General features: G+C 38.1%; 1 pseudogene; it reads left to right on the forward strand.

Annotated features, from left to right (window-relative positions):
* The first annotated feature begins 10,165 nt into the window (after positions 1-10,165).
* LOC126945895 (keratin, type I cytoskeletal 18-like) lies at positions 10,166-96,211 on the forward strand (annotated as a pseudogene).
* The last annotated feature ends 47,968 nt before the right edge of the window (positions 96,212-144,179 follow it).

Raw genomic sequence — 144,179 nt, forward strand, 5'->3', positions numbered from 1 at the left:
CCTCCAGAATAGCTGGGACTACAGGCACCCACCACCACGTCCAGCTAATTTTTTGTATATTTAACAGAAACGGGGTTTCACCATGTTAGCCAGGATGGTCTCGATCTCCTGACCTCGTGATCAACCCGCCTTGGCCTCCCAAAGTGCTGGGATTACAGGTGTGAGCTACCATGCCCAGACAGATATCTAAGAATCAGAAACCATTTTTTAAAGCAACCACAGTGCAGTCAGTGGGCAGAAACTGTATTCCTTACACATGTCAAATACACTCAATCCATCTCAATATTGACCAAGACTTTTATCTAATTGGGGCATCAGGCTCAGGATCTGAAATCTGAGCCTGATGCCTCAATTAGATAGAGCAGTTATTGTCTCAATAACAGTATTTCTTTACATTTCACACAGGACTTTGTTATCTTTATCAGGTTCAAGTGAAGATAAGCCTCCATGGATACAACTCCTGTGGTATGGGACTTTTCAATCTAAAAGTTTGTAATATAAGAGACAAGTTATCTTCCACTCAACAAACAACTGTGGACAGACATAACAAAGTAATAGGAACTCAAATTTAAAGAGGAAGGCAGAAAACACATAGCAGTCCTGGATCCAGGATAATTTTGAAATTCAAAATTTCCAGACACTTTCTTTATTAGAACTCAATCTTACTCCCTGGATCTTGGCTCCACTCCATGATCTCTTGATCATGTCCTCTGAGTCATCCTTCTCAGCCTATTTCAAGATCACAGAAATTTGTCATTCCAGGGTGTATTAGTCCGTTTTCACACTGCGGTAAAGAAAGTACCTGAGACTGGGTAATTCATAAACAAAAGAGGTTTAATTGACTCATATTTCTGCATGGCTGGGGAGGCCTCAGGAAACTTACAATCATGGTGGAAGGGGAAGGGGAGCCAGCATATCACACGGCAAGAGTGGGAGCAAGGGGAGGGGAAGGTCCCAGACTCTTGAACAACCATATCTCACGTGAACTGAATTAGAACTCACTTATCAACAAGGAAATGGTGCTAAGCCGTTAATGAGGGATCCACCCCCATGATCCAGTTACCTCACAGCAGGCCCCACCTCCAATGTTGGAAATCACATTTCAACATACGATTTGGAGGGGACACACATCCAAACCACATCATCTTTCTTTACCTCGTCTCTATCCACATTGTACAATATATAACTAAAAGACACCATTGATGCCTTCAACATTCTTCATGGAAATCTCTTTAGCCAGGCCCATCAGTTCAGGTACATTTTCTTGTTTTCTTATTACTACAAGGTGACAATTTTGTTAAACTTTCTGCCACTACATACAAAACATCTCCTTTCCTCTAACTTCCAATAATATTTTCCTTGCTCTTCTTTAAGCACTCACTAATAGATTCAAGGAGAAGGAAGCTAGATTCAACCTCTCAAGGAGAAGCCATGCTTTACGATCCTATATAATCCATTTCACTATTTTCAGATTTGTAAAAATGGTGATAATAACAACAGCTACCTTGTATAGAAAAACTTTTATGTTTTAGACATAGTCTAGGTGCTTTACATTTATTATCTCATTTACCCTACACAATAACCCTACTTTGTGGAAAGTATTGCTATCCCCATTTCAGATTAAGGACAAAGAGTTTGAGTAATTTCTCCAAAAGCCCACAGTTTACAGGTAACAATGTCAAGTAACAAGATATACCTAGATATACTGAGATCAATCTCTATAGCTTATACTTTACTTCATGTAATTTCATGCTGAGAAGAGATCATTTATACTCAATGCACTTGCAAATTAAATCAAAATGTAAATGCATCAGGGGAGAAAATTTAATAACTTTTCCTCATAACCAAAGAAATATTATTTTATTGTAACAAATGAAAAAATAAAGACAAAAAGAAAATAAATACTACTCATAGTGATTGGAAAGAAATATAAGAAATTTATTATTTTGTACACTTCAGGATAAGAGAGGTGGGGGAAAAATAGTGATACTGATATTATCAGCAATGTTTTATTTCTGCTATTTATGAAAAGGATTTGCAATAAAGTAAAATAATGTTAATAATTGTAAGTTTCAGGGGGCTTATACAAAGATAGATGGTATAGTTTTTAACTTCTTAAAAATTTGGAAAAATTAAATTTTCCAGTAGCTTCAATGCCCAAAGAAAATAACTTCAAATATTTTGGCATATATCAATCCAGTCACTAGACACACACACACACACACGTTCACACTATATGATGCTTGTAGCCTATATTTTTTGCTTAATCCTACGTTTGAATATCTTTCCCATTTTAATATTATTTTTAATGGTTTCATAGTATTTTATATGAGGCCCCTATTATTGGACATTTAGAATTTTTGAGATTTTTCGTTATAAACAATGCTTATATGAATATTCTTTCAACTGAATTTTGTTCATATAGCCATGATTATTTCATTAGCATAAATTCCTCAAAGTAGAATCCAACAGGCAAAGCGTATGTACATTGTCAAGGCTTTCATATCATATTAAAGCAAACTATAATGTAAAATTATAGTGTATGTATACATATATACACACAGACACACACACACACATACATATGGAGAAAGAAAGAGAGAGAGAAGTAAACCCCTCTTTAAAGTTTCCTGTTTTATCTTTCGGAGGACTCAAAATATTCACATGTCACATTGCTTCAAGTTAGGTACCTGCAGTGCTGTCCTCTGCCTCTCATGAAGAGCTTCCCCAGGTGAAAGGCAAGCCCTGAAGAAAAGAGGCCTTAAGTAAAACAAAACGTCAAAGCTATAGAGCTATGGGTCCAGATCTACTGGCCTGTCCTAAAATAATTGGCTCATTAACTAGCCATCCTGGTTTAGTACCAATATCAAAGACTAATAGGAGAATAGGCTGTAGGTTTGCATACTCTCCGGACATACCAATTATTCTTTGGATACAATGCTGTGGGTACAGTGTACTTTGATATCAGAAAAACGTTAAGTGGGCTTTGGGCCTGAAGCTGTGATCTAGGCATATACAGAAAGTGAGAAGGGAGACAGGATATGATAAAGGGCAATGACACTGAGCAGAACAGCATGGAAAAGGGAGCACAGCAAGAGCTTATTAAGGACAGAACAAAGATTTGGCTCTTCTCTTTATATCTATGTAATTTTGGAGTTCATTTGAGTGGGTTTTGCAGGAGGGTCATTGGTGATATGAATAGACACAATTTCCATTCTTACAGAGATTACTGCCATCATGAAAACCACCTCTGTCACTATGTATGGTTTTCCACCCCCACATCTCCCACCACCACTTTCCCCCTGTCACACTGCCCTCCAAAGGCAGAACTAGAAAAATGTTGACAAGGAAACTATTCCAAAGCAATGAGTTTGCTGGGTGGCATAGCTAAAAAAATCTTACATCAGCCATAGAGTCTGTACTCTGAGGCACATGTAAGGGAGCAGACAGAATCAGATTAAGAGAAAGGCCAGCTGAGCAACTGCTCTGGTGCTCAGTTATAAGAGATACTCAAATATAAATGGAATAAAATGACAAAAAATAAATTGTTCTTATCTCTAACAAGGTGGAAAACAAAGTAAGCCAAAACCTTTACCTCTCCTTTTCTCCAGATCTATCTCTGTTGAGTGAATATGTCTACCGGGTCATACAATTAGTAACCAACTCAGTTTAAGGAGGTATATTGTTCTTCAAATTCCTATTCCAGTGCTCTTTTCACTGCACTATATGGGTTCTCTAAAACAATGTATATGTGTAACCAAGTTATCTTTTAAGCTACTATGTGGAGAATGGATAAAAAAGTTGATTGTGTGTTTGTCTTATTTTGTTTTAGAAGTCAGCCTTGGTATTTTAACGTGCATACTTGACTTAAAATAAAGTGAATCATTATCTTTATGTTATCCCTAAGAACAATACAAGGAACCTTAGTTTGCTTTCATTGTAGTCAGACCCTTCCCATTTTACAAGTAATTTGCACACTTTTAGTTATATCTTGCTTCATCCTTTTTGGGGAAAGACATAATCTTTGGTGTTAGGCCTGAGTTCAAATTCTAGGTAAATAAAATATGGTTCATCCATGCAATAGAATACTGTGTATTCATTACAACTTATAATGTAGATACTTCCTAAAATTGTATGAATTGACATGGAAAAGCATATATAATATATTGTGGGGAAATGATAACAGAGAAGTGTATATAGTATGCTATTATTTATATTGTAAAATATATATGATTATCATCTACGGATAGAGAAAAATGGCTGAACAAACAGATACCAAAATATGAACAGTGTTCAGTTCTGAACAACGATAATAGGGGTGGTCTTAATTACTTTTTATTTTGTATGTCTATTTGATATATTTTTCTGTGTGTGATGATCATAATATACTTATATAGTTAGTTTTAATTCTAAAATTGTTAAAAATTACAAATACTGTTCTTATTATAAAAGAAATCTGTCATCTGGGCATGGTGGCTCATGCCTGTAATCCCAGCACTTTGGGAGGTCAAGGTGGGCAGATCACAAGGTCAGGAGATCGAGACCATCCTGGCTAATATAGTGGATCCCCGTCTCTACTAAAAATACAAAAAATTAGCCAAGTGTGGTGATGTGCACCTGTAGTCCCACCTACTTGGGAGGCTGAGGCAGGAGAATGGCATGAACCTGGGAGGCAGAGCTTGCAGTGAGCCGTGATCATGCCACTGCACTCCAGCTTGGGCAACAGAGCAAGACCCCATCTCAAAAAAAAAAAAAAAACAAGAAATCTGTCTTCTACTCAGAGGGCTCCTGTCTGAAGTTACTACCCTGAAGTTTCCCATCTGAAGCCTGGATGAGATTATTAGGCCCAGTATTCATGACTGAAAGTAGTTGCTTTCAAGATAATTAAAGTGTTCCTCAGTTTGCAATCTAGTAGATCAATCATCTGTTGGATGAGCAATCACTCATCAAGATATTAATATTGACATTCTCTTTTGTTTTTTTACTCTCAATCTTAGGTTGTCTACTATTTTTTACAAATTATTGCTAGGATATAAACTCAGTTATACCTATCATATTTTAGATCATTTCTATCCATGTTTTCTGTATCATTCCCCTTCTCCCATTTTGATCTACATGCCTACATCTAACACCTTTGAACATCATCATTTTATTATCTACCCACCATTTCATCTATTTGAGTAGAAAGAATTATTTCTTTCCAGGTGTAGGTATGATTTTACCTGGTAGGCTTTGTCTGGTCTCTGTCCTCCTAGACACAGAATGGGAGCCTTGACCACTGAAATGTTATTTTAGTGACTCCAGAGGCAGTGCACATTCTATAGCTACTTAGACACTCCCATTCCCACCTCCCATTATGTACTTTCTACGTGATAGATTTCCCAACATGTCCCAAGTGGCTCCAGTGTCTCTGAGCAGAACAATGATATTTTCCAGTACACATTATGCTCCTTGTTATATAATCAGTCCCCACAGCAAATTGTTGGTCTCACTCTGAACTCTAGCCAAAGCATACTTCTACATTAATACAGAGAATAAGGCATTTCTCTGTTGTTCATCTCTCTCTGTTTATGTTTTCCTCAATCTGTCTCTCTTAGTTTGACTTTTTTTGCGGGGAGGGGGTTGTGCAAGTGTGCTTCTCTTTTCTTTGTTTCTGTCTTTCCCTTAAGCACATTTTCTTTTTTAAAAAATATTCTGTATCCTTTATTTAGACTGTAATTCAAAAAATGCACGACTATTGCTGGGAGTTAAGTATCTGAGAAATTAAGCTCTAATACTGTTCACTGACTGACTGATTCAATTTCTTCACCTTGCTGTTCACTCTCCCATCTGTTTCTTTTGCCTAGAACCTTGTTCGTGTCATGGGATCCTTGGGGTGTTGCTTCACCAGATGCATAACTCTGTGACCAGTGGCACCTTTGCCTGAGTTTTGCTCAGGCCCTCTGGGCTCACTCCACCCACTCGACCTGGCAGGCTGCACTCAGCCACACTACTGACCTGGATCCCATGCCTGCCAAGGGTGAGCCAGGTGCAGAGCAGAGGGTTGTGTGAGTGAGCATGAGGACTGGCCACCGCACACAGCCAGGAATGCCTTCTGCAGCAGGGTGGGCAGATCCAGGCACTGGCAGCGGGCCAGCTCCCTGTGAGGCTGCTGCTGGACCAGGCATACTGCAAGCGGCTTCTACAACTGGCACCAGGAAACACAGTGGTCCCTGGAAACTTGGAGATGCCACGAATCACAGAGCTCCAAAGAGGATGTCACAGTTCTGGCTCAGGGAGCTTTTAGGTCTGGCCCTCCACCAAAAGGCTGCAGCTCTTCTCTCCTTCTTTCTTCTCTCCCTCTTGTTGCCCACGATGTGATGAGCAAAGGATGTGTTTCAGCCCTGCTTGTGTTACAACTCTTTTAGCCCCAGAATTCGGTGGGACCCGAGTTCTTGTCCTGCATCCAGGATGAATGAGGTACGTGGACAAGTGGAGAGTAAGCAAGATGAGAGGAGTTTTATTGAGCAACAGAACAGCTCAGAGGAGGCCCATATTGGGTAGCTGCTCTCCACAGGCAGGGTGTTCTGACAAGGTTTCAGCTCTCAGCAGAAAGGAGACCCTGGAGTAGGTAGCTCCTCTCCACAGCTGGCCATCCCATTGTCTGCTCAGCTCTCAGCAGAGAGGAGACCCTGGAGTGGATAGCTCCTCTCTGAAGCTGGCCACCCAGTGGTCTCCTTGAATCTGGCTGAGTCTGGGGTTTCTATGGGTCTCAGAGTGGAGGAAGTGTGTGTTGGTTAGTCCATAGGTGGTCCTGGGAAGGTCTGGAAAAAGCACCAAAAGTTCACACTCCAGTCCAGGGGACTGGCAACCCATCCCTCAGGATTTAGGCCCTCCCTGGCTTAAAGGTGGGGCTTCACCAGGACCCACCCCCTTCCACCAAGAAGCCCATCTGCCTTCTCTCATCATTCATGGCACCCAGGCTGTTTATGCCAAAAGGCACCTGCAGGCCAGTGCTGAGCTGCCCTCAACCTCCACTCAGCCTCCCTCCCATGCTCCTCAGCGCCCAAAGTCTGCAGGACACTGAGGCAGCAAGGGGCTGGTGTGTCAGCACTGCCTGGAGTTTACACACACCTGGCCAGGCTGCAGCAGCACCCGGGCTTGGCCCCAACCTGGCTCTGAAATTGGAGTGGGCACCAGGAGATGGGAGTGGCCAGGCAGCAGGAGCAGACACCTCTGAGCCTGCAGAGGCAGGGTGGGCCTTCCCAGGCCCCCAAGAGTGCAGAGATGCTCAGGTCTGCAGCCATGGCTTGGGTGGCTGCAGCTGTGCCTGGGAGGAGAGGGCTCCCATCTGCTCCCAGCCCCAAAAACATAGGGAGTCCTGGGTCCACAGCCACAACTTGGGTGGCTGGAGCTGTGCCCAGGAGTGCAGGGCTCCTGCCTGCTCCTGGCTCCTGCTGGCTCCATGGAACACACAGCCCTGGCCACAACTCCCCCACTGCAGCTGGCATCATGGCAGTGGCTGCTCCACATGTTTGTCACTGACATCAATTACATATAGTGGGCAAGCTAATCTCTTGATGGATATTGCCCAAGGAACATATGTCTTTAGCTCTTTTACAACTGTGGCCTCCAGCACCCTGATATAAGTTATAAGCCAGCCTGAACTTAACACATGGTACGTCAACATCAGTAACTCTCTATAACATCCAAATAGACACTCGTCAACATAAACAGACATTATCTTCCTTCCAGAGAAAAGATCTTAGCTTCTAAAAGGTCAGAAAAGTCCATCCTTAAAAGCAGAAACCTAATAGTGTCCTTTAAAGAGCTCCTCTTAACAAATGCCCCACATCTGTTCGCTCCAATGAAGGAATAAGTGGTTGAAGAAATAATCATTTAGAAAGATATAGGCACTGGCCCTGGATTTTGAAGCAGTGTAGTAAAGAGAATGATTTTACATAGAAAAAGCAACAGAAAATAAAACAATGTTTATGTACAGATTAGTAATTGGTTTTTTCTTTTTTTTCTTTTTTTTTTTTTTGAGACAGATTGTCACTCTGTCACCCAGGCTGGAGTGCAGTGGCATGATCTCAGCTCACTGCAACCTCCACCTCCCAGGTTCAAGCAATTCTCCTGCCTCAGCCTCCAGAATAGCTGGTATTACAGGTGCATGCCATGAAGCACAGCTAATTGTTGTATTTTTAGTAAGGACAGGGTTTCACCATGTTGGCCAGTCTGGTCTCTGGTCTTAAACTCCTGGCCTCAAATAATCCACCCACCTTAGCTTCCCAAAGTGTTGGGATTACAGGCATTAGCCATTGCACCCAGGCAGAAATTGCTTTTAAGTAGTTATACATACAAGCACATAGCCCTTTTAAAAAATAAAATTATTGACAATAACAACCATCACAAAAATGGCATTTACCTCACCAGGTATATGCAAGGAGTACATAAGAATTTATATTATCGTGCATTACATTTTGCAAAGTATAATACAAATATGAAGCCTTGTAATATAAACCAAAGGATACACATGGCTGACTACTATGTACCAGGCAGTATATTAGATGCTTTACATGCACCATCTAATTTAGTCACCAGTGTCAATTTAAGAGGTGGCTAGTTTTAGAGATAAGGACACAGGCTCAGAGATGTTAAACACCTCACTCAATGTCACACATCTAATAAGTAACGAGTTGTCTGGCATATGGATTTAAAGACAAAAATATTAATTGCATCTCTGTCACGACCAGGTAGAAAGCAAAATGTGAATGAGGTAGAGAATGATGCTCGAATGTCTTTATTGCTTCTTTTTCTGTTTCTTCCAGAAATTAGCCCTCACTTCCCAATATCCTAAGCCCTTTCCCCTTTTAGCATCTACTTGCACCACAGACTATATCACCACAAATACAAAACAACCCAGCCAATTCCTGACCTCTCTCAGCACCCTCAAACCACTAACCTTGCTTTCACATAGCCATTTGAAGATTGCTTAACAAATAGCAAACCTTGCATTGATTATTTGGCATTCAACTATGAGCCTGGTAAGTCTAAGAAGAATAACTTGCTTTTAGTGAAATAAGCCTCATTTTGCAAAGAACTGGTCATTTTGCTGTAACCAAGGTTATTTTTGCAGTAACCTGGACTCCTACAGGAAAAAAACAAAAACAAACAAACACAAAAAACCATAAAATATAACTTATTAATTCCTGCTCTAAGATCTTGAGAAGTCTATTTGTCATCCTTATCCAAAATATAAGCTATTTCCTCTTTTAGTTCAAGCCTTTTACCTCCTTCAAAAATCCATCAAAATGCATCTTTTTAAAGAAGCATTCCATATTAACCCATACCCATTCTGGCCAGAATTCTTCCTCTCCTTTAAGGAACCAGATTTTATAAAGTTATTTTGCCTTCACTACATTTAGTTTTCAAGCTGGTCTCAAGTTGTTTTATTTCTATATGTTGAATGTACTTAACCAGATGGTACACTGGCCCCTACTTAGATAAAGATCACCTACAGTAAAAATGGCACGGAACTTGATGTCTACATAAGAATCTAAAGTTCAATATGCTGCTAACAAAACATGGGAACTTTTGCATCTTTATTTGCCCATGTCTTAAATAATTAAATGTGTTCTCTAAAATATTCCAGGCTTTTTTCAACTTAAGAATTCTATCATTTTAGGATTTCTAACTCCTCTATGATATACTGCCACTAGGGCATCCAAGTTACTCTTCCTTTAATTCATACGCTAGATTTTGATGAGATATTCAGATCTTCTTCCATTAACTGTGACTGATAAAATTTTTTCTTCTGAAAACAGAAAAAAGTCATTATCATTACTGAAAATATTGAGGTCTAAGATGCTCAGTATCTAATAGTTCTAAGTACTATGACATACTTTCAGGCAACATCCAGAAAATAGCTTAAACACCATTCATTCAATAAGCATTTACTGAGTACCTACATGGCCAAGCTCTGATCTGCTATATCTCTGGACAAAATAAAGTACCTGACCTCAAAGAACTTATATTCTAATGAGGAAGAATGGAGACAGCTTTATTCAAATAAATTAAATCACATGTTGTAGCTGATGATATTAAATGCTACATTGAAAAAATTTACAGGGGCAGGAGAGTGGGATGCTGATTTTGGAGGGGGTGCAGTTTTAAAAATAAGGTCATGAAAGCCTTCACTGAAAAAATGAGATGTGAGCAAAGACCTGAAGGAGATGAGAGAGTGAACCAAGTGGATATCAGGAGGAAGAGTTTCCAGGTAGAGAAAACAGCATATGCAAAAGCCCTGACAAGTGTGCCTGAGGTATTTGAGAAAAAGCAAGAATACCAATACAACTGGAGTGGAAAGATTAAGAGAGACACTAAGGAGGGGAGGTAAAAGAGGTCATGGGGGCTTGACCATGAAGATCATTTTAGGCCATGTAAGGACTTCAGGGTTTACTCTGAAATGAAAGTCATTAGAGTGTGTTCAACACTGGAAAGTCATGATCCAACCGAGGTTTGAAAAGGAGACTCTGGTTGTTTTGAGAACAGTTGGAGTAGGAGAAAAGGTGAATGTAGGAGTTATTTGAAGGCTATTTTGATAATCGAGAAAAGGGACAATAGTCATTTGCACCAGTATAGTAGAAGTGGAACTAAAGAAAAGTAGTTAAATCCTGGATATATTTTAAAGATAGAGCCAACAGATTTTCCTAATGGGTTGGAATGTGAATTAGGGACATCATATTCATTAATGTATCTGTAAAACACAGCAGGAGAGTAATATTGGAATTATAGCTAGAATTATAGTAATACTAGAATAAGAATTATAGCTAACACATAGCACTTACTGCCAGCCAGGCATCATTCTAAGTGATTAAATTCATTTAATCCTCATAATAACTCTATGAGGTAGGTACTGTTTTTATACCAATTTTATGGATAAATAAACTGAAGCACAAAGAAGTAATCCACCTAAGGTGACACAGCTAACATATGGTAGAGCTAGAATTTAAATTCAAGTGGTCTGACTTCAGAGTCCATGTAGTTAAACTCTATGTTTATTATTGTTCATAGTTCAGTACTTATACAGGCACACATGAGGATGGAAATAATTTCCTATTGACCACTATTTTATTAAAATATTTTCAATTGGAAGCTCAACTTTTTGTTGCCCTTGCCATGAGTTTCACTGGCCTCTTACTAATGCATTTTTCAGGGTGCAAGATCAAGTGTTATCAGTACAACCAGCCAGGGAAAGTCCAATGGCATGTTGAATAAATAATGTCCTTTGGAAGCATCAGAATTGTTCCAATGTATATTTAGAGAAAGCAATGAAAGACAACTAATCATTCAGAAAGAAACATTACTAATTCATGTAGGAGACTTACCTCACATCCTATAGGAAATCTCTAAGGACTCTTTAAATGTATCAACCCTCTAGACAACTTGCTGTGGGCAACTTACTGCACCCATTCTACAACTAGAAAGCTGAATTTTCAAGAGTTAACTGGCTTGTCCATAGCTAGGAAGTAAATAGAGGAGACCCATGTCCCAAAGAAGTCTTGAATGTATATCTAACAAACCACATGTGGCCAGGCATGGTGGCTCACACCTATAATCCCAGCACTTTGGGAGACCAAGGCAGGCAGATCATGAGGTCAGGAGATCAAGACCATCCTGGCTAATCCAGTGAAACCCCATCTCTACTAAATATACAAAAAATTAGCCGGGCGTGGTGGCGGGTGCCCGTAATCCCAGCTACTCAGGAGGCTAAGGCAGGGGAATTGCTTGAACCCGGGAGATGGAGGTTGCAGTGAGCCAAAATTGAGCCACTGCACCACTGCACTCCATCCTGGGTGACAGAGTGAGACTCTGTCTCAATAAAAAATAAATAAATAAATAAAAATAAATAAATAAACCACATGTACAAAAACAAAAGAAGGATAAAGAGAGTATGACTTATCACCCTGTATGACACTCCTCCCATTAAGCTCAATATGAGTCAGCATTGATCATGGGCCAAAAAAAAGCTAATACAATCTAAAATACAGTATAAAATGTATGGTATTTAAGGAAGCTAATAAAGCTGGTTCATTATCCTCTAGTCAGACTACACTGGAGGTATTGTATTGACTTCTGGCCACTACTCTTTTATAAGGATGTGTACAAACTGGGAAAGTGTTCAGAAGAGGGAGATCAGGACAGAAGCAATTGGGATCTTGCCAGATAATCATAATGGTAATAATTACTACTTATTAAGCACTTATCATGTAATACACTTAATGCTTTACATGTATTAGCTCATTTAGTACTCACAAAAAGAGCATGGCTACTCTCTGAGGCTCAGAGATGTTAAGTAACATGTCTAAGTTCAAACAGTAAATAAAAGGTGGTGCTAAAATTTGGACCAATGTCTTGATGATTCCACTGTAATATGTTGGACTTTTAAGAGAGAAAAGATTATTTATCACATGCCAACACTTTACACAGATTATCTCGTTGAATCCTCATAACAGCTGTATAAGGTATCATTTTTACAATCCATATTTCACAGGTAAGAAAACAGAAATTTGGAGTGGTTTGGAACCTAACCAAGGACACACAGCTAGCAAGTGGCATAAACAAAATATGACATGAAGAATGGCTGGAGACACTAGAGATGCTCATCCAGAAGAAGGAAATTCTGGAATATTATTTGAAGATGTAAGTTTGAAGAAAGTCAGTTTGAACTATTTGTATCTTCTGACGTTGAAATTATAAGATCAACCTATTGTGCTCTGTACATTATTCATTTCCTTTACCACATATGCATTCACGTATTGATTTAACAAATTGTGTTGCACTACTGCAAGTAATAAACTGTGCCATGTACTGAACATGTGGGTGTAAACAAAACAGATAAGGTACCTGCTCTTAGGAAACTTAGATTATTATTTTGCCTTATCTTACTTCACCTTCTGCCATCCTATATTTTTAACCCCCTTCAAAACTCAAACTCACCTCAAAAGTCACTTTTTCCTGCCCCAGGAATCTTCAGTGATAGATTGACTGCTCTTCCACCCCTGCCCCCTATAGCCCCACCCTCACACCACACACACACACTCACACACACATACATAATGCTGGCATTCCTTTATTTTTCTTGTATTCTATTACTTTGCCATTATTGTTATTGGTAATGAGATATTTCCCCTCATTCATTCATTTGCTCAATTGTTCACTAATTATCAAGCACCTAGTATGTACCAGGTGGTGTCCTAAGGACTAAAGATGTGATGGTGGTCAAGAACGACATTACAGTAGTATTTTGCCTTCTCAGATTTACTGTAAACTTACTTTTATCTTTTTGACCTACCTTCCCCATTCCTTATCTAGCTAGCTGCTTCTGATGCTTTTGTGTGGAACACCTTAGGGCCTCTCACAGCTCAGTTTGAAACCTACTGAAAATGGTAAACCTTTCATCTAGTATAGGAATCCCATGTACTATATCCTGAAAAGTTGGCCATCCTGGTTTTTAACAAGGATATGTACAGTAAAGGTGAACTTACCGATTCTTACAATCATCTGTTGTAATGTCATACAGTAATTTTTTTAGATTAAATTGAACTCTATTTCATTCTGGCTTTCATTCATTGGTTCTAGTTCTGTCCAACTCAGATATAAAAGTAAGTTATATCTTTCTATCAGCAGCCTTTTAAATATTTGAAGATATCTATTATATCTTCCTTTTGTCTCCTTTTCTTGAGGTTAAATATCCACATTCCCTCAATTAAAATGTTTTTTTTTTTAAAAAAAAACCTGTTAAATGTCCTTATTAGCCCTCTCTAGAAGCAATATCTCTCAACATATAGTTTATTTTGTTTTATTTGTCCATTTAAAGAAAAGAGAGTATCTACTGAAGTAATTCTTTCCCTCAGGACTTTGTGACCCACATCCTGATGAGAAGAAATATACACTTAAACATTCTATGTCTTTCAACTTAGTGCTGATTATAAATTTGAAATGTTTGCCAAGAAGTCTTCCAAGGGTTGTGAGGTAAGAGCTAGAGGCCAGGAGAGCAGACAGTTTTACAGCATGAACCTAAAATGGGATTCTGACATTCACTTTGTCTTGCCTGGGGAACTGGTGGAGTAGACCTACTTACTTGAGAGTCTGAGAAACCGTCTAGGAGATAATTTTTCCTCAGCTAAGGAGTAACCAGACACAACAAACTTAAATTGAAAACAAAGAATGGATGAATCTAAGTACAAAGGATTTGTGTCTTTCCCCAGTCCATATTGAATTCACGTTTGAGGCTTACAGAGAACATGTAAAAACTAAAATGTTTTGGTAAGATCACTGTAAGATACTGGGCATAAGCATCAATATGTGGATATACCTCTAATACAGGGGAATATACCTCTAATACAGGGGAATACAAAGGGGACAGGAAGAATCTGTTCCTACTTGCCAATGAAGAGCAGTGTAGATTTGAAATTTTGAGGGCTCTGGTTTATCAGTTTTTGCAGAAGACAGTGGTGCCTGGCAGATAAAGCCATATCTGGTAGATGCCCAGTGGAAGAGATGGTACTTGATGGGTATGAGGTTACATAATGCATATTTATTGATAATGGGTGGCAAGTAGTAATTAGTAATGGCAAACTAATTCAAGAATAAACATTAAAAACCCCGAGAACTCCCAACAATAACTTAGATGTGACTTTGAAGGGGATATGTAGATCCTATGTCAGCAATTAGGGAAGAATTAGCTAAATGTATTGCTATTTTTAATGTGACTCGAATTGTACCCATAAGCTATTGTTCTAGGTCAAAATGTCCCTAGAGAACAGTGCTTCCTAATGAAGGTATATCAGTATCATCCCTCCTGTACTTTTTTTCATAACACCAAGCCCAAGAACCACCCCCAAGTACTCTTATTTAATAGGACCAAGATAGGACCTAGCAATCTGTATTCTGAAAACACTCCTTCTGTGGTTGCATTATACATCTCAAAAAACCAGTGTTATAGACCAGATGTCATCAACCTTTTTCTGTAAAGGGCCAGATAGTAAATATTTTTGGCTCTGTGAACCACAATCTCCATTGCAACCACTCAATTATGCTCTTATAGTGTGAAAGCGGCTATAGATGATAAATACAAACAAATGAGCACACTGTGCTCAACATAACTGTATTCACCAAACAAGGCAAACAGACCATGTGCCATATATAGTTTGCTTACTTCTGATATAGATGATCAATGATTAAGTTAATGGCAGATCCCCTATGTCAAGTTGGCCCATACTACTTAGATACAACAGACAATGAGAAGCTATTTATCCTATGTTAAGCGGAGAGAAGTGACACCATGAGATAGTTTGAATGGACATTGTTGCTATTCATTCTTGCTCATTAGTCAGAAGGAAAAGACACAAATATTCCCAGAAGTTTAAATCTAAGCTTCCTGATCACATTCCAAACTTGAAACTTGAGGAAGATAGCCTAGGGACCAATACACTGGAGTTAGAGTAGACAGTTTTCCAATCTAGGAGGCAGGTGTTTAATGCAAACTGGTTCAAGAAGAGTTTCAATAATTCAGAGTGTCAGCTCTCAAATAGGTTATAAAGGGAAACATAGGTTGTTTAGGAGGTCCCTAAGTCTTGAGGATGATGTCAGGAAGGACAAACAGGTCTACCTGCAAAATATCCTTTGGTTTTGGGTCCCAGTTTTTGTAATTTTAGACTGGTTGAAACGCAAGTGAGAACTTTCATGTTCTTATACAAGAATACTGATTGGATTGAAAGGCTTCACTGCTCATAGTCTGGCTAACTTTTCAGTTCTGGAACAATGTGAAAATCTTCTGAGGCCCATTTCAGCTTTAAAATTCGATGGTTCCATTATTCATTCTCTTTTCACATTCATTTTAAGGGATTTCTTATATCAATAGTAAGCCATCAGGCTGAAACACAATCAGGAAGCACAAATGAGAAAATGGCTCTCTGCATACTCCTCTTCTTAGGAAGGAAGTGTCAGGCAGTTGGCTAAGGCTTCACTGGGCGACTTTGTTGCTTTTTCCCTTCCATCTAAAGCACTTGAGGAATGTAAGGGATTATACAAAGTCAGGATCTAAAATCATTACTAAATCAATAACTAAAATCCATATCAGAGGCAACTTGGTCATGAGCTACTCAAATCTAGGGAAGACACCTTCCTTTGGACATCAAAATTTGTCCTCTTCCTAATTGAATTAATCACAAATACATTGTTTTTTTTTTTTTTCTGTAGCCTACCCATTTAGGCTGTGTGAATAACTGTCATTGGAGGGAGTAGGAGTACAGCAAGCACTTTAATGGCTTTCTTAAAAGGGAAACTTTGTTTGAGGAGTAATTGTGGGTTTTTTTTTTTTTTTTCTTCCCAGCTATTACTTTTCTGCTTTTAAATCTTAATGTCTCATCTGGATGAGCACCTTATCACTAGCCAACAGGGAAATGTGATGTTTGTATTTGTATTTGCATTTATATGGCATTTTCATACAATGTATCTCACACTGCTGACAGAGCAATGAATCATAGGCCTATAGCACCCTCTCTACATGCATCGTGGGAACAGCCATCTTCCACATGCTCTACAGCAGCAAACTAATTAATCTTTCTTAATTTTAATTTATAAGGAAGATGCTTTGGCAAGGGAAGCATGGAATAGTGTGTGTGTCTGCCTGTCTTGTTTCTCCCAACTTTCAGGAGGCATTAAGAGGACATCACACAAGTAGCCATGTGTCCTCAGAATCTGTCCTTTGCTGACACTGTTACTGGTAGAATCCTAGGCTGGATGGTTCATTGCAGCTTTTGTGTTAAGAATGTTTGCCTTTTATAAACTTGTAGCAGAGGAGAGGCAAGCACATAGATCTGGCACACAATTGCTACAGAATCACCTAGGGAATTAAGCTTGGATATCACATCGGTCCCCCTTCAGAAATAGTTCCTATTCAATAGACATTCATGCTCTTTTTAAAAATCGTGTTCAAGGTTCTTTGTCATTAGCAAGATACTACTGATGATGGAAACCTATTGTGGAGTTAGCTCTGTGGAAAGCTGAGTCTGTTTAGGAGCTTTGAGGTAGGTATTAATAACTCATTGCTCAATACAGAGGTGCCTACAACATGAGATCAATTTCTCTCAACTCGGAGAGCACCACTCTTTTACAAACTATTCCAAGGGCCCTGCCAGAGGCCTGCTGGAAAATCCACTGAGCTGGATTGTCCAAGCTGAATTGTTTAGGCAAAATTTTTTCCCAGCTTTATTGGAGTATAATAAATGTTTACTGACAAATATAAATTGTATATATTCAAGGTATTCAATGTCATGTTTTGATATATGTTTTGATGCAACATTTACCACATTCTTACATAAAGCTAAATGGTCAGCAACCCCCAAACACAAGAAGTAAGTGCATGCATAAGTTACAACCCTCACAATGTTAAGACTCTCTCCTGAGTTTCATAGAGGATGCGGCCCAGAAATTCTTTTGAGTTGCCAATAAGATACAGCCTTACAGTGATTAAGGAACAACTGATCTCCATCTTTATGGCAGGTCCCATAGATTTCCTCTATCCAGAAAGGCCATAATATTACAGTGTTTAGTAAAATAAATAATTAGTTACACATGAGGTATAAATCATGCCTACTCCTAACCTCCCCTACTCCCCCCATTGCCTTGTTGCAGATGACCTGCCTAGAGGCTCTATTATGGTTGTTTGAGTGAAACATGGCTCAGGTATAAGTCCTGCAGTGTGAGGCCAAGAAACATATCTGGCTGGGTACATTTGCAACTCTCAGGCCCAGTGCAAAGATTATAAAATGATCTCCAGAGCTTGTGGATGTCATTTAAATCAGGGTCCATGATAGGAAAACAAATGGTTGAGTGAGATAATAGGGGCTTGTGTGATATTCTGAATTCCTCAGTCTTTACTTTTAGCCAATTAAAATTAATTCCTTCAGCCTCACAGCCTGGAAATCCCAAGTTCCCAGACATGTCAAGTTGTGGTTCAATTTTGAGACACAGGCAATTCCTCAAGAAACCCCAGCCTGACACAATCAAATAAGCCTTGTCAAAGTCCACCTAATCAAAAACCCCACACTTAATCACATCAGCTTCTTTAGCTCCAACTAGACAGACTCCCATCAGGGGATGGGAACTCTCAGTCAATACTGGATGTTATTCAAATAATCTGAGCTGCAGCACTCCAGAACTGCATCCCAGTTATGGGAAATCAGCTGCAGCTAATTAAAAGCAGTTTATTGTCTCCCACACTCTAGTCCCAGCCTCTCCTCATAACCAGGTACAGCTTGTAGTGCTTCTCCAATCACAGCACTGCATCAGGGACCTGGGCCAGACAATTAATGAGACTGTGAAATGCAGAAAGCCAGTAAGTAAAAGCAAAGGTAAAGTTTGTGGCAGAGGAAGGGAGTCCACAGAAAGGTATAGCACTCTGAGGGAACCTGGTAAAACAGCCTCCAGATTCACACACTAGTTAGCACATTGGCAGACTGTGCTTCAGCAGCCCAGGGCTTCCTGTTTCCAACATCAGCAACTTTCTCAAAACATTAGGCTTAGGGAGACTAGGCCTTTGTCCATAGCAGTATTATGTTAGATAGTGGCTTGTTAGCATTCCAATTCAAATTGACAGCTCAGGAGTCTTTTACCATAGCTTATTAAAACGTAGAGGAGAAGACATTTTGGTCATGTATTCAGTGTCAGCTGAGCCAGACACAGTGGCATAACAGTTTTTGTGTAATGAGGTCTGTTGCTAAGCAAGCTCTCAATTCCTGTCTCCACCATTTACTAGCTGTGTGGTCTTGAGCAGTTCCTATACATCTCTGAGCCTGTTTCTTCATGTGTAAAATAGGGATAATGATAGAAAATAATGCATGTAAACGGCATATAACTATCATTAAATTGTAAATGGTGCATACATTTTAGGTAGATAGATGATGAGAAAGGGAAGGGAAGGGGGAAAAAGCAAGGAAGGAAGGAAGGAAGGAAGGAAGGAAGGAAGGAAGGAAGGAAGGAAGGAAGGAAGGAAGGAAAGAAGGCAGGCAGGCAGGCAGGCAGGCAGGAAGGCCCAGTACAGTGCTTGGAACATAGAATTCATTCAACAAATGCTGGTTTTCCTCCTTTATTCTATCAACAAACCACCCCTAGGCAGAATCTAATAGAAAGGGGGTGTATTAGTCCCTCTACTGGCACCAAGTTACTGTATTAGTCCATTTTCATACTGCTGATAAAGACATACCTGAGACTGGGTGATTTACAAAAGAAGGAGGTTTATTAGATTTTCAGTTCCACATAGCTGAGAAGACCTCACAATCATGGCAGAAGACAAGGAGGAGCAACACACTTCTTACGTGGATGGCAGCAGGCAACAAAAGAGCTTGTGCAGGGAAACTCCCATTTTTAAAACCATCAGATCTCGTGAGACCCATTTACTATTACAAGAACAGCATGAGAAAGACCCACCCACATGATTCACTTATCTTCTACATGGTCCCTCCCACAACACATGGGAATTATGGGAGCTAGAAGATGAGATTTTGGTGGGGATACAGAGGCAAACCATATCAGGGTGACTAGATAAGAACATGGATGGCTCACTACAAACTCATTTATTAGGAATATCACTCAAAGCTCAAATCCTATTAATATGGGATAAACTATACCATTTCATTGAAAGAAGTACAAAACTGCTTGTGAATTCATAGTGTACATTTTTCTTATCTGTCTCCCCTAAAAATATTATATCATTGCATGACAGAAGGGGCTTGGTTTTGTTGACTACTATGTCTCCTTCCCTAGAACAGAGTGTAAAAGCCAAAAAATGCTAGATATGTTGAATGAATGATAAATCCAATTGCAGGCATGTCTTTCTTACACAAAATCTGTCTTCATGAAAACTGTAAAAATATGTTTTAAATGTTCCTTAATTCTTGGGATACTCCTTATGGTGGGGCAATTCTTTTTACTTGTTTATTTAGCAAATACTCATTGGGTGCCTGTGATATGCCAGGCACCGTTCTAGTCATGGGAAGTAATAGTGAAAAAGATATATGTATGACCTGCCCTTGTGAAGCTTGAAATATAGCAGGAAATTGACATGTTAAAAAATCCTTCTGAGCAGTATGAATGCCTATTTGGGATGTTTCAATCATTGTATAATATGTTTAGTTAAGGTAGATTCTAGCTACACTAAAATAATCACAACCAATGATGGGCTTTTGACATTTGGGTCTGTGTTAACTAGTTCAGTGGGCTGAAGTTATTGAGGCTATAGTTACACCCTCCTATATTTCCCAAAGAGCCTGTCTGAATCTGAACACACACAAACTCTCACTGCACATTTAAATTTCCCTGTTGCACTATTCACTTTCTATGTTTCCTTTAGATTCACAAGAAGATACAGTCCTCTTTTTCAAGGCACACAACTCCATGGGTGCCTGTATTTATTTCCTATTACTACTGCAACTATTTACTACAACTTAGTGGCTTAAGCAATACTAAACTCTTATCTTATTGTTCTGGGGATCAGAAGTCCAACACAGGTCTCACTGGTTTGAAATCAAGGTGTCAGCAAGGCTGTATTCCATTCTAAAGGCTTCAGGGAAAAAATCTGTTTCCTTGTCTTTTCCAGTTCCTAGAAGCTATTTGCATGCCTTGGCTCATGGACTCCTTCCTCCATTTTCAAAGCCAGTGGAGTAGCATCCAAATATCTCTCTGACTTTGACACTACTTTTCTCATCACATCTCCTCCTCTCACTCTTTTAAGTCTCCTTGTGAATATACTGGGGTCACCCAGGTAGTCCAGGATAATCTTATCTCATGGTCCTTAATTTAATAACATCTACAAAATCTTTTCTTCCAGGTTTCTTACTCCATTGGAGCTGCTATAACAAAATAGTATAAACTGGATAGCTTATAACCAACAGAAATTGATTTCTCACAGTTTTGGAGGCTGGATAGTTCAAGATGGAGGTACCAATAAACTTGGTGTCAGTTGAGGGCCTGATTTTTTGTCCACAGGTGGTGACTTCTTGCTGTGTCCTCACATGGTGAAAGGGGTGAATGAGCTTCCCTCGGGCCTATACTTTAAGAGCACTAATACCATTAATGGAGGCTCTGGTCTCATGACTTAATCACCTCCCAGAAGCTCCTACCTCTTAATACCATCATCTTGGTAGACAGAATTTCAGCATATGAATTTGGCGGGGACACAAACATTCAGACCATAGCACCAGATAAAGTAACATATTTACAGGTTCCAGAGACTAGGGTGTGGACATCTTTGAGGACGTCATTATTCTGCCATCACAGTACTCATGGCCCCTTTTTATCTAATATGTTTCTGCGATATAACCCTTTCTTCTCTTGCCTCTCATTTCTTCTTGATTTTTGAATATGAATATGAAAATGTTCATGTCTTCACTCATTAAAAATAACCCTTCTTTCTGACATTATATTCCTTGGGTCATATTTCTTATATACTTCAAACCATCAAACATCTTGAAAGAGAAAGCTATACTTGCTGCCTCCACTTCCTCAACCCAAATTGCTTTGTTCTTCTCCGTAGTTCTCATCCTACTTCTTTGTCATTTCTTTCTCAGCTTTTTAATCAGCTTTTTCTATCTGTAAACATGTGTAAAGTCCTAGGCTCAGTCCTAGGTCCTGTATCCTTCTCTCTATGTACTTATTCCTACACAAGCTTTAGTGAATACCTTGACTCATTCACTCATTAAATATTTGTTGAATATCTACTGTGCCATTTATTTTTGTAGATATTGGATGGAGATGGTTTCAAAATCTATACCTTAGCTCTGATATATCATAAATCAGTCCATTTATCTGCATCTTCACTGCCACTGCCATCAATTGGACAATTAAAACAGCCTCCCATCTTATTTTCCAGCCTCTTCCCTTGCCCCAGCCAAATCCCTTCCATACGCAGCACGAAAAGTGACTTTGGTAAAATAAAATGATCATGTCACTTTCTTAAAGTCCTTCAAAGGATCCCCATTATCTTCAGGATAATATTCAGACCCATTATTTTGGCATACAAATCCTTCCACATTCTGGGCCCTAATTTCCTTTTCAGCTTATTTTATTGCCTATGCCTACCCTTGTAGTCTATGCTTTAGCCATACCAAATTAATTTCTGTTCCCTAAAAGAGCTCAAGGCGTCTGTATATTGTCTTCCTGTTGCTTGAAACACCTTTCTCTCTGACACACGCTCTCTCTCTCTCTCTCTCTCTCTCTCTCTCATCTCTCTCTCTCTCTCTCTCAACCTGGCTCACTCCTACTCAATCTGAGAGCATCTCTTAGAAGAGAGTTTGTTCAGAAGCCTTTCCTGAATATCCAGTCCTAAATTTGATATTCCTCTTCTATGATTTTCCTATCGAAAGAAAGGATAACATGACATGATACCATAATGTTTATTTTTTCTCTCTCCTTTCCTAGCTTCGTACTCCTTGAGGGACAAGTGTGTATTTTAGTCATCAATATAAGCAAAACAGCTAGCACTATGCCTAGAAGTATAAGGTAGATGCTCAGTAATGATTTAGTGAATGAAAAAATAAATAAGTGAGCAAATTAAATTATAACACAGAACAAATACCTCACTAGAGTATCAGAGGAGAGCCTGAGAATATTTCCAGCCATCATTCCATCCCTATTCTTTTTTTTTTAGACAGAGTCTCACTCTGTCGCCCAGGCTGGAGTGCAGTGGTGCAATCTTGGCTCACTGCAAGTTCCACTTCCTGGGTTCATGCCATTCTCCTGCCTCAGCCTGCCAAGTAGCTGGGACTACGGGCACCTACCACCACGCCTGGCTAATTTTTTTTTTTTTTTGTATTTTTTCATAGAGATGGGGTTTCACTGTGTTAGCTAGGATGATCTCAATCTCTTGACCTCATGATCCACCCATCTCAGCCTCCCAAAGTGCTGGAATTACAGGCGTGAGCCACTGTGCCCGGCCTCCATCTCTCTTCTTATTCCTTTACCACTATGTCTATCTTTGTCTCCCAGAGTCCATACCAGGATTCAAAAGGGGAGATAGTTTCCTATCATATGAAGTGGGAAATTCCATATAAACCCACCTTGGCCCTTTTCATACCCCAAACCTCCCAGCTTTCATTATTATTTACTTATATAGGTTAAATTATTATATAACAATGAGGCCGGATTTCCAATTCCAACTTCAATTCAATTTTACCAGAATAGAGAACCTGTCCAATCATCTACAGTTTTGGACACTATCATGAGAATTGATGTATCACAGAAGCACAGCAGACAAAATAGAGCTCTAATGGGATGAGACTTCAGCTACTATAATTTTGCCCAGGTCTGTGGAGTGCAAGTGATAAATACTGGAAACTGAGAAGAAGAGAGAGCTTAGAAAAGACACCACCAGTATTAACTAGGAGGAGCTTGAAGACATTAGATTCTTGAGACGGGCCTGGGAAGTGAAATGCTACCCCTAGAGAATGAGTTGGGCACCAAAGCCAAATGTGACTTCAGCCTTAGTTCTTGGGACCAAGACATTTAAGATAATATGGCTTTCAAGAGGACCAAGGGGTAGAGAGCAAAGGTACGGATCAAAATATTCCTTGGATATTTCTAACAATACTGCTTAATGGAGGGCCTATAAGAACAAAAGAGAATATCTACAGTTGGATTTAGCCTTCACAATTAATAAATCTTTCCACAGCTCTAGAGATTAAATAATTATTTCATTTCAGCTTTATTAAATAATACAAATTCAGCTCATTGGTAATGAAAATAATCATAAGTCACTGGAGAAAGATGAGAGATCTGACCTTTTAATTAAAGATCAGCAGTCTCTAGCAACAGTATGCTAAAATCATAAAGGCAACATGACCTTTAAATATCTTCCCTAAGGATGATGTAAATGGGGAAAATTGCATGAGTGATTGTATGTGTGTTTACAGACACATACACATATGTGTATATATACACACATACATATCTAAAATGTACTACCCTACAACAGTTAGATTGAAGAGCATTGATCCCATGAAATGTAGAAAAATCAACATAATTCTCAACAACTTGAAGGTACAAAAGTAAATTGCACATATATTTTGTTTTTAATAGCTTTTACAAAATGGTCATGCATAAAGTTCAGTTATTTATATCATTCTAACCCTGTAACCACTAAGCAAATTTTCAGTATAAAATACCCATCCAAGTGTTCCAATGTTCATTTTGTCTTTTGTTTTTTCCATATAAACCAAGATGAAAATCAAATGGCTATCTTATTTAGAGTTCTTCTGGGAGTATGGAGCAGGGAGCAAAAAGTTAATTAAGCTAGCTGATACCAAAAAAAAAAAAAAAAAAAAAAAAAAAAGTTGTGGTGGAATGCATTGGAAGAACATAGTATTATGTCACAGATCCTAGGTTAGGAAACATAGACAATTTTCATGAGGATCCAGAATTATGAACTGCAATACTGGTCAGAGCAAAGACAGCCACTTCTATTTTCTGTCTCTTTTGCTTGATCTCTTCTCTCTTAATCTGTCTGTTTCTCTGCTTCTCTCTTTTTTTCTCTGTCTCACTCTCTCCCTCCCTCCCAGCTTTCCACATACTATGTGCACATAGCCAAAACAAAGCCACCACACTCCCAGCCACATATGACCCCCGGTTGGAGCATGCAAAGAGACCAGTTGTAATCTCTGGTCCTGATTTCAATTTCTCAGAAACAAGGACTTTTTAAAATTTATTCTGCCTCTACTATGAACACTGTAGTAGATATCATGTGGGGTGTCAGCCTAGACCATACCCCATTCTCTAAAATCTTCTCTCCCAGAGGTGAAGAGCTACATCTCAATTTATACTATCTCCTGGGCTCAGCTGGTTGAACAAGAAATGGACACTTGAGTCTAGAAACACATTATAACATTTAATGTTATAGTTACCATGCATAAGCATATTGCCTAGAAAAAATAACTAATATCCCCAAAAGTGGTCTTAATCTATTATCTGGAGTTATGCTCATTTAAGTAAAAAGTATTTCACATCAAGAAACAACATATTATAATGTCGTTCACAGACCTTACTATACATTGTAAGACACTTTTCAAAATTTTATATCCAATTGAAGTAAGAGATTATAAACTTGAACTATAAAAGAAAAAATATCCGTAACACATAGATGAAAGCTGTAAGAGTTTTTCAATATTGACTAGAAGGAAAATGTGGCACCTGATCACCTGGTGGCATTGCACTTATCTGGCACCTTTCTCAGAGAGGCAGAAGTGTGATTCAAGTATCATTTAATTATCCTTAAAATAACTCCCTCTGAAAGAAAAGAAACAGCATCTAGGTTTCTAGCTTTAAGGACTGAAATCATACATGGCATGCTATTTAAATTTAACACAATAATCCCATTACTGTCATCAGACCTGTTTAAAGAAATCTGTTTTCTGGCATGGTCAAGGGACAAGGTTAGTCTAAGATTCTACTTGATAATTACTAGTCTGCATGAGACAACTTTCAAGAACGAACAAGAGAAAATATATTTGATACTGAAAGAAGACTGAATAGAGCTTGAACTTTCTTTTGATGATTCAGAAGTCACTTCATGAAGCCACAGGGTCCCAGGGCTCATGTTATGAATATCAGTTCTCTTTGTATAGTTACTGTGGAAAGGGACCAGTTAATGGGGAGTTATTAATGATAGGAGGCCAAGTAAATCAGCTTTTGCTTATACAATGAAATATGGCTACTGAAATATTATATATTTATTTATACCTTATTTTGCAGGAGGCTGCATTCTTTGAGATTTTGTTTCAAACTAGATAGTATACAATAATTCAGAAATCTCCAGAGGCTAAAGAACAAAGGGCTATAAAGAAAAATGTGTGCCTTGTAAGCAGTGTTCCTAGTAATTTGTTTAAGTTGTAAGCAGACAGTCATGCTATATCAGCAACAAACTGTGAAGACTGAGCAAACTGATAGAGATATCATTGCTGTAATCCAATAAAACTTTCAGCAAGGCTGTTATCCAGTGCACATCCAATGGACTACATACTAATTACTACAACATGAGTTTGCAACATGCAATCTCATGTTTTTAAATCATATTTACTGAATATTAACTCTGTGTTAAATATCATGCTAAGTATTATGAGTACAAAGATAAATAGGACACCATCCTTGTCCTCCAGGAGATTGAAGTATGAAGAAAGAAGCCAAACTGATCAAATGATTTAGAAGTACAGCGGTACAAATATGTACAATATGTTTTGAGAGCCCAATTTAGTCTTGAGGATAGGGAGTAGAAAGCAGGTCAACCTCTTTGGAAGAAGTGATACATGAATTGATTCTTAATGGAGTTAGAAGTGCACTAAGAAAAGGATGGGACTGCAGTCACGACAAACAGACCTCATGAGCAAAGATGTAGTAGCAGCAAAAACTTTGTGGACTGTGTGTGAAGAAAAGGCAAACAACTTATCTCTGCTGGATTATAAAGTACGAAGCCAAGAAAAGGCTGGGAAATGAGGGAATAGCAGATCAGCAAAAGGTTCAAAAACAGAGAGTACTGGCAATGACTTTATCACTTTCCCTTTGCAATGTTAGTTCTTTAGCATTATTGTGGACATTTTATATTGACCCAATTTCATTGTCATTCTCACTATACAAACAAGTGGAAACAGATTTCAGATTTTAGCCTCTGGCATTTGAAGTTACCCTGCACCCAACTGTACTTCCCTGCCTTGTTCCAGAACCAAATTTCCCTGTGCTTCACCTACTAACAGAAACTAACAGCCAAAGTGCCTGACTTCCCTCATACCCTATCTCCAAACCTGGAAGACCTCAGTCAAATAACCTAGACGCAGGATGTCCTGATGTACCTGATGCTCTGGACCATAAGATTTTTGAATTGCTTTCCTGGTCTGGGGTTTGTGAAAGGGTATGAATCTAATTCTGGGAGGAATGGTCTTCAACATGTAAGCATCCTGAAACAGAGCAATATAAAGGGTAAGATCAGTGTTAATACAGTTAGGGAAAAGAACAGTAATGATGACAGATTTGTATCATGGCATTCAGTTAGCTTATATATGTGTAACACTCTGCTAGGGGATTGATAGGTATCATCTTGGACAATCCTATAAGGTACATATCATCTCCACTTCACAGAAAAGGATACTAAGGCCCTGACAGGCTATATGAGTCACTCAAGGTTTCACAAGCAGTATGTAGCAAGATTCAAACTCAGGCTTTCTGACTTTGAATTTGAAGCACTCTAAAACATAACACCCTAACAAGTGGAAGAAAGAAAGATGTAGGAACTGATTCATTCCTTCTTTGATCCAAGCTCCTAAGCATGAAGAAGCTACCACCAGGGATATCAAAAAGGGACAAATGAGAAGTCTCTCCAGCCCCCAAATACCCTCATTCCCTCACCCTACTCTCACCTAATAGCCCTTTAACAGTAAGGAGGACAATATACCTCCTTCTGCTCCTAAAGACTTAAAGTTGGAGATAGTCAGACAAGGGTTTCAATCCCAGCTCCCCTTCAAACTAGCTGTGAAACCCAGAAACTTTTCTGAGCCAAGGCTTCATCACCTGTAAACTTGATGCCATAATAACAACCTCGTCTTCCTGGTATATCATGATATTTAAATTATTAGAAGATGAAAAAAAGGATCTATTGCAGTGAGTTTGGCCTAGAAGGTGCTCAACAATCTGAAAAAGTATATTCAATCATTCAATCATGTTCTCTATCAGCAGTATCCTCTATTGCCTCACTCCTTCATTTTTCAAGTATGTTGTTTCTACCAATATCCAAAATTAAATTGTTTACTAAGATAATTCACATGTACATTTACTTTCTTCTTACTTCTGGGAAGCTAAGCATTTCAGGGGAAAGTTATGTGAATACTATGCTCAATTCTTTTACACGAAACCTTATTGTTCAACCTTTTTGCAGATACTGCTCTAACCAGATTACCAATGAATGACCTCTTTATCGTCTCTTCCAGTGCCATTCCCAGGTGCAGTTTTATTCAACTGGGCCTTACAAGCTGATTGACAATGCTTTTACTTTTACCAGTTTAGCCCACTTGGGGACGTTCTCAAGGTCACATACCAAAGATATTTCTCAAGGCCTCCAAGCCTTAAACTTTAGCAGATAACCTTTTCTATCCCCGTCTCTGAGGAGGAAAAAGCCATTTCATATAAACTCTTTCAACTCTGAGTGATCCCACTCCAAAACTTTTTTATATTTTTACTTTTCTTTCCTTGCATTCTTCTTGTTTCAGAGAAAGAAGTGCCCACTTCTTCTAAGACTAATCTCTGAATTTCTTCTGCCCCTTTCAGCTTTCTGGCTGCCATCAATATTTTACTCTGTCACTGCAGCCCTTCTACCTCTTACATTTTCAAGTTCTTTTTCTTTACATCACTTCCTTTTATTTGGCCTGCAAACCTGTTCAAATCTTCTTTTAATTAACTAAAATTTTGGCATCCAGTAAAGCACGTAGGAAATGGTAGACAATCAATTGATATTTATTATATGTACAAATCTTCTTGTGAAAAATCTACTCCACAGAAAAAAAATTCTGTGTAAAAAGTTGTTCTCAGCTGGGTGTGGTGGCTCATGCCTGTAATCCCAACACTTTGGGAGGCTGAGGTGGGCAGATCACGAGGTCACGAGTTCAAGACGAGACTGACCAGCATTGTGAAACCCCACCTCTACTAAAAATACAAAAAATTAGCCAGGCATGGTGATGCATACCTGTAATCCCAGCTACTCTGGAGGCTGAGACAGGAGAATTGCTTGAACCCAGGAGGCAGAGGTTGCAGTGAGCCAAGATCATGTCACTGCATTCCAGTCTGGCGATAGAGTGAGACTCCGTCTCAAAAAAAAATAAATAAAATAAAATTTAAATTTAAATTTAGAAAAAATGTTGTCTTCACTCTAAATAGGTGTTGAAGGAGTAGTTTATATTCAGTTCTGCTTCCTCATGCGCATGTCCAATTCCAATTCCCTACTCAAATTACTGTAGTCTGGTTTCTACCCTCACTTCCCCATAGATATTGCTCAGACTAGATTAGATTATCAATAAATGATCTCTTTTTAATTTTTATTTGAATAGTGTTGGGGGAACAGCTGGTGTTTAGTTGCATGGAAAAGTTTTAAATTTTTATTAATATTTCAATAGGTTTTGGGGGAATAGGTGGTGTTTTGTTACATGGATAAGTTCTATAGTGATGATTTCTGAGATTTTGGTGCACCCCTCACCCAAGCAGTGTACGCTGTACCCAATGTGTAGTCTTTTATCCCTCACCCCCTCCCACCCTTCCCCCAAGGTCTCAAAGTCCGCTGTATCATTCTTATGTCTTTGCGTCCTCATAGCTTAGCTCCCATTTATGAGTGAGAATATATGATGTTTGGTTTTCCATTCCTGGGTTACTTTACTTAGAATAATGGTCTCCAATTCCATGCAGCTTGCTGTAAATGCCATTATTTTGTTCCTTTTTATGGATGAGTAGTACTCCGTGCGTGTGTGTGTGTGTGTGTATATATATATATATATTTTCCCTTCTGGGTAGATATCCAGTAGTGGCATTGCTGGATCAAATGGTAGATTTACTTTTAGTTCTTTAAGGAAATTTCACACTGTTTTCCATAATGGTTGTAATAGTTTACATTCCCACCAGCAATGTAAAAGTGCTCCCTTTTTACCACATCCATGCCAAAATCTATTATATTTTTGATCTTTTTATTATGGCTATTCGTTCAGGAATAAGGTGGTATTGCATTGTTGTTTGGATTTGCATTTCCCTGATAATCAGTGATGTTGAGCATTTTTCCATATGCTTGTTGACCATTTGCATATCTTCTTTTGAGAAATGTCATTTCATGTCCTTGGCCCACTTTTTGATGGGACTGTTTGTTTTTTTCTCGCTTATTTGCTTGAGTTCCCAGCAGATTCTGGATATTAGTATTTTGTTGGATGCACAGATTGTGAAGATTTTTCTCCCACTCTTTGGGTTGTCTGTTTACTCTCCTGATTATTTCTTCTGCTGTGCAGAAGCTTTTTATTTTAATTAAGTCCCATCTATTTATCTTTGTTTTTGTTGCATTTGCTTTTGGGCTTTTGGTCATGAAGTCTCTGTCTAAGCCAATGTCTAGAAGGGTTTTTTTTCTTATGTTATCCTCTAGAATTTTTATGGTTTTAGGTCTTAGATTTAAGTCTTTGATCCATCTTGAGTTGATTTTTATATAAGATGAGAGGTGAAAATCCAGTTTCATTCTTTTACATGTGGCTTACCAATTATCCCAGCACTCTATTTGTTGAATAGGGTGTCCTTTCCCCGAGTTATGCTTTTGTTTGCTTTGTCTAATATCAGTTGGCTGTAAGTATTTGGGTTTATTTCTGGGTTCTCTATTCTGTTCCATTGGTCTATGTGCCTAATTATATACCAGTACCATGCTGTTTTGGTGACTATAGCCTTAGAGTACAGTTTGAAGTCAGGTAATGTGGACCCTCCAGATTTGTCATTTATGCTTGGTCTTGCTTTGGCTATGGGGGCTCCTTTTTGGTTCCATATGAATTTTAGGATTTTTTTCTCTAGTCCTGCAAAGAATGATGATGGTATTTTGATAGGAATCCCATTGAAGCTGTAGATTGCTTTTGGCAGTGAGGTCACTTTTACAATATTAAAAACCATACAAATACATGGAAATTAAATAACCTGCTCCTGTATGAGAATCGGGTCAACAATGGAATCAAAATGGAAATTAAAACATTATTTGAACTGAACAATAATAGTGATAGAACATATCAAAACCTCTGGAATACAGCAAGAGTGGTGCTAAGAGGAAAGTTCATAGCACTGAATGCCCACATCAAAAAGTCTGAAAGAGCACAAATAGACAACATAAGGTCATACCTAAAGGAACTAGAGAAACAGGAAATAACAAAGATCAGAGAAAAAAACTAAATGGAATTGAAACAAAAAAATACAAAAGATAAATGAAACAAAAAGCTGGTTCATTGAAAAGACAAACAAAATATATGGACCATTAGCAAGATTAACCAAGAAGAGAGAAGATCCAAATAATCTATTAGAAATTAAATAGGAGATACTACAACTGATACCACATACATAGAAAAGATCATTCCAGGCTACTATGAACATCCTTATGTGCACAAACTAGAAAATCTACAGGAGATGGATAAATTCCTGGAAATATACAACTCTCCTGGATTAAACCAGGAAGAAATAGAAACTATGAACAGACCAGTGACAAGCAGCAAGATTGAAATGGTAATTTAAAAAATTGTCAACCAAAAAAAGTCCAGGGCCAGGTGGATTCACAGCTGAATCCTATCAGACATTCAAAGAACTTGTATCAATCCAGTTGACACTATTCTAAAAGATAGAGAATGAAGTAATCTTCCCTAAATAATTATATGAAGCCAGTATCATCCTAATACCAAAATCAGGAAAGGACATAACGAAAAAAAAGAGAACTATAGACCAATATCACTGATGAACATAGATGCAAAATTCTTAAACAAATTACTAGCTAAACAAAACCAACAGCATATCAAAAAGATAATCCACTATGATCAAGTAGGTATCATACCAGGGAGGCAGGGATGGTTTAACATATACAAGTCAATAAATAAGATACACCACATAAAAAGAATTTAAAAGAAAAATCACATGATCATCTCAACAGATGCAGAAAAGGCATTGGACAAAATCCAGCATCCTTTATGATTGAAAACCTCAGCAAAATCTGCATAGACAGGACATACCTTAAGGTTATAAAAGCCATCTATGACAAACTCACAGCCAACATTATACTGAACGGGGAAAATTTGAAAGTGTTCCCCCTGAGAACTGGAACATAACAAGAATGCCATGCCCATTGCTTTTATTCAACATAGTACTGGAAGTCCCAGCCAGAGCAATCAGCCAAGAGAAGGAAATAAAGGGCATCCAAATTGGTAAAGAGGAAGTCAAACTGTTGCTGTTTGCTGATGATATGATCGTACACCTAGAAAACCCTAAAGACTCATCCAGAAAGCTCCTAGAACTGATAAGTAAATTCAGTAAAGTTTCAGGATACGAAATTAATGTACACAAATCAGTAGCACTGCTATACACCAACAGCGACCAAGCTGAGAATCAAATCAAGAAATCAACCACTTTTACAATAGCTGTATAAAAGATAAAATACTTAGGAATATACCTATCCAAGTATGTGAAAGACCTCTACAAGGAAAACTATAAAACACTGCTGAAAGAAATCATAAATGACACAAATGGAAACATATCCCATGCTCATGGAAAAGTTCTTTCTTGGTGATTTCTGAGATTTTGGTGCACCCATCATCTGAGCAGTGTACACTGTGCTCACCCCCTCTTACCCTCCCCCTTGAGTATCCAAAGTCCATTACATCATTCTTACACCTTACGCCTTTGTGTCCTCATAACTTAGCTCCCACTTATAAATGAGAACATACAATTTTGGTTTTCCATTCCTGAGTTACTTTACTTAGAATAATGGTCTCCATTCATATTGCTGTGAATGCCAATATAGGTTTCTTTCTGTGGCTGAGTAGTATTCCATGGTATATATATATCCCACATTTTCTTTATGCACTTGTTGGTTGATGGGCATTTATGCTGGCTCCATATTTTTGCAATTGTGAATTGTGCTTCTATAAACAGTCATGGGTGTGGTGAAAAGGGAACACTTGCACTGCTGGTTGGAATGTATACTAGTATAACCACTATGGAAAGCAGTATGGAGATTTCTTAAAGAACTAAAAGTGGAACTACCATTTGATTCAGCAATCCCACTATTGGGTATCTACCCATAGGAAAATAACTTATTATATGAACAATGAATGTCTTCTTTATCATCACTTCCAGTGCCATTCCCAGGTGCAATTCTATTCTACTTCAGACCACATTTACAGCATTGATCCCTGTGGCAAGTAAAGTCTTCCCTATTGGCTTCTATGACATTCATCCATTTATTTCACAAATACTTCTTGAGCAATTACTATGCTGAGGCAAAATGATGAATACAGAAAGGCTTCTAACCTCAAGGAACATATGGGCTAGTGAGTATGCACTTATCTCATTATTAAATCTTTTTTATTACTCTTGCTTGATATCTTTTATGAGCTCTTCTCCCTCCTCATATTTCCTGAATATAAATAAGAGTTTCACAAGGAAATGTGCTCAGTCTTTTCATACAAGAAATCCACTCCCCACAAGGCCACCAATACTATAGAGTAATTGGTCACATCTATGACAGTATCTCCCAAATCCATGTTCTTCACTGACTTTCCTCCTGAGGATCACACTGCCTGCATTTCTAGCTGCCTGTTGCTTACCTCTAACTGAATATTCAAATAACAATTGAGCTCAACATGTTGCAGCCTGCTTTCATCACCTATCTCATCTAACAAATTGCTCCAGTGATTTCGACTTTGATTTATGAGCTAACATTGTCCCATGTGACCAGAATTCACATCTTATCATCTTTAAGGCCTCCTCCCTTATATCTCCTCTAACAAGTTGATAAAATTCTGTAGATTTTCTTCTCCCTATCTTTTATCTGTTGCAGTCATTCTCCTTCTCTACTATTAGAATAGTTTAGAGCATCATCACATATGACCTAAATAATTACAGTAACTTCTTAACTGTTTCTCATCCTCCAACTTCTCTTACTTCAACCCAACATTCTTAGAGGTGCCTTCTTAAATTAAAGCTCCTCTCTTCAAAAATTATCAATGGACTTCTGTTTCATAAGTAATAAAATTTAAACCATTCTTCCTAATCATCCAAGTTTCTTAGTATCATCCCTCATAGTACACTTTTCATATACTCTACATTCTAGCCACATGAAACTCTCACTGTTCTTGAAACATGTTCGGCACTTTGATTTTAGTGTATCTTTCCTTTGCTTTTTTGTTTTTTCTCCTCAGAATGCCCTTCTCCAACATCCCCATTTGCTGAGTAATCAACTTTCAAGTCTCAATTTAAGAACAACCTACTTCTAAGAAATCTTCTAAGGATAGTCCACTTCTCATATATGATACTTCTATTACATTTTGTCTGGATTTAATTTATGGCATTTTTTACAGTTTTGTTTCTGAGTTATCCTAGAGTTTGTCTTTCATGTGTCATTTAAATATTAAGTTGTAATTTTTTGAGAATGGGACTATGAGCCATTAGTCTTTATATCTGCCACATCTAGCTCAGTCAGTAGTGCCTTGTATGCAGTAGATGCTCTATAGCCATTGATTTGAAATGAAGTGCAAACAACACCTGGCAGAAAAATCCCCATCACAGAACTGTAGTGAATGTAAAGTGATCAAATTATTTTCTGGTTAATTAAGGGAGGCAGGTAAAAAGCAGCAGGGCATTAAGAACTTGAAGGATAAGTGTACTTCAAGTGGCAAAGGGAACGAAAAGGGAAGGATGAAAATTCCAAGAAAACTTGGCTGACTGCACAATTTTGCCACCTCTCCCTTCCAGCTTGGCTTATCTTCAATTCAACAGAGAGAAAAAAAGAAAGTGGTGTACCAAGTTTGGCTGCCACCCCAAATGGGCAAGCACATGCATATCTTAGACTGATAACTCAGTCCCAACTTGAATCCACATCCCTTGGATCTTCCAAAATGCAATTTATGCTGTTTGCCACAAAGGGAAATTGTTAAGATATAGTTATCATTGTAAGGTGATCTAAATTCCTTCAAAACATGACCCAAAATGCTGTTTCCACATGTACATCATATTTTACAATATAGCCGTATTCCTGAAGTGTCCTCTGCAAATCAAACTTCTCAATACCCTGCTGCTTTTACTGGATCCTACTTTAACTCCACTTGCGACTGCCTCAGCACCTTCTCTGCCATTTTTAGCTCTATCAGGAACTGCCTGTCACTCCAGCTTCTCACTCACCGCTCCAGCTTCTCACTCGCCACTCCTGTCAGCAGCTTTTGATCATTTCTACCTCAACACCTAGACTTAGAAAATGGGCTCAGTCTTCATAGAAAACATATGAAAGTTCTTAGGCTGACTTAATTCTCCATCTCATGCCACTGGTGCTTTGAATTGAGTCTTCCTCTATCTGATTCACTGTTTGGCTGCCTCTTATTTCTGACTCCTAACTGGTTGGCTAAGGTTTCACCATCTGCTTTCCTCTGTTTTTCTAACTCCTGGAGATTACCTAATACCCAATTTGCCCAGGGTATGAGCCTACCACTTTATTTAGATATCTGATGGTTATATTACCATGTACTTGTCTAGGTTACTTCCAGCTCAGAACTTGCCCAACTCTTCACTTAACATGCCTATTCCAACACTGACTTTTTCACCTAATTCTGACCTGCAGTTTGTCCTAACTGATACCTACTTGACCCTGACAGTCCTAAGAAAGAACCCCTGGGTTCCTGTCTTCATGCACTCAATCTTCTTCTACCATGTCTCTTATTTGTTTTATCCTCAGGCATTTTTTTTCTTTAGGTCTAAAGCAGTCCTATGTATAGGAAATGCAGTCAACTACCTATTTAAAGTTCAAGAAACTTCTAAGGTCTTAAAAACCTATAAATATTTCCTCAACTTATTCCCTCAGTGTGATTCTCTTCTGTATAAAAATCCCCACTATGTTAGCCAGTTTTTTAGCTATGACTTAAAGGCAAGAATATTATCTCTGTGTAAGTATAATTTACTTATAAGGCACACTACTGTAGCAAGTCTCTGTTCCATTAATCTGTTTATCATTTTAATCCTGGGTCCTCATCATGATCGGTTTTATATATTTTTCTAGAATTGTAGGACATTAAGTCAATTTATGCAAGTATCTCAGGATTTATGAGACTTGTGAATGGTAATCTTGTTATACCTCTTACATCAAAGTTAAGATAATTCCCTAGAAGGAGGTAACCAAAGGAATACTATAACTTCTAAAGCCATATAAGAACTAATCCCAGGCAAAGTGAGATCTGTCGCTCATAAATCCTGTCTCAAGTCACTGTCAAACTCTCTTGGGAGAGCTCAGCAGAGCCCCGAGTGGTGTCCCTGACAAGTCTCAAGACAATGTTAAGGTATGAGAGTTGAGAAGCCTTATAACTTCTAGCAGTTAAAGATGTATTGAAGAACGAATGTGCAGTAGAACTCAACACAAATTAACTGTCTATGTCACCATCCACAGTAATAGCAGGGTCATGAAAATAGCAGGGTGGTTCCAAGGGAGACTAGAGTGGCCTCCAGACAGTTCTGACATGAGAAGAATTGACAGTACTTCTGAATTGCCATGATTACTTAGGCTAGAGAGTTTGAGGACCAGTTCTCTCTTCAGTAAAGAGGGCATTCCACTGAAGAGAAGCTACATCTTTATACCAGGCAACCTGTAAAGGGAGTGAGCCAAGCCATAGGAACTCAGTATGGACATGAACAGCATGGCATAAAGTCTCTAAGTCACAGAGGAAAGACATCGGGTAATCAGAAATCCTGGTATGTAAAAGGTACCAAACGAAGAAACAAAGTAAAATATAAAGAATAGAGCTTATATATAGTTCCCAATTTGGAGATAGGCTTTCTTATGGCAATCATTTTAGTAGAACTACTAATACATTAGGTCCTGGAAGGGAAATCTACATCTGCTATGTTCTTAATGTATTCCCCAAAACCCATGTGTTAAAATTTAATCACCAGTGTAAAAGTATTAAGAAGTGGGGCCTCTAGGAGGTAATTAAGTGATGAAGGCTCTACCCTTATCAATGGGATTAGTAATATTATAAAAGGGCTTGAGGCAACTAGCTAGGCCCTTTTGTCCTTCGGTCTCATCCAACATGTGAGGACACAGTTCTCAAGGCACCAACTTGGAAGCAGAGAGCAAGCCCTCACCAGAAACCAAACCTGCCAGCACCTTGCTCATGAACATCCCAGCCTCCGGAACTGAAAAATAAGTTTCTGTTCTTTATAAGACACCCAGTCTCAGGTATTTTGTTACAGTGGCCCAAATGGACTAAGACAAGGCCATTCGCTTTCCTGAATGCTTTCCCTATCTAATTCAAACATCAAACATCCCTACTAAGTCTCTGAAAACCACAAAGCAATAAGCCATTTTGTTGGTGAAGTTAAAACAATGCAAAAATCTGATCAACAAGTTCTTTGCCCTCCTTTAGTAAGTTCAGATTCTGAAATATTGACAAGGGAAGCTGGGAGAGGAAGGCTGCAGTAAAGGAAAGAAAGCAAATGATTTCAGTTCCCAAGTCTCTGCTTGCCAGCCTTTATCCACCTAACCCCAAAGTCAAAGAATGCATTTCCACACACTTTCCCACATTTGTTTCCCCTCCTCAGTCTCCCAGAGGCTCTTCAGTCTCAAATGGGAGATAATCTTCAGATCAATGAGGGCTGATGTCAAACTCTTACTAAGCCGTGTTTTCCCAGCTGGGGGTAAATTCCGCTTGCCTGGATGTAAAACTTCCTAATTAGAAATGTCAAGTCTCTGTTTAAATATCAAGGAAGGAACTGGGAGTAGGAAGCACCAGGCTATAAAAATGTTTAACTCTTTCTTAAATCGGAATTTGAAGGAATCAGAATTTGAAGGCTTTGGTTAGTGAAACCTGCAGAGTTAAACTCTGGATTAATCTTTCATTCATTTTATACTTGATGGTGCTTTGCGGTGGGAGTGGTGAGGGGGGGTTAAAGAATGTGGTGTGACACAGGAGGCGTGGTAACTAGAGAACCTCTTAAATAATTGACTCTTGAGTAGCTAGAGAAGACAGTGAAAAATCCTTTGTTCCAGAATACTGCCATTCCCAGACCTTACTACATTGACTAGAAATTTCCAAATTTCTTACTTTTCTATGTTAAGGCATGGAAGTCCCAACAAAAAGGTGGAAAAATACCTGGGAATAGGAATGAACTGTTATTATCTGCCATTAACACCTTCATCTAAATGTGTTTATCATAATAGCCAAGTGGGTTGTGTTAAAAATATCACCTCATTCTTGGGGTAGAAGAAAATATTGGGCAGAGTGACACAAATTGATCATATCATCCTATATTACCCCCGTTCAAAAAGGGCTGGGTGTCTGGAGCTAGCAACTTGCTTGTTAGCTTTTATAGTTATCAGGATGGTTGAGAATGAGCTGGAGGCATTTCTCAAATTCAGAAGGTGGGGAACTTCTCTTCTCCTTATGTATCTCACCTCTCCAAGTTGTGAGCCCATGTCAGAGTGTGATTTTTTTTTTAATAGGTTCAATTACCAGCTGGCTTTTACGATCTAAATTCCTTGCTTGTGGAACACTGGAAGTAACAGGTCAAGCTGAAATGAATGAGGAATTTTTCCCAAAAAGCTAAATAAAGTTTCTGTCTCATGTTTCATATTTTTCCAGAAACAAAATAGAGTTTGCCAGGTGACATATCCAGGTTGTAATTGAGAGCTGGGTAACATTTATCATAATTAGTTCTCTCCCCGGTGCCAGCCCCAAGCAGCTTTTCAGTTGAGTCTCTGGCTGAGGTAACCATGCCAAGGAGAACGGGAGGCCACCAGCCATCACGAAACCTCATTTTATGCCAGGTCCACCTCATCTGCTCAGAAATATGGAAATCCACACAATTTTGAATGCATGACAGAAACCTCCTGTGCTATTGCTTTGTTTTAATGGGGCAGCTTAACCAGCTCTCTCAAATCAGATATATGAGAAATGTTGAAGAAGAGAGTGTGTTGCTAGAAGCAAAATGGCTTGCTGCTTTCTTCCCATAATGTGACTGTCCCAACACTGTCCTTGAATGTGACTTTTTCCTTTGAAAGGTATTCAGGGGAATTAGGAACTCAAGTGGAGTTGTTAGCACTAGTGCTTCTTTTCAAATAGGTGACACATGGATTTTGCTATATCTGGGGACAAAGGACATTCAGCATGGCAAGATCTAGGTGGCAATTATACTACATGCTCAGTGTTAGAGATTTGGGTGTTTCTGTTACTTTTTTTTTTTTTTTTTTTTGGTCACTGTATATACTGCTATTAACTCTGAGTTGCAAGCTTTAACTTACCTGGCTGAATAATGAGAAATCACAGAGAGACTCTGCAGCTGTTCTTCCCAAGTGAGTGATAAAGGTCTAAGAAAGGGTTACATAAACACTAGTAAATGTTTCCAGACATGTATCAATGTCGGTGAGTAAACCAGTGTTATACCCTAAGAACCACATCTGGAAGCCACTGGCAAATTGTATGTTGACCTACACAATAGGAAGTCAGGCTGTGAGACCCTTAAGGATACTGTCACATTAACATACAAAATGGGAGTTAAGTACCTCATTCTAAGACCTAGGTATATTTTACATGTAGACTAAAAGGAGAAAATTGTGTACTTCCTGATGCTGTTGTGTGGCTTTCCATAATCAACCACTGGGGACTTTTCCTTTTATTTCCTGAGGACTCTTCAATTGCACAGAAGTCACGGGGAAAAAAAATGCCTACAATCAATGGGCAACTGAGGCCAGAAACTTAAGTGTGATTGAGGGCTCAGAATCTGGGCTTCATTGGACCCCAGAGTTGGACTCTAGACTTTGGCAACAACACTGATTGCTAAAAATAAAATTCATGTCTCTTAGAGGAATTTAGTCCATACTTATGGTCAGCTACAGGAAATATTAGTGGAGAAAAACTGTGAAGCAAGCCTCTCTAAAACAGCTACCCTGGTCCATCATTTTCAAAGGAAAAGTGACTTTGCACACTTTGAGGTGACAGAGATCTGCAAACGACCATGCCCAAGGCTAGGTTTGTGATAACAGAACTGCTGTTACTGGGTTGATTTATTCCAATATTTGGCCAGCCGCTGCCCAGGGGACAAATGGCCTATCTTTGATGTCCCTAACTTCACCTAAGCCCTCCCAGAAGCAGAGGACCAAGGAAGGCAAAGTTCTTGACCAGAGTCAGGTAGTTTATTTCTTCAAAAACTAAAAGCTAAACATTTGAATCAATGACTTTTTTATTTAGTCTTCCTCATTAGTTTTGCTACCAGACACCAAATTCTGGTTGTTCCAGAATTCCCTCATGCTAGGCTAAAAAGAAAAGTACCTAGAATGGTCTTGAATTTCCTCACACTTACCAAAGTAAACTAGCAATTGAATGGCTATGTGTGTTTGGATGAAGCTGGTGTGCTATATTTAGAATCACAAAGGCTTTTTGGCATCAGCCACCTATAAATGATTCAGATCAAAATTTCTATGGGGCTTTTCTGTAATAAATTGCCTCAAATAGTCAAAATAAATATTTCACTTATATTTAGAGATGTACAGATTGCTGAAAGTTGTTTTAAATTATAAATGATAAATGTTAAAGCATTTGAGAGGGAAGTAAATACATACTGTGGTGTTCTGTTCAATTATATGCTGTACACCTGTACTGTCTAAATGATAGTGTTTGTTTGCTGGAAACACTTAACTATAGACTAAAGGGCATGACAGCTGCGTTTAGTCCTTGGAACGTTAGAAGTTCCATCCTTTTAAGATTCCATCATTGGAAGGAACTCAGCAGTGTGACTGGTGATGATTTGTCATGACCTATGTTGACCAGTTATATCCAGTAATGTATGGCCAAGACTAAGGCGACCAACCAAGACTGGCTGCAACCAGGAACGACTGGCTGTGATCAGCCATGACTGACTGCAACTGACTCAGACAGTGGATATTGGCCATGATGAGATGAGACTGACTGTGACCAGCTGTGACTGGTGGAGACCAGCAATTATTGGTCATAATAGACCAAGACTGGCTGTGACTGGCAGAGACCAGCCATAATAGGCAGTGATTGGCAGAGATAGACTGTGAATGGCTGTAATCAACAAAGATCAGTCGTGACAGGCCAAGGTCAGTGTGAACAGCAAAGACTGACTAAGATTGGCCAAAAGCAGTGGAGACCAGCCAAAACTGGCTGCAATGGGCTGAGATCAGCAGAGACCCACTGTGACCAGTTGTAATAGGCCAAAACTGGTGGTGCCCAGTGCAGACCAGCTGAGACCAGCTGCAACCAGCCAAGACCAACATACACCAGGCATGATTGGTTGCAACAGGCCAAGGCCAGCAGTGACTGGTAAAGAACAGTTGAAACAGGTTATAATAGGCAAAGACTGGTCACAGTCAGCCGCAGTTGTCCAAGACCAGCCATGACTAGTTGTAACAGACTGAGATGATGGTAATCAGCTGAGACTAGCCAATACTGGTAGAGACTGACTGCAACTGGCCATAACTGGCAGTGACCAGCCATGACCAACTGCAATCGTTTGAGACTGACCACAGCTGGCCAACACCAGCAGAGACCAGCTGCAACCAGTAGTTTCTGGCTGTGACTGGCAGTGAAAGCTCACTGTCAGGCTTATACTAGAAGAGCCGTGGGGATCCCTTTCTCTTGTAAATGGGGAAACAGGCCATGGGGAATCAACTCAGGTGTCAGGGCTGGTGTCAGAGTAGGGAGGCATGGACACCTCAGTGTCCAGAGTAAGCTGGGGTGAATTCAAATTCTCACTTCTTTGCTCCTCCCCCAGCCCAGAAACCTTGAGCCTCTGAGTCCCATGTGGATGCACAGTGATCCACAATTCAGAGAATGGGTAGGAGCAGCAGGACCAGAGAAGGAGAGGACAATTTGGGGGTATAGTAGAGAGTCCAGCTGTTAGCCTGAGGGGAATGCTAAGTTAACCCACAAAGTAATGGAGAGAGAAGGAAAGATAAAAGCAAAACAAGCTCCATGCAGTCCAGAGTAAGGGTGAAGAGTCCTTCCACATTTGTGAGGGAGGTAGGTTATATGGGCTACAGAGAACACCCTGTTCAACCTTTGCCCACCTGCAAGGTGCTCCTTAGTTCTCACATCCTCCCACCTGTCTCTCCCTAGCCTTGTGAGATACTCAAGCCTTGTCATTCAGTTGTGTTTCTTGTGATTCAGCAACTGTAGCTGCAGGGTGCATGGGAATTGGAAAGTGGTATGTCCTGTCCTAACACTTGTTAAAGAAAAAATTATTCAGACATTTGTTAAAATGGATGGAAAGGCAGACTTTATTCTAAAGGGATGAACTGCAGTTGGAAGAGAGACCCAGCTCAACTCTGAATAAAAATGAAGGAGTTTATTGCTAAGGAGCAGCAGCAGTTGGGGGGAGGGACAAATGGAAAATTACTAAAATGAAACATTAGAGATAAGTATCCTGCTAAACAGACTTCACAGGATTTTTGCTGAAGGCAAGTAAAGGTGGACAGATATCAGGAGTTGGTGATGAGGAATATAATCAGATAGCAATGGTGGGGGATTTTCACTAAACTTACTAATTAGCATTCTTGCTTCAACTAGACCAAACTGGCCAATGTCAGGGGACTAGTCAGAATGACGGTTCAGAGGAACCTAACTCAAGTTTGGTCAAAAAAGAAGAGAGGTCTTTGTCATCTTTCCTGAGACAGGAGTGATAAATACATGAAAAACAGGGAAAACATAAGTCATATTAAAGTGATTTATTTATATACCAATATTACAATATCACATTATTCTATGCTTGTTTACATATTTACTTTTACTAGTGAGCTTTATGCTTTCACATGCTCTCATTTTGCTATTCACCATTCTTTTTGTTTCAACTTGAAGAATTCACATCAGCATTTCTTGTAAATCAGATGTGGTGGCAATGGCCTCCCTCAGATTTTGTTTGTCTGGGAAAGTCTTTATTTCTCTTTCATTTTTGGAAGACAGTTTTGACTGGTGTAGTTTTCTAAGTTAGTAGGGTTTTTTTTTCTTTTTTTTTTCCCCCAACACTTTGAATATATAATTCCTATCCCTCTGGCCTCCAAAGTTTCTGCTGACAAATTTGCTGATAGTCTTACTGTAGCTCCTTGTACAAAGTGAGTCATTTTCTTCTCTTGCTGTTTTTTGGTGGTTGGTTTTTTTATTTATTTTTGTTTTTGTTTTTTTGAGACAGAGTCTCACTCTGTTGCCCAGGCTGGGGTACAGTGGTGTGATCTCAGCTCACTGCAATCTCTGCCGCCCAGGTTCAAGTGATTCTCCTGCCTCAGCCTCCTGAGTAGCTAGGATTACAGGTGCCTGCCACCACGCCTGGCTAATTTTTTTGTATTTTTAGTAGAGACAGTGTTTCACCATCTTGGATAGGCTGGTCTTGAACTCCTGACCTCATGATCCACCCGCCTCAGCCTCCCAAAGTGCTGGGATTACAGGTGTGAGCCACTGTGCCCGGCCCAGTTTTCAAAACTCTTTGTAATTGACTTTGAAATTTTCATTATACTATGTCTCAGTGAGGACTTCTTTAGATTCTTATTTGGGCCTTTGTGTTTCATGAATCTGGATGTCCATTTTTCTTCCAGGTTTGAGAAGTTATCAGCTGTTATTTCTTTAAATAACCTTGATAAACCTTTATCTCTTCTCCTTCTGAGATTCCCATGATGTGTATGCTGGTTCACTTGATTGGGTCCTAATAGTCCCACAGATGTTTTTCACTCTTTTTTATTCTCTTTTTTCATTTTGCTTCCCTGGCTAGATAATTTCAAATGACTTGTTTTCAAATTTGCTGATTCTTCTGCATGATCAAGACTACTGTTGAAGTTCTATTGCATTATTCAATTTATCATATTCTTCATATCCAAAATTTCTCTTTGGTTCTTTTTATGATTTTTATCTCTTTATTGATATTTTCATGTTGTTTGTGTATCATCTCATTGATTTCGTCCAGTTGTGGTTTTTTTGTTTTTGTTTGTTTTTGTTTTTTTTTTTTGAGATGGAGTCTCGCTCTGTCACCCAGGCTGGAGTGCAGTGGTGTGATGTTGGCTCACTGCAAGCTGCACCTCCCAGGTTCATGCCATTCTCCTGCTTCAGCCTCCTGAGTAGCTGGGACTACAGGCATGTGCCACCACGCCTGGCTAATTTTTTCGCATTTTTAGTAGAGATGGGGTTTCACTGTGTTAGCCAGGATGGTCTCGATCTCCTGACCTCATGATTCCCCCACCTTGGCCTCCCAAAGTGCTTGGATTACAGGTATGAGCCACCACACCCAGTCCAGTTGTCTTTTTTTTATATATATAGCTCACTTAAGATGATTATTTTGCATTCTTTGTCAAGAAATTCATAGGTGTCCATTTATTTGGGGTAAGTTACTAGAAATCTCTTTGGTTCCTTTTATGGTAGGATAGTTCTTTGATTCTTCATGTTCCTTGTACCTTTGCATTGGTGTCTGAGCATTTGAAGAAGTGCATAAAACAAGTCTTTATGGATTGGTTTCAGCACAGAAACACCTTCAGTAATCAGCCCAGCAAAAGATTCTGGGAGCCTCTCAAACATTTTTTGTGGTTGTGCCCATTGTATTTCTCTGCTTCCCTCTCGGGGTAAAAGTCTCAGATTTGGCTTTTTTTTTTTTTTTTAATTCCTCTCAGTCACACACAGCCATGCAGGCCACGATATACCTTTTACCCCATTTCTCTAGGGCAGTGCACTGAAATGTCAGGGTGCTGAATGCAAGCTCCACTTCTCTCCGTTCCTCCCGACGGGGAAGTCTCAGGGTTGTGCACCTTTTCTCAGTCTCACAAGGCCTCGCAGGCTGTTGAGAGCTACCTGCTCCTTTTCCCTAGTGGAGTTACTGGAATGTTGATAGTTGGGGTGCAAGTTATACTTCTCTCCCTTTTCCCTGAAAAAAAGTCTCAGGATTGTGTACTTTTGTTCAATTCTGCAGTGCCATGCTGGCTACTGAAAGTCATCTGTCCCTTTGCCATAGAGGAGTGGACTGCAATGCTAGGAGGTTGGATGAAGTTCCAATTTTCTTCCTTCCTTGTGAAGGAGAACTCTCAGAGTTGTACACTTTCTCTCAGTCCTGAAATACTGTGTAAACTTCTGAAAACCCCTGACTTTTTTCTTTATTCTTAGCTGCCTGTGGGCATTCTTACTATGCTGGTTGCCTCAGCAGTCTGGGTGAGGTGAGAGAGTAGATCTTTCAGACAGTGCTATGAAAGTGTGGGAATGTCAGATGCATGCTTCACTCACTCTTTATCACAAGGGAGAAATGGATGAAATGGATCTCTTTCAATGCTGTGTTGCATGCCAGCTTAGGGGAGGGACTGACACAGACAAAGTGAAATTATTGTTCTTTCCCATTTAAAAGTGGTGTTTTTTTATTTTTAATCAGTTTTGCATTCATCTGAGGTGCTACAACATGTTAACTGGATTTACAAGTCTTCATTAAGTTATTTCGGCCCAAATATCATTACTCTGTTGATGTTTCTGTAGGAAGACAAGGATTAGGACTTCCACAATCTTGCTGATGTCACTACTGCAGTGTTACAAATTTTATTGTTAATGTAATTCTTCTAAGGATAAACCTAATCTGGTATAGCCAGATTCCTTAAATCTGGGACTTATTTATAGCTTCTGAGTTGAGTAGATATTTCTTGAATGCCTACTATGTGCCAGGTATAGTAGGAATGAATTCAGAGAAATATGTCCTTCTACCTCACTTCAGAATCAGATGCACACAGCTCAGCAAAGTATTTATTTAAATGCAGGATACAATTAGTGTATTAAGAAGATGACTTTTGTTGGCCATTTGCAATTTATGGCATTGAGGGATTAAATGTGTAAACCAGTAAAGCTGAAAGAAATAACTCAGGTTCTTTGGCTGAAAGTGATTTCTATTGGGGCAGAAACAGTATTTCTTTGGTGTTTATGATAGGATAATCTAGGCAATGCTGCAATAACAAATAACTACCAACTCTTAGTTGCTTCTAACAACAATAGTTTATTTATATTTCATTCATGCAAAATGCACAATAGATCCAAGTGACTCTCTAGGGCATCTGTTGTCATGTGATGGCTTATGATTGGACTTCCATATTAACACTTGATTCCACAATCTTGTTAGCAGTGGAAAAGAGAGTTGGAGAGTCGAGTGCCAGCAACTAAATACAATTATGCTAAAGTGACACATATCACATCTGCTTACATTTCATTGCCTAAAGAAAGTCACGCGGTGATGCCTAACGTCAAGGAGAATGAAAGCACCCTCTTTCTATGTGCTCAAAAGAGGGAAACCAGATACTGAAGAAGAGCAGTACTACCACAAAAACTACTTTAATGGCAGAAAAAAAAATCATTGGTCAATAAACATACCCCTGAATATTTTGCTCCGTTTCACCTTTGGAGATAACTAAGTACTGAGTCTTTGTACATATGGTGTTTTTCCTAGCCATCAAATAGGTTTCCAAGTCCTATTGCATCCTGGAGGACAGGGTTAACTGTTAAGCCATGTAGATTTTACTCATTCTCCAACGCTCAAGTCAAATCTTGCCTTGTCTAATAAAATTTCTCAACCTTCCTGGTCCACACAGATCTCTAGCCTATCTTCATAGCACTTATATCTTCAATATGTAAGACATAAATAGTAGCACAGTAATACTGTCTGATTTAATCTTGGCAAGTGCCCATGAGGTAAACATGATCACCACCATTTTGCGGATGGAGAAATAGAGGCTCCATATGCTCTCTCACAGCTTCTAGACAGCAGACCTGAACTAAAAATCTTCTCTAAATAGCAAGCACAATTTGGTGCTTAGGTTGCTTTTAAAATGTTGGACACGTTTAACTATTGATTCCCAAACCAGTTGGTATATAACTTTTTAACAGAAAGGGTCAGCTCCCCACCCAAATCCTCTCAGAATGTATCTGGTACCCATAAATGGTGTATTACTACAAGCCTCTGCAATTCTTCACCTAAGGGTTTTCTCTCAGTCCTCTAGATGGTTTCTGTATTGACCCTCCTTCCCTTTCCTGTCTCAAGTTCCTATTCTTCTATATGTGTGTACTAATATCACTACCTACATAAACCATCTGCACTCAAATCATACTATCAAGATCTGCTACTGGGGAGACAACCTAGCCTAAGGGTGAATTTGGCTTGAGGCAGATACAAAGGTATGGATGTTCTTAGAATGTTTCTCCTGCAAAAGTGCCAAGTTCAATATAGCTGTCCTCACACAGGTTCAATATCATCTATAGATTCATTGAAATGGGAAACTGAATCATTTTGGCCTTGGGTATATGCTGTAAAATAGAACATAACTCACAATTTCAGTCTTGTGTGATATAGGTATTATGAGGTCTTTAGGATAAATCCTATCACATAAGTTTAATGGATATAGAAAACATCAACATGCAATGCAACTTTGTTTCTATAGGGATTTTTGAGAGGCTGGAAAGTCTCTTCTCTGAGTCCAGATTCATATTCTGCATTACAAAAAAGCAAGAACATGTTTCACTTGTCCCATACCATCAGGGTTAGGTAAAGGGTTTCTTTATGAACACAGACACTTACCTGAACCAAAACAAAGATGTCTAGAAACTCACATTGGTAAATAAAACACGCCCTTAGTTCTAAAAACAACTCTTAAGCTTCAAAAGAGATCATGATTCAGAAACAGAATGATATAAAATGTGTTCTAGTTTCTGGCCATAAGTGAAAAATTAAAAGCAACACTATATATTTCCCCACAGCAACTGGAAACTCCGATCCAGAATCCTTTCTTTTCCATGATCCTTTCCTTTTCTTGAATAAACATCCACACCTCCCAAAAAAGAAGAACAAATATAAAATTTCAGAAAGGACAAAGCAACTTCTCTCACCCTCAAAGTTCATATCAAACAAAATATTAAAATGCAAGATATGAGCTTCTGGGTGTGAATTTTGTTAAAGATGCAGGAAATTACAGTACAAGATAAAGAGTGCACTTTCTTTAGCAGTGCTTTCAATATGGAAAGGCAAGCATATGTGCACACACACATACAAACACACATACCCCTACATACTTGGCATGGCTTTTTGGCTTTAACAACTCGAATAGGGAAAATGGGAAAATTGCTACTACAGAGATGGGTGATTTCTCCTTGCCAAAAAGCCTTTCATGAAAAGGTTTTAAATCCATCATAAACTTCAGGCCCTGATTCAAGCCAGAAAGTCTGTAAGAGAGTCTGCTTTTATTCATTCCCTTTTTACCATGTTGAATTTTCATTATAATTGCACATTTACTCAGGACCCAAAACTCCCCATTGCAACCAACAATAATGTATTGGTTAAAGTCAGTCTGCTATCTTAGCCAAATCAATTTAATAAACATTTACTGAGTGCGTACTATATGTAGGACACTGTGCAATGTGGTGTGCAAAACTTAAAGGATTTTCCTCAACCTATAGTTCTCACTGTCTAACATTAGCTGCTAAGAAGACTCATCTCCAGATGCCTGGTAGGGCTGGTCAGTGCTTTAGATCAGAGTTCAGAACAAGAGAAGGGCACACAATCTTTCAGCTTCAGTCATAAAGAGCTTTTGGAAAAAGACGAGAATTGCACTGCGCTTCCATCAATGCATCTGGCCTTGTTAGGGAGAGGGAAAGGAAATGGACAGCCTATTGTCAGGAAAGAGTATGGAAAAAAGCACTGAGATGGTAAACTAAAACTTGGCCCAGGGAGTAGAAGAGATTTGTGATGATTTTTTTTAAGTCTTCCTCTTCCCCTTCCATAATCAAACTCTCTGGAGATGTAGAGGGATTTCAGGAATTTGTTTTCCTACTAGTTAATATCAATTCAAAATAAACTTGGTGAACCTTTTCCATACATTATTATGTCTTTGTTCTTACTGATATCTCTTTCCAGAAAGCCTTTTTCATTCCATGTTTTCCACCCAAAACAGGTAGATGAATCCTCTACTATTGTGTGGTGGAAGATATGGGGAGATATCAGAGCTGGGCTGTAAGGGAATGTTGGAGGTTCTAGAAAACGGTAGAGTTAGAAGGAAAAATCACAGGTTTGCACTTGGAGTTTTAATTGTTTGAATTCACCTTGCAATGCAAGTATAAAGTAGGTGGTAAACCAACAACAAAATAAAATTTTCCAGGTCCAGAATATGATGTAGCATCTATATTACATGTGTTATGTGGCTCCACATCAAAATCATAAAAAAACCCTGCTACTTCCTTAATGCCTGGAACATTGCAGGCATTCAATATATTTTATAATTGAAGAATGAATTCAAAATCAAGGACATATGCTGTTTTTGAAGTCATTGTTGTATCTAGCATTATGCTGGTCTGCAATAGACAGGCCATTTGAATAATGTCTTACATTTAATTTCAACAAACTCTTTTGGATGCCTCTGTGTATCAGACAATATTGGCAGGGTTAGAGACCTAGAGATAACTAGGTAATTGACCTCCCTTCAAGGACCCAACAATCCAATGGAGGAGAAAGACAGGTATAGTGGTATAACGTATAATGAGATTTCTGCTAAACAGAACTCAAAGAAAGTACTCTGAGTACTGAGGGAGGGTGATTTCTTGTTGGGAAAAATAAAGAACTGAGTAGTAGTCTTTTCATGTCAGTGTGAATTTGAGATGCATTGAAACTAGTGTTTCTCTGTCCTTGGTAGAGTCTAACCTTTTAGGCCCCTTGTGACTCAGAGAGAGCCTATGCTTTCTACTTCCGCAGATACTGGTATGAATTTGTAGAGAAATACAAGTAGGACTCTTTGTTTGATCTAATTTTGGGAAAGAGAAGGGCTATGAAACTTCCAATTGTGGCTGTGGATAATAGAAGCAAGCAAGAGGAAGCCACTGTCTGATCAAAATCCCAACAGGAAAGTGTGGCATTGAATATGGGGCCTGTGGCTGGTTGTGGAAGAGATGGCAAAAATAAAGAGAAATACTACAGTGATTAATAGAAAAAAAGAGTTAAAGGAGATAAGATATTCCTGAGATTAATTTAGCTTGAACCTTTTTCCTATACTATTTGTTATTTGGCTTCAGTTCCATCACCAAACTTGAGCCTATGAGGAGAAGTGTGCCAACTTCAGGGGATCTCACCTACAGAATGAGGGGGTAGATAAACTGACCTCTTTAATGTATTCAGTCTCCAATATATTATGGTCCTATGACATAACTTTTGAGTTTTCCAGAGCCTACCAGGAGAGTAAAGAATAACGCTGACTGGCCTTTGGATTGTAAAGAAAAGACAAAGCAATAACCCGGTCACCTAGCAACCTTAGGCTACTCTCTAGAGAGGGCCATGGGAAAGAAAGGGGTAATTAGGAGTTACAAAACATCTGCAAAATCTTAGTTCATGTCTTCGGAGCAGCCTAAGCCCTGGAGGCCAATAGTGCAGACAGGAAATCAATTTTAAATACCTTTGCACATCAACTCTTGAAAGTTCACTATCAACTTCTGAAAATGACTCTCCACAAAAGGCAGCTAAATCTTGGGCAACCTTCACATAGCTTGGTGACACGGAGGCCGAAGGGTCCTCAAGGGATCTATGTATGTCAAAGCACAGGAGCTATAGAAGATTTTTACAGTGTGGCATTGTGGCTCTATGAGGGGTCACTAACCCTCAATTTGCATACAATAACCACTGAAGCTACATCTTTTTGTGAAAGGTACTCATTTGCTGGAGAATTATTAAGTCAGCTGGTGAAAGTTAAGATCAGATCTGTAGGGAAGAAAGTTGAAAAGGCAATGGAGAATAAGGAAAGGATTGAATTAGGAAGATGGTTCATATCAGATGCTTCCCTCAATTCCTCCAGGAATACAGATTTTTCTCCCAAGCAGCTGGTAGACTGCAGCAGAGAGGCACAGGAGGATAGTCCTCTGTGCTATAGATCTGACACTGGGCACACACTCTTGTCACTAGGTCCTGATAGCCCCATCAGGTAAGTTTGGCCACTAGATGTTAAACAGTTTTTGTGTATTTGCATGTCTATGTCCATGTAGGTGTGAGCCCTTGTGCTTGGGAGAGCATGTGTGAATGTGTCTGAAATAAAATAGGAAAATAATTGAAGCTTAAGGAGTCTCCCTGAGATTAATTTGGCTTTAAATCTTACAAATCCTGAAGCGAAACTTGAGGCAAAAGTGGCCCACATGCATTCTAAGCTTATTTTTTTGGTAATGGAATTGCTTAGCAGATTGTCTCACAGTAAGATGTGTGTATATATATTTATATATATATAATTATATATACTATATAAATGCATTATATATACTATATAAATATATATACTTTATAAATATAGTATATACAAATATACAATATATTATATATAGTATATATTTATATATAATATATACTTATATACTATATAAATATATTTTATATATATATACTATATAATTATATACTATATAAATATATTATATATATATGTATAACCTTATACTTGGCTGTTATCAGCTAAAGAACTGACTGATGCCCTGGTACATGTGTCATCCAGTCACCTGGCATCATATATATATTCCAAATATTCACATTTGATTGAAAACACAGAAAAAGCTGTCTCGTCCTTCAGAAAGAAGAATGGGAAAGCTGACTTTCTAGTCATCTTCTCCTCAAATCTATGTGTGTTTCTGCATCCCGAAATACTGACTGGTACAGTTCCCTGCAATAGCAAAGGAGACTATATGGCAGAGTGTGCTAGTTAAGATTAAATGGCATGGAAATAAGGTTTGCTTACATACCAATTTATGTCTACTCTCTTGACTTGATTAACAGTGCCCCCTTTCACTCCCCAAATTATCTCTGTTTGAACTATGCATAATACGGTCACCTGAGATAAAGGGATTTCTTGAGTCAACTATTTTGGGGTTGTTCTAACTTAATTAATGTTTGGATTTCTGTCTGTGAATCCACCACTAGATATTTTCTTTTTTTATATATATTATACTTCAAGTTATAGGGTACATGTGCAGAATGTGCAGGCTTGTTACATAGGTATACATGTGCCATCCATGGTGCTTTGCTGCACCCATCAACCAGTCATCTACATTTGGTATTTCTCCTAATGCTATCCCTCCCTTTGCCCCCCCGCCACCCTCTGACAGACCATGGTGTGTGATGTTCTCCTCCCTGTGTCCATGTGTTCTCAATGTTCAACTCCCACTTACGAGTGAGAACAGGCAGTGTTTGGTTTTCTGTTCCTGTGCTAGTTTACTGAGAATGATGGTCTCCAGCTTCATCCATGTCCCTGCAAAGGACATGAACTCATCCTTTTTTGTGGCTGCATAGTATTCCATGGTGTATATGCACCACATTTTCTTTATCCAGACTATCACTGATGGGCATTTGGGTTGGTTCCAAGTCTTTGCTATTGTGAATAGTGCTGCAATAAACATACCTACAGAATGGGAGAAAATTTTTGCAATCTATCCATCTGACAAAGAGCTAATATCCAGAATCTACAAAGAACTTACACAGATTTAAAAGAAAAAAGCCCATCAAAAAGTGGGCAAAGGATATGAACACTTTTCAAAAGAAGACATTTATGCGGCCAACAAACATATGAAAAAAAGCTCATCATCACTGATCTTTAGAGAAATGTAAATCAAAACCACAATGAGATACCCTCTCATGCCAGTTAGAATGGCAATCATTAAAAAGTCAGGAAACAACAGATGCTGGAGAAAATGTGGAGAAATAGAAACACATGCACATACGTGTGCACATGTCTTTATAGTAGAATGATTTATAATCATTTGGGCATATACCCAGTAATGGGATTGCTGGGTCAAATGGTATTTCTAGTTCCAGATCCTTGAGGAATTGCCACACTGTCTTCTACAATGGCTGAACTAATTTACACTCCCACCAACAGTGTAAAAGTGTTTCTATTTCTCCACATTTTCTCCAGCATCTGTTGTTTCCTGACTTTTTAATGATTGCCATCTAACTGGCGTGAGAGGGTATCTCATTGTGGTTTTGATTTACATTTCTCTAACGACCAGTGATGATGAGCTTTTTTTTATGTTTGTTGGCCGCATAAATGTCTTATTTTGAAAAGTGTCTGTTCATATCCTTTGCCCACTTTTTGATGGGCTTTTTTCTTTTAAATCTGTGTAAGTTCTTTGTAGATTCTGGATATTAGCCCTTTGTCAGATGGATAGATTGTAAAAATTTTCTCCCATTCTGTAGGTTGCCTGTTCACTCTGATGACAGTTTCTTCTGCTGTGCAGAAGCTCTTTAGTTTAATAAGATCCCATTTGTCAATTTTGGCTTTTGTTGCCATTGCTTTTGGTGTTTTAGTCATGAAGTCTCTGCCCATGCCTATGTCCTGAATGGTATTGCTGAGGTTTTCTTCTAGGGTTTTTACGGTTTTAGGTCTTACGTTTATGTTTTCAATCCATCTTGAGTTAATTTTTGTATAAGGTATAAGGAAGTGGTTCAGTTTCAGTTTTCTGCATATGGCTAGCCAGCTTTCCCAACACCATTTATTAAATAGGGAATCCTTTTTCCCCATTGCTTGTTTTTGTCAGGTTTGTCGAAGATCAGATGGTGGTAGATGTGTGGTGTTATTTCTGAGGCCTCTGTTCTGTTTCATTGATCTATATATCTGTTTTGGTACTAGTACCATGCTGTTTTGGTTACTGTAGCCTTTTAGTATAGTTTGAAGTCAGATAGCGTGATGCCTGCAGCTTTGTTCTTTTTGCTTAGGATTGTCTTGGATATATGGGCTCTTTTTTGGTTCCTTATGAAATTTAAAGTAGTTTTTTCTAATTATGTGAAGAAAATCAATGGTAGCTTGATGGGGATAGCATTGAATCTATAAATCACTTTGGGTAGTATGGCCATTTTCACTATATTAATTCTTCCTATTCATGAGCATGGAATTTTTTTTCCATTTGTTTGTGTACTCTCTTATTTCCTTGAGCAGTGATTTGTAGTTTTCCTTAAAGAGGTCCTTCACATTTCTTGTAAGTTTTATTCCTAGGTATTTTATTTTCTTTGTAGCAATTGTGAATGGGAGTTCCCTTATGATTTGGCTCTCTATTAGTGGTATATAGAAATGCTTGTGATTTTTGCATATCGATTTTGTATCCTGATACTTTGGTGAAGTTGCTTATCAGCTTAAGGAGTTTTTGGGCTGAGACGATGGGGTTTTCTAAACATACAATCACATTATCTGAAAACAGAGACAATTTGACTCCCTCTCTTCCTATTTGAATATCCTTTATTTCTTTATCTTGCCTTATTGCCTTGGTCAGAACTTCCAATACTATGTTGAAGAAGAGTGGTGACAGAGGGCATCCTTGTCTTGTGCCGGTTTTCAAAGGGAATGCTTCCAGTTTTTGCCCATTCAGTATGATATTGGCTGTGGGTTTGTCATAAATAGCTCTTATTGAGATATAGTCCATCAATACCTAGTTTATTGAGAGTTTTTAGCATGAAGGGGTGCTGAATTTTATCAAAGGCCTTTTCTGCATCTATTGAGATCATCATGGGTTGTTTGTCATTTGTTCTGTTTATGTGATGGATTACGTTGATTGATTTGTATATGTTGAACCAGCCTTGCATCCCAGGGATGAAGCCAACTTGATCATGGTGGATAAGCTTTTTGATGTGCTGCTGGATTCAGTTTGCCAGTATTTGATTGAGGATTTTCACATCGATGTTCATTAGGGATATTGGCCTGTAATTTTCTTCTTTTGTTGTGTCTCTGCCAGGTTTTTCATATCAGGATGAATGCTGGTCTCATAACATGAGTTAGAGAGGAGTCCCTCTATTTCTATTGTTTGGAATAGTTTCAGAAAGAATGGTACCAGCTCCTCTTTGTACCTCTGGTAGAATTCGGCTGTGAATCCATCTGGTCCTGGGCTTTTTTTGGTTGATAAACTATTAATTACTGCCTCAGTTGCAGAACTTGTTATTGGTCTATTCAGTGATTTGACTTCTTTCTGGTTTAGTCTTGGGATGGTGTATGTGTCCAGGAATTTATCAGTTTCTTCTAGATTTTCTAGTTTATTTGCATAGAGGTGTTTATAGTATTCTCTGATGGTAGTTTGTATTTCTGTGGGATCAAATGCTGATATCCCCTTTATCATTTTTTATTGTGCCTATTTGAGTCTTCTCTCTTTTCTTCTTTATTAGTCTGGCTAGAGATCTATTTTGTTGATCTTTTCAAAAAACCAACTCCTGGATTCATTTATTTTTTGAAGCTTTTTTGGTGTCTCTATCTCCTTCAGTTCTGCTCTGATCTTAGTTGTTTCTTGCCTTCTGCTAGTTTTCGAATTTGTTTGCTCTTGCTTCTCTAGTTCCTTTAATTGTGATGTTAGAGTGTCAATTTTAGATCTTTCCTGCTTTTTCCTGTGGGCAATTTAGTGCTATAAATTCCCCTGTAAACACTGCTTTCGCTGTGTCCCAGAGATTCTGGCATGTTGTGTCTTTGTTCTCTTTGGTTTCAAAGAACTTGTTTCTGCTTTAAGTTTTTTACCCAGTAATCATTCAGGAGCAGGTTGTTCAGTTTCCATGTAGTTGTGCAGCTTTGAGTGAGTTTCTTGATCCTGAGTTCTAATTTGATTGCACTGCGGTCTTAGAGACTGTTATGATTTCTCTTCTTTTGCATGTGTTGAGGAGTGTTTTACTTCCAATTATGTTGTCGATTTTAAATACGTGTGATGTGGTGCTGAGAAGAATGTATATTCTGTTGATTTGGGGTGGGTAGATGTCTATTTTGTCCACTTGGTCCAGAGCTGTGTTCAAGTCCTAGATATCCTTGTTAATTTTCTGTCTGATTGATCTAATATTGACAGTGGGGTGTTAAAGTCTCCCACTATTATTGTGTGGGAGTCTAAGTCTCTTTGTAGTTCTCTAAGAACTTGCTGTATGATTCTAAGTGCTCCTGTATTGTGTGCATATATATTTAGGGTAGTTAGCTCTTCTTGTTGTATTGATCACTTTATCATTACGTAATGCCTTCTTTGTCTATTTTGATCTTTGTTGGTTTAAAGTCTGTTTTATCAGATACTAGGATTGTAACCCCTGCTTATTTTTGCTTTCCACCTGCTTGGTAAATCTTCCTCCATCCCTTTATTTTGAGCTTACGTGTGTCTTTGCACGTGACATGGGTCTCCTGAATACTGTACATGAATGGGTCTTGACTCTTTATCCAATTTGCCATTCTGTGTCTTTTAATTGGGTCATTTAGCCTGTTTACATTCAAGGGTAAGATTGTTATGTGTGAATTTGATTGTGTCATTATGATGCTAGCTGGGTATTTTGCCCATTAGTTGATGCAGTTTCTTCATAGTGGCAGTGGTCTTTACAATTTGGTATGTTGTTGCAGTGCTTCGTACTGATTTTTCCTTTCCATATTTAGTATTTCCTTCAGGACCTCTTGTAAGGCAGACCTGGTGGTGACAAAATCTCTCAGCATTTGCTTGTCTGTAAAGGATTTTATTTCTCCTTCACTTGTGAAGCTTAGTTTGGCTGGATATGAAATTCTGGGTTGAAAATTCTTTTCTTTAACAAGGTTGAACATTGGCATCCACTCTCTTCTGGCTTGTAGGGTTTCTGCAGAGATCTGCTGTTAGTCTGATGGGCTTCCCTTTGCGGGTAACCCAACCTTTCTCTCTCACTGCCTTTAACATTTCTTCCTTCATTTCAACCTTGGTGGATCTGTCAATTATGTGTCTTTGGGTTGCTGTTCTCAAGGAGTATCTTTGTGATATTCTCTGTATTTCCTGAGTTTGAATGTTGGCCTGTCTTGCTAGGTTGGGGAAGTTCTCCTGGATAATATCCTGAAGAGTGTTTTCCAACTTGGTTCCATTCTCCAAGTCACTTTTATGTACACCAATCAAATGTAGGTTTGGTATTTTCACATAGTCCCATATTTCTTGGAGGCTTTGTTGGTTTTTCATTGTTTTTACTCTAATATTCTCTGCATGTTGTATTTCATTAAGTTGACCTTCAATCTCTGATATCCTTTCTTCTGCTTGATGAATTTCGCTATTGACACTTGTGTATGCTTCACTAAGTTCTCGTGCTGTGTTTTTCAGCCCCATCAGGTCATTTACGTTCTTCTCTAAACTGGTTATTCTAGTTAGCAATTCCCCTAACCTTTTTCAAGGTTCTTAGCTTTCTTGCATTGGGTTAGAACATGCTCCTTTAGCTTGGGGGAGTTTATTATTACCCACCTTCTGAAGCCTACTTTTGTCAACTCATCAAACTCATTCTCTCTCCAGTTTTGTTCCCTTGCTGGTGAGGAGTTGCGATCCTTTGTAGGAGAAAAGGCATTCTGGTTTTTGGAATTTTCAGTCTTTTTTGTGCTGGGTTTTCCTCACCTTCATGGATGTATCTACTTTTGGTCTTTGATGTTGATGACCTTCGGATGGGGCTTTTGCATGGACATCCTTTTTGTTGATGTTGACACTTTCCTTTCTGTTTGTTAGCTTTCCTTCTAACAGTCAATGCCCTCTGCTGCAGGTCTGCTGGAGTTTGTTGGAGGTCCACTCCAGACCCTGTTTTCCTGGGTATCACCCAGCAGAGGCTTCAGAACAGCAAAGATTGCTGCCTGTTCCTGTCCCTGAAGCTTCGTCCCAGAGGGGCACCCACCAGATGCCAGCTGGAGCTCTCCTGTATGAGAGGTCTGTTGACCCATGCTGGGAGGTGTCTCCCAGTCAGCAGACACAGGGGTCAGGGACCCACTTGAGGAGGCGGTGTGTCCCTTAGCAGAGCTTGAGCACTGTGATGGGAGATTCACTGGTCTCTTCAGAGATGGCAGGCAGGAACACTGAAGTCTGCTGAAGCTGCGCCCACAGCCACCCCTTCTCCCAGGTGCCCTGCCCCAGGGAGATTGAGTTTTATCTATAAGCCCCTGACTGAGGCTGCTGCCTTTCTTTCAGAGATGCCCTGCCCAGGGAGGAGGAATCTAGAGAGGCAGTCTGGCTACGGTGGTTTTGCTGAGCTGTTGTGGGCTCTGCCCAGTTCGAATTTCCCAGTGGCTTTGTTTACACTGTGAGGGGAAAACTGCCTACTCAAGCCTCAGTAATGGCAGATGCCCCTCCCCCCACCAAGCTTGAGCATTCCAGGTTGACCTCAGACTGCTGTGCTAGCAGCAAGAATTTCAAGCCAGTGGATCTTAGCTTGCTGGGCTCCATGGGGATGGGATCTGCTGAGCACGACCACTTGGCTCCCTGGCTTTAGCCCCCTTTCCAGGGGAGTGAATGGTTGTGTCTTGCTGGGGTTCCAGGTGCCACTGGGGTACGAAAAAACAACAACAACAACAACAACAAAAAACTCCTGCAGCTAGCTCAGTGTCTGGCCAAACGGTCACCCAGTTTTGTGCTTGAAACCCAGGGGCCTTGTGGTGTAGGCACCCAAGGGAATCTCCTGGTCTGTGAGTTGCGAAGACCATGGGAAAAGTGTAGAATCTGGGCCAGATAGCACTGTCCCTCACTGCTTCCCTTGGCTAGGGGAGGGAGTTCCCTGACCCCTTGCACTTCCCAGGTGAGGTGATGCCTCACCCTGCTTCTGCTCATCCTCCATGGGCTGCACCCACTGTCTAACCAGTCTCAATGAGATGAACTGGGTACCTTAGTTGGAAATGCAGAAATCACCTGCCTTCTGCATTGGTCTCACTGGGAACTGCAGACCAGACCTGTTCCTATTCAACCACCACTAGACATTTTCAAGCCCAGTAGCTTCAAGTGAAAGTGAGTGATGATTTTTCAGTATACAAAACTGCATTAAATGTCTTTAGGACACCTCTACAATTTGGAACCTCTCCCGTAGTAAATATTATTTGCAGCATCTTATTAAGCATGCTTTGCACATGGCCCTGGAAGCCAGGGTATGCCCCAAAATGTTGTCATCCTGCACCCTAACAGTACGCTGACAACCTTTAGCCATTGCACCTGAAAACTGAAATCAATTTCCCTTTCCAAACTGTGCCTTCAGGGCCAGGTGTTTGTAAGGTTATTTTGGAAGTAAGTGTCTCCACAGTTCAATGGAGCTGATGAACTAGGATGTAGAAAACCATCCCACTGACAAGCCTATGCACTTGAGGCTGAAATGAGAGTTTCTTTTAGTGAATAGGTTATATGCTGGCATTCAGATCTACTTATAAGGCCATCCTGTGCATGCTGGAGGCAACATCCACACATTTTCCTCTTAAGTACCTCGCACTCCTCAGGGCATGGGTGAAATACAGTTGCTTTAATTACCTTGATGGCTTCAGAGTATTACTCTTAAATGACTAGCAGTTAACTCCTGGGTACATAAAAGATCCTCTCAAGCATCTCCTGGAGACACTAAGCTGCTCTGGAAATAGGAAACAGTAAGATCAAAGAGGACTCAGATGTCTGTCCGAAATGGAGGAAAAAAACAATTAGAGCAAGGGTTCTTTAACATCAGTGTGATAAGACTGCAGATTCTGAGGCTCAATGTTTAGGAGATTCCAATTCCATAAGTTTAAGATGGAACATAGGAATCTGCATTTTAACAATAATTGTAGGTGATCCTGATGCAGTGGTTTCGTGACCACTCTTTGAGAAGAAGTAAATAGAAAAAGAGTTTTAATTCAGAAAATTCATGGAAAAAAACAGAAACTAAACTATCTGAAAAGGCAGACATTATTTACCCTGCTGAAGGGTAATAAGTAGCCTAGGCAATGACGGTCAAAACTTGGCAAAAAAATAAATAAATAACCAAAGAAGTTGGCAAAAGTTGCACACGTTACACTAAACATACCATTAAATATATAAATATATAAAAATCCCTACTTTTGTAGAGATTAATTCCCCATCCTAATATCACCACCTTCAGTGCATTAGTAAAACCAACAGTCACAAAGTTCAGTGTACAATGTGTGACTGTCTGAACACATAGTGGACAATCAATAATGGGCAGACTCATGGGAAGATAGACAGTAGCATGAGATTTTTACATTGGGGAACCTCAAGAGACAGCTGGAGGCAGGGAGAGGATATGATTCATAGTCTATAACCACAAAACTCTCTACTATCTTTGGATGGGACCACAGACGAAGAATAAGAAGTGCACTGGTGGTACACCTCCCCATTATGCTCGCTCCTAAAAGCTGTTATTTTTGGCAATTACACTAAGTCCTACACATTTTCTGACCCTCCCTCAAATCCTTGGTTTCTGTCCCTTACCTATTTATTACACATGCAGTGCAAGTGGGCTGGGTGGATTTCATCAAACTCAGGTCTTTGCCTCACATACAAAGCTAAATTGGTATCCTAGCTACCCAGAAAAGAAGGAAGTTGCAGTGCATTCCATAGAAAAGAAGATACTCTGACTGAGGAGAGATCCTGGGAAATAAGCCCTTTCCACAGACTTCTGGAACTCTGAAACATGAAGAAAATGGAGTCAATAAACCTAGGAACGCAGGGGTCAGTGAAGCAAAACCAAAGAGTACGTGAGATGAAATAAAAAAGACCTGGATCTGAATCCAGGCATTACCATGGGGAAACTGTTAGACCTTAGGAAGGGTTTGCAACTCCTCTGAGCCTCAGTTTTCAGATCTGTAAATTGTGAATGACAATCTTGTCTTCTATAGGATTATTCTGAGGATTGATTGAATGAGGTTAATGTAAAGAATGTAACACAATGCCCGGCACACAGTGAGTGCTCTACACAAGAAATCATCTCTATACCTATATGCCACAAGCCATAGCATATGAGGAGACCATGTCTGCAAGAAAAAAGAGAAGCAGACTTACCTCCGTCCCGTCCACGTTGCCTTGGTGATAGAGGAAGGCGGGCTGGGAATTGTGGTACTGACGCTAATTATATATAAATACCTCAGGTAGTGTTTTTATTATTATTGCCAGCTGCTGGAGGTTCTTATTGCTATTTCCTGCTCTTCTTCCCCAGGTGCTGCCTCTTCACTCTTCTATTTCTCATGGTAAGACTGAGCCTCTTGGAAAGTGGCATCATTTTCTCTGTATTCTGTATCCAGATCGACTTTGACCTAAATGCAAAAGCTAACTAACATCAGGCAAAAATCTGGCTAATGCCAGGTGGTAACTGGAATAACTAGCAAGTGAGAGGGTTATAGCAAAGTTGACTTTCACACACACACTTTTTCAAACATGCTGGTTCACAAATTTCACTGGTATTGACTGTCTATATTCCACACTCTCATCAAATCAAAAGATGGTTCGTAGAGCCTGTCAGGAGAATTACTCTGGTATTTTCTGGTTCTCATGAATAACTGTTGGGGACTTTATACACTTTCAGAACTAGTATTGATGCCACCTTATATTTGAATAAGGATAGTGGTTTGCAAATAATTTTCATGTAGACATTCCTCATAACTTTGTGCTAGAGGCTGTGTGGGTGTTGTTATCCTTCCCCTCATTTTATGGTTGAGGAAACCAAGGCAAGGAAGGAAAATGAGTGTTTATTGTACATCTAATATCTGCCAGACATTTTACATTAATTATCCCACAGAAATTCCTATCACTGGCAAGCAGGTGTTATTCTTTCTCTATTACAGATGTGAAAACAATACTGAGAGGGGAAGTGCCGTGGTCAAAGTCATATTGCTAATAAGGAGCAGTTCAGGGGTTTTAACACAGCACCATTTCATTTCAAAACACATGCTCATCTCAGCACTACACAGTACCTCCCAGGTGGGTATACTTAGGGGCAGAACCAGTGTTCTTTCCCCAAGATCAGTGTTTCTCAAACATCAGTGTACATGTGAATCACCTGTGGATTTTATAAAAGTGCAGATTCTTATTCACTAGGTGCAGAGTGGAACCTGAGATTGTACATTTCTAATGAGCTCCCTGATGATGCCTATGTGGTTGGTAGCTAGTCTGTGGACCAAACATTGAATAGCAAGGTCCTAAGTCACAGCAGCAGCTCTCAGACAAAAGAGAGGCTAACACAGGCACAACATACTCTTTCCTAGTTTTGGACAAAAAGGCAAATAGAAGGTTATAATCTTATTTAAAATAGGGCCATTTTCTATGTTTGTATGCACATACAGTCAGCTAGGAATCTCTGGATTTAGATTCCTTATCTGTGCAATGGGTGCATTTTCAGCATTCTCCTAATTTGCCTCATCACAAGAACCTGCTTGTTGAAAATGCAGATTAGTTTTCACACTCTAGATAAACTGAATGGGTATCTTTGGTGATGGGTTCTAGAAGGCTGCATTTCAATACTCTCCCCACTGTTGTACCAAAACCCTATCAACTCCAATGGGGATGGCACCAGGTTCAAGAAGCCAAAGAAGAGACCCAGAGCCAGCAAATGAGACATAGGGTTTTAGTGGGGGTTTACATACAGGGAAAAGAGACCAGTTGTGGAGGTCTGGGCAGGATAACCACACAGCCCGGTGATGGCAGGCTGGGCAGAAGAACTGCAGCCTCTTGAAAAGAAAACACGTAGTTTACATAGCATCTTCACTTAGCACCTTCTCCCTAACAACCTCCACCTGGCAAGCTTCATGCAACCCAAAATTCAGGGCTTTGATTCCCTGTACAGCCAGTTTTCCACAGAATAGGCCATAGATTTAGATGTTCTTCATAGACAAGGAATGATTCTCTAGGTTGACTACTCCCAGGTTCCCTAGCTCGGAACACACTCTCAGGTGAGTCTGCCATATAGGGTCATTCTCAGGGTATGCTGAAGTTATTGCTATCAGGTGCATTTACGCTACACCCATGCAATTCTGATGCCCACTAAAGCATTGGTTAAGAAGGGAAGCAGCAAAAATTTCTGTAAAGGGCCAGATAGTAAATATTTTACAAAATTATATTTACAAAAACAGGTCCAGATTTGGCATGCAGGTCTCAGTTTACCAAACCTTGGATTAAGAGATCTTACGTTTGGGCAAGGCAAAGGACTGAGTAGGTACCACAGACAAGTGAAACATCACAGTTCCCTCTCTTACCCCATAAAGTATCTGAAGTAACTAAGAAGCTTGGAGGGTGGGAGAGGAGATTTTTACATGGGGTTGTGGATAGAAGAGTGATAGAGACACAAAGAAAAGACCCAGAGAAAGACAATGGTTTTTTTAAAAATGAGAGACAGATGACGTTAACACACCAAGGAAAGAGACAGACCCCAATAAAGAGAAAGGCAGAGGCTGGAATAGTGGCACATGCCTGTAATCCGAGAACTTTGGGAGGCCAAGGCAGGCAGATGACTTCAGCCCGAGTTCAATACCAGCCTGGGCAACATGGAAAAACCCTATCCCTACAAAAAATACAAAAATTAGCTGACTGTAGTGGCACGCAATTGTGGTCCCAGGTACTCAGGAGGCTGAGGTGGGAGGATCACTTGAGACCAGGAGTTTGAGGATGCAGTGAGCCAAGATTGCACCACTGCCCTCCAGCCTGGGCAACAGAGCAAGACCCTGTCTCAAAAATAAATAAATAAATACAGAGACAAGCAGGCATGCAGGGAGACAAGACACTGAAAGAGGTAATCTGAAGTCACCAAATGCAGGGTAAGAATTAACAATGAGAATAGGAAACAAGGCAGAGTTAAAGCTCAAAAAAGGGAGAGAGCAAAAGGCAAGGGGAAAAAACAAACACCTTATGAATAAATAAACCCTGAGCTCAGTTTGTTAAAAAAGGCAAGGTGCTATCAGACAAGGCACTCTTCCGTCATTCTCCTATAGAGAACACGGGTAAATTCAAAGTACCACTAGTGAGATGGAAAATGCATGAGACATAAAGCTTATATTTTCTATCTGCTTTTAACTCTTGGCTCCTTCTGAAAAACATAAAGCATAACTTTTTCCTTTGTTGTGATAAATCCTCTCAGGGGGTCTTGCCACCTGACCATTTGAGACTCACTGATATAAGGAAGATAGTGTGTGTAATACTGATTTCTATCAGGCAAGAAAAGCTTATCAATCTTTACTTTTGTCATAATATGGATTTTTTTTCCTGAAGTATACATACCCCCTGCCCTATTTTGATATAGTCTTGTCCTAACACCACACCCCTTCCCACCCATCCCCCAAACACACACACAGCAACAAACTTCTCCATCCCTTGAAACTCACTGGCCTAGACAGAAAACACCACACAGGGTGCAGGGTGCAGAATATAGAGCAGGACAAACACTTGAAGTGAAGAGAATGCTGTTTCTTTGCAAATAGTAGAAGTAGACAATGGAACACTTCCTATGAACGCAAACATGTCATCCCAGGTGTCTTCCTGGGATCACCTTCTTCACAACTCATTTCCTTCTGTCATCAGTACTCCGGATCTGAGGTACTATGTACTGCTGTGGCAGAGGCTATCATGAAGGAGATTTGATGCCATTTTTAGGGCCTAAAATATTTTTTTCCCTCTGAAAGCCCTGGCCTTAATGTTGTAGTGACTAAAAGAATATGCTGCTGCTGCTTCATAAAACCAAGACAGCATGCTGATCTCAGCCCATCTTCAGTGCGTTAAGGGGTACACTGACAGCGAAGTACAGTTTTCCTAATGTCAAAGGAAAGACATTAGAAACAGCAGCCGGGGGCATGCAAAGAGCAGTTTCCAACTGAGCTCAGCTAAGTTCCCCTCGTGATAGATTGGGCAATAGTTCTGTTGGGGGTGGAAAAGGCGGTTGGTCTCTAACTTTGATAAGACTTCTGTAAATGTTACCAGGTCACTTGGGTGATGACCCAGAGAAGTGGTCAGAGGATTTATATAAGATAGATACTAATAGTCAAGTGTCTGGGATGCCCTACCTTTGCCTTGTCTCACTGCACCAACAGGGAGTCGCTGACTACTGTGTATGAGGGAAATAAAACAGATTCATTTCACTGCACACTTCACTGAGGGGTAGAAGTGGCAGGTAACTCACATATATGGCAGCAGGTGGGAGCAGGAAAGATCATACTGAGCAATTTGAATTGCATTGCAAATGGCACTAAGACCAGAAAATTGAAGTTTCTTCTGCCTGGCCAGGAACTGGCTAAAGGGCAGGACAATTAAGATAAAGGTATAGTTCCCCCGTGAGTCAATAAGTTTTGCTCTTATCCTCATCACTGCCTGAAACCTTCACCTTGGACAAAGCAGGGATGCTTAACCCTGACCACAGCCTGAGCACCTAATCTTGACCAGCTGTTTTTAAAATCACATCAGGGACCCAAATAAAATAGAAGGCATATGTTTGCTTTATCCCTACAGAAAGAGAACCAATTCAAAGTAACATTTAGGGGCAGTGGGCGGGTTGCATTATCTTTGTATACGAAAAACAGCAAAGAACAAACTGGAGTTGTATAAAGGAAAAAGAAGTCTTGCCTCAGTTACCTTTAGACAGAATTTTCTTCTACAGGGCCCAAGTGTTAAGCTGACGGCTACTTTTGACTTATTGGCAGAAATGTGGAATGCACTGTCCAACATGTATACTCTGAGGCTCCACCTTTATAATACAGCAAAGGGAGAGTGAGTTACTGATCTTTCCCACTTATCAGGGAGCCTCGTTGTAAGATAAAGGAATTCTTTACATGTTGGCCTTATGGGCTAACTTTAGCATGACCCTATGGCATAATGATTTGACTTTTGTTTTAGGAACCAGGTTCAGAGAAACCTGGGTTCAAGGTCCTGGCTGTCCTACTTCCTAGCTACAAGACCTTAGGCAAGAGAATGTACACTCTGAGCCCCACATTTCTCATCCACAACACAAGGATTCTAATGGTACTTATTTCGCAGTACTGTGAGAGTTAAGTGAGATCATGTAAAGTATTTAATACTTAGCACAAAACACTGGTAGTTATGGTAGTTATTATCATTACCACCTATTACTGTTACTCAGTTATCTTCAGGATTACCAATAGAGTATAGGATAGGATAGTGATTATTAGGAGCTTAGGTTTGGCAGCCACACTTGAGTTTCAATATGTGCCCTACCACTCCTTTGTGCCTTTGGGCAATTTGCTTATCTCCTCTGTACCTCAGTTTCCTCTGTGATTTTACGATAATAGCCGTGCCTGCCTCACAGGATTGTGAAGATTAAGTGAGCTAACATATGGGAAATACTTAGAAATGGTGCCTGGCACAGAGTAAGTGCCATGTAAATATTAGCTACTTTTAGTAGTATTTTCAGAAACGTCTTGAGGACTTTGCTCACAGGTCCCAATGGTGACTGATTTTAGCTAACAGCATGTTCTCAGTGTGTGTTTCTAACCCTACTATCCCCACTAAAAGCCTAAATCCATCCACTAATGCTTCATCCCACAAATTAGGGCATGAAACCACATCTGGTCATTAAGATTCTATCAGCAAAGGCATGTGCCATCACAATTCTCCAGAATCCAACCCTTTGTCATCTCTCATTTGAGAATCACACTAAGATACTATAGTTGTATGTGTCATGGTAAATTATGTTATGTCAATAGGTATATCAATAGGGCAATACACAACAGACACAACTGGTTGTGGCATGTAAGAAAATGATAAATAAGTCCCATGAGTTTCAAAAGACAGTTTTCTGAAGGGAGGGCAGGTGGTAAATTCTGGAAGTGAAATGAAAACCATTCACAAATTGAAAGACAGTTTCTTCATTCCGGATTTGACACTTGGCCAAGTTGGAGGTCCACACAATTTATATTTAGAGGGTTCCTTCTACTCTCTCAGTGTACCCAACGTCTGGATTGGCTATTGTGGCACCCCAGCTAGGCCCACCTTCTCTAGAAATGATCCTTTCTCCAAATTGCCGCCCCACAACCCCCGGGCCCACCCCAACAGCTCCCTCCTATCTTTCTCCCAAACCAAAATTCTACTTCCTCAATATCTGACCTGGGATATACATGGCTGATCAAAGCTTAAGGCATTGTACTTCCCAGGGATATATTCCATTTTAAAAACTTCTAAGAGTATGGTAATACTTTAACATAGGAAAATGTTTCTCTGAGAGTAAAAACATTCAGAGAATTTTGATAGACGGAGAGATATGAAGAGATTAGACTAGAAGATACCTTTGGTAATGCCTATTACATTTATTTGGTTGTTTTTCAGCAAATATATATTGACACCATTTGTTAATTCTTTCTTAGACTTTGGAACTTTAGCAATAAAAATAAGATAAGGTTCCTGCACTTAGGGAGTTTACATCCTATAGGAAAAAAATAACCAAGAAAATATAATTTTAGATTATGTGAGCAATATGAAGGGAATTTATTTAGCAGGGTAATGGGATAAACGGTAACAGGCATGAGAGTGATTGAATATTTATATAGTATGGTAAGGGATGATTTATTTGAGGTCATGACATTCGACTTGAGATTTGAATGATGAGAATGGAATCTGCCAGACAGAAGTCTGAATTGTGATGGAAACCATTCCAGACAAGGAACACAGCATGGTCAAAGGCCATGTAAGGGGAATTAATTTGATATTTTAAATGAACAGAAAGAAAAGTCATGTGGCTGAATTATAGGAAACTGGGAGTGGAGTGATAGGAGATGAGATTAGAGCAGAGACTGGGGCCAGATAATATAATAGAGCATTTTGACTTAATTCTAATGGGAAGCCTTTGGAGGGTTTTCAACAAAAGGGTGACATAATCTGATTTACATTTTTAGAATAATAAAGCGGAAATAATATGATAGGAGACATAGGCAGGGGGTAGGTCACATAGAGACTTCTAGAGTAAGGTGAATCATATCACATTGGTCCACAATTCTTACTTTCTTCAAAAAGTGGAGGACAGCTTCTGAAATGTGTATATCATAGCTTTGATAGCTTAATCTTTTTGTGAGCAAAGAACACCTTTTTTCCTTAAAATCAGTTTTTTTCTCATTTTGTTTCTACTTTATTTACTCTCCCCAATGTCATAAGTGACTTCCTCCCTGCAAACCATTTTTTTTCATATGTTATGTCCTTGAAATTTATGTATCAATGAATCAAATAACTTAGCATTTGAACTCGTTTCTTATTATTTCATAGAGAATCATTGTTCACTTGTTTTTGTTTTTGTTTTTGTTTTTCTTTTTCATCTCAACCAGTCTTTTACCCAGTGTGGTCCATAGACTACCTGCTTCAGAATCACTGTATGAGCCTATAAAAGCAACATATTCTTGGACCTCAACCCAGACCTACTAAGTGAAAATCTCTGAGGGTAGAATCTTGTTACTTGCATCTTGCAAAAGTTATCTAAGTGATTGTGATTCACAGTAAAGTTTGAGAACCACTGTCCTATGTTTTTCATGTTTTTGCTCCTACTTTTGCCTCTTTCTGGGATACTATTTCTCTAAACCTCTTTAGAAATTCTGCATGTGCTTCAAGGCTCACCTCAAATGTAATCTTCTTTACAAAAACCTCCCTCTCCTGTTTCCTCTTATCCAGACAAATATGACCTTTCCTATTGTGATGAGTATGGAGCAGGGTATGGCAAGATGTTAATACTGGGGTTCAGGGGACTGTTAAATACACTGATAGAACAGCTTCCATGGAGCTGGAGGAAAATTGCTGACCTGAACTCTGACCTTACTCAGCTTTGTTTTACGACAATGTTACCACAGACTTACGAGGCTTGCTTACTGAATTCCCAGAGACTCTGGGCTAGAATAAATCTTAAGGGACATAGTGTATTTTCCTTGACAGTCCATGCTATATGCATGTCTAAGACAGGTTCTCTGCCTGGGCATTCTGTGGACACCTAGGTCAAACACACTTTGTAGCTCTTTTTTTAAAATGTAGATCGTTAGGCCCGATGTCAAACCTACTGAATTGGATTGTCACAGGGTGTGGTCCAAGAACTTGACTCACTTCCATTAATGGTTGACTATGTTATTTCACTATGTTGTTCATTGAGAGCTAATTGCATAGAAAAAGGGGACAAAACCAAACAAAGCAAAAGCTATGTAAAGACACTGAAGCAATACCAAGGGAGAATATTCAGGACCAAGATTGGAAAGAAGGCAGAAGTCAGAAAAGGTAAGCCTTGCATTTGGGGTTGCTCTTTCCCTCAAGACAATCGTTAATTGTGAAAGAAAATGCAGCAGTTTGTCACTGAGAAGCTAAGAAAAGTGCACTGGAATCTCACAGGACTGGAAGGAATACAAATTGAAATTTAGGTTCTGCCAAGGGTTTCTGTTAAATGTTGCAGATTTTCAATTGGTATCTTCAAATGGCTACACCCTAACAGTGAGGGTGAACCAGAAAGAGCTGAAACCTCAAATGGTTGAAGGCTAGCTTTGAATCCCTTTAAAGTCACCTGCCCCTAGCCTAACTGCATGCCAGAAACAAAAAACAAATTATCTCTAGAGGAAGATAACATTATTCAGAATTTTGACTATCTTTATAATTATTCATACATGAAGTATAATATTTAATCAAAACATAACCATTAACTCTAAAAGATAAGAACTATCCAAAAGCTAAGAAAAGAAAATTGAAAGAGATTTATAGAGGATCCAGATATTGAAGATATCAGGCTGACAATCAAAGTAATTATGACTAATAGGTTTATGGGTTTAAACCAAAAGATGGAGAATTATGGTAAATAGCTGAAAATTATAAAATAAAATTAAAATTCTAGAAGTAAAAAATATAATTTAACAATTTAAGGACTAAATCCCTGAGTTTAAAAGTGAACTAGACAACACAGAAGACATTAAGGTAGGTAATATACAGACCTGTCCAAAGCATGAAGAGGCAAAAAGTGGAATGCAACTAAAGCCATGCTTAGAAAGACATAAGTACTTTTCAGTGCACATCTTAGAAGAGGGGTCCAAAAATCTATTATTTTGGCATATATCACAATACATTAAAAGAAACATGAAAACCAGAAGAAACCTGAAGGACAAAATGGCAAAGATAAAAGTGAAAACAGAAAACATGCTTACCAAGGCCAAAAGTTGTTTTTTTAAGACTAATAAAATTGATAAGCCTCATCACAGAACAGAACCAGAAAAAAAGAGAGACTACCAGGAGTGGGAAAGAGAATGTGATCACAAATATTTCAGAAATTTGCAAAGAAATAAGATATCATGAACAACTTTTTGCCATTTAGTTAGAAAATTAAGATGAAATGAAAAATTCTTTAAAAAATTATAAAAACTGACTCAAGAAGAAAAAATAATATCTGAATTCTTCTCTACCCATTAAAAACATAGAGTCTTTAATTTAAAACCTTCCAGGTCCAGAGGGATTTGCTGATTAATTACACAAACATTTAAGAGAGCAATAATTCCAATCTCACACAAATTCTTCCAGAGAATAAGAGAAGGCATAATTTCCAATAGTTTTTTTTTTTTTTTTTTTTTTTTTTTTTGGTGGCAAGCATGACCTTGATAACAAAAGTTGATAATTACATTACAGGAAAAGAAATTCATAATCCAATCACCCACAAATATAGACATAAAATTCCAAAATTCCTCAACAAAATCTTACCCAACTGAATCTAGTCATATGTCAAATGAACAGTCCATAAAAAACAAGTTAGATTCATTCCATGAATGCAAGGCTGGTTTTGCTTTCAAAACCAAATCATTGTATTTCAATATATAAACAGAATCAAGAAAAAATAATAAAATAATCTCAAATGAGGCAGATAAAGCATTTTATAAAATTTGGCATCCATTTATAATTTCAAAAACACTTTGCCAACTAATAATAAAAAGGAACATTGTTATTTTAACAGAATACATAAACATAGAGTTTATAGCAAACGGTGAAATGATGAAAGCTCTCCTCCTGAGATCAGGAATAAGACAAGAATGCCCCTCATCACTGCTCAGATTCAGCATTATACTCAAGAAACTCACTGGAGCAAGAGATCAAGAAAAAAACAACAAAAGTGTAAGGAATAAAACGAAGAAAAAAATCTCTCAATATCTTCACATGAAATAATCATATATTTAGTAAATATAAAATAATTAAAAGTAAACTATGATAATGAATTTAGCAAGGTGATTACATATGTCAATACACACAGATTGATTGTATTTCTATATACTATCTACAAATAATAAAAATGCAGATTTTTAAAGCTAATATTCATAAAAGCACAAAGAAAGAGAAAAGAAAAGAAAAAGAAAGACTAAATACCTAGGAATAAACCTAATGAAAGGTGCTCTATTTAAAAAATCTCTAAAGCATTATTTGTAAAACTTAAATAAGACTGAAATGGAGAAATAAAGTCATGGATTAGGAGAGTCAATATTTTTAAAATGTTGATTTTCCCAAATTGATCTGGCTACAGATTTATCATAATTCCAGTTAAAATTGTAATGTTTTGGTGGATATTAGTAACATAAATCTAAAATTTAATTGGAAACATAAAACATCAACAATGGTCAAGGCAATCTTGAAAACAGAGAACAGTATTGGAGCACTTATACGACCAGATAATCACTACTTATTATGAAGCCACAACACTTAAGACAGTGTGTTATTGGGACAGATATAGATAAAGAGATCAATAAAACATAATATGAAGTCCAGATACAGACCAATACATATGTGGAATACTTGATTAATGACAAATATGGTCTGGAATGCAGTGGAAAATGAAGTTCTGGATTACTTGGATATACATAGGGAAATAGTGAAACATGATACTTACACCACACACAAAAATAATTTCAGGATGGATTATAGATCAATATGTGAAAGATAAAACAGCACAGCTGTATTAATAATATAGAACAATATTTTTGAGATCTTGAATAATTCTAATCTGAAAAAAATAGGAGGAATGGGAGTTTACCAAATTTAAATAACTTCTGTTTAAAAAGAGCTACTACAAAGAAAGTGAAAATACAAGCCACAAAATGCTTTTGCCATATATAGCTGACAAAGGGTACATATCCAAATTAAGAATATTATCAACATTATGTTGAAGGAAATAATCCATATAAAAAAGTGTACAGAGTAGATGACACAAATTTTATAAAATTCAAAACACGCAAGTCTAATCTATGTGGTTAGAAATCAAGATAGTGGTTATCTCTGGGGAAGCCGATGGGGATAATGAATACAGGAAGTAAAGCAGGGCTTGGGGGCCTTGTAATGTTCTTTTTTTTTTTTGAAATGGAATCTCACTCTATCACCCAGGCTGGAGTGAAGTGGCATGATCTCGGCTCACTGCAACCTCTGCCCCCTGGGTTCAAGGGATTCTCCTGCTTCAACCTCCTGAGTAGATGGGACTACAGGCGCCTGCCACCCACACCTGGCTAATTTTTGTATTTTTAGTAGAGACGGGGTTTCACCATGTTGGCCAGGCTGGTCTCGAACTCCTGACCTCAGGTGATCCACCCACCTCAGCCTCCCAAAGTGCTGGCATTACAGGCTTGCGTCACTGTGCCCGGCCTTGTAATGTTCTTTATTGACTTGTGTAATAATTATAACAGGTGTGTCACTTTGTGGTCATTCACTGTCATGTTTAAGTTTGAGTCATGCATGCCACTTCCTATTACATTGGAACTTATAATGGCTTCTTGGTTGACTCAGCCCCCTCACCACCATGCCCATATCTCTGTTGTAAGCTCACCTGCACAAAGCTTAACATTCAAAGTGTGACTAATATTTTATTGACATGAAAAAGAAACTAGGTGTGTCTGGGGGGTGGGCAGAGAGAGAGAATGAGGAAAAAAGTAGGGATATGAAAAACGGGGTATCCTTCAATACCAGACTATTTAGGAACCACACTGTCAAAAAGCATAAGAAGCCAAAACTTGGAACAGCCATATCCATTGCATGTCTATTCACCTACCACATATAATCAGATACAACAGAAGTAAAAACCGTGTGCATAAGATTATTCTCCAGCTTTTTCCTTATATGTTTTTAGACATTTGCCTATACACATAAATACACACTAACATAAGTTTATCACCATCACCATCCCTGCTCCTAATATTCCCTTCTTTAGTATCTCAATGTTAGTATCTCTATTTCCTCACTGATAAAACAATTAAAACAGTTTAGGTCACAAGCTATAATACATGACCTTAAAGCCCAGGAAAGACAGGCAAGAAAGATTCAAACAGAAAAACATCTAGTCCGGTAGTTCTTGAAAACTTTAGTGTAAATTAGAATTACCTGGAAGACTTTGTTAAAATACAAATTCTTAGGCCTTTCTCATCAAGAGTCTACATTTTAAAAGTATTACAGGTGTTTCTGCCGCAAGTGGCTTATGGGGAGGAATACTGATCAAACTGAACATCCTAGCTCCCCTCAGAATTATTATATTACCAAGCCATATATATTAACTCTGGATCTATTTTTTAAATTTATTTTCAAGGAAAAGAAAAATCTATAACATTTACCAGGCATCATAATAATCACCTATTTTCTAAAACTTTCACTTAGATCTGATTTTTTTAAATAATGCAATACCATTGTAGCATACACTAAGGGAACCAGCTATTTAAGGGAACCCTATGGTGAATCCTTCTGTAAAGTGAAAACAATTCCCTTGATTTATTGTTGTATAAATCCAGATTTTCATATCTGAATTCACCTGCAGGGGAGAAATGTTCTCCCCACTGTCTAGGTCCTCTTTGCTAGCCTGCTGTTCAGTGTGTGACCTTCTCGCAATTCTGTGATTTACATGGAGCAATTTAGAGAAGTAAACAAGTAGTGTTGCATGTTTAACTAGACTGATTGGATTGAAGGGCTGCCAGTAGCTAGCAAGACAAAAGATAAAAGGGGCTCAGGCCTCTGTATAGAAGGAAAACAAAGTAAAAAGGAGGAGGCTACCACCAAAAGAAGGTCTCTGTAACAATGAGAACCGTAAAGAGAGAGAGCTATGAAGCTCAAGAGCCCTAAGCTTCAGATATTGTTTTTCACAAGCTGGAGAAGCAATTACCTGCAGGATAGAGTCGCCAGTCCCTTCAATGGCAAGGTAAACTTAGGGAAATCTCTAATCTGATCTGGGATATGATCACAGAGGAACGAGGAAGTGAAGACTTGTTAGAGATGCATGAAGGGAAAGATGTGAGTCTGAAAGAGGCTATCTTTCAAGGCTATTTCACACCTATAGAACCAAGGTTACTTGCATGTTTGTTGTCTCTTTAACACTCTGTGACCTATAATAACAACATACCTATAGCAAATTGGATCTCAAATCCAGTGAAAACAGTCAGAAAATATGGTATGTAAACTCACTACTGAGGACGGAGTTGAAGTTGTATCCCTCTGGCCACAGCCCATAAAGAAACCCTGATAACATCATAGCAGCAAAGACAAAATGAAACTTTTTAAATCAGAGTCTATATGTTAGAATGGACAAGCATCCAACAAGGCATCCACAAGGCATTTGTGTCTTAGGTATTCTTTGCCAAATACCTAAGACACAAATGCCTATCATGAAACCTAAGACATTGGTATATAAGCACAATAAATGAGATGATTTGGACAAGATTCTGAGGACCATGTGTAGCACATTGTTAATTTATAAAATTGTCAATTCCCTTCCTATTTATTTCCTACCAGTCTGAACTTATTTTCAACAAGACACCTTTCTTAAAACATGAAATACCATAATGGGCTAAGGTCCAATTTGCCACCAATTAAATTGAATACATTATTTCTGCACATCTACTACCTGCCACTACTGTGGAGGACACAAACATGAATCAAACACGACCTTTGTGTTACCTGGAACAGCCTTTTCCTTTCAATATGGAGTTGCAAAATTACCTTCTTTATTGATCACACCCTTAGTAATATACCATTAGAACTCCTACCTTAAAGGGAAAAACAGTTCATAAACGAAATAAGATGTGCACAAATGACCTCAGTGTGAAGAACAAGTCAAAATGCCACAGATTTCTGGTAAGTCCTATGAAATTCACCAGTTGTTTTAAAATTAATCACAACAGTTAATCAGAAGAAGAAATGCATAATTCATAAAATTTTATTTTTCTTAAATGACAGCAGTATATATCAAACCAATCCATCTGAGAGACAGCTGGAGTCCTTTCTCACATTGTCAGGCACAGTCAAGATCAGGGGAGTATGTGAAGCAAGGGAAAAATTTAGCATGGCATCAAATACTAAAATCATCCTATACTCAAAAGCCAAACTGTTCATCATTCACATCCAGGGGAAATAAATATAGGAAACTAAGAGCTGAGTTTCTGAAGTATAGCTCTATCTTTAATTGCCCACTTGGCAAGGCTTCCTATCCCATACAAACACTATATACCAGTACTCCAAAGTCAGCCACAAACAAAAAGGGCTTCTCTTCCCAGAAAGGCCATCATGCCCTGGAGTCCAAATTAACAAGAATTGAGCCATCATAGGATCTGATTATCTTCCTTTTTGTCAACCTCGGGGAATTGCCATGACCCCTAAACATTCTAATTTTCCTTGAATCATTTTCCAATGAATATTGTAGATATGACATCCTTGATATTCTTTTTCTTCTTTTGAAACATATTTATATATACCCAGTTCATGCTATCTTTTAGGGCTAACAAGTTTCATCCATTAAAGCAGTGGTTTTCACATTTTATTTTAGGAATGGAAACTTTTCTTTTTACCCCAAATGGTCAAGAAATCAAATATGTAAGACAGATCAAAGTGAAGCTCGTCTAGTTGAAGCAGGGCTGTGCGTGTGTGAAGCCCTGCTGCCTGAGCCTCCCTCTCCTCCCCAGTCCCTTAGTGGCTCCTCAGGGGGCTTTGCAGAACTCCTAGGTAAAAGGTATCCTTTTAACTATTATTATATTAGGGAGAAAATGTTATTTTAATAACTGGACAGAATTCCTCAGAGAAGAAGCAATAATATTTGTTACAAAATAACTTGATAGTCGATTGGGCATAAAAGGTGAGATCAGGAGAACCTGCATTAGAAAGAAAAAGCTTAAAATAGAGCAAGTTTAACTTTCCTGCATAAAAATTTAATAAGAGTTTGTGGTAGGGGAGCGAGGTAAAAGGACATTTGTGATGCTGCGAAATAAGCCTCCTTCAATTCCCCAAACACAGAAAGCTCATATGGGTGAGTATGTGTTGTGAAAATCAAAGAAATGTGGCTAAGCCCGCAATTCTGGACTGGCGTGGAACAAAGGAAAGAAAAGAACAATGGAAGGAGAAAGAGGCCAGTAAGAATGAAAATTCATTAGAAGCAAAACATCAGAACTGGAAGTAATAATAAAATGTGAGTCCCTTTTAATTTCCAGAGAAATAAAATGGGAGGGCAATGAACTTCCAACAGAATATGGGATAGGCTTCAGATATAATGTTATCTAAATTTCAAAAACTGCAACTTAAGGCTTAGGTTCAAATGCTTCTATTTGCACATGAGGGGATGATGAGACCTTTCTGTCTGAGGTTGAAATGAAAAATAACTGAAAAGATCCCTCTCTTCTTCCTAAGTCTTCTTCCAAGTCCTTAGCCCTTACACGGAGAGACAGAGATAAAGGAAGAGACAGAGAAAAAGAGAGACTTTCTTAACACTCCTAGAAAAAAAGTAGAGGAAAGGAAGAGGAAGATGAAGGAGGAGACAAAAGTAGAAGAGGAGAAAAGATAGGAATAAAAACAACCAAAAAATAAGGGTTTTGACATAAAATGAGGTAAGTAGGAGACTCGGAAAAGAGGGGAAAGAGTAAGGCATGGGTAAATTTCTATTCAAGTAAGGAAAGCCCCTTTTACAAATGAACTTTTCTCCTCACCCAAAGCATAACTTAGAAAGTCCAAAGTCCAAAGCCCTGAGAAAGCGTGGCTTATCCTAATTCCCTTTATCTCCCAATTTGCAATTTGGAGAAGAAGGGAGCTTAGGGTTCTCCATTATTTTTCTCTCTGAGGATTTCCCTTTGGGAGTGGGAATTGGAGAAAATCTTGGAAGAAAAAGTAACTTACTCTTCAAAACATCTAAGCCTTGGTATCAACCTATCATTGCCTCTTCAAATTACCATCTCATTCTTCTCTGCATGGAGTTTCACCTTCTCTTTAGTTCTTGAAAGAGTTCTGAATCACTTTCTTCAACTTGAAGAGAAAATATTACCTTTTAGAAGAAAAAAATCATGCTATTCTCCCTTTCATGTTTGCTTATGATTAACTTGGTCATGAAAGCTCTTTCCTCTGAGATATTTCCTGTGACATGTCATCTATGCTGCTATAATAAACAGTATTCCAACAATTGTCTCTTCGCCATATCTCATTATCAGGCCAGTACCCAGCCAGAGCCACACAAAGCAGTAACATGGAGAAAACAATTACTCTTCTGCTTCCCTAAAACCTGTGGTTTCCAATGTTTTAGAAATCTAAAGACCTTTAACAACATGTTTGTGAAACTATTATCTGCCCAATATCATTTAATTGAGAAAATCTATGCTAATAAATAGTAATTGAACTGAATAATACTTTCCCATCACCATGTACTTTATTCATCACAGAAGTTGCATGCACTTATTTAATCAATGATACCACATAAAGTAACCATAAATGTTACTTATTCAATCCACACACAGTGCTTGGTCCTCAAATACATCCTTGGTCCCTTGCAATAGTGCAGTGTGTTTCCTCTTCCCAAGATGTCTATGGCTCACACATTGGAAACCACTGGATGTTTTCTTTCAATGTGCAACTGCAAAATTACCTTTTCTACTGATCACACCCTTATTCATACATCTTCAGGACTCAAACTTTCCGTTTGGGCCACACATGCATATACTTATTTACATGCCTTAGTTGTTTTTCTCTCCAGAAGCAGACTATCACCTTGAGAGTAGGGTTCTTCAGCAATTTCTTCTATTTCTCATGCCTCCCACATATCACACTTCAGGGCCCTGCAGAAATTATACTCAATAAATTCTGGTTATATGAAAAAAATCACTCTTTGTTTTCTCAATGTGTCCAGGTACATTCTTTGTCACCTCTTTCACCCTCGAAGTATGGAACTACCTATAAATCCCTTAACACATCAGGTTATCTCAGATCTTTGTGAATTTGCACATTCTAGGTTTCCTCACCAACTGGACTAGGAGATTTAGGAGGCTAGGTAAATGTCTTTCTCAGACAGTATACTATTCACACTTCATTCCTTTATTCAACAAATATGTGTTAATTATCAATAGCTGTTCTTCTAAGACAATCCGTAAACTCCTTGAGAAAGACAACTGTATTTTTGACATCTCTAGATGACTAGAACACAGTTCCTGGCACGTAATAGATGCTCAGAATATGGTGATGGAATTGATTTATCACAGCTATTGTAAATGCAACCTACCTTTGCCTATAATCTGAATATCTTATGTGTAGAAGACCAGCCAGTAAAAGATTTTGGGACAGAGTTTACACACACACACTACTCCTCCTGGAGCTACTCATCTGGCCTCAGAGAAAGATTGTTTTTTGCTTCTGCATGTTACTATTAAAAGTTTTGTAATATTTCCCATTAAAAAGGCAGCTAGTGAAGTAGTTAAAAGACATTGGAATCAGACAAATCTAGGTACAAATTCTGACTCCATCACTTATTACTTGTGTGACTTTAGGGAAGTCACCTGATTTTTCTGAGTCTCAATTTTATCACCTACAAAATGTGGAGGAAACTAATCCCTATTCTACATGGTAAATATGTAGCAAATAATTTGGCAGACAGTAAGTGCTCAATTAACATTAGCTAACAATATTAAAAAGTATTATTAAGATTTATTATATATCCCTAAAAGAATGCCACAGGCCCTGAATAAAACACATTTATCGCTTAAATGTAGCCCTTTAAATCCTTACCCACTCCTCTCCCAAAGTCTTTCCCTAGTCAGGGACCAGGACTAAACAACTGCTTGCAAAAGGCACAGGAATATTCCCTTGAACTTTCAGAGGCTTTGGGACACTGATCAGTGTCATCAGGCCTACCTCTGCATTTAGTGCAAAATATCCCACAGGACACAAGGCAAATGAAGCAGTTCATTATCTGGAGGCTGGCTTTCTGTGAAGAAGCACCTTCTCTTCTCCAGTAAAAGAAATATGACATTTTGAATATCTGTGTTTTTTTAAATGTCTTGTGATTAAAAAGAAAAAAAAAAAAAAAGGACGAGAAGCCTTTAAAAAATCAGAAGATAGGCTAAGAGTGATCAGAAATCTTGCTAGAATTATTACTAAGGAGACTGATTGTATGCAGATGGCCTGGCAAATGGTGGGTAGGGGGAGGTGTTAGCAGCCTGGAGTGACTTGGAAGCTGGCAAGCAAGGAAAGGGCTAATTGGAAAAGGGCCATTTCAAGGATTCACTGTTCTGGCAGGAGGTCACAAAACATGTCATCACCCTCACTTTCCTCACTTTTTTGTTTCTTCTGATTCCATGCAGTTAGTGGTTAGAGGTAAGAGAAGGCATAGACTGCCTCTGATTGGCTAAGTTAGAACAGACTTTAGGCTCCAGGTCAGGGGTCGGCAAACTTTTTCTGTAAACAGTCAAGTAGGAAATAGTTTATGCTTTGCAGACCATATGGTCTCTGTCACAATTACTCAACTTTGCTACTGTGATGCAAAAACAATGCTGTGTTCCAATAAAACTTTATTTACAAAAACAGCCTGCTATCTGAATTTGGTTCATGGGCCATAGTCTGACCACCTCTGCTCCGGAAGAATACATATGAGGGAGCCAAAAAAGATACCCAAAAAGAGTCTTTTTGGAAAATGGGAACAGCATGTGCAGACCCAAGATCATGAGCTTATAGCTATTATCTAGCTATATGACCTTGGGTAAACTATAAATCTGTTTATATCTTAGTTTCCTTATCTGTGAAATGAGGTGGTTAGAGTTGATTATGATAATCAAGATGATTAACATATCTATCTCTTTACTTAGTTATCTTTCTTTTTGTGGTAAGAACACTTAAGATTTGGTCTCTTAGCAATTTCAACTATGCAATACAGTATTATTAACTATAGACCTCATGTTGTACTTTAGATTTCTAGAAGTTATTCATTCTACTAACTGAAACTTTGTATCCTTTGACCAACATCTTCCCTTTCCCTACCCCCACCCTGCCCCCCTTTGCCCCTAGTAACAACCATTCTACTCTATGCTTTCATAAATTTACATTTTTAAGATTCCACATATAAGTAAGATCACATACCATTCATCTTTCTGCGTCTGGCTTATTTCACTTAGCATAATGTCCCCTGGGTTAATAAAAAGGCCCGCCAGGTGTTTCTACAATCTGCCATCAATTGGCTGGAAGATGAGCTCTTCTGTTGCACCAAGGATGACTTGAGATATGCTCCCTATACATATGATGATGTTTTGGCTTTTCTCTTCTTGTGTGTGAGAGAGAAAGAAGGGGAGAGAAAGAAGGAGGGAAAGAGATTTCATTTTCTGAGAAAATGGAGGAAGAGAAGAAGGGAGGGGAGTTTTTAAGAGATAGAGCTGAGTCATAACAGCTTCTGCAAAATCACTGGAGTCAAATACAGCAAAATTAGATCTAAACTGGGATTTTAAAAACCTACTATTATCTCATCTGTTATTCTGAAAACCCTCAAAAAGCTGATAACATCATGGCTAGCTAGCATCTATGGGGCAATTTTATCCACGCCAGCTGATTTTTTCTAAAAGCACCTGCAAAATTAGAGTAAATTAACTGAAAGACTATCCTGAATTATTCGCACTGCCCCAGGGACTCAAGCAGTGGTGTAGGATGGTTTCAATGACCAAAAACAAAGGGAAAATATGATAAAACCACCTCACTTCACATAATTTTACCATTCATAATGGCCACTAAAAGACAAATTAAAGGATTTATGCCTTATTGAGTATTTCCTTTTTTCTGAGATCTTACATGCAGAAACAGATAATACTGCACCATACCAGTTGTGTAGCAAATGTGAAGGCAGAATATATATGTTGAATATGAGGATTAATTTAAAGCAAGAAATAGAATTTATTGAAATAGTGTACTATGGAATGGAAGGAACAGTTAAAAAGCTAGAACCTAAAGGAACAGGAACCCAGTTAGTTCCAGGGATCACAATAACAGAAGGTTTTTGACCTCTCTGACCCCCCACCCCCGCATTGAGGTAGCCACTATCATAAAATATGTCGATCATCATTTCTTTCCTTTAACATTTTACTAAATTCATATGCAGCCCTAAAAATACATTTCAAGTTTTACAGGTCTTAATTTATGTAAATGTAATCACATATGCATTCTTATGTGACTTTTTTTACTTACATTATATTTGTAAGATTCATTCATGCTGATATATATTGTCATAGTTGATCCATTTTTTTACAACTGTATAGTATTTTACTGTGTGAATACATCATGTTTTATTTACTATTCTCCTGTCAATGTACATTTGGATTGTTTCCAGATGTTTGCTAATAAAACAATGTTGTTGGAGGAAGGAAGGATAAATAGAGCATTGAGGAATTATAAGGCAGTGAAACAATTCTGTATAACACTACTATGAAGGATACATGTCATTATACAGTATTGAAACCCGCAGAATGTACAACATCAAGGGCAAATCCTAATGTAAACTATGGACTTTGGGTGATAATGATGTGTTAACGTAGGCTTGTTGACGGTAACAGTGTACCACTCTGGTGAAGGATGTTAGTGGTAGGAGAGGCTATGCATGTGTGGGGGCAGAGTGTATGGGAACTCCGTACTTTCTGTTCAGTTTTTCTGTGAACCTAAAACTGCTCTAAAAATAAAGTCTATTAAAAAAGCAATACTGTTATACAAGGATTCATTCAGTAGAGAGTCACTGAGCTCTTAGAATGGACCAGAAACTAGTCTGGGCCCATGGATTTCAGTAGTAAAACAGCAGACAAAAATGTCTGGCTTCATGGAGTTTATATTGCAGTGGGGGGAAACAGCATATTAGATGGTGCTAAGTGCTATGGATAAAATTAGAGCAGGAAAAGGGTTAGGGAGTATTGGCAGGGTATAATTTTAAAAGAGAGTGGTCAGGGTAAGGCTTACTGAGAAAGTGATATTTGAGTAAAATCCTGAAGTAGATGAGGGAGCAAGTCATTCTCCTCTTGGTGAAGAGTGTTTCAGAGATTAGCAACAAATGCAAAAGTCCTAAGATACAAGCATTTCTGGAGTGTTAAGAAAACAGCAGGGAAGGTTCTGAGGTTGGAGCCGAGTAAGCAAAGAAGAGAGTTAAAGGACATGAAGTCAGACAGGTAATGAGAAGGTGGGCAGAATAGTTTCTGTAGAACCTTTTAGGTAATTGTTAGAATTTGGGCTTTTATTGTGGGAGAGATGAAAAACTACTAAACATGTATTTCAAGAAAATATGTGGTAGTATCTCTAGTATATGGTAGAATTATTGGATCATAGGGTATATATACCTTCAACATCATAATGAATACCAAATTATTATCAAATAAAACCATATCAATATACACTTTTATATTTATGAGTATATAAAAGATACTCATAGCTACACAACTTCACCAACACTGACATTATCAGGCTTAAATATGTTTGCCAATCTGTAGATTTAAAATGATGTCTAATTGAGGACATAATTTTTATTTTTCTGATGACTAATGAGACTGAACTTTTATTCATTTTTTCATGAAATAATTTTATTTCAACTCTTCACGTCATTGGCATAATTTTTTTTAACAAAACCAGAGCCATTTTTTGAGTCACATTATATTTTCTTCTAAGTTGTTTAAGATCCAGTTTTTTAAAAATCTGTGCATGATGCTTTCACTGAAATTTTTATCCTAAGCCTCAAGCAACTTTTTGATTTTTTTTTATTTCTGCTACATAATCACTTTCAGCATTTATAAGACTTTAAAATTGGGGAATAATTTACATGCAGTAAAATGCACAGACCCTTAAGTGTAGAGTACTTTCATTTTTGACAAATGCTTACAGCTGTGTGACCCAGATCCCTATCCAGATATAAAACAGTCTATTGCCTCCGAAAGTTTCCTTTTATCCCTTTTGAATCCTCTCCCCAGTCCCTGCACCCAGGGCCAGAAGTAACCACTGATCTGACTTCTATTACAATAGATTAGTTTTGCCTATTGTAGAACTTAGTATGAATAAAATCATACAGTGCATATGCTCTCATGTCTGCCATTTTTCTACTCACTATATTTCTGAGATTTGTCCATGTCTTGTATATATCATTGATACTTTACTTTTTAGTGATGAGTAGTATTCCATTGTATGAAGACAATTTGTCTATTCTCCTATTAATGGATATCTGGACTGTTTCTAGTTTGATGTTTTTATTAATTAGTCTGCTGTTATGGACTGAATATTTGTGTCCCCTCAAAATTCATATGTTGGAATTTTAACCCTCCATGTGGTAATATTAGGAGGTGAGATTTGGAGGAGGTAATTGGGTCACGAGGGTGGAGCCTTCATGACTGGCATTAGTGTCCTCATAAAAACATGCCCAAGGGAGCTGTTTAGCTTTCTTTTGGCTATGTGAAGACACAGTAAGAAGTCAGAAGTGTGCAACAGAGAAGAGCCCTCTTCAGAATCTGATCATGCTGGCACTGTGATCTCTGATTTTCAGTCTCCAGAATTATGAGAAATTAATTTTATGTTTAAGCCAACCAGTCTGTGGTAATTTTTTATAGCAGCCCAAAAGGGCCAAGACAATTGCTAGGACCATTCTTATACAGAGCTTCGTGTGGACAATGTTTTTATTTCTCTTGCGTAAGTACCTAGTAGTGTAACTGCTGAGCGAGGGAGTAAAATCTGCCAAAAAAGTTTCTAAAGTCGTTTTATACTTCACACTCTTACCAGCAATATATGAGTCACAGTAGCTCCAAAATCTTATCAACATTTTATGGTGTCAGACTTTTTCATTTTAGCCATTTCAGAGGGTTGTATCTCATTGTGAACAGGTATCTTATTGTGGTCTCTTCATACCTTTATTTGACATTTGTGTTTCCTATCCTGTGATGTGTCTCCCTATGTTTAGCCCATTTTTCTATTGAAATGTTTATCCTTTTCTTTTTTAATTCAGGACAATTATTCATATTTCTGGGTTCTCATATTTTGTCAGTTTAGTGTGTTGCAAATATATTCTCCGATTTATGGCTTATTTTATTTTCATGAAGATGTTTTTTGATGATCAACAGTGATTTTTCCCCACTTTTATTGAGGTATAATTGACAAACAAAAACTGTATATGTTTAAAGTATATAACATACTTTATAAAACATGTTTTAATATGCATATACATCGTGAAATAATTACCACAAACAAGCTAATTAACATATCTATCACCTCACAAAGTAACATTTTTTTGCAAGTGGTGAGAACATTTAAGATCTACTCTGCAATCTATCCACTGACAAAAGGCTAATATCAAGAATCTACAAGGAACTTAAATTTACAAGGAAAAAATCAAACATCCCCATCAAGAAGTGGACAAAGAATATGTACTTCTCAAAAGAAGACATTTATGAAGCCAACAAACATTTGAAAAGAAGCTAATCGTCACTGGTCGTTAGAGAAATGCAAATCAAAACCATAATGAGATACAATCTTATGCCAGTTAGAATGGCAATCATTAAAAAGTCAGGAAAGAACAGATGCTGGAGAGGATGTGAAGAAATTGGAACATATTTACACTCTTGGTGGGAGTGTAAATTAGTTCAACCATTGTTGAAGACAGTGTGGCAATTGCTCAAGGATCTAGAATGAGAAATACCATTTGACCCAGCCATCCCATTACTGGGTATATACCCACAGGATTACAAATCATTCTGCTATAAAGACACATGCACGTGTATGTTTATTGCAGCTCTATTCACAATAGCAAAGACTTGGAACCAACCCAAATGCCCATCAATGATAGACTGGATAAAGAAAATGTGGCACATATACACCATGGAATACTATGCAGCCATAAAAAAGAATGAGTTCATGTCCTTTGCAGGGACAAGGATGAACCTGGAAAGCATCATTCTCAGCAAACTAACACAGGAACAGAAAACCAAACACCACATGTTCTCATTCATAAGTGGGAGTTGAACAATGAGAACACATGGACACAGGGATGGGAACGTCACACACTGGGGCCTTTCGGGGTAGGGGGCTAGGGGAGGGATAGCATTAGGAGAAATACCTAATGTAGATGACGGGTTGATGGGTGCAGCAAACCACCATGGCAGGTGTATACCTATGTAACACACCTGCACGTTCTGCACATGTTTCCCAGAACTTAAAGTATAATAAAAAAATTACTTGTTAGAAGTGTGTTCTATTACTTAGAAAATATGCTGTTATATGAAAAAAGCATGTTGCAAAGAGATGTTATAAGATTACATTTTCCTTTGAAAATATATCTCTATATATTATATGTGCATACCTCACACATGCATATGTGTGTATACACACACATGCAAAGTTATTTCAGCTGAGAGTGTAGCTGAAGGGAACATGCTATGGTTCAAGACACTGTATGCTGTGGAGGAAAGTCAATTCCAATAATTTGTTATAAGAGCTCACATATTTCGAATCAAGGTATTCTGTTAAGAACATGATTTATTTAAATTAATGTTTCACTTTTCTAAATGTACAGATCTACATATGACACATGTTTTGCCTATGGTAACTAAAGAATTCATCCCTATTTGTATGCTTTATGTCGACTGAAGTAGACAGCCCTCACTTTAACAATTAAATTGCATTCAACTTCTTCAGGCAAGAAAGTCAGTGGCCCATTCTTTTCATAATTAAAGACATAGTACATGTTTTACTTCCAGTAATGGCAAAGTAATTGAACCAAACCTCCCATAGCTTATATCTGGGAAAAAAAATAAAATAACTATCTAAAAGCACTTGACACACTAGAACTTATTTCTTCTATCTAACTGTATGTTCGTACCCATTAACCATCTCTCTTCATTCTCCCAATCCTCCCCAGCCTCAGCTAACTACCATTCTACTATCTACTTCCATGAGATCAAATTTTATAACTCCCAAACATAAGTGAGAACATGTGGTATTCGTCTTTCTGTGCCTGGCTTATTTCATTTAATGTAATGACTTCCAGTTCCGTCCATGTTGCTGAAAATGACAGGATTTCATTATTTTGTATGGCTAGATAGTATTCCATTGTGTATATATACCACATTTTCTTTGTCCATTCATCCGTTGATGGGCACTTGGGTTGATTCCCTATCTTGGCTATTGTGAACAGCACTGCAATAAACATAGCTGTCCAAGTTTCCCTTTGATATAACAATTTCCTTTCCTTTGGATAAATGCCCAGTAGTGTGATTGCTGGATCGTATGGTTGTTCTATGTTTCATTTTTTTGAGAAACCTCCATACTGTTTTGATAGAACAGTAGGCTGACTATAGTTAACAATTTATTGTATATTTCAAAATAGCTAGAAAAGAATATTTGAAATATTCCCAACACAAAGAAATTATAAATGTTTTCAAGGCAATGGATATTTTAAATACTCAAATTAGATCATTACATGTTATATGTATGTACCAAAATATCACATGTATCCCATAAATGTGTATTCATTATGTGTCAATGAAACTTTTTTTAAAAAAGATCTACTCTCTTAACAGATTTCAAATATACAATATAGTATTGTTAACTACAGTTACATCAATATTTATTAAGTCCCCAGTACTTAGTCATCCTGCAAAACTGAAACTTTGTACCCCTTGAGTAATACCTCCCCATTTCTCCTACCCCCTAATCTTTAGTCACCACCATTCTACTCTCTGCTTCTATTAGGTGAACTTTTTAAGATTTCACATATAAGTGAGATCATGCAGTATTTGTCTTTTTGTGTCTGGCTTATTTCACTTAGCATAACATCCTCCAGGTTCATCCATGTTATTTTAAAACACAGAATTTTATTTTTATTTTGTAAGACTGAAAAATAGTCCATTGTGTGTGTGTGTGCGCATATGTGTGTGTGCATGTGTATTATTCTGCAGTATCAATTGTAATGTCTTCTCTTTCTTTTATGATTTTATTTATTTGAGTCTTTTCTTTTTTTCTTAGTTTGTCTAGCTAAAGGTTTGGCCATTTTGCTTGTGTTCTCAAAAAAAAAACTCAATCTTATTGATCTTTTTCTATTGTTTATTTTTCTCTTTCATTTATTTCTTCTCTGATCTTTATCCCTTTCTTCTGCTTGTTTTGGGCTTAGTTTGCTTTTGTATGGTTACTTAATGTGTAAAATTAGATTGTTTATTTGAAACCTTTCTCTTCTTTTTCTTAATAGACCTATTTATCACTATGGACTTATCTCTTAGAACTGCTTTTGCTTCATCCCATAAATTATGGTGTGCTGTGTTTCTGTTTTGTTTCTCTCAAGGTATTTTTTAATTTATCTTTTGATTTCTTCTTTGGCCCATAGGTTGTTCAAGAATGTGTTGTTTACTTTTCCAATTTCCTTCTGCTATTGATTTCTAATTTCATACCATTGTGGTCTGAAAAGATACTTGGTATGATTTCAATCTTCATAAATTTGTAAAGACTTGCTTTGTGGCCTGACACGTGATCTATCCTGGATAATGTCCTGTATGTGCTTGAAAAGAATGTGTATTTTGTTGTGTTAAATTGAATGCTCTACATACGTGTGTTAGGTCTATTTGGTCTATAATGCTGTTCAAGTCCACTGTTTCCGTATTGATTTTCTGTCTTGATGTTCTATCCATTTTTGAAAGTGTAGTATTGAAGTTTCTTACCATTATTGTATTGATGTCTATTCCTCCCTTACTTGTGTTAATATTTGCTTTATATATTTAGGGGTTCTAATATTGGGTGCATATATATTTACAAATGTTATCTTGTTGATGAATTGAACCCCTTATCATTATATAATGACCTTCTTTTACTCTTGTGACAAATGTTTTTTTTCTTCTTTTTGAGATGGAGTCTCGCTCTGTCACCCAGGCTGGAGTGCAGTGGCGTGATCTCGGCTTACTTCAACCTCTGCCTGCCGGGCTCATGCCATTCTCCTGCCTCAGCCTCCCAAGTAGCTGGGACTACAGGTGCCCGCCACCACGTCCGGCTAATTTTTTGTATTTTAGTAGAGACAGGGTTTCACCATGTTGGCCAGGAGGGTTTCAATCTCCTGACCTCGTGATCCGCCCGCCTCAGCCTCCCAAAGTGCTAGGATTACAGGCGTGAGCCACCGTGCCTGGCCTCTTGTGACATATTTTAACTTAAAGTGTATTTCTTACTTGGTTACCATTTGCATGGAATACCTTTTTCTATACCATCACTTTCAGCCTATGTCTTTAAAGTGAGTCTCTCTTGGGTTATATATACTTGCATCATATTTATTTAACTATTCAAACACTTTATGTTTTGTGATTGAAGAATTTAATCTGTTTACATTTAATTATTAATAGGAAAGGACTTATTACTGTTATTTTGTTGATTGTTTTCTATTTTGCAGTACATTTGTTTCTTTCTTCCTTTTCCAAGTCCAGCCTGGTGCTGAGGTAGCCCTGGAGCCTGGGTCTGCAGGGGTGGGCCTGGCACTGGGGTTCACTGAAATGGGCCTGGTGCTGGGATCTTTGGAGAAGTTGGGTACTCACTGTGCTCTGTTTCACCCACAAGAAGGATATCTCTCTCTGTGTTACCCAGGCTTGGGAAGGAGATGATGTGGTTAATGTGAAAATGTTCTCCCAATTATTTTTAATACATTTTTTCTTATTTCTGTGCTTTATCCAGGTGCTTGTAATGTCTCATCTGTATTCTTTAGTGCTTGTGAAGATCTTCCTATGTGGTTGGTTGTTCTAATTGATGTTACTATGAAGAAATTAGCACTGGAAACTTCTATTCAGCTAAGTAACATTAATCCAGTGATCGAAAGTTCTTTTTTTTTAATTTATTTTTTATTATACTTTATGTTCTAGGGTGCATGTGCACAACGTGCAGGTTTGTTACATATGTATGTATGTGCCATGTTGGTGTGCTGCACCCATTAACTCGTCATTTACATTAGGTATACCTCCTAATGCTATCCCTCCCCCCTCCCCCCACGCCACAACAGGCCCTGGAGTGTGAGTTCCGCTTCCTGTGTCCAAGTGATCTCATTGTTCAATTCCCACCTATGAGTGAGAACATGTGGTGTTTGGTTTTCTGTTCTTGCGATAGTTTGCTGAGAATGATGGTTTCCAGCTGCATCCATGTCCCTACAAAGGACATGAACTCATTCTTTTTATGGCTGCATAGTATTACATGGTGTCTATGTGCCACATTTTCTTAATCCAGTCTGTCATTGATGGACATTTGGGTTGGTTCCAAGTCTTTGCTATTGTGAATAGTGCCACAATAAGAAAGTTCTTATTTTAATGTCACTTTATAAATGTATCAGTCTTCTTTATGGTTTGTGTTTTTGGTGTCATGTTTAAAAAAATCCTTCCCTATGCCAAAGTAAACAAAATCTATATATTCTTCCGTGAATTTTAAAGTTTTCTTTACCCATTTAAGTCTTTAATCTAACTAGGTTTTCTTGTGTGTGAATTATGTAAAGTATATAATTTATTTTTTTCCACGTAAAGATTCTAATGTCCTAGCACCATTATGTGAGTGCCCTCCCACTTTTACTCACCAATGTGAGTATAACGCAGCTTTGCCATAGATCAAGATCATATGAGTCCAGGTGTATTTTTGGATCCTCAGTTCTATTCTATTGGTCCACATGATTACCCTGTACTGCGACCAAAAGGTCTAATTAATACACTTTTTATAATACAAGTCTTGATGCCTGGGTAGGAGTATAATCTCCACTTTCTTTTCCTTCTTGTTCAAATGTGTCTTGAATATTCATAGAACTTTTTCCATATAATTTCCCATAATATATTATTCCATATAAATTTATACTCAGCATTTTAGGTTCCATAAAAACATCTTGTGATTTTTTTTCCTGGGTGTTTACTGGGATTGATCAGTTTGGAAAGAAGTGAAATGTGTACAAAACTGAGATTTCCTTTCCATCAACAAGAAGATAAATTGCTCAATTTAATGACTAAAACAAATCCTAAATTTGTTGTAAATATATTACACATTTTTAATTAGATTCAATCCAAAATTTTAAATACAAGTCACCATTTTAAATCATAGATTTATTTTAATTAATCACATTTCCTAATTGTTTGTTGTTGGTGTCTGGAAGTGCAGGTGTCTCGATTTTTGTACTTTGATCTTGTGTTCAACAACCTGGCTAAACTCTTGTTAATTCTGATAAATATATTCTTCTTTTTCAAAGAATTAAATAGATAATCATTTCACCTGCCAATAATGACATTCTTCTTTTAATCTTTCTAATCCATATAACTTTATTTATATGCTTTATTGCACTGGGTAGGATCACCTGTATAACTGATTAAAAGTGGTGATCATGGGCATCATTTATCTTTTATTCTGATTTTAAAAGAATGCTTCTAGGCCGGGGGCGGTGACTCACGCCTGTAATCCCAGGATTTTGGGAGGCCTGGGTGGGCGGATCACGAGGTCAAGAGATTGAGACCATCCTGGCTAACACGGTGAAAACCCGTCTCTACTAAAAATACAAAAAAATAGCCGGGCATGGTGGCGGGTACCTGTAGTCCCAGCTACTCAGGAGGCTGAGGCAGGAGAATGGCATGAACCCAGGAGGTGGAGCTTGCAGCGAGCCGAGATAACATCAGTGCACTCCAGCCTGGGCAACAGAGAGAGACTGTCTCAAAAAAAAAAAAAGAAAGAAAGAAAAAGGAAAAAAAAATGCTTCTAATGGTTCATGATTAATTACAAGTTTTGCTAAAGGTGTTTTGCAGATACTCATTATCAGGTGAAGAAAGTATTTTTATATTCCTAGTTTGATAAGAGTTATTTATACTAAGCTTTTATTATAAATGGAAATTAAATTTAATTCTTTGATCATGTGACTTTAATTCTTAAAACTGATAGTGGTAAATTGCATTAAAAAACTATCGTTGAATTACCGGGAAAAAACTTAAGGTACTTATGATGTGTTATTCTTTTTATACGTTGCTTAATTTAGTTTACTGATGTTTTGTTTTTTTTATTTTTATATCTATGTTAATGAGTGATACAATCTGTAGTACCTCTTCCTTATATCATCCTTATCTCTTTTCCTGATGAGGTTATGAATAGACTCATAAATGAGTTTGGGGTATTCCCTATTTTTCTATTTTCTGTGAGAGATTGCAATCATATGGTGCTTAAATATTTCGTAGTTTACAATTTTGAGTCACGGAGTCACGTGGGTATGTGTTTTCTTTTGAGAAAGACTTTAATAATTCAGACTTTCTATTACTACCTGAGCCTTTTTGATAAGTTTTATTTTTTATAGAAAATTCTGCCCTTCATCCACATTTCAAATTCATTGTCATGAAGTCATTCACAATATTATTTAATTTCATCTCAATATCCCTTGAATCTGTGGTTTTGTCTAGTTTTTCTGTATTTTTACTGCATTCTGTACCTTCTGCCTTTGTTTTTAATCAATATTGGCAAAAATCTGACAATACTTTTAGTCCTTTTAAAAGTACCACGTTAGTCCTTTTAAAAATACCATGGTCTCAGTTTATTCTCTTTATTCAGTTGTTCTCAACACTTCCTATACACTAAAATCAACTTAGGAAGCTTTTTTAAAAATAGCCATGTATTAAGGTATACACATAGAAGTTCTGATGTAACTGACCGGGGATGAGGCCTAAATATTGGTATTTTAAAAAAATTTCCAGGTTATCATAACATTGAATAAGTATTGAAAACTATTGCTTTATGTAACTCCTGAACTTTTAAATTTTCACTCGTACATTTATTTGTTCTCTACATATCCTATATTTGCTTTTGTTATAATGTTTTTTAAAATTCTTAATTTGGATATTTAACTTATTAGTTTTCAGAATTTGTATTATAAGCATTTTTAAGAATTTGTATTATAAGAATTTGTATTATAAGCATTTTTACTATATACTTCTTTCTGATTATCACTTTATCTATAATCCCCCACTATACATAGACATGCACTAATTTTTTATTAAGTACTAGATGCATTTTAATTTGTATAATTTCTTCTTTGGCTCATGAGTTAAATAGCAATGTGCTTTAAATTTCAAAATATAAGGGAATTTACATTTTTGTTACTTATTTCTTATCTAAATGTATTTTGGTTAGAGAATATAATCTGTATGATACTGACTCTGAGATATTTGTTAAAATTTGTTTTATGGAGTAAGACATAATCCATTTGCTGTATGCTTGAAAAGAATCTATTCTCTGTTAGTTCAGAACAGTATTCTAATTATATATGTCCACTAAATTAAGCTTGTTAATTTTGTTATTCAAATCTTCTGTATCCTTACTGAGTTTTTTCTGATTGATTTATCGTTTATAAGATTTTCTTGCTGTGATGGTGCAGCAGTAAATTTCTCCTAGTATTCCTGAAAGATTTACTTTATTCTTCTCTATTTGCTCTCTTTTTACGGGAAATCCAGAAGGGACACCTAATCCACAGAATCCAGAACAATCCCACCTGAGATTCACACTTGAGAGAGCACCGTGCCTAGTTAGTGTTATTTGAAATTTATTGATACAGGTGAAATGTCAAAGTTCATATTAGAGAGCGGGGGTGGTCTAAGTGGGCAATTCAGGATCTTTCAGCAGTTTCCCACAAACCATAAACAGAACTCTCTATCTATCTGCGTCACTAGCTGTGAAAGTTCAGGACCCAAACTCAAAGTACGCTGCACAGTATTTAGTCAGTACTTTTTCAAATAAGGATCTTCCTCTTTTTTAAGATGCTACCAACAATCCAAGAGATAAAAATAGAGGAAAACTAAACCAGGAAGACCAAGGTGATACCAACGTAGAAATCTAAAAATACGTAAGGACCAAAATAACCAGAGTGATTGGTGATTTCCATAAAATAAAGATAGAATGCCTTCTGCACATGTGTGTCAAGATATCAGCTCAAACATCAGGCACCCCAGTTTTGATGATACATTTAGCTACTGGCAGTCTCAAATTAAGTACAAGCTGCTCATCCCAAAGAGAGACATCCAATTTTAAAGGGCACATTCCAAAATTAATGGAGGAACTGAGGATATGAAGATGAAACTCTGGCTAGTGCTGATGCTGGTACACACACACACACACACACACACACGCACATTCACACACACAGACAATTGACCCATAAATACTCACCCCTTCTTACTTGACCTGAAGCTTTGACTTTCTTTCCCCCTCAACATTACCCTCCTCGGGCATCAGGTGTCATACATGTTACAATGCATGAGAATGGCAGGTAACAAACCCATATTCCAGCCATATTCCTCCCTGACATCAGGTTTAAAGGCAAGAAATTTAGCAATAACTGCTTTTCCTGGGGGAAAAAAAAAATCACTTTCATTTTGCTCCCTCCCAGTATAGTTCAGCCACTGTTATTAGAATTCACTTTTTTTTACTCCACTTGAACAGTAAAACCATTGATAAGAAACCTCTCCCCATCCTCATCTCCTCTCTACCGTTCCCATTCTCTAATATTCACAATTCTACTTTCTACTTCCATGAGCTCAAAATTGTTTCTTAGCTCCCACAGATGATCGAGAACATGTGCTATTTATCTTACTGTGCTTGGGTTATTTCACTTTACATAATGTCCTCCAGGTTAATCTACGTTGCCATGAATGATACATTGTGTGCACATGTGGAAACATTACTCTGTATCCCATAAATATGTACAATTATTACATGTCAAGTAAAAATAAAAGATTTTTAAAAAATAGGGTAAAGACCCAGAAATTCTTTCTTTAAAAAAAGAAAAATATCTACTGGCAAATAATTTAATACCTCACACACACAAAATCGGATTCCAGCAAGTTTCCTTTTACTCTTCTGGGAGAAACTGTTTGGACAAATAACTGTGAAGAACTGAGAGGCTGGATGTCCAATACTCAAAAGACTTGATTTTGTCTCCCTCTGGAAACAAAAGCAGAGTAGAATGAGGCAACCAGGGAGTAAATGGTGCTGCTGTAGAGAAGGGAATAGCCCACACAGCCTGAGAAGCCTCACTAATAGAGCTTTTAAGCTAATAGGTATCATCCTCCTGCTGGAAGTTTAATCAATGGGGACCAGTTCCTCTTAATATCCCAAGTTCTATAGATTGCCAAATGCCCTAATTAAAATCATCTCTCAGTAGACTCTTTGCAGATTACTCTGACACTAAAATACAGAAGGGAAACTGAAATACTGGCTATTCAAGTTATCCTTGCCTCTTATTTCTAAAGGTCTTAATTTTTACTCAACAAACATTTACTGAGTAACTACTACATTCAGGCATTGTGTTCAGCAAAGCAGTGAATGAATTAGATATGAGCCTTGCCTTCAAGGAGTATACTGAGAAAGAGAGAAAAGTCCATAATAATTCAGAATAGGAAGAGATGATGGAATCTGTGTTTAAAATGAAGAAGAAAAAATGAACCATGAGAGTTTATATAATAACCACTTGCCAGGTAAAACACAGAGTGCCCAGTCAAATTTGAATTTCTGGTGAACAATTGTTTTTATTTAAAGTGTGCCACATGTATTATTTGGGAGAATTTATACTTTAAAAAATCACTATTTATCTGAAATTCAAATTTAACTGGGCATCCTGTTAAATCACCCAACTTTACTCCCTGCCATTTCTCTTTGTGATAACCCCAGCAGAGATTTCACTGTATAAAGAGTCTGAGAGAGGGGGCAGCAAACCAACATGTGGGGCCTCTTTTGAACTTTATCAGCAGCAAAATTCTTAGAGCCATCTTTTAAATCATATAGCAAATCACACCATTCTCATGCTTAAAACCCTTCCTTGAATTCCTGTCTCACTCAGAATAAAATCCAAACTCCTTACCAAACCCTGTCAGGCAGCACATGATCTGACTCCTGCTTACTTTTCTAAATTTTATAACAGCCCTATGAAGAGGATACCACTATTAGTCTCATCCTACAGGTGAGAAAGCATACAAAAGGAGGACATGCTCTACCAGATATCAAAAGTAGTTATGTTATATCAAAAGCTATTAGAGTATTAATGGGGAGAGTAGAAAATAGATTGGAAAAATGTAAAATAATAATGTTCAATATTGGTAATGATGCAGAGCAATGGGCACTTTCAAACAACATACTTCAAATTGGTCATGGTGTTTTTGAAGAAAATTTGGCAGTGTTTATGACCATTAAAAATATGTCCTCTGGGTCAGCAAGACCTGAGTCCTCTCCTCTGGCTCTCCTCCCCAGACAGGGTGAGCTTCACCACTCACTCCACCACCTTCTCCATCAATTACCAGTCCCTGGGCTCAGTCCAGCTGCCTAGCTGTGGCACCCTGCTGGTCAGAAGCACAACCAGTGTCTATGCAGGTGCTGGGGCCTTGGGTTCCCAGGTCTCCGTGTTCCACTCCACCAGCTTCTGGGGCGACTTGCAGTCTACTTGCCTGGCCAGGGGTCTGGTAGGAATGGGGGGCATCCACAATGAGAAGGAGACCATGCAAGGCCTGAACAACTGCCTGGCCTCCTACCTGGACAGAGTGAGGGGCCTGGAGTCAGAGAATCGGAAGCAGGAGAGCAAAATCCGGGATCACCTGGAGAAAGGATCCTAGGTCACAGACTGGGGACATTACGTCAAGACCCTGAAGGACCTGAGGGCCCAGATCTTTGCAAATTCTGTGGACAGTGCCTGCATCATTCTGCAGATTGACAATGCCCATCTTGCTGCTGATGACTTCAGAGTCAAGTATGACATAGAGCTGGCCATGCACCAGTCTGTGGAGAGCGACATCCATGGGCTCCTCAAGGTCACCGATGATACCAATGTCACTTGGCTGCAGCTGGAGACAGAGATCAAGGCTCTCAAGGTGGAGCTGCTCTTCGTGAAGAAGAACCATGAAGAGGAAGTAAAAGGCCTAAAAACCCAGATTGCCAGTTATGGGTTGACCATGGAGTTAGATGCCCCCAAATCTCAGCACCTCTGTAAGATCAGACAGACACCCAATATGACAAACTGGCTCAGAAGAACCCAGAGGAGCTGGACAGGTACGGGTCCCAGCAGACTGAGGAGAGCACCACAGTGGTCACCACACAGTGCTGAGATCAGAGTTGCTGAGATGATACTCACAGAGCTCAGACATATAGTCCAGTCCTTGGAAATTGACCTGGACTAGATGAGAAATCTGAAGGCCAGCTTGAAGAACAGTCTGAGGGAAGCGGAGGCCTACTACAGCAGGCAGATGAAGCAACTCAATGGGGTCCTGCTGCACTTGGAGTCTGAGCTAGCACAAACATGGGCAGAGGGACAGCACCAGGCCCAGGAGTATGAGGCCCTGCTGGACATCAAGGTCAAACTGAAGGCTGAGATCACCACCTACCACCACCTGGGGGAAGACAGGAAGGACTTCAATCTTGGTGATGCCCTATACAGCAGCAACTTCATGCAAACCATCCAAAAGACCACCACCTGCAGGATAGTGAACCGCAAAGTGGTATCTGAGACCAATGACACCAAAGTTCTGAGACACTAAGCCAGCAGAAGCAGGGTGCCCTTTGGGGAGCAGGACAGCATCAGCAAACTAACACAGGATCAGAATACCAAACACCACATGTTCTCACTCATAACTGGGAGTTGAACAATGAGAACACATGGACACAGGGAGGGGAACATCACACATTGGGAACTGTCGGGGGGTGAGGGGAAAGGGATGGGAGAGCATTAGGACAAATACCTAATGCATGAGGGGCTTAAAACCTAGATGATGGGTTGATGGGTGTAGCAAACCACCATGGCACATGTATACCTATGTGACGAACCTGCACATTCAGCACATGTATCCCAGAACTTAAAGTAAAATAAAAAAAAAAAGTTCAGAGATCATTGGATACACACACACACACACACACACACACACACACATATATATATATATATATATATCCTCTGACCTAGAATTCATATTCTAGGTGTTTTCCTAGTTACATGTGTGCATATATTCACCTATAAAGGCAAATGTATACAATAAGATCAGTGAGGATGCAAACCATCTTCTTTTCAATGGTCACCTCTATCTCTAGGATAAAGGAGTGGAAGTGAGGCAGGTGAGGTCAAAAGGGACTTTTATTTTTCTATTCTTTATTAAACATTCACGGCTAGAATGTATTTGTGATTTTCATGTGCAATTAAAAATATATATTTTTTGAAAGACACAAGGCTAGATAAACACACTGCACAAGTTTTTAGTGATGTCAGAATTATGAGTAACATTTATTTCTTTTTCTTCTTGAAATAGGATACCCTTACACTGACTGTAGATTGGCTTTATGATCTTAGAAACCTTGATGGACACAAGAGGGAAAAACTGTCATATAAATACTGCAAGCCATTTTCTTTCTCTCAAGTGGTAAGAACTTGAATCACCTTTGGGGCAACCTGTTCTTCAGTTTTGGAGAAAGTGCCTTGAATGGCCTTTGTTACATAAATTAAGAAAAAAAAATCTATTATTCTTGGAGGAAACTATATAGTACTCTGAATGTAGATATTTTAGTCCCCAAAATAACTGTTCTCTTTGGTAATGTAAATTGCTGTATATGATTGAGTCAGGGCTCTATCTGCAGACTTTATTGCTTTGGAATGGTGGAGTGATGGCTTTCTATGAATTTAGAATACACTATGCTTGGACTGTCGCTTATTCACTTGGAGTTGTGGGAGTTTTTAGCAATTTCTCACTGGATAGTTTTAGCTGAGACCTAGAGAACTACAAAAAGATACAAAGGTGTGATCTATATCTGCTGTATAACTTTCTTACAAAGGCAAAGCACAATAGCTTTACATGGTTTAAATTTGAGTAGCATGGTAGTGTTCTTTACAATGTACTTTTTAATTTGAAACCAAATGACTCAAACTTTGAAAAATACACTACTGCTGAATAAATCACCTTCCGATGTTACTACCTTTAGGGTTAAAGAGTAAAATTCAATAAAGCTACAAGGTAGAGGGTGTGGAAGTTGTTGTCTCAGACAGGTTGACATTCTCATTAGCAATAGTCCTTAAAAATGACAGGGCTTGGGTATAAAAATAAGAACATGGGAATCGGTCCTCATTTGGAAGTGTTAACTTAAAAAACACACAATTTAGAAATTTAGAAAAGAAGATTTTATTTCTTGTGAAGGATTACAGGCTGCAAGGTGGCCATCCCACAGTCTGGGAAGTGTGCTTCTGGCAAAGACCAAAGACAGACATTTCAAAGGAAGAGGGGTTAGAGTAGGAGCTTTATGCTGAAGAGGTTGGCTAAGTATATGTATTCAACAGGTTACAGGAGGAGCTAACAAAAAATCATGAAAGTAGTCCTGACACATGCATATTGAACAAACATGCATGTAACATATGGCCTATGTTCACCTTGGAGCGGAGACTTAACATTTAAATGTATTCTAATTAGGCCGTATATATCAAAAGGTGTTTTCAGGATACAAAGGCACTCAAGTGCACAGCCAGAACCAGTCCGTGGTCAGTGGTCTTCTTATCAAGATAAAGTCACTGAAATCAATCTGTTGTCCAATTAATCCAGTTCAAGCTGTGGTTATGGCTGGTGGAACAAGAGTTCAGTTAGTCAGTGTCTGTGAACTGGATGAGTTGTAATTGGTTTAATATTGCTTATCTTGAGGCCATTGCTTGTTTAGCTGCTAGAGAAAAAGGAAAAGCCTTATGGCAGTTAGGACATAGTTTATTCTTTAATTTTAGGGGTGTGTAACTTAACCTTTGCCTGGCATGACTCTAAGTCCTGTTTATAATTTATTATCTTATTGCCACAAAGAGTCTGTTCTTTCAGTCTTATAGTCTTTATGTTAACATTAATGCTGGTCAGTTGTATCTAAACCACAAAAGGAAGGGGTTATGTCCAACCTCCCATCCCATTGTGGTTGGGAATTCGATTTTTAGGTTTTTATGTAATCCCCTTGGCCAAGAGGGGTTTCTTTTAGTCTGAAGGAAGGCTTAGGAGTTTATTTTTAATTTGTAGGAGTAAGGAACAGCTTTTCCTCTCTCAGGGCATGAAAGGAGCTGGAGCTTGATCTGGAACCTACTGTGTAAATATACTTACACAATTTGTTGGGAGGGGCAGGGAGTAGCAGTTAGCTAGCTCCAGGCCACAGAGAAGCAAACCAAGAGGTAGGCAGAGAAATGCATTTTATGAAATCCTCATTATGGATTTGTCCCTATGGGCTCTAAGAGTAGCCACATATACTACTAGTGGTGATGATAAAGAATCCTCAATGTTGTATTTCCCTTCCATGATCCCCAAACTGTCAGTAAAGTGTTCTGAAAGGAAGGATTGGCTTCATGGGTGTGCAACATGTGCAGTTGCACAGGGATCCACCCTTAACAGGGTCCCTAGGAATGGTTTTTTTCTCTCTTTTTAAAATTTATTCTAAAAAAATAATAAAATACATGTGCAGAACATGCAGGTTTGTTACATAGGTATACGTGTGCCATGGTGGTTTGCTGCACCTATTGACCCATCCTCTAAGTTTCCTCCCCTCACCCCCCCACCCCCCAAAAGGCCCTGGTGTGTGTTTTTCCCTTCTCTGTGTCCATGTGTTCTCATTGTTCAACTCCCACTTATGAGTGAGAACATGTGGTGTTTGGTTTTCTGTTCCTGTGTTAGTTTGCTGAGGATAATGGCTTCTAGTTTCATCCATGTCCCTGCAAAGGACATGATCTCATTCCTTCTTATGGCTGCATAGTATTCCATGGCGTATACGTACCACAGTTTATTTATCCAGTCTATCACTGATGGGCATTTGGGTTGGTTCTATGTCTTTGCTATTGTAAATAGTTCTGCGGTAAACATACGTGTGCATGTGTCTTTATAGTAGAATGATTTATATTCCTTTAGTTATATACCCAATAATGGGATTGCTGGGTTAAATGGTATTTCTGGTTCTAGATCCTTGAAGAATCATCATAAAGTCTTCTACGATGGTTGAACTAATATGCATTTACATAAAAACCCGAGAAGAAAATCAAGGCAATACCATTCAGGACGTAGGCATGGGCAAAGACTTCATGACTAAAAAACCAAAAGCAATGGCAACAAAAGTCAAAATTGACAAATGGGATCTAATTAAACTAAAGAGCTTCTGCACAGCAAAAGAAACTCTCATCAGAATGAACAGGCAACCTACAGAATGGGAGAAAATATTTGCAATCTACCCATCTGACAAAGGTCTAATATCCAGAATTTACAAGGAACAATGAATGTTTTAATGTTCTGTGGTCTCCACCTTGAAATTCATAATAATTTTTAACAATGGGTTTATATTTTCTTTTTGCAATGTGTCCCACAAATTATATAGCCAGTACTGTTCAAAGGTTTCAGTCTTTTATCAGCTGTAAAGCACAGAGTCATCACTCAGACTCAAGGTGGATATGAGCGGGAAAATACCACAACGACAACTTTAGAGCACCTTTTAAAATTCTTATGAAGTGGGGACACATTTTTTTGTTCCGTTTTAATTTTTTTATTTCAATAGCTTTTGCGGTACAAGAGGTTTTTGGTTACATGGATGAATTACATAGTGGTAAAGTCTGAGATTTTGGTGCACCTGTCACTAGAGTAGTGTACATTGCACCCAATATTTACGTTTTTATCCCTTGTTCCCCCTCCTACCATCCTCCTTCTGAGTCTCCATAGTCCATTATACCACTCTGTGTACCTTTGCATACCCGTAGCTTAGCTAATACATGTAAGTGAGAAAATACGGTATTTAATTTTTCATTCCTGAGTTACTTCACTTAGAATAATAGCCTCCAACTATACCCAAGTTGCTGCAAAATACATTATTTTGTTCTTCTTATGGCTGAGTAGTAGTCCACAGTGTATATATGCCACATTTTCTTTATGCACTCATTAGTGAATAGGCATTTATGTTGATTCCATATTTTTGCAATTGTGCTGCAGTATAACATGCACGTGCAGGTGTCTTTTAGATATAATGACTTCTTTTCCTTAGGGTAAATAACCAGTAGTGGAATTGCTAGATCAAATGGTGGATCTATTTTTAGTGGTCTCTTTTTGTTTTTGAGATGCAGTCTCATTCTGTCACCCAGGCTGGAGTGCAGTGCCATGATCTCGGCTCACTGCAACTTCTGCCTCCTGTGTTCAAGCGATTCTCCTGCGTCAGCCTACCAAGTAGCCGGGATTACAGGTGCCCACCATCATGCCCAGCTAATTTTTATATTTTTAGTAGAGACGGGGTTTTGCCATGTTGGCCAGGCTGGTCTTGAACTCCTGACCTCAGGTGATCCACCTGCCTTGGTCTCCCAATGTGCTGGGATTACAGGCGTGAGCCACAGCACCCGTCCTCTATTTTCAGTTTTTTAACAAATTTCCGTATGAATTTACATTCCCACCAGCAGTATATAAGCATTCCCTTTTCACCACACCCACAACAACATAAGTGGGGACACTTTTGAGAGGACCTAGGCAGATGGAGGTCTCAAAGTCCCCATAATTAAATCAAGCAAAGGAAATGTTATTGTCTGGAATTATTGGTTGTGTTCCTTTGGTTTGTTTGCAATTTTTTTTTTTTTACATTTTCCAAATGGCCATAGATTAATCATCAATTATAAAAATTAGGGAGAATCTTAATATATATTTAGTCTAGCATTTCCCATATTATGTATTAAAGACCCTGAGGTAGGGTGCTGTCACAGGAATCTGTATGCACCAGGGTCATTTGTAGTCATGATAAATAACATGACTTGCTGTCTCCTCAGCCTGAAATGCCTTTATCCCACTCTTTCCTGGTTAACCCTTCCTAATGCTTTGGTCCTTAGCTAAGAAATGACCTCCAACGGAAAGCCCTCTCCGATAACCCCAGTCTGCATTAAGTGTTTCTCCTCTTAGCTGCCAGAGCACCTTGCACTTCCCCTGCCATAATACCTATCACCCTACAATGATCTGATAGCTTTCTTGTCTCCTCTACAGACCATGAGTCTTAAACAGAGACATTGGTTCATTCATCTTTTCTTTTCTTTTTTCTTTTCTTTTCTTTTCTTTTTTTTTTCTTTGAGATGGAGTTTTGCTCTTGTTGCCTATGCTGGAGTGCAATGGCACAATCTCGGCTCACTGCAATCTCTGCCTCCCGAGTTCAAGCGATTCTCCTGCCTCAGTCTCCCTAGTAGGTGGGATTACAGGCATGTGCCACCACACCTGGTTAATTTTGTATTTTTAGTAGAGATGGGGTTTCTCCATGTTAGTCAGGCTGATCTTGAACTCCCAACCTCAGGTAATCCTCCCGCCTTGGCCTCCCAAAGTGCTAGGATTACAGGCGTGAGCCACCGCGCCCGGCCCGGCTCATTCATCTTTGTATCCCTACCACTTAGCAAGTCTCCTGCCACATCTTAGATGCTAGTAAATAATGGGTAAATAAATAACTGAATGAATGAACAAAGTATTATGCTTTTCAAACCATGCAGATGATGTAATTATTAAATATATTAATTTTATAGTCTTACTATTTTTAAGTAGGTATTCAACTCACAGATACATTAAGCATACATTATCATAGCTGTAAAACTCTTTGATAATAATAAGGGTTCTTCATAATTGAATATAATGAGAACCACTTACCTAGTTCAACTCCTTTATTGTGCAAACTAAGTTGCAAAGGATAGACTGCATTCACTTGTACAGTGTCTCAAATTTTACCAAGGGCAATCAATGGAGCCAACAGCTAGCATATGGGCCTGTATTTTCTTGAATTTCCTAATTCTTTGTTTTCTTTGCCAAATTTGGAAATGCAGTCTGCACAACCAAGGTTGATACAAAATAACTTCCTTGTACTAGTGCCTCCTGCAGGTCTGCAAAGTAGCAGTAGCAAAGTGCCCCATGTCTCAAGGCCCATGTCTGGGACCCAGGAGGCTTAAATGCCAGGATGAGGCAAGCCAGTGACCAAAAAGGCTGAGTGGGTCAGTATGAAGGAAAGTCACAGGGCAGGGCAAAGTGGTCAGGTTCTTTGTCCAAAATAGGGTGTAGCAATATCAGATGCTGGGCTAAGGGGTGAAGACATAAGAAACCTCTGAAGCCAAAATTTCCAGTAGTATATATGGCCTCCTAAGGATTTTGCCAGTCTTGTTCACTACTGTATCACTTACGCCTAACATGGTGCCTGGAACTGGAACATAGCTACTTCTTAATAAATATTTACTGAACGAATGAATAAACTAAAAATATGAATTGACCTCCTCCAGTTCTAGAAGGAACTGCTGAAAAAGCTACCTAAAGCAGCAAGCCTTGAAGATTCACCTGTCTGATTCTAAATGGGCAGTATATGATCTTTAATTATGTTCCCTCGATATCCAAAATATCAGGTAAGTCGCGCTCCAAGGAAAAAGGGGTAAACCTTAGGGAAGATATACCTTAATGATATAGCTTAGGGGAGAAGATAGATTCCACCTTATGCTAAAATAAAGAAAACCAAGTCAGAAGCTCACAGACATAAAGTGGGCTTTTAAAGCTCATAATCCGGCCCCAACACAGTGGCTCATGTCTGTTATTCCAGCACTTTGGGAGGCCGAGGCAGGCAGATGACGAGGTCAGGAGATCAAGACCATCCTGGCTAAAACGGTGAAACCCCATCTTTACTAAAAACAAATACAAAAAATTAGTGGGGCATGGTGGTGAGCCCCTGTGGTCCCAGCTACTCGGGAGGCTGAGGTAGAAGAATTGCTTGAACCTGGGAGGCAGAGGTTGCAATGAGCCGAGATCGCACCACTGCACTCCAGCCTGGATGACAGAGCGAGACAACAACAAAAACTCATCATCCAAGTAAAGTGAAGGGACTGCTCCAACTACCTGGAGCTACACCCACAGGAATGGCCTTTATAAAGATTTCATTTTGTTTTCCTTTTAAGTTTTATTTAATGCTCTTTACAATCTGGTTCCTTTTGTATAAACTGGGAGAGGGAGATCAGTAATATAGGATAGGTAGATAGTGCTATGATTCTTCCTAGGCTTCACAAACTCCAGAAATGAACCTTGAGCCTCGTATGCCTTTGGGAAGTCCTAACTGTTCTGATACATTTATCTTTATCCATAATGGGGTTGGAGACCTTGAGATGTTGAAACAATTACTTCAACTTTCCACTTCCCTTTGCTTGTTTAGACACAGATTTAGTGGCCACTTCAAAATGGGAGTTTTCTGATCTCTTCCACCTGCCTGGCTGCCATTTCATGACATCTTTTAATGCAAGTTTTCATGTCATTAATCCCCCCTCTTTAATTCTGTTAGGAGTCACTGTCCTTTAATGTCATCCATTGAATTTTTCAAGAGTGAACACTTTTTTCTCACCTTGCAAACATCTCCTAATTAATGATCACCACCGCCTTCTCATTAATGCTCAATACATGAGGTAATTAATGATCACTCATGAACCAGATGAGATTTTCAGGCACGGCTCACTCCAACAGTGCTGTAGCTTTTGTGACCTCAGTCAAAATTTCATTTCTATGTCCTTTCCATAAAGGAAGGGATGTCACAACCTCATTTTCTAAACTTCCCCCAAGCAACAGACTCCTTCCCTCGGTCAAACATGTTCAAGTCATATATATATTTAAGTCAAAAAACAAAAAAGGTACCACATTCTCAATTTTCTATCTCCCTCTAGCTATTATTCCCTTTCTTCACCTTTTTATAGATTAGCATCTTCAATGAGTAATCTACATTCACTGGCTCTACTTTTCCTATCTTAACTCAGTATAATCTAGCTACTGAAATATTCTTGCTATTGAAATTATCTCACTAAACTCAGCAATTACCTCTAAATGCAAAATCTTTGATTTCTGTGTGCCATTGACTATTTATATTTCCACTGACTACCAAGTATTTGTGATTCTTCTGGTAATGTTTGTAACATCATTTTTTTTCTTGGCTCTCATCACATTTTTAATATTGTTTCTCTTCATTCTCCTTCACTGGCTCATTTTACTTCATCCGCCACTTAAATATTGATATATTCTAGGTTTATTCTTTGGTTCTTTTTCTTCAAATCATCCTGGGAAATCTCAACTACTCTTCTGCCTTTTGCTAGTCATTTTCCAAGTTGATATCTTCTGCCCTTTGATGTTTCCTGAGCTCTAGATTCATTATCTGGCTTTCTCCTGAAATTTTCCACTTAGATGATGCACAGGTAACTCATAGTCAACGCTTCCCAAACTAGACTTATCATCTACCATCACCTCAAATATACTCCTCTTTCAGTGCTCCCAGTGAATGGCACCACTCTCTGTACAATTGTTTACATCAGAAATGTGGGAGTCATTCTTAATTCCTCCATTTTTCTCATCCCTTCAATACAAGCAAATCTTATCAACATTCCCTCCTAGTTATCTCTTAAAATGTTATCTTTCTCTCCAATTCACCACTAATCATTTGCTACCAACAATATGAAATCCAGAATCCTTATCACAACCACCCAATTCTCATTTATTTGCCCAACATTTATTGTGTTTCCAACTCTGTTCTAAATACGATACAACATGCTTTGCTTTTCATGTTTCAGCCTCTGGCTTCCCCTGTAGTGTCATTTTATCACTTTTGACAATATCTAACCTTCTATGCCTGAATCATAACAATTTAATTCCATTTCACTAAATACATACTGCTCTCTTGCTTTTCTCCATATCTTTACAGAGACTGTTTGCTGTAACTATTTTCAAATATTCAGTGAAAGTAATTTTACAGTAAGTGACTCTATACTACTTGTGGCCACACCAGGGTATCCAAATATATTATTTGATTTTCTTTCTGAGCACAGTTCATCTGCATTTTTATCAGTCTGGCCCATCACCACTTAGAGCTATAAGAAATCGACTAAATTAGTCAGATGAGTTTTTGTTGGGGTAGGGAATGGCAGAATAGATAGGCTTGAGGTGAGGAAGGGAACCAAGGGCAACATGTCTGCCCAGGAGGTCATCCAGCCCAGCTAAAAAACAAAACAAAACAAAACACTAGACTAAATTGGGCTTGAGTTACTTAAATATTTTTGTAGTACACTTACTCAATACTTTAATCCAAATAAATTATTCTATGGTAAATAATCCAAATCCAGAGTTAGGCCAGCAAGAGAAAGATTTTGAGGTTCAAACTTTTTGACCTTCATTACAACATGAGGTGGGCCCCTTCTCTATGAGTAATGCTCTACCAATGAACCTGAAAGGGAGAAAAGGAAGGGATTCAAATGCCTCTTTGTAGGTACTTTTCATGTGTTTCTTTAAGCTCCTCATTACCTAACAGTATCCCAGGTTCATCCCCTTTACTACAATTCAGCTTGTTTATTCAATATCTCCTTCAATGAGTCTTCCCCACTTGCTGCAACTGCTGTCTTTACAGAGATTATTTTTCAATTTAATTTTCCAGCCTAATACTCCCCTCTGACCATTCCTGACTCTCTTGTTTTGTTCCACACTCACTTAGGATATCTCCCCAGGATTTGAAACTCAGCATGGAAATACAACATACCATTTTCTTCCTCTCTGCAGGAAAACTAGACACAATCCCAAGTGTGAAGCATGCAATCTGATTTTTGGTTCTTTTCTCTAACATACCACAGGTATTCGAATTATCGTCAAATCAGTGTCTCTTAAACCACTGTTTCTGCTACTCATAATTTACAAAAACTGCATTGCTGGTGGACAATTGCCCTAAAATTCAGTTTCTAAAACACTATCTCCCTATGTCATAACAATGACAACAAACAGATATATAGGACTTACTATGTACCAGGCACTGTTTTAAATTATATATGCAATCTCATCTAATCCTCTAATGAGATTTACCTATAAGTCAAGCACTCCTATCACCCAAACTTTACTTGTAGAGAAACAGGCACACACAAAAAAGCAGCTTACCCTAAGTCATGTAGCTAGTAAATGTCAGAGGTGTGATTTTAACCCAGGTTACCTGGCTTTCAAGTTCATGCCCTTAACCACTTTTTGTACTTGTACCCTTTGGACTATAAAGCCAAAGATAAAATTTATCTGCCATTCCTCATTCTCTCCTCAGCAAACTTCAGCTGCTATAATTAAAGAGATCTTATAATGTCCTAGTCATATTTGAGCTATCCTATGTAGCAGCCCCTAAGCCACATGTGGCTACTGACCTCTTAAAATATGGGTAGGGTAACTGAGCAACCAAATCTATAACATTATTTAATTTTAATTAATTTTAATTTTAGTAGCCAGATATGGCAGTGACTACCATATTGTACAGTGCAGTACATTGGCAGTGTCTTTTCTGTATGATCAGAAAATGGAAGTCGAGTGAACATCTATCTACTTGCCACTAAGAAGAACAACAAATACATAAGAGCATGACCTTTACTTCCTAATAGGACATAATCAGAAATATAAAACATAGGGAAAGTAAATAATATTTAAATGTTGGTGTTGAATTGAGGGTGAAACTAGGACAAGGCAAGCCAAGAGAAGTGAGGGGCACTGAGCCAAGTTCTAGATGGTTCATGTTAGGTTTATGGCACATAGATACAAGGTTAGAGCCTGAGTGCCAGGAGGCAAGGTCAAGAGACTATAGGTTGACCAAGTGGAAAAAGCATATATCATTCTACCAGCTGTTAATTTAAACAAGAAGGAACAGATCAGCTATGATATCTAAGCTGGGACAAGTCTAGGGCTCAGGGGTAGCATAGTGTGAGTGTATATGGAGTGATTAGTTCAAACCGGGCACAAGGCAACCAAAAATAAAGTAAAATAGGAAGACAGATAATCCCTTTAAAAGGAGAACAAGGCAAACAAATGGGTCCACCTACAGGTAGACCAGATTAATATCTTTGATCCTAATAATACCAAGCGCCACCTAGTGGGTATCTACTATGAGCCAGACACCATACTAAGCCCTTTATACATATATTATATAATTTATTCTTGTGAGGTAGGTACTATTATTCTCTTCGCTTTATAGATGAGAAAACTGAACCTCAGTGAGCCTGTTACCTTCCAAAAATCACAGTTATTAAGTGGAAGAACCAGGATTTGAATCATAGTCTGTTCAATTTCAAAGTATATCTAATTTGCACTACTCCCTATCTATAAGGCAAGGCAGATATCTTTAGCCCCAAGCAGAGAGAGGTAGAGGTCTTTGCAGGGAATCTGCTAGGCTTAACAGGGAAGAGTAATTCTCTGTTAAATTCAAAGGAGTCAAAGCCTGAAGGATATGTATATATTGGTATACTGAATGGGAAAGGAGAGTTTTCACTGCGTGAGGATTGATAGTATAAGCAGGGACAGAAATATGTGAGTGTAGGGGCTGTTCTGCTGGCAATAGCAGAATGTGATGGAATGTTAGTATTAGCTCCAGTTTACTCACATACAAGTCACTGAACTGGTTGTTTTCCACAGAACTAGATGATTTATATCTATTATCAATAATCCTCACTTCAATTCCTTATTGGAGCTTGTATGAGCTCCATTTCACAGATGAAGGACTGAGTACCTGAAGAGGCATGTCTAGTTCTAAAGCCATAATCTTTTTTTACTAACCAATGGCTTCCATGAAAACCCACATGGAAGGCTTTGATCTCTCCCTACCCATCAAATTTGCATTTGAGACTTTCTTCTATTCCTTAGAATCTCTTTTAGATAGGTGCATATTTCAATGGCCAAGTATCCAGACTATGCAGGGATCTCTTGGCCTCTGAAGAGCATGTCCTCCTGCTAATTTCCACTGCAATCAAGCCGGTGGAAACTCCAGTGTTTCTGTGTGGTGAAAGAGCTTAGGTGATGCAGTTGAGAACTTACCTAGGAAAACTATCTTGAAGCTGCATATCCATATAAAGCTGAGCACATGATTCTTGCTTTGATTATACATTAAAGGTTTTATTTGTTAATGATTGGCCTATTTTTAAAATTTTTGTTTTTATCGAGGTAAAATTTATCTATAGAGAAATGCACATGATTAAGGGTACAATGTAATGAGTTTTGACAAAGGTGCACATCCCTGTAACCAGCACCCGAATTGAGATATGTAATATTTCCATCATCTCAGAAGAAAGTACCCCTGGTATTCCTACTTAGTCAACCCCTCATCACAACCCTTGGCCCAGACAACCACCATTTTGATAGTTTTGTCTATTCTTGAGATGTATTTAAATGAAGTTATACAGTATGCACCATTTTGCGACTGATTTCTTTTACTCAATGACGTATGTATAAAATTGATGTTTGCTGTAGCATGTATCAGTAATTCATTCTTTTTGCTGAGAACATGTCTTAACTTTTTAATTCTCCTGTTGAGGGATATTTGAGTTGTTTCCATCTTGGGGGTGTTATAAATAAAGTGGCTTTAAACATTCTTAATACAAGTATTTTTTTGTGCACATATGTTTTCATTTCTTCTGGGAAGATTTACTAGGAGTCAAACGCTGGGTCACAGGGTAGGTGTATGTTTCATCAGAAGGAAACACCTAACAGTTTTCCAAAGCAGTTGCAATATTTTATATTTTTGCCAACAAAGTACAAGAATCTCACTTGCTTCACATACTCAAAAATACTTGGTCTTGTCAGTTTATTTAATTTTAGCCATTCTGGTGGGTGTGTAGTGGTATCTCACTATGGTTTTTATTTGCATTTAACTGATGACTAGTGACAGTGAACATCTTTTTCATGTGCTTAGTAAGGTTGATCTATTTTTATAGTGGTAGACTACACATTTCTTCCACCAATTAAGCTGAGACACTATTAGCCTGAAGTGCTTTTGGAATGGGCAGGGCAGAGCTAACAGAAATTATGGGATGACCTAATGCCCTTCTGTCAAGCAACCTCTTGCATGGTTACTATGTTTACCCCAGGGAAGGACTCTATGTGCTGCTACTGTTGCTGCTACAAGTGCCTTTAAAAACTGCCAAATAATGGTCTTTTTTCAAAAGCCATTCCTTTCTCAGGACTGAGAATTGTTCTATTTTTAAGTTTCTTAAAAATCTACCCAAAAGTTACCATTCCTCCTTCCAATACTTTAAACTTTAGTTTTCAGTCAAGAAGAAAAGGGAGTAGACATTTTAAAATCCACAGTTCAAAAAGACATATTTTCATAGCCCACAACACTGGAGATGGTCTTAATACTATATAACCGTATTGTAACTTAAGACTCCCTGAGTTTGAATAATAGCATCTCCAAAAAATGATTTAAAAATCATGGGAGAAGGAAAGAGCAACAGACAAAAATATAGAGAAAAATCAAACAGATGAAGACAAAGCAACACAGTTACCTGAAAAATGCAGAAATGTCTATATTTTGTGTGAAGGAATACAGAGCAAGCTAACTTGGTGTGATTTTTGTTCTCTTTCAGCCAAATGAATTTTGTACTGTGAGCCTGAAGATGAGGAAAGGATTAACAATCAGCTGGATACATTTCAGAAGCTTGATTGTTGTAACTTGAAGGGATCAAGGTCATCTAACACAACTCCCTACAAAGTGCAGGAATCAGCTCATAGAACACATACATGTTTCTATCTTTTAAAGTCTATTGGTTATAGTGAGATCCTCTGAAGCTACACAAAATAAATCTGTTGTCTTCTACAAGTCAACATGTTATAAGTTATAAAACAGCTGTTAAGCCCTCTACCCTCAACTAAGCTTTCATATCTTCAGTTCCTTTAAACATTGCTTATAGAAACTAAAAACTTCTGGTCATCTTTACTTATCACAGCCATTTGTCAATATTCTACAATGCTCCCTCCCCCTCAAAAAAAAACCCCACCATGTTATGCAAGTGACTGATCAGCACAGAGAATATTGGGACTATAACCATCTAGAAAATACACAATTTACTCTCAGATTGCATTACTTTTTTGGTTGCAACATAGTGTTCACTAGTTTTGCCATTATAGTCAACTAAAACCCTTGGGCTTTTTCAGAAGCAATAATTTAAACCTTGGCTTCCTCACCTGGACCTTTTGATGTGGGGGTAGGGAGGACTTGAGTACAGAACTTTTCATTAGTCCTTATTATACTTATTGTATTATTTTTATACTTATTATTATACTTATTATATTATATTGTTAGTTTCAGTCCATTGTTCTAGCCTTCTAAGATTCTGTCATACATGTGAAAATCCTTTGTAATTTTATCTTTTATTTTAGTTTAAAAATCTTTCTATAGTATTTCAGTATACATCTCTGCTTTAGAAACTAGAATCTAAATGATAAAACTGAATAATTTCTTGTTGCCTCAGGCTCTTAAAGGAACACCATTCTTAATTATTCACTGCCCAGGACCTTATGAAGATAATTCCAAGAGATATAGTTGCAATTGTATTGAATTGAGGGGGTCCTATGGAGATATTTTTGTTTTACTAAATACCTGATATGACATCATTTTTACTTATTTATTCTTCAGGAAGAGACAGGCAATAACAACAAGCCATAAAATTCAGTATAACTAGGGGTCCAAGTTAATTAAATTTAATGTAATTGGGACTTTACTGGAATGTAGCTTAGTTAAGTTACTATTAATGAAACATATTTGAATTTCAACTAGTAATATTATTTACTTACTAAGAAAAATATGATTAAAAAGAAGTCCTATCAGAAGCCAATGTCCCCACTAGACACTTGTAAGGAGGGGTGTAGAGTAACATTGCTCTTTGATTAGTCTCATCACTCCCTTAACATCAGAACTTTTTGAAAGGGTAATTTTGTACTTTAGTTTACTAGAATAAGGCAGATACGTGAGGATTTACTGAAAAGACATCTATTAGGAAAAGATTTAAAACGTTATAATGCAAGTGTTCATGGAGATTTGATGTCTCTCACATTACTACTCTAGAGACTGCATTACCAAAAGAGAATTTGTGATGAATATGTCAACACTCCATAGCTGCTTTTCATAAAAGCTAAAATGTACCCCCTCCCCACACACCTAAATTTTAACTCTTTGTCTGGAACTCTCATTTCTAGAAACCAATCAGAAATTCTCTGAATCTTAGTTCACAGTTCATGTATACTTTATGTGCCCCCCTCCTTTACTCTTACCTCAATCCAAACTTTTGGTTTGAGTAAAGGTCCAGTAATTACATGCACTCAACCAATGAGGTTTAAGTCCAGCAAAAACAAACAAACAAACAACAACGACAAAAACCCGCTCTCTGATGATTACTAATCAGGCAAAAATTTCACTGCAAAAATTTAACTCTTTAATCAGAAATAACCAAATACCTAGGTAGGAGAAGTTCATTCAAACCAAATCCTGACTTAGCTTAAATACACTGCTCTCCTCAAATTTTACTCATTGTTTGTAATACTTGTCATATATCAAAATAGTTTTTAAAATAATTGAACTATTTTTTTTCCCAATGTGTTTGGAAAGCTCCAGTGGTCACACCCCACTCTCAATGTTCAGAACTTAAATAGAATATTTCAATGTGGCTACATACTGTAATATGTTAGAAGCATGGGGTTCTGAGTCAGATCTGATTTCCAATCCTGTCTCAGCCTCAGTTATCTCATTGTTAATATTGAGATAATACACATCTCACAAGATTGTTCAAAGGATAATTTCCACAAAGTGTATAGTATACAATAGGGACTCAATAAAGACCAGTTTCTTTACCACTTGCCCCAGTCTTCTCCTTGTGCCAATGTTAAACAATAAATAATAATACCATACAGAGGAAATTCAATAATAAGATTCAATTTGCACCACTACTGTGAACTGAACATTTGTTGTAAGTGAAGTAATCTGTCATCATCAAAATCATCAAAGTCCACATCAGATAATAATAATATTTGAAGTTCAATACAGACTGCATTATGTAGGAGAAACTCAAGTGCATCTAGCCTCCTCTTTTAACCAGGGTTTATGCATTCATGAAATACTTTTTAAAATAGCAATATAAAACCCCAATTCATGGATTTACTCATTGCAGTTCTTTGCTCTACATATGTGACAATTTGATATATGTGTATGTAACTGTGATATATGTGTCTCTGTGTGTGTTTTTTATATATGCTTATGTTTTCTGGTTTTCCTTTTTCTTAAATCAAGCTAGAAACTTTTTGAGATCAAGTATTATATTGCTATTATAGTAAGACTCATGTCATGAGTAACATGTATATCTTCCCCATTAGACTGAGCTTTCCTGGCAAAGTTTTCTCCAATCCAGCTCCAAGTCTTACCCAGAAATGTTGCTGACAGTCAATTCCTTGTTGATTAATTACTTGAGCATAGAGCAGAGCCTGGAGATTACTAATAGATGCTGAGAGCAGCTGAATATTTATCTCAGAGAACTGTTTCACACAACGTTGGCCCCTAGATTTAGAATATCCATAATAAACCATTCCTGAGGTGCTTAAATGGCTAAAGAAGCTGCAGATGTTCCTCTTGCATTAATAGCATCACAGTCAAATGGTCATTAAAATGTAGCAACACAGAAGCACACTGAGAATGTGACTGATGAGGAAGTTTTTTATAACATAAACAACACTGGGTTTAAAATCAGAGAAACCTGGGTCCCTGTCCTGACTCTACCACTGACTTTTCTGTGACTATGGCTAGTTTACTTTGTCTCTCTGGGTATCAGATATTGGATATTTATGAAATGAGTAGATAAGACTCTAAGTTCCTTCCCAGGTCTAAAAGTCTACAGGTCAACATTATATAAAAATTGATGCTTCCATCTTAGAATTCATGCTAAAATTAGAGTCTATATTATCCAGGTTGGCATGTGATTAATTGCTGCTTTTGTCTGAATTGTTTCTTCTACATTCAGCTTGTGTCCCTGATACAGGAATCATGAATCACACATCTACATTTTAGGCCAAAACTTAGGCCATGGCTGCTCAAAGTAGTACATGCTTTGGAAAATATCTATGATGATTGATTGATCTAGAAAATGACAAATCTGACTACTGATTTGGCCTCACAGCTGTGATGTTGAGATTAGTAAGGTAATAAAACATTAACATTGGCACTGCTTTGAGCTTGTTAAATAAGAGATGGTATAAGTCCAGAGTAAATGCACATATCAGGATCAATTTTCTATTTCCTTCCAAATGTTTCCAGTGCTCTGCAAATATGAAGTAGCATGATGGGGTCTGCTAGTACCTTTGAAAACCTTTTTCAAGAAGTCTGGCATTTCTATATCTGACCATAAAAGGATAGTTAAAAAGACATTCTCAGAAACCTAGCTCAGTAGTAGCCACTGAGATTATTCCTAGGTTTAGTAGCAAAGTTGCTCCCACATGGTTATTGTGAGGGATTCCAGAGATACTCTTAGTCCCTAACCCTGCTCTATAGCCTGCCCTTACAGTTTTGCAAGGTCACTGACATTCTCACCTTGTAGTCACCTCTCTGGATAGAGGAGGCAAGACAAAGGGAGTTTGAATGATGGGAAGAAGAAGAAAAAAAATGTGCAGAGCTTTAGTAAGAACAAGCACGAGAAAGTGACAGGGAGAGGGTACTTAAGGAGAAAAGAGATACTGATGGCTTTTTTATTAAACACTTGCACCAGAGCTAAAGTCAAAGTGGGGTAGAGGGGTGGGCAGAAGATAAAACACAATTTCTCTCCTTCAGATGAAGCAAAATGACAATTCAAATCTGACTTCTAAAGGTAACCGTTGTCATTTCATTAGACCCTGGGAACAGCACTTCATTATTCAGCCTTCAGCTTTCTCACTGGAACTCAGTAGAGTTTTCACCACCTCTACTGCTACAAACCTAGTCCAAGCCATGATCATCCCTCACCTGGATCTTTCATCAGTTTACTGACTGGTTTCTTTGTTTCCATGATTGGCTCTTATATCCATTGCACAGCAGCTACAGTGATCATTTCAAAGCATAAACTAGATATTGTGAGTACCCTGATTAAAACTTTCAAAATGCTTTCCATTAGTGCTGGAATAATATCCTGCGACTTTTTCATGATCCCTTGCCTATCTCTGTGACCTCACATCTTATCACTCTTTCTCTCCCTTTCTGGCCCACCTACACTGACCTTCATTCTATCCTTTGAACCCCTTGAGATTATTCTCATCTCAGAACATTTGCATGCACTCTCTTGCATGGAACTTATCTCAATAGGAAATTGCCTTTTTAAAAACATGTTTGTTTTCCACCTTCCTTCGCTAAATGATCCATGAGGGAAGAGACCTTGTCAATCTTCATCACCATTTTATCCTCAGTGCTTTGGCCATAGTTGGGATGTATAATAATTGTACTAATTGTATAATAATTGTAATAATTGGCAAATAAAAGTTTGTCCAAAGAATGAATGAATGGCAAAGAAAGCCAACAAGTAATGAAAAGACATGTAAATGAACATCCTAGAAGGCCCAGCTGAAATTAGCTGTCATGGTTATAAGGAATCAAATCTTCATAGTTTTATAGTTTTCCTTAGAAACACTTAGCACCTGATAAGCAAATGGATTTGTTAGAAGAAGTTGCACAGGGCTTGCATCAGCAAGGCAAAAATTTTGACAGAGTTTTCAAGGGGCTAAGGAATTGCAGGGTATTAGTGAGCATATAATCAAAATGGCTGCCCACAGAGTCCAGTGAGTATGGAGGCAAACCACAGTGGGAGGTAATGGGCTAGAAAATTGGGACTAATTAAGAGTTTGGAGGTGATGATTGGACCAAAAAGAGAACATTCAGTGGAACGTAAGGGTTAGAGAGCCAATGGTTAAAGAGGAGGATCAGAATTCAGTACCATGGATCAAGGTACATTATGGTTGAGATGAAGGGAATATGGAGTTGGGGAAATGAGTTCAGGAACAAAATGGAATGAATCTTTAATTACTCAGCATTGCCTTCCTTCACTAAAGTCTTCCCTGACAACATTATGAAACTAATAGGCCATTCAGCTTTACAATGGATTTCCTACACCTTCTCCTAGTCTACTGCATCATACAGGGCCTATCTGGAAAAGTCCCTGAGAGCATCTGATAGCTGATTTTAGAGAACCCAGGCTAGAATTAAAGAGAGAGGATCTCTCTAGCTTTTTTTTTTTTTTTTTTAAATCTGGCTTTTCTCCAGCTCTTGGGCCCTATGCTTGTTTCTAAATCTGTCTTTTTCTACATGAAAAAGGAACCAACCTTTATCACAAGGCCTAACTGGGCTGATAACTAATCTAATTAACAGTAAAATGAGAGTGCCAGAGAAAGGATTAAAGCCTCACTAATCCTAGGTTGCATGAACGTTTTGACAGTGCCCTTTCTGTCTTAAATCAATGAATAGTAAATAACGTGAAATTTAGGGCTATTGTCAGTGTCCAGTTTTGCTAGGTTGAAGGTCATCTCCAGTAGGCAACATCCCCAGGCCCCTCTGTTGTGCTATTGAATATTCATGTGTAATTAGGATCTGTTGGCAGTACTGCCATCTATTTAGATTAAACCTGGATTACAGGCCCTCTGAATATACAGGATCAGGAAGGGCAATAAAATCTCAAGGAAAAGAAAGTAACTCCACTCCCCACATATCTATTTGGCTATTGACATGTCCTCCAAGGAGAAAGAATCCCTCCCTGGAGCATGAGGCCCTTTGGAACAGATTTCCCAGTGCAATCATTTTTAGATCCATTAGCACTAACATGCTTGGTGGTTGCTAGGATGCTATATGTAAATCAGGAAATTAAATATCACATAATGGTAGGTGCAGAAAGGCAGGCGCTGGGCTGTTTTGCAGCCTATGCGTACTGGGCCGTTACTTATTAGCATCATGATTATGAGCATTCCCAACAGTTCCTGTCTAGTTTCCTTCTGAAAGCTGGGATGCTATTGCATTTCAATTGGTAAAGAGTGTTTATAATTCATATTTTTCGAGTAGTAATTGAATTTGTGAAAGTTGAGCCTCATAATTGCTACTGAGGAATCTATTAATGAGTAGGAAGGAGGTTGGGGTATGCTTGTGTATTTTTTTCCCTGACGATTAAATGGTAACTTCAATTTGGGAATGAAATCACCCTCCATTGATTTCCAGTGTATTCTGCCATTGCCCAGATAGCACTTTCAAAGAGTTCTGTAAATGAGATTTGTAGCTGAAGTAATTGCTGCTGCAAAAGCATGCAATAGAAGGCAAGCTTTATAACTGCCACTTTCTTCATGTTGTAACTTAACTACCTCCTTTCCAAATCAAAGCTGAGTGGAATAGAAGATGAATTTCTGTTTGATTTTTTTGACCTTGCCTCTTATCTCCTACAGGGAAGAGACACTCCAGACTCTTTGATCCCTATCTCACTTTATGATGTTAATTACCCAAATGGAAAAAAGTCAAAAATAAATTTTTGAGCAAATTGCTTGGTATTAATGATCACAGCTTGATTACTATGAGATTTGGGGATCTTTCTTTAAAAACTAGCAAATGTTAATCAGTCCTTTTGCAATGATGTTTCAGTGGTGTTGCCCAAGAAAAGATAGATAAGTATCTCCATCTCAGATGGGACTCAAGACTTCCAAGAGCAGTGTATTGGTAGGGATGGCAGCTGGAGGAAGAATAAAAATGATCACCATAAATTGACCATGCCTACATCCAGAGTCTAAATGATAGTCATTGACAATGGCCACCCTCAACCTGAGGCAGTGCTGAAAAGCAGGCTCTCCACCAACCACCAGCCCTTGTGTCTGAATGCCTAGTGAGGATTCATTAGGATAATATTATGCACCTGGTACAGGTTCCTGTCTGCCACCAACATTATAGTTAAAACCCTGGGGTAAACTGGTACAATGTTGGGTGTATATCCTGCCTCCTTCATTCACTCACTTATATTATAAATAATTAATATCTGTCTCTCTATTTCCTACCACTCACCCCAGTTAAAGATTTTTTTTTTTTTTGAGAGAGGGCATATGTTATAATTTGAATGTGTCCCCAAAAGTTTATGTGTTGTAAACTTGACTTCCAATGCAGCAGTGTTGGGAGGCTGGGCCTCATAAACAGAGATTAGGTCATGAAGGTTCTGCCCTCGTAAATCAACTAATGTCCTTACTACAGGAGAGGATTAGTTATCAAAAGTGTGGCTTTGTTATAAAAGCAAGTTTGGCTCTCTCACATTCTCTTGCTCTTCTGCCTATTGCCTTGGGATAATGAGCATGAAGGCCCTCTCCAGTTGCAGCCCCTTGACCTTGGACTTCCTCATCTCCAAACCATGAGCGAAATAAACTTCTATTGTTTATAAATTACTCAGTCTGTAGGATTCTGTTATAGCAACACAAAATGAACCAAGACAGCACATATTAATTATTTCAACTTCCCATGTTCCCAATAGATTTTTGCACCTAGCAAGTACTTAATTAATATTTGTTTAAACAAAAATGTTTTGTCACTATGGTAAATACAAAGAATCAAGTAAAAGCATTGTAAATACCTTTGCTGTAATTTGAACATGTTTGGAGGAGTTGGGAGTTCCTGTAATCCAAAATTCAAATTTTGTTGGCTTTCAAACCATTGCCATTTTTTATAAGGAGGAAGAAGAAGACAACATGTTTTTAAAAATAAATTTAAATGCTTCAGAGAGGATATTCTAATGATAATCATGAAAGAATGACATGGATGATGGCTAAAGATCTTCTCTCATCTTTCCAGATACAGATTTCCTTTCCACCTAGACCCTTTGATTACTGTAACTTAAGATTCTAGCATGCTCTCTTTCCTGTCAGAATTAACCAGGTTGGATTCCCTACAAAATCTAGTACCTCGGTATTACTTAACAGGAAACTTCTTCTAAGGAACTTGTATAGCCAGAGCAAGGAGCCATAAGAAATGGAACAGAAATGTCAGCTTTGAATTTTTGTGTCATAGTAAGCTATCTACCACAGAGCTTGCCAGAGGAAGGAGGAAAGACCACCCTCTCTCTTTCATTTGTTTTTTTTTTTTTCATTATTTCTATGAGCTACTAAGAATGACTAAATACTCCCAGTATCTGAAAGTCATAGGAGATTACCATTGATTATCAAGTATTTAGGAATGATTCCATTCACCTTTATAGAGAATGGGACAGCAGCCTGACTGGAGAATTTTCTTCCTTATAAGTGATCAAGAAGGTATCCTTATTATCTTCTAATTTATTAAACTTCATTCTTATTTCTTCCTCCTAGCAATCTCTGACCATTCACCTAATTTGCTTGGCAAATTTTAAGTGAAGAAGATAGTTTTATAAGCAGATAACTACAAGCCCCACCGGGCTGAGTCAGGAATACAGAGGTCATCAGAGGTCATAAGAAGGAATTCATGTTGTAAGAAATCAAGGGACAAACTTAACCTTGAATCAGAAAGAGCATATCAGCATATCTTGGAGACTTTAACGACTCTGTTTTGTTGTTGTTGTTATGTTTTGTTTTGCTTTGTTTTGGGAACTGCAAATGGTATCTGGGTGTGGGCACAGGCATTCTAGGGAACCAAATTTGTAAATTTGTAAGTAAGGTAGTCAGGTGGCAACAGATCCATCATGATCTGGGACATAGGTGAGAGCTGAGATTTTAGAAAATTGTAGTTGTGAATTTTTGTTTGCAGCAGTTTTTAAAGTGTGGTCCATGGACAACTGGTGGTACCTGAGATCCTTTTATGGAGTCTCCAAAATCAAGACTATCTTCATAGTAATACTAAGACAGTCCTTGTCTTTTTCTCTGTGCTGACATTTTTACTTACAGTGCAAAACCAATAGTGGCAAAACTACTGGCCCTTTAGCATGAATTAAGGGAATGGCACAAAACTATATTCGTACTATACTGAGTATGAGTCGTCTATAATGCCAATAATAAGTAATGCCTATACAAGTTCATCAATACACTTTTCTTTTCAAAATATACATTTATCTTCATTCAAAGTGTGTATGCCCATAAAAAGTATTTCTGAGTTTGTCAAGAATGTTTCATTTTCATGCATCTTTCATGTCACAACAGTAATCTCAGACACAATCTTCTCTATATTGACATGTATATCAAAGAACAATTAATAGTCACAATGATAACAGAATTATTCCTCATAATTAAACTATTAACATGTATACATCCTATGGATAATGACCAAAAAAAGTCCATCCAAGGAACAACCATTTTAAATTCGTTATGTAGAGGCAGAGGAGCTTAGTAGTGGATTCTACTACCAACAGGTCTGAGTTTGATTTCCAGCTTCGCCACCTCCTACCAGAGTTACTTGGTGATTCAGTTTCCCCACTTTTCTTAAAGGGTTATGATGATTAAATAATACAATAGTTAATACGTGCAAAATGCTTCAAATAGTGCCTGGCACATAGCAAATGCCATAACCATTAATTATGATTATGATTGCTGAATTGTTTGAAACTGAGATCACATGTGAGGACCAGATAGACATAGCATTGCTAGAGATATTTAATGTGAGTTTGTGAAGGCCAAGCACATGTATTGTACTTCAGCATATATCAGTAAAATCTAATTAGCTTACATCTCTGAGCTAAGAAAGTGTTACTTTCTGTTGGCCTTTCACATTTCTACTGAGCTTTTTACAGTGTGCAACTGAGCCTTTGTCATTGTATTGGGGAGTGAGGGAGAAGGAGAAAGTTCAGCATTCAATAATACCCAAAATTTTCCTCTGCCACCAGATTTACGTTTCCAAGTTAAGTCCCTGAATCCTACTTCTATAATACACTATTTTCTAAATCTTGTTTAGAAACATCCCCCTTTCTCAATAATCTTTTTATTTCTAGAATTGTCACAAAATCACTAAAAAAGTTAATTTCAATGGACTCTTTAAAAGGAAAATTGAAGGAGGGCCTCTGGGGTGTTGTCAATGTTCTATATTTGACTTGGGTAATGGTTACCTGGGTGTTTGATAATTTATTGAGTTGTGCATTCATGTTTTGTGCCTTTCTCTGTATGAGTTCTACTTCACAATAAAAAGAGATTTAAATGGAAAAGGAAAGAAACAAACAGAAGGGAAAAATCATGTATGTTCCTTTAGGAGGAGATTAAATCTGGTTATAATTTATTTTTAATTTTTAAATTATGAACAACATTAGGACATCAATTTCAAAAATCCTGGGGATCATTGCTTCACCCTCTAACAAGGTTCTAAATCTATCACACAGACGGCTCTACTTCAATGGATAGTGACTGTATCCATTGTTTTAAAACTCCATCAAATCGGGCAGCTCTTTCCAGAAGACAGTCTCAAGACAAGGCACAGAGAGGAGCACCACATTAATTAAATCTGTCTCAGCAGCAGCTTAGGCTGGCAGGCTTTTTCCTCCCAGTATTGCCCATGGTCACTGAAAAAGGTGACTCTGGTCAGAGCCAGGTACCTAAGATTAACACCATCTGGTTGGGGAGATTGTTGATTTTGAATTTCCAGGGCTTGCTTAAGACCCCTGAAATGCTGACTTTGAAGTCCAATATGATGATATGTAAATAGTAAATGAAAGCTGGCATTTGCCTAGTATACATCCTTGTAAATCCATTAAGACATTCATTTAATACTTCAATAATTTTACCATCCTCTTTGATCATCTTTTCCATTTCACGCTGTAATGTTCTAACTTCTGCCTTGACTGATCTCTGGCTTTTTTACAGTTCTGAGAAACTATATAGTTGGATGATGTGAGCTGTTTTCGAAGTAGCTACTTTTTTTTTTTCAATATTTTTTCTTCCTTATCTTATACTCATTTGCCTTGATGTCCTTGACTTCTATTTTTGAGAAAAAAATTTTAGGCAGACTTATTCTGTGAGTCTTGTGCTTTCATGATTGAACATTTACGTATCGTATCTTATGTTCTGACCCTCTTCCACATGCAACTTTCACTTGCAATCAATGTTTTCAGTCATGTATTTTAAAAAATATTTTGAGCAGTAACTATTGCTACATAAACTAGAAACTATATATAGACTGGACCAGATAAGTGGAATGACAAAACAAACAGATGACATCAGCAGGAATTGCAAAATAAATAACTTTAAACATCCTTTCCTCCACAAAAGTAATGAGAGCATTGGCAAAAACTGTAATAATAAACTTTCTTTCAGAAGTCTGTAAATTAATAATGACAGTAATCATCTGCTGAGCATTTATTTAAGAAAAATAGTTAAATATTGGTAAGAGCAGCAAGTTTTGTGACTTTTTTTTAGAATTTGCACAGGTTTTTGGGGAACAGGTGGCGTTTGGTTACATGAGTAAGTTCTTTAGTGGTGATTTGTGAGATTTTGGTGCACCCATCACCCAAGCAGTATACATTGCACCTTATTTGTAGTCTTTTATCCTTCAACACCTTCCCACCCTTTCCCCCGGAGTCCCCAAAGTACATTGTGTCACTCTTATGCCTTTGCATCTTCATGGCTTAGCTTCCCCTTATGAGTGAGAACATACAATGTTTGGTTTTCCATTCTTGAGTTATTTCACTTAGAATAATAGTCTCTAATCTCATCCAGGTCACTGCAAATGCCATTAATTCATTCCTTTTTATGGCTGAATGGTGTTCTATCACACACACACACACATATATATATAGCAGTTTCTTTATCCACTTGTTGATTGATGGGCATTTGGGTGGTTCCACATTTTTGCAATTGCAAATTGTGCTGCTATAAATATGCACATGCAAGCATCTTTTTCATATAATGACTGTGGCACTTTAACCTGACTTATTTCCATCCACTTTCCCCAGCTCCACAGCACCCTTGAAACCCAATAGTATGCAATCATAATGAGAACCAGCAGCTTAGCAGTCACTAGAGGGGATAGAAGGGGGCTGGACCTCCTTCGAAGTCCCATTCCCAGGGAAAAATCATTATTTGACCAGTTCAGTGATTTACTGGAATATCTCACTTGCAACTCTTATCTTTAATTGACCCAACTCAGTGATCACTCAGTAAATGCCTTTTCATGAAGGAGATTTGTTAAAAACTTCATTGGCATTGTTTAACACTGAAGCTTCCTGGTGCAGTGGTTAACAGTTGGGTGAATGGTAGGCTAGCCAAAAAGTTTAAAAGTAAAAGCTAGGGAATTAGATATCCATGGAGGCTTTGAAAAGCTCCTACATAGTTTCAGAAATCTATGAGGTCATGCTCATGTGTAAGCCTGTGTACATGCTCCAGATTGCACATGTGCTCAGGAAAGGCCTGAGAAGGTCCTAAGTCATCACCTCTTGCTGACCATGAGGTTCTACATAAGCAAAAAGTGAACACTAATCAGAGTTATAAACTGCCTGGCTGTTTGTATATTAAAGATGCACCCCAACAAGCACACAAGGCCACTCAGCAAAGACTGGGAGTCTTATTGGTTCCAGGCATATAAGGAAATCTGTGTCTAATCATTAGCTGACCAGTAAGCTAACTGAGAAGAGACTTCAGCAGCCACACAGAACAAGTAAACAGACTTTACAGAATTAGTTCAGAAAAGTAACTAAATAAGCAACAATCATCAACAATAATAAACCCTGGGATGAGGGGAAATCTAATTCCCAGAGTTTCCATGTTGTATTACTGAGAGTCCAGAAATAAACTCCTACATTTATGGTCAATTTGTTTTTCACAAGAGGGGCAGGATAATTCAATGAAGAAAATAATAGTTTCTTCAACAAATGGTGCTGGTACAACTGAATATACACATGCAAAAAAAATGAATTTGAGGCCGGGCGCGGTGGCTCAAGCCTGTAATCCCAGCACTTTGGGAGGCCGAGACGGGCGGATCACGAGGTCAGGAGATCGAGACCACCCTGGCTGACACGGTGAAACCCCGTCTCTGCTAAAAAATACAAAAAACTAGCCGGCGAGGTGGCGGGCGCCTGTAGTCCCAGCTACTCGGGAGGCTGAGGCAGGAGAATGGCGTGAATCCGGGAGGCGGAGCTTGCAGTGAGCTGAGATCCGGCCACTGCACTCCAGCCTGGGCGGCAGAGCGAGACTCCGTCTCAAAAAAAAAAAAAAAAAAAAAAAAATGAATTTGAAATCTTATTTCACACCATAGGAAAACATTAACTCAAAATGCATCAGAGGCCTAAATGTAAGAGCTAAAATTATAAAACCCTTTGAAAATAAAATAAAGGAGTAAATCTTTGTGACTTCGCATTATTAAAAGTCTTCTTAGATATGACACCAGAAGCACAAATGACCAGAGGGAAAATAAATGAACTTCATAAAAATTAAAAGTCATTCATGTTTCAAAGGATGTCATCAAGAACATAAAAAGATAACTCACAGAATTGCACAAAATATTTGCAAATCATGTGTCTGATAAGGGATTTGTACCTAGAATGTATAAAGAATGCTTAAAACTCAATAAAAAGACCAAAAAAATAAAATGGGCAGATAATCTGAATAGACATTTCTTGTAAGAAGAAATGGAAGTGATCAATACACACATGAAAAGATGCTCAACATCATTAACCATTAGAGAAATGCAAAACAAAATCACAATAACATACCATTTAACATGTGCTAGGATGGCTATTATTAAAAAGGACAGATAATAACAAGTGTTGGTGTGAAGAAATTGGAAACTTCATACACTGCTATTGGGAATGAAAAATTGTGAACTGCTTTGAAAAATGTATCAAAGTTCCTGAGAAATTACACATGCAGTTACCGTATGACCCAGCAATTCCACTCCTAAGTATACACTGAAGAGAATTAAAAGCATATATCTACACAAAAGCTTGTACATGAATGTTCATAGCAGCATCATTCATAACAGCCAAAAAGTGAAAACAACCCAAATGTTTATCAGCTGATTAATGGATAGCCAAATTGTGGTACACATACACAGTGGAATATTAATCAGCAATTAAAAGGAATTAAAACAAATGAAGTACTGTTACATGCTACCACATGGATGCACTTCAAGAACATTATTCTAAGTTAAAGAAGCCAACCACAAAGGACCACATAATTTATAATTCCATTTATGTGAAATGTTCAGAATAGGCAAATGTATGCCAACAGAAAATAGATTAATGGTTGCCAAAGGCTAGGGAGAAGAGTGGAGTAAAATGAAGAGTAACTTAATTTGTATGGAGTATCTTTTTTAGCTGATGAAAGTGTTCTTAAACTAGATCATGATGTTAATGATGTAGTTGCACAGCTCTGTGAATTACTAAAAGCTATTAAATTTACATTTTAAATGGCTAGATTTATAGAATGTGAATTATAATATATCTCAATGTAGCTGTTTAACAGGTATGTTGGATACACAGCCTACAATTTACTAAAAGCAAAATCAAAAAAGACACGAAAGTAAGACCACATAGGTTTTAAGTAACAAAGCTAGTATTCAAAGCCATATATGTCTGGTTCCAATGTTTATGTTAATAACTAATGTGATATAACACCAAAGACAAATAGAGCCATACGATTGACTTAATTGTTTGATACAGGTGGGATTATGATTTAAAGGAATCTGGAGAAACTTTTTCATGCAGGTACAAGAAGACTAAAATTCTGTTATTAACATGGCATGAATTTGGGTTAAACATAGCTCTCTCCATAGAGGATTTCTTATAATAACTTAGTAAATTCTAACTTCTTAGCATAAAAATCCCCAAACTAGTGGTAGCAAGACCTGGTTCTTGTCCCACTTCCACCATTAAATTACTGTACTCTGTTGGCTAAATCATGTCACCTCTGTCTCCAGTTTCTTCACCTATAAATGAAAGTGGAACTTGATAACCTCTGATGTCACAAGTTCTTCTAGCTCTTAAACTCTATTTATTAAATCATGTTATTCAACAAATATTTAATGACCACAATATATGTGCCAGACATTGTGTTACATTCTGGGGATAGTGTGATAGGACAAAGACCCTGCCCTCATAAAGGTTACATTCTAGTAATGGGAGACAGATAATGCTACGCTGTGAAGGAGACAAAATGCAGTAATTGGCTGGGGAGTGAGTGGGGGCTACTCTACATTGAGGGTGGGGTATCAGAAAAAGCTTCTCTGAAATGATAACATTTGGCTGACATCAAAATGGTGAGGAAGAACCAGCCATTTTAAAATTTTGGAGGAAGAACAAAGGTTGTTCCTGACAGAGAAAACAGCAACCATAAAAAACAGCAACAATAAAGATAACCTCTTCCAGAGGTAAGAAGAAACTTGGAGAATTAGAGAACCAAATAAAAAAAAATGACCAATGCGAATGGATGTGGTGAGCAAAGGGAAGAGTGGGACTGGAGGAGAATAGAGAGCTGGTTATAAGTCAGATCATGCAGTCATTTATGCCATAGGTACATAGGTTTATTATGTAAGTTACAAGGGGAAACCACTAAGATGTTATAAGAAGGGGTATAAGATCATTTTTGTATTTTTAAAATGCATTACTCAAGCTGCCATGTGAAAAATAGATTGTCAGTAGGAAAGAGTGGGAGAGGAACACCCAACATGGAGACTATTGCCTTTAATATACTAACTTTAGGATATTATTTGCCAATCTTTTTAAAACTTTTATTTTAGGTTTGGGGATACATGTGAAGGTTTGTTACATACATAAATACATTTCATAGGGGGTTGTTGTACATATTATTTCATCACCCAGGTATAATCCCAGTACCCAATAGTTATGTTCTACTCCTCTCCCTCTCCCACCCTCCCTCCTCAAGTAGACCCCAGTGTCTGTTGTTTCCTTCTGTGTGTTCAGAAGATCTTACCATTTAGCTCTCACTTATAAGTAAAAACACGCAGTATTTGGTGTTGTGTTCCTGTGTTGTTTGCTAGGGATAATATATATGCTAATCTGATAATCAAAACTAGTTAATATAACTTTCTAAAGGGTGTATCTCTTCAAGATGGCATATATAATTGATATGAATCCAGCTGATTTTACACATAGTAAAATTGCATCCCATATGAAAAGAAAAAAATGTTTATATTATGTACTTTGTAAAGAACTTTAGCTATATCAGTTCACTGGACTACTTTTTATAATGTGTATATACAGCTAAACTCAGTCAGAAATACAAAGTCAGAACATTATGATGATGTACAGTTTTCTGTTTCTAAAACAGTATTAAATCTTAGACTTGGGAACAAAAGAAGCAGCAGAGTTACAATTTATCAGTCATTTAGTAATGTATTAACATCCCTGACTAAAGAGCAGAGCCCTCATGGTGTTTATTGCTTCAATAAACATGCAATTAGGTTGGGGAAAAAAGATAAGCTCAGCTGGTATCTATAGAGATACTAGTCCTCAATTGTCATTAGCCAGAATTTCACCTGCTGTCAACAAAATCTCTCAGGGGTAAATTTCAATTGCCTGGAAGATTCACCTTTATGGAATAACTCATATGCCAAGAATGCTTTACATTCCTATCCTGACAGTAAAACAAAACAAGCACACGAAAAACTGAAATATCATTGACAGTTAAAATATCAACTAACAATATTAGGCACAATTTATCTCCACAGAAAGAAAAAGATGATAGTAGGTCTATTGTGTTTACCTCCCTCAATGTGGGGTAAAAGTTAAAACCAGAAAACAACAGAAGGAACACTATCAAGACTCTACCCCACAGCTTTAATATAATACTACGAAGAGAAAAGCGCTGGTAGCAACCAAGCAACATGCCCTATGTGCCTATTTTGGAAAAAGAAAGTGTTACTATTACAGATTTTACATTTTGTAATTAATCCTCGTGATTTTCTAATCATTCCATATTTTAAAATGGAAGATAAGATTTCAGCTAAGAGTCAAAATAATAGTGATACCGAGATAAGTTACCCATATTGTGGTAACTATGTAATATTGCTCAGTGGAAAAGCATTCCATAAAGGCTACTGGAAACAAAGCTAAACTTGCATTTCACCAGGAGTCAAAAGGGCTACTGAACTTCAATTGGGAATTCAAAGAATGAGGCAGCATGTTTGCATATATTCAAAGGGCAACAAAACAGCATGCTGCCTTTGAGAACAGTACCACTTAATGTATGTTTAAGCTGGAATGTTGCCAACAATTCAATTTGTGAAAGTTAAGACTGTCAATAATTGTGTGTGGAAAAAAAGCCAAGAGAAGGGTTCATTATTGATTTTCCCAATTCGTGGAAATTGCAACAGCTATTTATTTTTGTGAGGCTGCTCAAACTGGGAGAAGTTATTAAACATTGTATATATATCTTGGAAATTATTGGTGATACAATAAGGTTTCACAAAAGACGGATTTATGCCCTTAAATATCCATGTCATTGTTTTTCTTTCTTTTTTTTTTTTTTTTTGCCTGGCGATTGCCTCTATCTCAATGCCCAACTAACTCAAATGTAATCTCCTCTTTCTGAAAGTGATTGTCCTGTTTCACCTGATCTTCCTCCTCTACAAGCAAATGATTGCCATTTTATATACATTAATATAAACTTCATGCTTATCTCTATTACCAATCCTTTCAAAAAAAAGTAATACAACTTAGAAGTTAAAAACATCAATTTTCAAGATAAGCAAAGCTGGACCCAAATTCTAGCTCCAGAATTTACTACATGTGTGACTTAGGGAAAGATGTTTAATGTCTCTGAGGCTTGCTCCCTCTAGCTTGAAACATGGATATTTCCAACACCTACCTCATGATGTTTCCTCAATGTTTTATGCTGTTTTATACCACCAGGCAACCCCCTCTGTCAGTTCTTCCAATTTTCTACATGCTTATCTATTTTTATAGCTATCTCCTCTTTAAATAGTCAAGTGTAACTTTTTCCAGGAAATTATCCATGATTACTTATTTACCTCAAATCTATTGTCCATGCTATGATCCCAGAATATTTTTAAAAATATACTATAATAATTCATATTATAAAACCTTGTGAAAATATCCATGTTTTTTCATGTAGTTAGTTCATTTTCATTGCATAGAATTTTATTTTGTGAATATACTGTAATGTATTTATCCATTCTACTGTTGATGTATGTTTGTGAAGTTTCCAGCCTTCGCTTATTATCCATAGTGCTGCTGTGAACATTCTAGTACATATATTTTGATAAACATGTTCACATTTCTGTTGTGGATATACCTAGGAGTAGAATCGCTGGGTCATAGGATATACATATGTTCAAATTGGTAACAACTGCAAAAGGTTTTTCAAAATAGTTGTACTAATGTACCCTCATACTACCAATGTAGGTGCATTTCAGTTATTTCACATCCTCACCAACACCTGCAATTATCAAGTTTTTTTTTCATTTAGCCATCCTAGTAAGTGGACTGTACTTTAACAGATGGAACATAATCAGAAAGATGTGGGATATATCTAAGATGTAATAAGAGAACAAGAATGGGAATTGAATAGCACATATTTGAAGGTAATGATTAGGAACAAGCAAAAGTAATTCATGTTTGTACGCCCACTGAATTAACAGTGTTTAATAAAGCAGTTGCATTTCTGTGGTTATATTCAATATAATCAGATTATACTCAATATATTCAGACAGCAGAAACCAGACACTGCACTGTGCAGACTTACACAGGGCCTGACAAACATTAGGCACTCAAAATATGTTTGATGAATGAAAAAATAAATGCTTAAATACCTCCTGTTGTGAGAGACTTACTATACCTCAAGGCTGGAGAAAGGAAAGAATTTAAGTATTTCATGGAGCAATAGCATCTTAAGGATATAGGAAGAAGAGAAGAAATAGTAGACATAAAAATAAGAACTATGTGAAGGAGAAAGCAGAGAGCTAGGTCTGAAAAAGATGAAGGATCTAATTTTATTTATTTATTTGCATTTTTAATTATATTTTTTATTTTGAGGTAATTATAGATCCACGAGCAATCATAAGAAATAATAGAGTTGGCCGGGCGCGGTGGCTCAAGCCTGTAATCCCAGCACTTTGGGAGGCCGAGACCGGCGGATCACGAGGTCAGGAGATCGAAACCATCCTGGCTAACACGGTGAAACCCCGTCTCTATTAAGAAATACAAAAAACTAGTCGGGCGAGGTGGCGGGCGCCTGTAGTCCCAGCTACTCGGGAGGCTGAGGCCGGAGAATGGCGTGAACCCGGGAGGCGGAGCTTGCAGTGAGCTGAGATCCGGCCACTGCACTCCAGCCTGGGCGACAGAGCGAGACTCCGTCTCAAAAAAAAAAAAAAAAAAAAAAAAAAGAAATAATAGAGATGCTATTTTCTTTTTTTTGAGACAAAGTCTCGCTCTTATCCCCCAGGCTGGAGTGCAATGGCATGATCTCGGCTCACTGCAACCTCCACCTCCCGGATTCAAGCAATTCTCCTGCCTCAGCCTCCCAAGTAGCTGGGATTATAGATAGTTGCCACCACGCCCGGGTAATTTTTTTTTTTTTTTTTTTTTTGAGACGGACTCTCTATCGCCCAGGCTGGAGTGCAGTGGCGCAACTTGGCTCACTGCAATCTCCGCCTCCCGGGTTCAGCCATTCTCCTGCCTCAGCCTCCCGAGTAGCTTGGATTATAGGCGCCTGCCACCACACCCAGCTAATTTTTGTATTTTTAGTAGAGACGGGGTTTCACCAGTTGGCCAGGCTGGCCTCGAACTACTGACCTCAGGTGATCCGCCCACCTTGGCCTCCCAAAGTGCTGGGATTACAGGCGTAAGCCACCATGCCTGGCCGCCATATATTCTTTTTTAAATCTCGTTTTATTTGTTATTATTTAATTTTTAATTTTTGTGTGTATTTAGTAGGCATATAAACATATACGATTTGTGTATATATATCTCTACGTATTGGTGAGTGCATGTATATATACACATCTATACATTGGTGTGTGTGTATATATATATAGGTGTGTGTATATATATGGTGTATATATATAAGATATATATATTGTGTGTGTGTATATATATGATATATATATACGAGTTGCATGAGAAATTTTAATACAGACAGACAATTCATAATAATCACATTAGGGTAAATGGGATGTCCATCACCTCAGGCATTTATTTTTTCTTTATGTTACAAACAAGTCCATTATACTCTTTTAGTTATTTTCTTTTATTTTGTTTTTTACAGAGATACAATTTGTAATAAACACATCAGGGTAAATGAGGTATCCATCCCTTCAAGCATTTCTTCTTTGTGTTACAAACAATCCAATTATACTCTTTTAGTTATTTTTAAATGTATAATTAAATTATTATTGACTGTAGTCATCCTTTTGTGCCAGCAAATAGGTCTTATATATTCTTTCTATTTTATGTACCTATTAATCATCTCCACTTCCCCTGCTGTACTCCCACTACCCTTCCCAGCCTCTGGTAACCATCATTCTTTTCTCCATCTCCATGAGTTCAACTGTTTTAATTTTTGACTCCCACAAATAAGTGAGAACATGTGAAGTGTGTATTTCTGTGCCTGGCTTATTTAATTTAACATAATGACCTCCAGTTCTAACCACGTGGTTGCAAATGACATGATCTCATTCTTTTTTATGGCTTAATACTACTCCATTGTGTATATGAACCACATATTCTTTAGCCATTCATATGCTGATGGACACTTAAGTTGCTTACAAATTTTGGTTATTGTGAATACTGCTGAAATAAACATGGGAGTGTACATACGGTTTTGATATATTGATTTTCTTTCTTTGGCGATATATACATATATCTCCATATACATATATCTCCAAAGAATATCATCTGTCTAATCTGTTATATATACATATATAATCTGTTTTATATATATATATATCTCTCAGATGTATATAACAACAGATGTTAGCGAGACTGTGGAGAAATAGGAATGCTTTTACACTGTTGGTGGGAGTGTAAATTAGTTCAACCATCGTGGAAGACAGTGTGGCCATTCCTTAAGGATCTAGAACTAGAAATATCATTTGACTCAGCAATCCCATTACTGGGTATATACACAAAGGATTATAAATCATTCTACTATAAAGACACATGCATATGTATGTTTATTGCAGCACTATTCACAATAGCAAAGACTTGGAACCAACCCAAATGCCCATCAATGATAGACTGAATAAAGAAAATGTGGCACATATACATCATGGAATACTATGCAGCCATAAAAAAGAATGAGTTCATATCCTTTGCAGTGACATGGATGAAGCTGGAAACCATCATCCTCAGCAAACTAACACTGGAACAGAAAACGAAACATCGCATGTTCTCAGTCATAAATGGGAATTGAACAATGAGAACACGTGGACATGGGGAGGGGAACAACACACACCAGGGCCTGTCAGTGGATTGGGGGCAAGGAGAGGGAGAGCATTAGGACAAATACTTAATGCATGTGGGGCTTAAAACCTAGATGACGAGTTGATAGGTGCAGCAAACCACCATGGCACATGTATACCTATGTAACAAACCTGCACGTTCTACACATGTATCCCGGAACTTAAAGTAAAATTTTTTAAAAAAGAAATTAACGGGTAATTAATTTCCTCCTACACTGATAGGAAAAGACACTTTTTATACTGAGAGAAATTCACTATCTAGGGTAATAAATACAAATCCCTTTACCAAAAAAACGAAGGAAGGAAAGAAGGAAGGAAGGAAGGAAGGAAGGAAGGAAGGAAGGAAGGAAGGAGGGAGAGAGGGAAGGAAGGGCAAGCAAGCAAGAAAGGAGGGTGATATGAATAGAATCATGCAGTATGTATTTTTTTGGTATTGGCTTTTTTCACTTAGCATACCTCCCCCAAAGACTGATATATTAGTTTAGTTATTGGATATATCAATAGTTTGTTGTTGTTTTTTAATTTCTAAGTAATATTACATGGTATGTATATAGAACAATTTGTTTAAGAATTCACCCACTGAAGGATATCTGGGTTGTTTCTAGTTTTTTGTTTTTACAAATAAACGTGCTATGAACATTTGCGTACAGGATTTTGCAGGAACATAATTTTAATTTCTCTGAGATAAATGCCAAGAATGCAACTGCTAAGGAATATATCCGTTTCATTTTTAGTTTTATAAGAAAATGCCAAACTGTTTTCAAGTGGATGTGTCATTTTACATTCCCACTGCAATGTATGAATGATCTTATTTCTCCACATCCTCACTAACACTTGGTTGTTTTTATTCTAGCCATTCTGATAGGTGTGTATCAAGAACCAAATTTTTTCCTATGTGTAAGACTCTGTTAACAGGATGAAACGTTAAGCTACAGATTGGGAAAATACATTTGCAAACCACATATCAAATAAAGAGCATATATAGAGAGAGATGTGAAGAAACCCCAAAACTGAACAGTAAAAACAAAAAAACAAATCAAATTTTAAAATGGGCAAAAGCCATGAGGAGACATTTCACTAAAGAGGAGATACAGGAGGCCAATAAGAAAATGAAAATATATTCAGAGATTTTAGCCACTAAGGAAATGCAAATTAAAACCACAATGAGATATCATTACATACCTGTCAGAGTGGGTCTACATATAATAGCATGGTATGGAGATCCCTATTGAGAGAGAGAGAAGGAAGGAAGGAAGGAAGGAAGGAAGGAAGGAAGGAAGGAAGGAAGGAAGGAAGGAAGGAAGGAAGGGAGGGAGGGAGGGAGGGAGGGAGGGAGGGATAAGGGGAGAATGAGAGAGAGACAGAAGGGGGAGATAAAGACAGAGAAAAAGAGAGAGAGGTTAAGTAGCAGTAAAATTCTAAAAATCTTCTTGGAAGAAGAGAGAAGAAAAGGGGAAAAACAACCTAGACAAAACCTTCAAAGCAGCCAGCCCCAAGACATTATCCACTTGAAATATTCATAGCCTTAGCCAGACACAAGTTGTAGCCAAAGCTGGGTTTCAGTCCTCCAATAGGATTCAGACTAAAGATTTTCCCATTCTATTTGCTAAGAAACATTTGTCATCTTCCCTTTAAGTCAACAGCTCAAAACCACAGTGTCGCAGGCCCACCCAGTCTAAGCCAGCCTGAGTCATATCAGCAAGCAGAGTTTGGTGCTGACCTTTTCATATTTGGTATTTGACTGCCTGGCCCATCAATGGGTTTCATATCTCTTTGTTTACATCTTCACTAAACTGTAAAGAGGGGACCGTCAGTCAAAATACCAAGTGCTGAAAGGTCACAGCTGACAGCTTACTATTTGCCAATGATTTTTAATCATTCACTCTGCAATACACCTGAGACTTTACGGTTAATTCCATTTGTTATTGACAGAAATAATTTCACCCAGCCCTCATTTCTAGGGTTTACCAGAAACTGGAGACAAATACAATAGAATCCCACTATATTGTAGGGATTGGGGATGATTCAGTTCAACAGGCTTTACTTCAATATCTTTTCCATGTGCAGGAATGTATTGATTACAGTAGGAACACAAAAGAAGCAAGAATCATACCCCTTACTTAACTGAGTTTTGGGAAAAAAATGTAGAGATAAGACATACCCATATAAACCATATGTTTTCAAGCCCTTCATAACTCATGGATATTAACTGGAACTATCGAAGCACATTGAATAGATTGGATAAGATGTAATACTATCTTAGAATGTAACACTATGTGTCCTTCATTAGGGTTTCTTAACCTCAGTGCTATTGTCGTTTGGGGCCAGATAATTCATTGTTAAAGGAACTGTCCTGTACATTGAAGGATATATAATAGCATCCCTGACCTCTATCCAATAATTGCTAGTAGCATCTTTCCCAGTTATGACAACCAAAAAGGCGTCAAATATTGCCAAATGTCTCCTGTGGGGCAAAATTACCCCTGATTGAGAACCACTGCTCCAAAAATAAAATAAATGTATGTTTGTCAATATATGATAAGTGAAATTTGCAAGATATAGAAGATTCTTTCATATGTATCTGAGACAAAAGTCTATATCTTCTACATCTGTACTTTTCACTAATAATGTATATTACATGTATATAATATTATGTGTATATATATTAGAAAGCCTAGACCAGTGTTTCTCACTCAGCTTGGCTACATATTATAATTGCTGGAGGAGCTTTATCTCTGGAGGTAGGACCTGTGCTCTCATATTTTTTCAGAGTTCCACTGGTGGTTCCATTGTTATTTGGCTAGGGTTGATAACCACCCAGAGGGCTTGTTAAAACACAGATTGCACAGCCTCATCTCCAGAGTTTCTAAATCAGTAGGTCTGGGGTATGGCCAGATAATTTGCTTTTCTAACAAGTTCCCAGGTGATGTCCATGGTACTGGCTCAAGGAATAGACTTTTAGAACAACTGTTATAGAAGGATTTACCCCAAGTTATTGTGACAGTGCTCTTTTCTTCTCAAGTAAAATTGTAGACCAGAGGAAAAGGGAAAGTTCAAATTTTAATCTTATATTATTATATATTATTTGAGTGTTTTTGATAGGCATATATTGCTTTTATACGAGTTTTTAAATTTCCAAAATGAAAGAGCACACTGACAATATTTGAAGCACCCTTTATGTCCCTACCTTCTGAATTGCCTCCCTATTCTTCCATCAAAGATATTCACTATCCTAAAAATTTTATTAACCATTCTCTAGCTTTTTATTATTTTATTATTTTTATTATTATTATTTGAGATGGAGTTTTGCTCTGTCACCCAGGCTGGAGTGCAATGGCATGATTTTAGCTCACTGCAACCTCTACCTCTCGGGTTTAAGGATTCTCCTGCCTCAACCTCCCAAGTAGCTGGGATTATAGGTGCCTGCCACCATGTCCGGCTAATTTTTGTATTTTTTTTTAAGTAGAGATGTGGTTTTGCCATGTTAGCCAGGATGGTCTCGAACTCCTGACCTCAAGTGATCCTCCCACCTCAGCTTCCCAAAGTGCTGGGATTACAGGCATGAGCCACTGCGCCCAGCCAATTCTCTAGCTTTTTAAAAGTAGCTGCTCCGCCTATACCCATATCACTAAACAATGTATTGTTTGGTTTTATCTACTTTTTTAAAAACTTTGTAAAACTGAAATCATATTATTTGTATTTATCTATGACATGGTATTTTGGGGTAAGTGTCATGTTTTTCTTTTTAAATTTACCTATGTTGATGTGTGTAGTTATGGTTTATTCATTTTCATTCATTGCACGATATTCCCCAATATAGTTATACATATTTTATATGTATAAATTCATGTTATTTGTAGTTTTTCCCCTTAAAAACAATCCTGCCATGAACATTCAAGTACATGCACATGTTTGTCTTTACTCGGTATAGAGATTATACCAATCCACACTCCCAACAGCAGTAGATAAGTATTCCCATTACACTATATCCTCACCAACACTTGATATTAACAGTTTCACTTTTTCCCCCATTTGATTTTTGCAAAATGATATCTCCTTGTGGTCTTAATTTTCATCTCCATGTTGCAAATTCATTTCCAAAGAAGTTAACTTAACACCTCAATAAAACATGTATAGTCTCAGAGGCACAAAAATTTAAGGTCCCTGAGAACTCCTTGGGACATTCTTCACAAACACCCACAAGTGGGAAGGAATAAATTCTGCATTTGTTGAACAAGGGCTTAATGAATTGTATTACAGAAAAATGACACTGACCATAGGTCTGCACTCAAAAATTTTAAGATATTTTTACATTCATTTAGATTCTTGCAAAACAGGGTGCTTGAAGGTGGCTAGACAAATTTTCTTATCCCAAACTCACAGAAGAGATCATGGAAAGTCTGCATTTATCAAACCTTCCCCAATAACATCATTGACTTTTGACAATGCTGGGGTCACAAAATAACTAAAAGGCAAAACCAAAAGCAACCTTGAAATTTGCCTCTCTCAATACTTCACTTTCTAGTGGAGAAACTAGAAGATTACAGAGCAGAAGTGATATATTCTAGGTCATATAGCCAGTTTGTCCCTGAGCTGAGAATAAGAATGCAAATTTGTCCTCTTTTCAGTGCACCTCCCCAACACTCTGAAAAGAGGTCTGTGAAGGAAATTCAGGATAAGAATCCCTGATATGGAGACATAGGGATACAGGAATGGGCCTTAAGTGCAGGAAGTTAGATGGGAGTGCTCAGGTCAAGAAGGTCATTCCTTAGGGGGGTTTGGCATCATTGAGGGATGATCTCAATGCTTCCATCCACAGTTAGAGCAATCATTCCCCAGGATGGTGCCAGACTAGATGAATCAGTGCACACTAGTGCTTTCTAATGAGGTAGTCCCCAGTTATAGAGTAACCTGCCAGCCACCTTGACATGGGCTTCCAGAAGTCATTGTTTTAGAGCAGGCACCATTGTACTGGCTGAAAATACCTCATTCAGATTATCATGCTCTTAATTAGCCGTGCATGATGGCAATCAATTAAGGATGGCATAAAAGCCAATAGAAATAATACAACTCTCATTAGGGATTTCTCATTTGTTATATGAGTGTGTCTACTCGGTAAATTCCCATTAAAGCAAACTGGGGCCTATTATTTAAGCCATTTCAGGAGAGTGCTGGGTTATCTTTCCCTTTGACATTTATTGTACCTGGCATAAAGGTTAAAAACAATTATGTTCACTAGGATTATTTATTATCTTATGAGATTCAAGCAGGACTATTATGTTTGTTTTCTTCTCTTTATCAAAGCTGGTCAAGGGGAGACTTTTTAATGAGCTTGAGCTAAATATTAAGGAAATGTTTCCTTCCCTGCACTCAGAGAGATAAACCTGGAAATAAACCTGAAAATAGTGATACTCTGTAAAAGCCATAGCTCTGAGAAGGCATTTATCATTTGTACATGCTACTGCTGCACACGCTTTAGGTTGGCTTCCAGTGTCTAAGAGTCATATCAGCATCCCCGGGAAGCCCAGTCATATTAGTGGAAAGAACACTAGATTGGGAATTAGGGGAGCCTGATTTCAAGACCTTGCTCTTCCACCAACTTCCTATATGACTTTGACAACTCCGTCTTTTCAGTTACTCAAGCTAAAAGCCTGGATTCCCCACTTTCTCATATACCCAATATCCAAATCTTTAACAAATCCTGTTAGTCGTACCTTCAAAGTAAATCTGGAATTTGATCACTTCTCACCTCTTCCACCGCTACCAAGATGGTCAAAGTCAACATCATTGTTAGGCTAGATTACTAGCATAGCTTCCTAACTGGTCCCCTGCTTTCACCCTCATCCCCCTACTATTTTTAATAGTAGAGCTGGCCGGATGCAGTGGCTCACTCCTGTAATCCCAGCACTTTGGGAGGCTGAGGCAGGTGGATCACGAGGTCAGGAGATCGAGACCATCCTGGCTAACACGGTGAAACCCTGTCTCTAATAAAAATACAAAAAAAAAAAAAAATAGCCAGGTGTGGTGGTGGGCACCTTTAGTCCCACCTACTCAGGAGGCTGAGGCAGGAGAATGACATCAACCTGGGCGGCAGAGCTTGCAGTGAGCCTAGATCTCGCCACTGCACTCCACCCTGGGCGACAGAGAGAGACTCTGTCTCCAAAAAAAAAAAAAATAGTAAAGCTATAAATATCCTTTAAAAAAAAATCTGTCAGATCATGTCATTCCTCTGCTCAAAATCTACAGTGCCTCCCCATTTCATTCACAGCCTTCCCAATGGCTTTACAAGTCCTGTGACATCTGGTACCCCCATTACCTTTCTTCCTTCATCTACTACTGCCCTCCTTGTCACCCACTTTACTCCAAATGAACTGGCCTTCTTGCTGTTCTTGGAGTGTATCTGCCTTAGGCCTTCACATAAACATTTTCCTCTGCCTGGAAAGGTCTACCCCGAGTTGTCTCCAAGGTTCACCCTCACTTTCTTCAAGTCTTTTCTCAAAACTTGACTTATCAGTGAAACCTACTCTTATCAGCCTATTTAAATTCAACTCCTCTACTTATTCCACACTCCTTACTTTCCTTTAATCCACTATCCTTTTGTTTGTCTCTTTCTGTGGCACTATCAATTGCTAACATTAGTATAATGTCAGTATAATTGTTCGTATAATTAGTATAACATTTTGTAACCTGTTTTGTTCACTAATGTATATCAAGTGTCTTTAATAGTGCCCAGCACAGAGTAGGGATTCAATAGATATTTTCCTAGTTTAATAGAATTTCTCTAATTTGGACTTCAGTTTCCCTATCTGCATAATATAATTGAACTAGTCTAAAGGTCAGTGAACATATTTCTATAAAGGGCCAGATAGTGTTTTTGCAGCTATATTCTCTGTCACAAGTACTGAATTCTCCATTGTAGCATGAAAGCAGCCATAGACAATATATAAATAAATAAGCATTACTCTGTTTCAATAAAACTTTATTTACAAAAACAGGCAGAGAACCAGGTTTAGCCCCCAGGCCATAATGTGCCAACCCCCAAACTAGATGATCTTTAAGGGATTATTTGGTTTGGGTGTTCTGTGGCCCTCAAGGTATGAGAAAATAGGTTTGATGATAGGAAATTTTTTTCTTATATCTCATGTCACAGCACATAACTACCTATTCTATTCATACTTAGACCTCGACAACCCTGCAGAAAAAGAAGAGTAGGCCAAGCAAAGTGTCATAGAACACCGACCAGTGTTCTATGGGCTTAAGTCACTACCTCCCTTCTAAAAGATAAAACATAGTATCAGCTTCCTCAGTGGTTTCTTTCACAGCATGCCACCTGCTAGTAGAGAATCATCAAGGGAAGGTCTCCAATGAAGAGGGTATCTGTATAATAAAGAATTTACTTTGCCCAGAAAAAGGGCTGGCCTTTGATCTTGGGTTCTGGGAAGTAACAGCTAAGGCTTTGGCATGTCATGCCTGATACAGAGTGCATTTGTTTACTTGGGGCCTTGACTACTACACAGTCAAACAATACAATTTATGACAAGGGCTTTGGGCTGTGCAAAGTTCACTCCACTTTAAAGAAATGGAGACTATAGGCCAGCCACATGGTAACAGCACTACCTCTAGAGAGTATGGAAACTAAGGATCAGTCATGTAGGTAGTCAACCATGGAACTGTAATAAAAACTCTGGACACCAAGGCTCAGATGAGCTTTCCCAGTTGGCAATACACTCCATATTGTCACACACTGATACTGATAAAAATAATGCTGCCCATAACTCCATAAAAAAGGACAACCAGAAGCTCTGTATTTGCAACTTTTCTTGATTCTGCCTCATGCATATCTTCTCTTGAATGATTTTAATCTGTATCTCTTTGCTGTAATAATTCATAACCATGGATATAACAGCTTTCAGTAAGTTCTGGGAGTCCTTAAACATTGCACCTGAGTGTGGTTTTAGGCACTGTGTTACCTCAAACTCTGCAGTAGCCTAGTCTCCTAGCCAAGGAAGGAAAAAAATCTTTTAGCTTCCCCTTCCTTCTTATTACAATTTCCAGGGTTTCTCAATGCCAAACTTTGATTCCGTGTTCTTCCAAATCTCACCAAAGGCAAACTCTCAAATACTATGAAGACCAAAGGGGAAAGTTCATGCCCTTATATCAACCATCAATATCCATGACCTAATATTGAGGTCACAATATAGTTATGCCAAGAAACTTAATTGACAAGTGATCACCAAAGGGAATCTTGGGGATATTATTCTCAGCATTACATAACAGAATCAGATATAATGAGATCTAGTGTCTCTCTCTTTTTCTCTATTTCCTTTCCTTCCTCTCTCCCTCTCCCTTTCTTTTCATTTCTGCCTTCTTCCCTTTCTCTCTCTCTGTTTTTCTTGCAGTCAATAAGTCTTTTAAAAAAACTAATTAATAGAGGCAAACTCAATTGTTTGTCTATCCTAAACATTTCAAAAATGTTTACTATTTGAAATTTTTGTTAGTTGGAGAATGGTTGAGTAAAATATGATGTATCCACAACGGAATGCTACTCAGCCATTAAAATATTTGTGGTGCTTTAATAATATAAAAATTATTTAACTTACTATAAAAAATACAGGATTGAAATATATACAGTGCATCAACTAATGTTATGTACATCTATGTGATACAAATGAAAATGAATGAAACGATAAAAAATTAATTATTTCTTGTTGTGGGATTATAAATAATTCCCTTTGCTATATTTTTATATTATCCAAATTTTTAGCTTTTTTCACTTTTAGAGACAAAAATAATGTGATTTTACAAAGTAGAAAGTTTACTGATGATCATAAGGGAGACAGGACCTCTTAGTGCCACAGACTCTTCTCCCTTCAAGAGACACATCTCATAGTGTGATATGTGGTGGTCAGCCATTTATGTGTCTGCTTTTTAGGGGTCAGAGCCTACCTCCTTTTTTCACTGCTGAATTCTCATCACTTCAAACAGAGCATAGTATAGAATCAGCATTTCCTCAGTAACTGTCTGCTGAATGGCAGTTACAGTGGTAAAGAATGGCAACTTAGTTTGCAAAGGACAATACATAGGGTTTCTCTTTTATCTACAATGACACTTCTCTAAGAACCTCTCTACTGCTCTGCTGGCCTGAATAGATCCAAGATGACTACTTGTCAATCTATTTGGTGAGAGATGATGTATTGCACAAAAGAGAAATATACAGCTTTTTACCACACAACTTAGTGCATGCCAAATTCTTTCCTTCTGTTCAAAGCATTGTGTCTCTCTGGACTGCCCAGTTACCTTCTTCCCCATTACTCAATTAACAATGTGTTAAACACCATTCCTCTAGTGGTTTTAACCTCAATCACTTACTGCCTTGTGGCTTTCAAACCCTTCCACTTACATGAATGCGAAGTCCTATTGCTCTGTTTCTTAAAACAACTCAAGTAGAACAGAATTGGTTTACCGCTATGGAAGCCAATTCTCAATATTTCCTATGACCCCCTGTGGATCCTGGCCCAGACAGTGACCCCACACTTATATACAATGTTGCTCATTTGCAAAGCCCTCTGGTACCCCCCCCAAAATCTGTCCATTTTCCAAAGCACTATTCAGCCATGTTCAAAACAGGCACTATTTTCTAGGGGCCTGAGAAATTCTCCAGCAAATTCTCAGCCATTATCAGTTCTCCCTGCTCTAGAGAGGCAGCAGGAAGTACAAGGACTGTTTTTGCAGGTTTACTTGAAGAATCTGGCAGTACACTAGGGATATAACGAAATGGCAGTTAATCATTAAACTTTCCCTGAATGACTGCTGTGTGAAAATTCAATTTTAGGTACTTTAGAGGCGACACGAAGAAAATATGGAAAGCTTTTTTGTCCATACTTCTCAGAATCTGACCATCTAATTCTTGTCCAGACACATAAATACAAGACAAAAGTTTACTGATCCTCTCAAAGAGCTGGAAAATACATAATTGCAAAGTCAACTGAACAATATTTTATGAGCCAATGAGAAAGAAGAATAAGCACGGAACTAATTAAGACAGGTTTCTTGGAGATATGACTCCATGGACAGAGGTTGAGGAGGGAAGGGATATGGCATGATGGTATGATAGTTAATAGTATATGACTTGATACGTATTGATCAGGTAGGAAAAAACATTGAATTGAAAGTATTACTGCCCAGAGAGATCTCATGGAGTGGCATAGGTAGAGACAGGGCCCAGAATCAAACAGCAGCAATTCTGGAGATTTTCTAGAACTTAAAGCTCAACAGTAAGGCCTAAACAAGATTGCATGAGATAACCACACCAGCCCCAAAGCTAAAAGAAAACCTTCTATATTGGGCAATATCCTAAAGGTTTACTGAAAGCTATTATCCTCTGTAATTGCTAATCTGAACGTGCCCTTGTATATCTCAGTCCACATGGATCTTAACTGTATCTACTTCTCACGCCTCTGACTCCTCACAGATCAATCTATGTTTTGCTTGCCAATATGCTTCTACTATTATTACTAATCATAATACTGCCAGCTCCAAGATAAAGAATTTTACACTAACCTTTTCATTGACTTTTCACAACAACATTTTGAGGCCCCCATTACACAACTTGCCTAAGGTCACACAGCTAGAGGTACAAGGACTGGAACTTGAATCTAAGTCTTTCTGACATCAAAGTTCATTCTGTTATCCATTATTCTACAGGTTTTTAATATGTACATCAAGGAAACATTATTTCAGTATCTTGCTATTTCTACTTCTAGAAATCATATAAAATAAAAATGAAACAAAAAAATTTCCAAACTCCATTTTCAGGCAAACTGGTATGGCAGAGACTGCAATGTGTTCACCAAAATCTATTTCCTTTCCTTTAATAAAATAAGCTCCACTATATTTCTAAGACACTTACTTGCAGTGTGATAGAGTCTGGACATTGAAATGTGGGTAGAATTAACATGAACTATTTCTAGCCCTGAGCCATAAAACCCTCCCATGTATCCTCCATTCTTTCTTCCCATAATTGCCAGCAGAAGCCAGATGATCTGTTAGAAGACTCAGAGGCCCTTGTAGATGGATGGCAAAGCCACATGATAGAATGGATTTACTTAGCTAATTCCCTTCCATAGCTAATGATTCTCCTAACATCATGGGTGGCACTAAGCATTGTACCAGTGAACACATAAACCATACACACACACACACACACACACACACACACATACACACACACACACACACAGACATGCATGGGTGTGGCCATTTGCATTGAATAATTGTACCAATATGCCTCTTAATATATGTTTAGGTATCTACGAATAAAAATTTGCAAACAACACTGTTTCATTTGAGCTGGGACAGACAGTTCGTTTGGTTAGAAACCAATATTAACAAAGCTAAGGTAGAAGGTTGACATACACAGAGAAAAACTGTTCAAGCAGCTATAACTACTGCTCTAGCTCAGGCCACTGACTGAACCCTAACCTCAGTTCAGTGAGTCACCCCACTAAGGGAAACTTTGGCTTAAGATTATGAGGATGGCTCAGTACAAATCCACACTGACTACTGAATAAAAACTAAAAAAAGACTGTTATTGGGTCCAAAGTATGTCATTTTTTTAATACAAAGGACAGTTGGCCCATTTTTTTCTTCGTTCAGCAAAATGTAAACATCCCCACATCTCTCCTTACTTCTAGAAGCTCAATATGTTCTCTCTGCTCATAAAGACCTTGGCTCTTGGGATTAGCACAGCTTTAAGGCTACTGAGTTAGTTTATGTCTGTTTTATTTCCCCTGGAACCATGCAGAAGGTACACACAGAACACAGTCCTGATCTCTGAGCTTTTATTATGCTTTTATAATCAATACCACAGGAAGTGCATGGATTTATCATTTCTAAAGCTTTAAAAATTATTATACAAACTACAGGTAATGTTGCTGCCAGCCTGCCCAACAAGTTCTAGACCTGGGCAAGACTATGAAAATAAAAGAATTGAAGACATGACTACTGGGTCTGTATGCAACCGTCCTCTAGTATCTTTCTGGAAAAAAATAAAATAAAACAAGAAAACCATTACTTCTAAATAGTGGTGATAGAGCTTAAATCCCTAGGACTTGAGCTCGGTCACCTGACAGAAGCCCCCATAATCATAGTTTTCAGTGCCAGCTCATTTGATTTTCACAACCAATTATGAGGTATTGAGGGCAGAATTTAATTGTCTTCATTTCAGAGAACAGAATAAAGAAATAGAGAGAGGAAGTGACTTGTCCAAGGCCACACAGCTGCTTATCGATAGGGCTGCCAAGACTCTGTACTGGATCTTATGATTCTCATGTTTCTCATTTCAGCATGCATTTTCTTGGCCTGTTTGGAGCAGTT

The sequence above is a fragment of the Macaca thibetana genome, chromosome X (genome assembly GCF_024542745.1).
Source record: "Macaca thibetana thibetana isolate TM-01 chromosome X, ASM2454274v1, whole genome shotgun sequence".
In the NCBI taxonomy this organism is placed as follows: domain Eukaryota; kingdom Metazoa; phylum Chordata; class Mammalia; order Primates; family Cercopithecidae; genus Macaca; species Macaca thibetana.